The sequence below is a fragment of the Palaemon carinicauda genome, chromosome 5, assembly GCF_036898095.1.
Source record: "Palaemon carinicauda isolate YSFRI2023 chromosome 5, ASM3689809v2, whole genome shotgun sequence".
NCBI classification, from domain to species: domain Eukaryota; kingdom Metazoa; phylum Arthropoda; class Malacostraca; order Decapoda; family Palaemonidae; genus Palaemon; species Palaemon carinicauda.
Genome location: NC_090729.1, coordinates 182,864,095 through 182,972,849, shown reverse-complemented (window position 1 = coordinate 182,972,849; position 108,755 = coordinate 182,864,095). Strand labels below are relative to the sequence as shown.

The following is a 108,755-nucleotide window of genomic DNA, read 5'->3' as shown; positions in this document are numbered from 1 at the left end:
AGATAGATAATGTTTTTGGAAGAGCTGGCGATTTTGAAAAAATATCCTACTTATGTAACCCTTTTCATCGAGGTTTTCCTATATAGCGATCCAAACTGTTAACTCGTAGGGCATATGTGACATATTTATTAGTCTTTGAGATTAAGCGCATCCTTTACGTCCTGAATAAGTCAGCTTTGCTCACCCCTACCATGGGAATAGGGAGAGCTTCCAAGAAAGGCAAAAAAAAAAAAGGACCTTCTATTATGTAATCCTCTCTCTCTCTCTCTCTCTCTCTCTCTCTCTCTCTCTCTCTCTCTCTCTCTCTCTCACATAGGTCTTGGTTATCACTTTTGAGAAGGAAAGTATGATAAATGTATGATGTATATCTTCAATTTTCTCTCTCTCTCTCTCTCTCTCTCTCTCTCTCTCTCTCTCTCTCTCTCTCTCTCTCATAGGTCTTGGTTATCACTTTTGAGAAGGAAAGTATGATAAATGTATGATGTATATCTTCAATTATCTCTCTCTCTCTCTCTCTCTCTCTCTCTCTCTCTCTCTCTCTCTCTCATAGGTCTTGGTTATGTCTTCACTTTTGAGAAGGAAAGTATGATAAATGTATGATGTATATCTTCTCTCTCTCTCTCTCTCTCTCTCTCTCTCTCTCTCTCTCTCTCTCTCTCAATTGGGCGAGGGATATTCCTGCCTTGTCATCAGCCACCTGTTGAATGACCGAATAACGTATTTATTCATTTTCATTACGGTTGGAGAGCTGGTAGTCGGGTGGATTGGTCTAGGCTTGTTAAACGGTTTTCCTTGATTCTGTTGTTTTTGTTTCCTTTGGAAATTTTTATGCTTTTATTTTGTGTCTTTTTCAATTTGTATGTTTTTGTGGAATTTAATTCATTGTGTGTAATCGAAACATTTTAAATTGAGAAGTTGTACTGACATTGTATATATATATATATATATATATATATATATATATATATATATATATATATATATATATATATATATATATATATATATATATATCATCCCCACGACATGAGACCGAAATTAAAAGAATTGAGCATGGGATGTAGACCTTTTAGTAAACAAAGTGATATTATGAAATGTAACATGCCACTTTCTCTAAAACGAAAATATTTAATCAGATGGTCCTGCCAGTATTAACTTATGCAGCTGCGACTCGGAGCTTTACTAAAAGCTTAGAACATAAGCTAATTACAACTTTGAGAACTATGGAAAGAATAATGATGGGAATAACACTAAGAGACAGATAAACTATAACATGGATACCAGAGCAAACTAAAGTATAGGATATTCTAATATGTAAGGAAGGAAATAGACATGGACAGGACATATAATGAGAATGACAGCTAATAAGTGGACATTAAGAATAACAGACTGGTTCCCCAGAGATTGCTAGAAAAACAGGGAAAGAAGGAGAGGACGATGGCTTGACGAACTAAGAAAATTTGCGGGTATAGACTGGCATAGACTCACCATAAACAGACACGAGTGGAAGGACATCATGTCTGAGACCTTTGTCCTGCATTTGACTAGTAATAGCTGATGATGATGATATATATATATATATATATATATATATATATATATATATATATATATATATATATATATATATATATATATATATGTGTGTGTGTGTGTGTGTGTGTGTGTGTATATATATGTATATATATATAAGAGAGAGAGAGAGAGAGAGAGAGAGAGAGAGAGAGAGAGAGGTATGACATGGTATAGGGCAATTATACGATCCTTCGTTTTGGGGATTTGGAAAAGGGGTATGTGTGTGTGGGGCATGTGATGGAAGAACAAGGTTTGAATTTAGCGTCCGAGATGTTTATGGGCGTGTCGACATATACGTGGGAAATAAGGCACAGGAGGAATAGTGGCCCCGGAAAAGTGTGACGAAGGCATTTTTCTAGGGGTCCTCTTCTCTTAGTTTGGGATAATGTGGGAAACCTATTTTCCTACTTTATTTATGGGGCATGGTTTATATGCTCCTCAAATCCTTTTATTTTTACTGCTACGCCGTAAAAAAATGTTTATGGCGCTTACTACATAGTTGATGTAGAAGGTAAATGTGGACTGTTAAAAAATTATCTTTTATTGCGAAAGTTGACAAAATACTGTACATTGTATAGTTTAGTTCTCTTTTTATAGGAATATAGATATGACCTACATGTACTAATTATGTTCTTTGTTGTTACTATATAATTTATGACGGTATACATAGGTTGTATTTCATATTCCTAACAATATCGTATGCCTAAGTTAATACGTGATCACGTGGTATGTATATTTTTATGTAATTAGAAAACCATTTTTATTTGTTTTATATAACTATTGTAGCTTCTCTTTCACTTCGATTAAAATAAGTTTTTCCACCTTGGTAAGAAAATAACATCATCACAGAAACGTAAATTATTGTAAATTTATTACCTAACAGGCTCTTGAGATAGACTCAGTTACATTACACCTGTGTTTATTTTTGTCCAAAAGTAATGTGTAACTACGAAGATGCGGTTCTCATTCCTTTGTCCAATTCTTCATTGAAGTTGTGTTGGCCAACCGGTAAGTGTTTCTGTCTTCGGGTAATGTGTGTACGAAGGTGAAGGTTTGACGTTGAACATTGAAATATTCAAGGTAGCCTCTCACACTTATCGTTACGTGCTCTCTTTCTTTATTTGTCCGTGCCATATTTCATTTGAAATAAAAGTATTACTTTATTTCATTCCCCTGGCGATTTTCAAGGGAGTGTACTTTATTTTAGTGAAGCCGGCTAGCAGCTCATACACAGTTCTGTTTGGCGTAGGTAGCTTTAAAGGGTACGCGCATCATATGCTGCATATTATGAGCTGTTTGCTGTCAGGTACCTATTGCAAATGTGGCTTCTGCGGTGTTGCAAAGGGTCATTCACTCTCTTTGGAATTTTCCCCACTGCTTCTCCCCGTGGATTTAGAAACCATTATCTTTATTTTTATATATGTTGTAGGTGTTTAAGAATAAAGTTATCCTATAAGAGACTGCAATACTTTTTAAATAAGTAAACAAGCCAATGGCTTGAAGAGTGCATTCACGTTGGTTTCCATTGGCAACACTGCTAATGGGTTCGGGAGGTTGCTATTCGCCGGCAGCTGCGGCGTTGCCGCTGTTGACGCTCACGTGTTGTTCTGCACCGGATGGCATTCCGGCGTTGCCAAATCCTCGTCCGCCGCCCCTGGAGCGTTCTCTCTCTCTCTCTCTCTCTCTCTCTCTCTCTCTCTCTCTCTCTCTCTCTCTCTCTCTCTCTCTCTCTCTCTCTCGTTGCCTCCCACCACTACAGGCAGGAGTGCTACCTCCTCCTCCAACCACCTTTGCCACCACTATTGTTTATATTGCTCCACTGCCAAGGCTATTTTAAGAACATATATTCGCCTTAGTGGCAGGGTCTCTTGATATTTCGGGCATATATTTTGTTATTCCATCGTTGGCAAAGGTACTATGTATAATAGGATTATGAAGAGGAAGTATTGGTAATAAAGTTTACTAGTTAAGTCGCACGTATTATGTTAGTTTGTTAATTTTGGGTAGTACAATGTATGTAGGTATTATAAGATGGAAAAATATTAGAATGATGATGAAATGAACAGTACTTTTATTTGATCAAATTGAACTGTGGATTGAGAGTGCTTTTAATAGCGCGTATGTTATTAAGTAATGCCAAGGTATCTTTAAGTTACGTATCTGATAATAACAGACTGAAAGATAAGTGTTATCTACATACACATTGGCAATTTGGTCTTTTATGGCCTATTCAATTTCACGATGGCTTAGTCTTCCATTTGCTTATTTTATAAATAATTGTGTTAATGTTTGGCAAACTTATTACCAATGCTACGAAATGGTAGCATAATAATGAATAAAAAAGTAAAGTATTGTTTGTTTCGTATAAAATGGCTTTAAATTCTTCGTCTAAACTCTAATGGCAACTTCGCCTAGGTCACGCTTACTTCGGTAGGGTAGATGGTATGTGGTTCACAAAAGTACCATACCCTAATGGAGGTTTAACCTAAGTACTCCATGGTTTGCCTGTGAGGTTACTTTACGAGGGACATAGTCCCTTCATATGTCCAACTAACCATGACTAAATAATGGTCACTGGTTTTCTGACATGGTTTTGTCGTAAACTGGAGTTGACACCTGTTTTTTTTTATTTTATTTTATGGGAGTAACACCTGTGTTCGAATAACTGGTATATTGGATGCCAGAAATTAATATTCCCAAGATACACATTGACCTATTTTTATTATTACTAGCCAAGCTACAACCCTTGTAGGATAAGCAAGATGCTACAAGCCCAAGGGCTCCAATAAGGAAAAATAACTCAGTGAGGAAAGGAAATAAATGAATGATGAGAACAAAATAACAACAAATCATTCTACAAACAGCAACAACGTCAAAACAGATATGTCATATATAAACTATAAAAACTTATGTCAGCATGCTCACCATAAAAACATTGCTGCAACTTTGAACTTTTGAAGTACTACTGATTCAACTACCCGATTAGGAAGATCATTCCACAACTTGGTCACAGCTGGAATAAAACTTTTAACTGAAAAAGGGATGAAAATACAGCAATGATGATAATAGCAGATTTTATTTCAAATATCTGGATGGCAATACAATTTGGAATAAGTGATGACCAGCAAATTAATAAGTGTATAAAGAATAAACTTTTCAATACATTTAATGTAAATATGATTGGATATAAGAATCATGTAAAAAATATTTTCACAAATCAGTATGTTTCTAACTTAAAAGCATACTTAGAAAAATAATAAAATTGTATTTTTTTATATTATAATAGATATAATGTATATATACAAAACTTTAAAATATAAATTTGTAAATGAATTTTTCTTGTTAAAAGAAAGAAAAAAAATGTAAGTTAATATAATGTAACTATTTTCATAATAAAAGAAAAAAAGTTCCCAATTAAAATTCGAAAACACACACACACACAAAAAAAGAATAAAACTTCTAGAATACTGTGTAGTATTGAGCCTTATTTTAGGTTTGCGAGCTGGCATAATTAATATAATTAATTACTGTATTTGAATATTTCAAGATAAACGTAATTTACTATATAGTATCTAGGAAAAAAGCCAAGAAGGTTTATGATTTAGCGATTATTATAATCTTGATTATGCATTCAAGTTCAAGAGTAAGTCAGACAGTTGGTAATGTGCCAAAGGCTCCGGAGGTAACAGCAAGTCCGTTAACATTTTACTAACTAATTTTGTGGTTGATCTCCCCTATTATCTCTCTCTCTCTCTCTCTCTCTCTCTCTCTCTCTCTCTTCTCTCTCTCTCTCTCTCTCTCTCTCAACTAATTCTAATCATTGTTTTTTTTGTAATTTAACACCTTGTCAATTATGTGTTCCGCCTTTTCTCTTGTTTCTATGATCTTAATTTTAATTTTTAACTTAGGTCGAGAGAGAGAGAGAGAGAGAGAGAGAGAGAGAGAGAGAGATATTGATTGTGAGTCTTGATATCTTTTGGACATTAGTTGGTTTATTGAAATTTATTACCGAAAAATCATAAAAATGCAGTTTTACGTTTTATAAAAAAGTCAAACTATGTACAGTCAAACATTGCAGTATATATATATATATATATATATATATATATATATCATTGTCAAGATTTTCAATTTAAAATTGAATTCATAATTTATCACATCATCATCTTATTGACTGGAGAAGCAGGATGCTATAAACCCAAGGGCTCCAACAAGGGAAATAGCCCAGTTAAGAAAAGAAATAGAGAAACAGAGTAGTGTGGCTTAGTGTACCCTCAAGCCAGGTAACTTCATTTTCCCAAGAAACGGATCTCGAGTCCCTAAGAGGTAGGGAATTCCTTTGAGAATCCTAAACTCGGGTGGGACGAGATATATATATATATATATATATATAGATATATATATATATATATATACATACATATATATATATATATATATATATATATGTCTATTTTAAACCAACAGGGGTATGTCGAAGGGGTCACAGAAATAAGGGGGGGGGGCCTTATTTCTGTGATCGTACGCAGATAAGCCAGGTTTATTTACACTAGTTTTTTTCTGTTTTGTTTGTACTACTTGTTACAGTCCTTGACTTCTTGACATTTCTTGTACAGTCGGATGTCGAAAAGGATCTTTATATATTTGAATGGAAACCCCAATGAGGTTAGATTCTCGTTGCTGGTAGGTGGAAACAGTCAACAGACCTCTCTCTCTCTCTCTCTCTCTCTCTCTCTCTCTCTCTACACCCACACATACAAACAATGGTTTGGTCTAGTTGAGGTAGTCCCCATTCCTAAAGAATGGAACGAATCTACTGTACTCTCTCTCTCTCTCTCTCTCTCTCTCTCTCTCTCTCTCGGCAAAGGAGTAGTCCTTGTGTCTTGGAAGGGACAGACAGGTAATCCCATAGCGCGAGAGGAGTAGAACGCCAGTTGTTTTGTGTTTAAGGGTTATGAGAAGTTCAAGGTCTGTATTGTTAAGAGTGAAGCTACATATCACCCAAAATGCATCGTCACCCAGTAACCCGTCCCCCCCCCCTCTCTCTTATCCAATCACTACCCCCAGCCTTTTCTCACATTCTTTAGACCCCGATATGTGCATGACTCCGTGGCTTTGCAACGCTCTTTTTATTCTGTGTTCATTAGGGTACGTTTTTGGTTGACTCTCTCTCTCTCTCTCTCTCTCTCTCTCTCTCTCTCTCTCAACGGTGAAGAGATATTCAATCATGTTTTTGTCCAGCTTACAGTCACTGATGTTTCATTTATTCCACTTTCGTGAAACTCCGAAATGTTATATAATATTGCATTTTCACCATTTCGTCGTCTTGGTTTTGTTTTATCTCCTTGTATGAAATGGGCCGAAATGTAACTTCGCAGGATATCAGAAATACTCTTCAAAAGGAATTCATTCAATGGGTGTTGGTAGTAATCGAATATTAATTACCGGAATTATTATGTTATTGTGTCACTCATTGGGACAGTAATGAAATAGATTGATATTTTATTAGAGTTCTCATACTAGAGGGAACATTATTCTATCTTATTTCTCTTCCTCTTGTTTTGTTATTTTTTGTTTATACTTTATATAGGAAATATTTATTTAAATGTTGTTACTGTTCTTAAAATTTATTTTTTCCTTGTTACCTTTCATCACTGGGGTATTTTCCATGTTGGCGCCCCTAGGCTTATAGCATCCTGCTTTTCCAACTAGGGTTGTACCTTGGCAAGTAATGATAATTATAGTAATAAATGGTGACTTTTAAGATCTACGGACCAAGACGTTGTTCTATAAGGAAAGTGATTTTAGATTTGCTTCGTTATTTCATAAAAGCTCCTGAAAAGGTACCATGTACTTGCTCGTCAATGCAAATAAATTGGTTAAATATACCATCTGATTATTATTGCATGTTACTTTAATGAAGGGCTGCTTTTCTGGTCCCATATAGCAGAGGAACCTTGTCTCTCTCTCTCTCTCTCTCTCTCTCTCTCTCTCTCTCTCTCTCTCTCTCTATATATATATATATATATATTATATATATGTATATATATATTATATATATGTATATATATATTATATATATGTATATATATTATATATCTATGTATATATATTATATATCTATGTATATATATATATATATATATATATATATATATATATATATATATATATATATATATATATATATATATACATCAATAATATGCAGTATCTATGTATATGTATGTATGTGTGAATATGTTGCAAAGGCGTTTAATCGTCCATTTAAATGTATGAATGCATTTATAATATGCAGTATCTATGTGTATGTATTTATGTATGAATATGTTGCAAAGGCGTTTAATCGCCCATTTAAATGTATGAATGCATCTATAATACGCAGTATCTATGTGTATGTATTTATGTATGAATATATTGCAAAGCGTATAAACTCCCATTTAAATGTATGAATGCCTCTATAATATGCAGTATCTATGTGTATGTATGAATATGTTGCAAAGCCTATAAACGCCCATTTAAATGTATGAATGCCTCTATAATATGCAGTATCTGTGTATGTATTTATGTATGAATATGTTGCAAAGGCGTATAAACGCCCATTTAAATGTATGAATGCCTCTAATGTGTAGTATCTATGTGTATGTATGTATGTATGTATGAATATGTTGCAAAGCGTATAAGCGCCCATTTAAATGTATGAATACATCTATAATATGCAGTATCTATGTATGTATTTATGTATGAATATGTTGCAAAGGCGTATAAACGCCCATTTAAATGTATGAATGCCTCTAATATGTAGTATCTATGTGTATGTATGTATGTATGTATGAATATGTTGCAGAGGCGTATAAACGCCCATTTAAATGTATGAATGCGTCGTGATTTTATGTGCGTGCTGGGGGCTGCCTGGACAGGTCAGCTTTAAGTTCTTTCCAACGGCGAAGCAGCAGCACCAGCCAGCCAGCATCATCAGCCCTTCCTTGCGTCAACGTGAAACACGAATCCCTCTGACGTACGCTTGCAATACTAAATATATCTTCCCTATGATTATGACGTTATCACGGCGTGCCTGGATTTTTCAAAGGATATCTTTATTCCAATAGCAGCTTTGATTAAATCGTAATAGACTGTAGAGGTGGACAAAGCATTTGAAGGGATTTGATTTTAAAAGAGAATTCGCAATTATTTGCAAAGGGAAATAATATCCCCAATTTTATTTACAACATATTTTTCCATTACACTCTTTCTTTGCTTTTAAGGGGAAACTGAAGACTTTCTTATACGGTGAGTCGTTTGATAGGGACGATTTAACAGTAAATGAGCAATATGCGACATAAAATGTTGAATCCTCTGAACTAACAAGATTTAAGATGACTCGAGGTCCTGTAGAGACTGGGGTTTTCCTGCTGTATGGGACTGGAAAAGCGGTCGTCAAAGTAAAGTAAATGATTTCACTCCCCTAAAAAATATGATTGGTCAGATGAGGTGTGGAAAAGAAGGGGGGGGGGGGTTATCGATCCTGACCAGCTTTTGTGCCCCAGGCAATACTGACGCAGTTGCACTGATGCACCTCTTTCTTTCCTCTTTCCTCTTTCCCACTTTGGAACGGGATTTGTTGATGAGGGCGTAGTAGCAATATGTGCCCCCGCCTACCCACTCCTTACCCCCCCCCCCCCCAAATAACCGTGTAGCGGTCGTGTCATTATTAACAGTTGTATTAAAGTGTAAGTGTCCATGTAGTTCCTGCCACAGGACTAGGCAGGTCTCCGCGCCATTGCGATGTAGAGCAGTGGGGGAACAGCAGGATTGGCTGTAGGTTGCTACAGATTCTGCCTGTATTGTTTTTTTTTCTTTTTTTATATACATACTTATTTCGTTCCATTTTCCGTCTTAGTTAATTTTTAATGTTAGTTATTCATTGACAATATAATTTTTCTGTATTAAACAATGGTTTTGTTTTAATGTTGGACTTTATATGATGAATTAGATGATATTAATTTAATTGTGTACTGCAAAATGATAGAGTAATTGTTGGCTGTGCTTTGGATTTTAAAAGAAAAGTTTCAATTAGTGTAAGCCCCTTGAAATCTATTTCTAGTGCAAATCCTCATAGTTTTAACCAAATGGAAGGGAATAGTAAACAACACTTAAGTAGGTAGCTATCAATGGTAGTAAAGTTTCACACACACACACACACACACACACACACATATATATATATATATATATATATATATATATATATATATATATATATATGTGTGTGTGTGTGTATTTTATCTATAAGATGATTTGGTTTAAATAACAAGGGATTCTGATAATTGGGTCACCCAATGGAATCTCATTAATAATTAATACAAAAATCCTTTTACCGATTTATTTTTATGGTTATTTTCCCGTAGTCTTTGAAAATAATACAATGTGAGATAATTCAATATATGTAACACGTTGACATTTCTTTATTTTTTTTTCTTATTTCTTTTCCTCTGGTTTTTCAAGTTTTTATAGTTTGTATATGAAAGATCAAATTTAATGTTACCGTTCTTAAGATATTTCATTTCGATTTTTTATTACTTCTTGTAGTTATTTATTTCCTTGCTTCCTTTCCGCACTGGGCTATTTTTCCCTGTTGGAGCCCTTGGGGTTATAGCGTCTTGTTTTTCCAACTAGGGTTATAGCTTAGCCTGTAATATGATAATGATAGTATGAGTAGTAATAATAATGATGATAATAATATTATAATAATACAATAACAATGATAATAATATTAATAATAGATGATGATAATAATGATAATTAATATTATCAATAAAAATAAAAATTATTATAAATAATAATAATGGTAATAATGATATAAATAATACAATAGCAATAATAATAATATAAATAATACAATAGCAATAATAATAATAATAATATTAAAAAATAATAAAATGTTTTAAAAAGGATTTTTTTCCACTTATTCCAGGAGAAGGGAACCAGCCTACCTGCCACCCGCCTCAACAAGCGACCATCTCGTGCAATGTTGAAGCATATAGTAACTCAAATCTACAACCATGCTGTCGTCGACCCTGATAAACTCAATCAGTATGAACCTTTCTCACCAGAGGTAAGTGTTATTCTCCTTGTTTATTTGTGTTATTTAATACAGTGACGTAATCCTCTTTTTATATTTTTATATATGGAAGATCTGTATTTTGTTTTAATTGGTCATAGTACTTCTCATATAGTTTATTTAGTTCCCTATTTCCTTGCCTCACTGGACTATTTTTCCCTGACATGGAAGATCTGTTTAAATGTTGTTGCTGTTCTTAGATTATTTTATTTTAATCTGTTCATTACTTCTCATATAGTTTATTTAGTTCCCTATTTCCTTGCCTCACTGGACTATTTTTCCCTGACATAAGTCTCTTTTTTTTATAGTTTTATATATGGAAGATCTGTTTAAATGTTGTTACTGTTCTTAGATTATTCTATTTTGATTGTTCATTGCTTTTATAGTTTATTTAGTTCCCTATTTCCTTTCCTCACTGGGCTACTTTTCCCTGATATAAGTATCTTTATAGTTTTATATTGGAAGTTCTGTTTAAGTGTTGTTACGTTCCTTAGAATATTTTATTTTAACTGTTTATTACTTCTCATATAGTTTATTTAGTTCCTTATTCCCTCTCCTCACTGGGCTATTTTCCCCTGACACAAGTGTCTCTTTATAGTTTTATTTATGGAAGTTCCGTTTAAATGTTATTACTGTTCTTAAAATGTTCTGTTTTGATTCTTCATTACTTTTCATATAGTTTATTTAGTTCCTTATTTCCTTTGCTCACTGGGCTATTTTCCCTGACATGTCTTTTTTATAGTTTTATGTATGGAAGATCTGTTTAAATGTGGTTACTATTCTTAGAATATCATATTTATCTTATTTTAATTGTTCATTAATTCTCATATAGTTTATTTCGTTCCTTATTTCCCTTTCTCACTGGGCTATTTTTCTCTGACATGTCTCTTTTTATAGTGATATATATGGAAGATCTGTTTAAATGATGTTACTGTTCTTAGAATATTTTATTTTAACCTGTCATTACTTCTCGTATTGTTTATTTAGTTCCTTATTTCCTTTGCTCACTGGGCTATTTTCCCCTGTTGGAGCCCTTGGACTTATTATAGCAACCTGCTTTTCTATCTAAGGCTGTAGCTTAGGAAGTAATAATAATAATAATAATAATAATAGTATCCTTTAGACGACTCAAATTTAATAGTGAAGCACTGAATGTCCTTAGTGTTTATGTACACGTAGTACATATAATTGTTTTCATCTGTCACACAGGTCTATGGCGAAACCTCTTTCGAGTTGATTTGCCAAATGATTGACCAGATCCATATCACAGAAGACGACACTTTTGTCGATTTGGGGTCTGGTGTTGGTCAGGTCGTGCTGCAGATGGCAGCTCTAACACCGTGCAAGATCTGCATTGGTATAGAGAAAGCTGACACCCCTTGCAGGTACAGTTGGTATTTAGTTTTTGTAGGCTGTTTTATATCCATTTACTGGCTTAAATTTTTACCCTGTCTAATGTCAAACAAAAAGCTAAAGTTTGCAGATAATGGCTAAATTGTGAATTAGGAATTTACTTGAATATCTGTTTTGAACATGACTTAAATTTTGGGTAATATGCCAAGTTGAAATTTAATTTCCGATAATGTTGTATTTGCATTTATTGAGGGGTTGTGAATAGTTTGTATGTTACTGCAGTTTCTTTCACCATTACATTACTTCAGTATGTACTTTTGAGCACAGTTTTTGGTAGTAGACAGGTGCAGGTAAGATACCTGGTTAAGGGAAGCTGCTCTTTAACAAGCTTTCCTGTGACAGGTATGCCATGGAAATGGACCGTCTTTACAACAAGTGGATGAGATGGTACGGCAAAAAGCACAGTGAATACAAGTTAATGAAAGGCGATTTCCTGAAGAAAGAACATCGTGAAGCCATCACTGGGTCTTCCATAGTTTTTGTTAATAACTTCGCTTTTGGCCCCAACGTCGACCATATGTTGAAGGAAGTCTTTGCAGACCTCAAAGATGGTGCCCGTATCGTCTCTTCAAAATCCTTTTGTCCTCTTAATTTCAGAATAACGGATAGAAATCTAAGCGGTACGTCAGTCCATTTGTTTTTGATACTGTATATAGAAATACATTTGATACCAGATATGCCCTAAATTTTGTAATATTATTATGTGTTTAGATGCAAACTTTACCTCTTTCACAGTTCACTGATGCACAAACTACAGTATTTCCTGTTTGTTTTTTTTGTATGGAACTATAAGTAAGCCAACATTTCATGTCATTTGTGATGAAAATGTGAACACTTGGCAAGATTAGGGATATAAATTGTGTATGAGATTAATTGTATTACACTGGATTTTCTACAGATATTGGAACCATAATGCATGTATCAGAGTTATCTCCACTGAAGGGCTCGGTCTCGTGGACAGGCAAACCTGTCTCCTACTTCCTTCACATAATTGACCGTACAAAGGTAAATGGCCGACTCTAAAAAATTAGAGTGTTTCTTCTGTGCATGTCAAAGTGTATTTTATAGATTTGTAGCATTGAACACTATTGCATATCTAACTGATATATACCTCCTTTCAATATTGCAATAAAAAAAAGTGATTCTTTAACATCTTAAAACTTTCCCTTTCCTCTTGGGTTTATTATTTCTATTTCTTTGCTTATACTGAATGCTTACTAACTTCGATTCCCTGTACAGTAATTGCACAGGTATATAGCTTTTATAGTAGGGTATTGAGTCTGTTATGTCAACATGAGGTCATTATTTTTGTATGCTAAGGTTCTCTCATTCATCCTGGTACTGCATTTAATTCTTATTTCTTTGGTTTTGTTGAAGACTTCGTTTCTGTTTTCTTTTATCCAGAATGGATTTATGTACAGTAGGTAAAGTTTTATTTTGGGACAAGCGAAAGGTTTTGTTGGACTTTATTTTAGTGAAAATATATCCACAATGAACGTGAATGGAGTAATATTTTGTTCAGATTATATTACAGTAGAAGTTTTAAAATTTTGTGAATATCAGCAGTTTAGAACGTAGGTTTTAATTTCTTTATACTGTAGTTTGTTTCTGGGAATTGCAACTTTCGGAGACAGTTAGATTTCTGTTCTAAGTAATGTTTCTTGATGAGGGGAGGTTGCAGCTAATAATGACAACTAATTATGTTTGGAGCCTTTTTGTGTGTGTGTTATGCTTTTCAGATTTACCAAGCTTCTTATGTTTAGAAGGCCTAGTGCAGTATTATTATTTGACAAGATAGTGATAATTGTTTCAATATGATTTTTTATTTTAAAAAGATAAAAGCTTTTCTATTCGGAATTAAAAAAGTTGATACAATTTACCTGTGCTCAAAAACTAGAAATAATTTATAACCTAGCTATGGCCAGGCAGTGGCTGTCAATTATTTAGCCGATAGACTTGAGTGCCCCTTCTCTTATTATAGACAAAACGGGCCAGGAACATACACTTTCACTTTCCCATACAGTTTTCTTACATTTAAACTTTACATGTCATGTCCGTTCAATGTTTTTAATTTGCTGTAGTCACCTGTTGGATATTGATAGAATTTGCTATACTGATTCATGTAGTTGTATTGAGTGTACCATGGCATAAATTTCAACAATACTTGGCATTCCATTTTGCCGTGTTTCCCGTGCTTTTAAGGAATTTTTTTGCAGGGGGTTATATGATGTTACCGAGATGGGCAGGCTTTCAAGAAACTTTCATTTTTATTTTATATTGTCAATCAATGCATAACATATATGGTATTGTTCAGTTGTGATATTTGTTGGTGAAATTGGAACAATTCATGCCAAGCAAGATTTTTACCTTGATATTTTCCAGTCATCCCAAATTTCATTGCCAATTAAAGCTATTAGCACAGTTTTTCAAACAATTAAAGATTAAAATATTATTTTTCTTTTTCTGAGTAATTTATTCATTGAAGTTTAATAGGAATGAAGTTAGTGTAGAAGAATTTGAAATTTGTTTTTCATTACATGTAGGTTGCTGCTTGATGCAAAGTGCCTCAACATTAAAACAGTATTCTTTTCCCTCACTAATAAAATTTGTTGTGTTTTACCGTATATGATTGGTTGGTCTTGGCATCAGCCACCCATTTAAGTACTACCACTTTAGAATTATAGTTAAAGTATGCTATAAAGACTGGCCAAACAGTTTGATGTTAGATCCTTCTCTAGGTAGGGCTCTTTTTTTTTTTTTTTTTCTTTCTTTTTTTACCCCTATAAACACCGGATAGTCTGTCGCATTCCTCTCACGTTCTCCCTCACACAGCTGACGACAATGCACTCTCACTTAGGTGGGTAACTATTGCAACTATTCAGTGGCTATTTGGCTCTGTGATAAGGGTAGAAGAGAAAGTTTAGCCATGGTAAGTTGGCTTTCTGGAATGGCCCTGAAATCTATCCAATGGTCTCTAGTTGTGGATAGTGAATTGATCTCGGTACCATGGCCCTGTACTGTCTTGGTTTAGATTTCTCTCGAATCTGATTGTCCACTCGAGCACACTTTGTCAGTTTGCTCTGTATCTCTTTCTTTTTTCATACAGAGCATTGGGAATACTTGACAAAAGGGCCAATGATGCTTGATGGTTTATCAAGAGGTTACCTTGACCTCATCATCTTTACTTCATCATTGATCTTCATTATCCGTCCATCAGTACTGTTATGCAATAGTTACATAAAGTCATTTACATGTAAATGTTAAATTTTTCTCATTCATAATTTATTCTTTACCTGTTTCCTAATGAGTACTGGTCTGCTCTCCCTGTTTGGTTTGCAAGTCTGGTAGCATTATGCTTGTCCCATTGAAGCCGCAAAGCTTGTAGCATTCTGCTTTTCCAACTCGAGTCATAGCTTGAATCGATGTGATAGCAATAATATTTTGATTGCTGGCCAGGTATCCTGTGTCAAATATTTAGATAAGGTGTATTCTTTTTAGGAGAAACCCAATCATTAGTTTTAATCAGTAAATATCTTATTGCTACTGAAAACTCCTCATAGAACCTATTACTGTAGACTTGTTTTTTATTTGTTCAATTTCTGAGAGTCTATTTCATTGCACTGTCATTGTCAAAATAAACAATGGGGATGTGCCTAACAGTTCTAGTAATTCAAAGTGATCTAGTAAAAATGTTGGCATCGCTATGAAACTAGGGTCTTTTCGATTGAATATCCTGTCAAGAAAGAAGAGTTATCTTGGTGGCCTAGTTTCATTTAATCTTTTGCATACAGTCTCAAATTCCTTATATTCTTGTATCCTTTTTATAGAAATGGTGATTGGTCTTGAATTAAAAGTGATTTCTTTTTTATTAAACTGCTGCATACCTTAAATTGACATTTTCATTTTTGGTTTATTCATTGTTTATTAGGGAATGCACAATTTATCACTTTACATAGAGCAATTGCTAATAGATTTGTAACGAAAGGGGCAGGTGTCACATCAAACTTTTATATTAATTTAACTGTAGTTTGATTTGTTGGAAATTTCTTCAGCTTTCTATCTGGGCATGTTATGCTTACTGCTTTATTTCTCATGGAAATTATATTGTTATCAGTGTCTGTCAGTACGCTGTCATTTTCCAAATAACTCTATTGTTGGTTGGTGGTAAATGCTCTTCAGGTTCATGAATACCTTGTTGTTATATGGAAGCAAATTTTATTAGAATTATAAATTAATGCCAGTGCAAAACAGTTTAACATTTATTCCTTGGCTGTTCAACTTTTGTTGCTCTACTCATGGGGGCTTTGTTTAAACTTCAATTTTCGACACAAATATTTTGTAAAGATTCTTTATTAGAAATTCTATTTACAAGGGGATTTGTGGATCATCTATGAAAATATGCATTACCTGTGAGTGGGCTCTACAGTATATTCTCATTAAGACGTTTATGTTTGCAGTTAAAGAAGTATTTGTGAAAATAGAACCATAACATTCATTATAGCTCATGTGGCAGGGTTGGTACAGTAGGAAACATTTGATTACGAGAAGTTTGAAATCAGTTTTAGTGTAGGCACATATTCATGTAGTAGATATATACTGTGCAATGTTTGCTGCTTTTGGAATGTCTTTATTTTTCCTTGTTCGTAATCGTTATATATTATGCTAGAGCACGACTCTTCTCGGCTTATTCATGTTGTCAATTATTGATGATCTACAAAATTCTGTGAAATTTTGGCTTGTTGGTCTTAATTTTTTTTAGCGCAATCATGATTATGGTGATGTTCTTAAATGGCTTTATATTGGCTAATCACCTTGTATATTTTTATGCCCTTTTGAAAATATTGTCTGATATTTGCAGTATTGTTGCGAGTATTATTTGAAGTACAGTACAGTACTATACTGTAGTTGAACTGAATCAGCTGTGTAGACGTGGGAAAAGTAAGTTATTTACGTAAGGTGATTTATGCGAGATGCTTCCGCATGTTTTCATCTGTAAGTGCAAATCTTAATCCCTAAGATTATATTTTTATTTTACAAAACTTGAAAGAGAAGGCATGAAAATTCTTACAATTTGCATCATATCTTGTAATTTTGTTAAATATATATACAGGTATATATAATTTAACTTGAATTCCTTTCTACTAGGTCCACAAACCTTGATGTCATTTAGAATATTGGGTGATCATCCTCAGATACTCCTCCTTTGCATTATATGAAGGAAAGTGTTGGACAGGCAGTAACACAATTGGAGATAGTTTGTTTCGTGAAATGCTGTTAAAATGATTGTGAGAATTATCATGACAAGACGCAAAACTAAACAAATGCCAAAAACATTGTCTTCAGAGTGAAGGGTTCTTTAAAAATGTTATAGGCTATAAGAAATGTTAGATAACTTTCAATTTAGTGAATCTTTCATCTTAATATTGCCTTTCTGGCAATTACATGTCAGTCAGTATGATTGACCTAGTCTCTGAGAAAGTCAAAAGTTGTCCTTTGAAATTATACTTCTTTTATCTGCTTTGATGATAAGTTTTTGGAAAGCAATTGCCAAAGATACATAGAAAGTAAAAGAAAACTCCAACATAGGCTGTTTCATGGGAAATAAATATCTAAATTTATTTTTTTCTTTGTACTTTTACTGATTTTATTTAAGTACTTCATGGTAATGATATTTTTAAATGCGACTTTGGTCTTAAACACATATCTGTCTGTTACGTCTTCATTGTGGTTAGGACAGTGAGAATTTTTATGAAATTTCTTTCCTCCCAATAAAGTTGTGTGAAATTACTTTGACATGCTCTAAACATAAAAATTAATTTTTTTTTTTTACAAGAAAGACAAAGAAAAGCACTAATGTTAGTGGTAAATCTTTCCTAGTAAAACAAGCAAATATCGTTAGCTCTGTAATACAAGGTTAAACATTTTGTCAGTGGAAAAAATTGTTTTTTAAGCTTTCACATCATGCCTCATGAATTAGCTTGCATTTTGTAAGTACTGTAGGCTTGTTTACCATATTACCAAAGTCATCCTTCATTATCATTAAATTTCTTTAGTATTTTTAAGATTATTTACAAGGTAGGTAGGATGTTTCATGGTATTTTTCCAGTCTTCGCTATTGTGCAACCTTCTGGTCCATGAACTCATCAGTACCCTTTAATCTGGTGTGATTGGGGTTTTCTCTGGCTGATGTTTAGCTACTTCTATATTTTCCATTTCCTAACTGCTAGGTTTTCACCACTTCACACCTTGCACCATTTTGGTCTTGAAATGTCAGTATGATTTACAGGTACTGCTTTTTGAGCATTGTATATCTTATTTACTTCTTTTTGTCATAAAAATCTTATCAACTCTCACAAGTCTTGATTCTTAGCAATTTGTAGATACACACTTTGTCTGGCTCATGTTATTTGAGAGTTCCAACATCATCTTCACAGAGGCATTAGTGTTGTATCTTCATCAGAATAAAAAATTTTATTCACTTATGGGTACCTTTTTTTGTTCATATGCCTTTGAAAATCTTATGTCCTTTATAATAGAGGATGTCTTCAGTGGAGCTGGAATGAATGGGTAACGACAGGTGGCGAGACTTGACTTTTCTCTTTGGCTGCAACCAGTACAGTATTGTCATACTGTTCTGGCCTATACAAGGATGTTCAATCTTATTCCCATATATTTTAGTTTGAAGGTTGAAAGTGGCTTTGTGTTAATAATGAAACGAAGTAGGGATATGAATGTAGCCTGGACACTGACAAAACCGGCAATAGGTCAGCTCACTCTGCTCCTTATATTCATGACTGTTCACAGTTAGTGTATCCATTTACCAAATTTAGATAGTATTCTCCTGTATGGGCGTTCTTATCTTTGAGAAGTGGGAATGCTAAATCAATTCTATCATTATTCTTACCAACACCCATGACTGTGCTGGAGAGACTATTAAGCACTTTTCAGTTCTCATTGAATTGGCCATTTGTCGAAGCTTCTTGGTATATGCTCCTGGCTTAGTACCGGTGATTACTGTTCAGTATAATGCTTCAGGGGCAGGGGTAACCCTGTTGTACGTTGGGGAGTTTTTTTCATGCTTCCCTTGCAGAGGTAATAGGTTTCTTGAATCACCTCTTCCATTCCTGTACTGGATGACTGATCATTTTCCACTGATAAAAAAAACCAAGCAGTTTGGTTTTGGGGTGCTTCCTACCCACCAATAAAGGAGTCTCTCTTTTTTAAAGGACAAAAGGTTTGTGTATGCATAGGAACAAATAAATTTTAACAGTATTTTGAGTCCTTTAAAGTTAAATATCACACCTCAACTACCTCTCAGTCTTGAGTTGAAGATCAAAAGTGAGGAGCCTTTGACGGGAGAGTGGGTAGGCCTACTTGGCCGCACTTACCGCCTGTCATTAACTACCTCTTTAATGGTTTCAATGACCGTTTCAGCTCTACCGAAGACTTTTCCTGTTCTGAAGGACTCATGTTTTTATAGCTAGAAAAAGAAATTACTTTTGAATTGTTATATTTTGCCCTACTACTCTTGCAAGGCCTACAGTACTAAGTATCGTAATTACAGTATTCTATCAATGAAAATATCTGAATATTAGGACTTTTTATTTTAACTTTCTGCAGTTGGCCCTTTGCTTTTGAGTTATTGACCTTGGTGTATTGGTGGAATAGTGTTTTATGATATTCGGATAAAGTGGGAGACATTTACATGCAGTCTGTGTTCCAGTTATGTCAACTATGAAAATTGTAACTGGTATTCTGCTGGAATTATGTTTCATGCTATTCATGATAAATTAAGTGGGCGACATTTACGTGCAGTTTTTGTATTCTAGTAATGTCAGCTATGAAATTTGTAACTGGTGTATATAGCTTTTCCCCCTCACTTTGTCACACAATGCCCATGTAGTATACACATATGTATAGGGGGTTATCCATGGACACTTGTTACAGGCTTACACCCAAAAATGATGCGTATGTTCTATTACAGGGTATTTGTAATATCTTATGTTTTTGAGTGATTGTAAACAAAAGAAAAATCTAAGAAAATGTTAAATTTTGGATCACACAACTTTCAGACTCATATGAACACTATTTATCTTATAGCTTTTTAACTTGAAACAGGAGTAGAATTATTCAAACTAGATGCTCTTTGTTGAACATTTTTTGCCTGTTCGACTGCTGTGGGAATGGATTTCAATAACTGGAACCCTGAACAGAAATTATTAGAGTAATTATTTAGGATTATATGATAGATCACAATCCTTTCTGTTAAGTTTTAGGATATTATTGAAAGAATTTTATCTCCAGCTTTATTTGTGATGCTGTGGGCTGTATTTAATAGTACTGAAAAGGGGAATTTTTTATTGACTTGAGAGATAGATATTTTGAAAGAATTTGATAGCTGTATTAAATATTTCTCCCAGGAAATAAAATTATAAAATTTAGAAGTTTTCAGAAGTGATTTATTCAAGCACCATATTCATATTTAGAATATGCATATGAATTAGTGAGGTTGATTAATAGATAAATGGAGTAATTATATTTCCAAACAATAGAAAGTAGTTCTTTTTCAGTTTTTTTCTCATTTGATTTTTGGTTGTAGCTAGCTAATAGTAGTTTCATTAGTAAGTAGCAACGATGCAAGTTTTCTCGTAGAGTATTTAGAAAAATACAATTTTTACTTCATAACATTCACCTTGTTTTTTCTATAAATGTTTGACACATATTTGCTGTTCTTTTACTTTATGCTGTTTGGTTTTGGTTTGTAACCAAGAGAAATTTCTACATTTCTTATGTTTTGTTTGTTTCCTTATTAATTTGGTCAGCAAAATTTTGAAAACTAATGTTCAAGTGGTAATCTAGAAAATGGTGTGGAAACAATGAAATATTTTAACTATTACTCCTATGACTGCATAACAAATACTGTGATTTAAAATTATTGAAAATGAATCATCTTAATGTAAAAAAAAAATGTGTATGCTAGAAAGAATGAGAGAACGATTTATTCACTGGAAGGAGGGGGAAGTTATTCTTCTGATTTGTGCTTGGGTAGAGTAAAGAGGCTGAATTGGATCATTAATATTCTTACCCAAAGTCTAAGATTGGGTCTGTGAAAAAGTTCTTTTTGTAAAATTGTTATTCCAGTAAAAAGATTATTTTTAAAAGTTTTGATTGGGATTTTGTTTTCTCTTGTTTATGTCATCCTTTTTTTTTTGTGTTGAAATTGTATGATTCAAGTCAATGATCCATTTCGACCCTTTTACTTGAAACTTACTCGTGAAGTTTCTTCTTGTACTCAGCTGTGAGCCCTCACAAAATTCAAAATTTATTTTATTTTTCCTTTTTATATTTTGAATTGGTATATAATGATTGGTCTCCATTCTTTTTCCTTGTTTCAGTTGGAGCGCTATTTCCAAAGACTTAAGAACCCCAAACTGAGGGTAAGTTTGCAAATAAGTTCAAAAGTTACCTTGGCCCTCTTTCTTTGTTGTTCATAACTGCCACCCATCTCATGATGGTTTCCTAGATTGTCAGTATCGAGATTATTTCTTTTGTTACAACAAGATGCTTCTCTTTTTTTTTTCTTTTTTTTTTATTTATTCTGTTAAGGAAATTCCAAGACCGTGACTTGGCTAGCAATTGTATGGGAAGGAAGTCCCGTCTTTTCACCAGGTCGTGCATGTTTTCTTCGTCTGAGGTTTGTTTTGGGTGCAGTTGTGAGCAACATTGCAAGGGAACAAAAGAGGCCACAGCCACCATTCAAAGGGGCAAATTATCACTCTGGTCTCCCTTTTTAGCAATAATCTCCTCCACTATTCATATGTATTCTGGGCTCTTGATGATAAAAATTCCATGTGGACTCTTATTACAGTGAAAAAGATAGGAAGAACTAAATGCAGCCACACTGTAATCTGCAGTTCTTTTCCAGTTTTTGAATCAACAGGTTTTTTGGGGATTTTTCTCTACTTAAGAAAAAGTTATGACTATAGTGAAGGTGCTTCTGCTAATAAGGAATATCAGGGATGTGCGGAATGGGCAAGTGGCTTGGGGATGCGGCCAATGGTAGCTGCTCATCAACCAATTGCAATTTAAAGCACGTCCAACTGAAGGAGGTTGAGGGCTTAGGGTTGACTTGTCCGTCTCAGGTCTAGCCCGTACCCAGACAACCTACACACGACAGAATGACAATAGATGCGGGACATTTGAAAAAGAGTTCACGGAGATTGTGTGCCACTGTTTAGTGTTCACCCAGTTTTCATGGAATCCCTGAAAGGTTCACGTTGTTGTCATATCTGGACAAAAATATTGATTGTTATGCTGTACAGAATGGTTGTTCAATCAATGCGCCTGATATTTTGAGCTAATTTAGATGAACAAGTTGAAAAATGATTTTTTGTATAACTGGTTGAGTAAATTTTGTTGGCTGTGATTTCATTTAGATCGAAGATTTATCGCAGAGTGCAGCATAACTTCATTGTGTTTGAGTTTTTATTACTGTGCATAAAAATTATACTTGTAGTCATTCAATATAAAGTTGACTTTAGCTATTTTATATCATGTAAGCCACGCCATTTATTACTCTTTGTTTATACAGTCTGCAAAAAATGGAGAGGAGAAAATGGTGAGTAGGTATAGGCTTGGAAGCAAAGTCTAGCATGTTGCATGAGTCAACTTTGTTCATGTTAAAGATTAAGGGTTTTAGTTTTTTATGTGGTAAGTCTACCCATCTTGTATACCAAATTTATTTTTTTTTCACAAAAAATTAACATTGAACTTTTTTTTAAATGCCTTTGTGTAGTGTGTACTCTATATTATTCATATTATTATAAAGGTTACAGGACAGTTATTTAACATTAATTGTTTGTTGTTTTTTAACTCCAAAATTGCTTTTTTTTTTCTAAAAATTTCCCATGTTTTGAAAACTACCATCTTTTAGGATAGAAAAGGAGTCTCGAAATGTAGCAACCATTAAGTTACCAGCTGGTGGACAGGTTTATATTTGCAATTGTAATTTCTCTTGACATTTTAGTACCACTTCTCGACCTTGTGAGAAATGATTTACTAATTCTCATTCTTACTTACAAATTACACTATGGGTCAGTGTTAGACTGAATGAAAGTTTTTAGAGTCAGTATTAGACTGAATGAAAGTTTTAGAAAAGGTAATTTAGATGCTTTAGGCTTTTGATAAGATTTTTGTTTCTTTAGATAGGGTAGAATGGGAACACAAATTCTTATTGAAACACATTTTTCCATGAGTGATTATGTCCTATCAATTGAAATTATGATAAGGATCAGAGTAAAAATAAAAAAAAAAAAATACAGGAGCATTCCTCTTACTTTAATTAAAGGAATATAAATTGATGTACAGTACAGGGATATGAATTGGAGGCATATGCTTAGATGTAGGTTGAACAGACATAATTAGATAGATGTTCTTGTGATGTAGCTGTTGTGATTTGAATTCATATCAAAATATGCTATACAGTAGTGCGACCAGATTTTTATATAGTGTAGGTCTTCTATAAAATCTTAGTTAAATCTTGTTACTGTATTTATATGATCATTAACAAGTACCTGAAAGTTGGTCAGACCTCTTAGTCACCTAGTATTGAGCTTCCAAGATTATTAATATAGAGATCAAGACATAAATCACCATAATTTACATCATCCATGTACAGACATATGTTTAGTATATGTGTTTGTGTGTGTTATGTGTTAAAGAAGGTGACAGATCAGATGACTAGGAATTAATGGGCGTACTATTACTGAGCATAAGAATGTGGTTTACTGTATGATTTTTTATTAAGAAAGCTAGGCAGGTTCAAGAATTAACTGAGGATAGTAAACGTTGGGTATCTAGATCAAGAATTTACAGTAACCCTCAACCATGTAGGTGATTTGAGTTATGGGGGATGTTATAGCCATCTGATAAATGACAAAGTCCCTTAACACAACCTACACACTTGAACATGCAATATATTCCACAAATAATATTGATTCTCTAGAATTTTTAAACTAAACTAACCTGTACTCTTTTATCATTGTATTTAAGAGATTTATCCACAGCATACATCTCATCTAAAAGGTAGCCCAGCATAAAGTCCATCATGATATTGTAGCAGTTAAGAAGTCTTGATGGTTAAAGGGGACTACTATTATAAAATAGTTTTTGTGGGAGTTGTGAGTGAAGGGAGGAAACTTATTAGAGCTTTCACGAACCTAGAAAAATGTAGGAGGAAATCTGTTGAGGGTAATTAGAGCTAATGTATGACAAAAGCTATGTTATCATTAAAATATATAAATAGGAGGGCATATTTTTTTTAGATTAGTGAAAAAAGTGGGAAAAGGGTTGAAGAAAACATTGAAAATGAATTAGTGCTTGAGGATAAACGGAAACCAGAAAAAATGGAACTATGAATGCTTTTATGAATGGTGGAAGAATACAAGTAGTTTGATAGTGAGTAATTTAATGAATGGTGTTTTTGGTAATGATGATAATAATAATATTAGGGACAGAATTTGGGATTAAGCGTTGGTCAAAATTTAAAATGTAGAGTGATTAGAATGAAGAAGAGAAAGTAAGAAGGTTATGTCTAGGTAGACCATGAAAATGTATTGGATTTGAAGGACTTCATTATGAGGAAACACAAAGATGAGAATGCTATGGTGTATGTTTGGGTGTCAATGCACTACTAATAAGTTACCTTCGTAGGTGAAATAGGTAATTTTTTAGGAGCTTTCACTACCAGTTAACGGATGATTTTCTCAGTGAATTCTTGTATAAATTCAGGTATATGATCATAGGATAAGAATGGATGTACTGTAAAGGTATGCACCGGTATAAAAGTATAAAAAACACAACACTAAATGAACTGAAAAATCAGTAACACTGGTTTGAATAATAATAATAATAAAAGAAAAAAACATTGGATGAACTGTAAACACAAATATTAGGCATCTAAAGACGCAATACTGTATGAACTGAAAACACAAATCTTAGGCAATTAAAGACGCAATACTGTATGAACTGAAAACACACATCTTAGGCAATTAAAAACGCAATACTGTATGAACTGAAAACACAAATGCTTAGGCAACTAAAGACACAATACTGGATGAACTGAAAACGCAAATCTTAGGCAACTAAAGACGCTGTACTGAATGAACTGAAAACACAACACCGGATGAACTGAAAACACAATAACACTGGATGAACTGTAAACACAACAAGAAGCTACAGAGGCTGATTGTGACTAAGCTTTCAGTTCTGCTTTGATTGACTTGCATGGTAATTGAGATCATCTTTAGTTTGACTAAACTACCTTATCAAGCTATTAGTCAAGTTAATGTTATAGTCAAACCAAACCTTCTTGGTATTCTAATAGTTCCATGAATTACAGATGACATATGAATTAAATGTCTCAAAAATCTAAGGAAAATTTTGTTGTATAGTATTCACCTCCAAAAGTGGCAGAGGGTTTTAGCTCTGCTGCCATATCTATTAAATCCGTTATTAAGGCCAGTAAGTGACCTGGCGGCAAAATATCACTGCTACCATTTTACTATGCTAAATATGTTGAAACTTTGAAGTGCAGTTTATTATCTGCTGTAAATTCTTCATTGCCTAAATGTTATGTTTCAGTTTTTATTACTATAGTCTTGTTATACTTTGATTATTTTATTATCACAAATAAGGGGTATTGAGTGACTCATTTCTCTCTTTTTACATGCATATATATATATATATATTTAGTGACAGAAAATTTCTCTCTCTCATTTATGTCTAATTTTCATATACAGAATAAATAGTGTAAGACATTTTCAAGCCAAATATTTAAAAGAGAACGAGATTATAAATATGCTGTTTTCAAAAAAGCCAACTGATATTAGATAAGATATGTAACCATGTGTATGTATTGTACTATAAAACACATATTGATGCTCATGATATGAATACAATTTCTACAAAAAAAAAAAAGGCAAAAACATGCTACCCTTTTAATATTCTCTCCTGTGTGAGCTGGAGGAAACGAGGATTAGAATGCCTTGAAACATGATTATGGTGATGAACTGTTTTCCAAAGATTTGGCAGCAGTGCCCAGATCCGCTAAAACTCCAAGAAGGGTTGGGTTGACCATAGTGTATGAAGTGTGCAGTACTTGTGTTTTTATACAATTTAGGATAAGAAAGCTTTATAATTTGAGGTTAGTGCTTTAAAATAGGGTAAGGGAGAAAATTTAGATTATGTAATGAGACCATTTTGAGCTTTAGGTTTTCATATGTTATTAGGGGCCTTGAAGTTTCAAGTGAAATTATCTATAAATTACTCAAGAAGCTTTCATAGGAAGGTAGATAATTAAGGTTGAGGATACAGCATTAAGTTCTTAACCCTGGGCTACAGGATGACGAGTCTCCAGGAGTACGCAGAGTGCGAAGGGACCTAACCAAGGCCTCACTAAACTCTGAGACTTCATCTAATAATTCATCAGATCAGAATAAAGATCTCGATGACCCAGTTATTGGTCCAACTACTAGGCGGGCTTGGAATGATTGGTGTTCTAGTTCAACCGTATTAAATTCTTCTTCTTCGGCTAAAACAACTCCAAAGGGCTCGTCATGCAGAAGTTCAGCAGATGAAAATGATGACAGTGTTAGCAATGGTCCCACCAGGCATCCAAGATCTGGAACTAGAAGGAGAAATACTCAGCGAAGAGCAGCCGCTTCCAAACCCTCTATTGTGGATGATCCAGACCCTCCAGTTGTGGTGAGTTCGTTAATATCTCGTGTTCTGTTTTTGAGAACTTGCAATCCCCGATAGGGCGAAAACTCGCCTAGGCATCTTTAAAATGTGGAACGAGTTTTGACTTGCATAGTTTCATATTTTTTGTGTATGAAGCAGAGATAACCAGTATGTATTATGTCAATGGAGTCCTGCAAGTCTCAATTTAGATATAATATATAAAGCTTTATTTTCTGTCCTTCACAGCCACGTGTGGCGAGACGTTCAACGCTAGGTAGTAGTGGCAGACAACGTGGTGGTGGTAAGCGTGGTCAGAGGTCAAAGAAAGTTATCAAGATTAATGGTCTTGATCTCCTCCATACTCAGACTCTTCTTAGTACTAATTCTGATGGTAAGTACAGTACTCTAATGTACTTACATTAAGTACCGAACTCTGTATATTGTACAGTACAATTTTTGTAATGAAATGTTGAAATTTTTTATAGAATCTTCTGGTTACTTTTTGGTAAAATTGAGTTTAGTGATATTGCAGTATGAATAGGGTGGTACAGTACACTGTTGTCTCATCTTACACTCATTTTGATAGTTAATAATCATACAATAGGAATAAAATTGCCTATTGAGTTTACAGTAATTGTTTTGAAGTGAACGGTGCACCTGTAAAAATTGCTATTAGACTTGACAAAGTGAAGTAAATTATAAATTCAAATTTAATGTATGTAATATTTCCAGTTTTGTATCCGAGATTAAATCATGCATGTTAGTAGCAATTGAATTTGGTGTAGTAATTGTTTTATATTTGTAGTACAGTATATAGGAAACTGGATTATTTGCTTAACACAACTGCATCATACTAATACGTTACTCTTCAAAAATTACCCTTAATTGAGTGTGTTTTCTCTCTCCCTTCTAAAAAAAAATTTACCAGATGCCTCAGGGAAATCATCAACCTACAAAGACCCCGCACCAGGGTGCGTTGATCAGAAGTTGTCTATGATTTCTGCATCGACGACAGGAGGTATCCTGCGACATGAAGAGTTGCCCATTCCTCCCAGCTCAAATACACCTTATGCACTTGAAGTCTTATTGGACATCATGCGTCAACAGTACCTGACTCTCATAGATTCCTTCAAGAAACCTGAATATAAAGATTATGTGATGAAACAGATGGAAAATGAAAAGGCAAGTTTAAGTTCTTCTAGTTTTGAAATACTGTACTGTGGAAAACTTGCACAGTATTTAAAAAGAATATTTTTTTTTGTATAAGGTGCTGTATCCTTGGTAGCTTTCCTCTCGGGTTTTTGACCAACCTTGGATCTCTTTGAACATTTAATGAGGATATTTTTGCCTTTGACACCAGCAAGGTATCTAATATAGAAGATACTAGTGTATTTCAAAAAAAGGATTTTTAGAAAGATTATTGGTGAAAACCAAAACGTTTGTCTTGATAGTGATTGATTTTATAAAAAAGGGTTTCTTATTAAAATGACTACTTTCTTTCGAGCATGGCTAGGTTTCAATGTTAGGATCTAGTTGGCACCAAGTTTATTTTCTTACCATTTACACATTGTTGAGCCTGATGAGCTGTATAACAACAAAGTTAAGATGGCTTTTCAAACATGTAGGTGTTTGAGGATTGCTATTGGCTGATTTTTTTTACAAAGGGGGACAGAAGTTTGATGTAATTTTGCAAATATTCTATAATGTGTACTGACCCTTCCTTTTTCCCCTTTGTTATTTTTCATTACATTGCTTGGCATGTCGAGAAAACAAATCAACCGTTTATAATGTAATAAGGGTAATAAAAAAGCATTTGTTTTGGAATTTATCTAATTAAAGTAACCTCGTGATGAGCTAGTGGCTAAGCTTCCAAGTCAACGGAAACGCACGGTCATCTGGAACATGATATGATTGGCCAGCTTTAGCTAATACATCACTAACAACCAAAATATTTAGAAAGATTCAATTAAATGAAAATCTAAGAGCCTCTTCGATCTGAAACTACGTCTCCCAAAATAAAAATTTTTGCTTAAGGGCACTTACTTACGAGAGGAGAGGGATATAAGAATCCAGATTACTTTCTTCTGTCTTGTGATCTAGATGTCTAATAGAGAGACTAGGGTAGCAGAACAGCAAGGGTTTACTTGGAAAAGAATCTAAAGTAATTAAAGAATTTGAGAATCTACTACTGGAGCTCAACTCTGTAAGGCATAGAGAACATTTAGAATCTTTACAGAAGTAACACTATGTAATTATGACCGCTAGACCCAACTATGGAAGTCAGTCTGTTGTAAGTAATTTGGCACACAAGTAGACTTTCCTCCCAAATGCGAAGGCTTTTTCCCTCGTTATGAAAACTTAATGTCAGTTGTTCTGTTTATAACATGTCACTTTTCACAGCAGTATTTAAAATGGAGTGCTTTCCCTGTGAAAAAAAGAAACAAATTTGATAGGGAAGATAACTTATAATGCAATAAAAACTTATCTAAATTTGAAAGGAGGAGGATGTTATTTAGTTTGAACAGTACATTCCCTATGGAAGAACGCTAACAAATCTAGTCGGGAAACCAAATAAAACTCAATAAATACTTATAAAAATTTATTTGTTTGGTGATTCAAGAACACACTCTTGATCACCTAAAAAGATTTTTTTTTTTAATTCAATCAACTTGCAAAACGTGAATTTAAAGATTTTCATTTGTGAGGCTCAGCAAGGGGCCAAGACTGGAAATCAAACTGAACTAAAACAATACTATGCAATAGATGAGTCTTAGGCAAGTCTGAATCAGAGTCAACAATATATTGATTCTGTCCACTTCGAAGTTGATAACTGAGGGCTGTAACCAGTCTTGGAAGAGGCTACTTTTGCAGATTTGAAGGAATAAGAACACAAGATTTTGTCTTATTTGCCATCCTTCAGAGTAATAGAATTATTTCAAAGATAAGAGTTTGTTTCAATTTTTCACATACCTTATCTGAAAAAGGCCTTTTTGCTTTGTTGGATTAAGGTCCCTAACCAACAAATGACCAAAAATGCATTATCATTCAAAATTTTAGCCAGGCTTGAAAGGGAATGTACGTGAATTGAGTAGGTCAACTACCCTTAAATTTTGCAGAAATTTTTCTTTGGAAAGAGTGTTAGCAGTATGTGGGATTTTGTTTTAATAATTGACCTGGTATCAATCAGTGCATCATTTAGATCAAGAAATATTATGTAGACAAAGTACAGTCTAGTATTTTAAAGATCTTTATTAGACAATCTGGAGTCCCATATTTCAAGCTGTATTTTAAGATGATTTGTTAAAAGTAATCTAAACCAGATTAGTATATATTAGCTATGGTATATTGCTTTTGAATAGATTTATCTTCTCTTTCCTTCACTAGCATCTCACCTCCAATACAGGAGTGTGGGAGTCAGCAATGTGAAATCGGTGAATAAACAAAAATTAACAGAATTTTTATAATTTTTTTTTTTTCTAAAATCACCTGATGTTCACATACAAGCCTCCCTCCCCCCTGTCCCATGGTGTCAAGAAGATAGGCATGATTTTGACTTTGAAACTGGAGAAACAAAGAGACTGGTGCGTCAGTTATCGCTTATCGATAGAATGTTTCTTCCTTTACTTAGGGCATGTAGTTTTACTGGTTAAGGTTGATGAAATCTAGCTTTTGGAGGAGTTATATGAACATCAGGTGAGTATAGAAATAATAAATATTAAAATTCTATTTTACCTGCAGTATAAAATTCATTATTCAACATATAATCACTTTAATAAGATATTTACTTCAACAGGAGAAAAACAAGTCCTTAAAGTCCCGAGCAGCCCAACTGGAAAGGCAAATAAAAGTTCTTATAGATGATTCTGTGGCTCTGTTACGCTCTCGCATATCCGAGTTGGGAATGACAGCAGCAAACCCAGAAGATCTTTTGAATAGAGCAAAGGTAAAATTGTTTTACTGGTGTAGGGTCAAAAATTTGTCAAAAATATTTAACAAGTTTGGTACTTATATCTTGATTGCATAATGATTTCTAAGGTGATGTGACAGATTCAGTGCTCCTTTTGTAATTAATATTACTGTAAGTCTTTTTAACCTTCATTTACCCTTGGTATGTTCTAATAAGTTTTTTTTATATAAAGTTGTTATAGTTTATATGTTAAATTGGAAACTAAATAAAATTTTTGTGTAGGAAATCGTTTGGCGGCATAAGGAACTGCAGGCAAATGTTTCATCCCTCCACCAACAAGTCACGTCAGCTGAAGAGGAAAAGGATAGATTGGTTCGGTTGAGACAGCATGAAATTATCAATAAATATAGAAGAAATGGCCATGTCAATGGGGTAAATATTGTACCATCTGGTAATGTTAGTAAAACCTTTTACTTGCTTTTTCATTCATGACAATTAGATGAAATTTATTAAAACAGTTTAGCAGTTAAACCAAGATTATTAGGTAAGATTTTTATGCTTGTTTTATGTTTTACAGAGCATTGATATGTCCAATCTCACTCAAGAGTTTATCCTAAGAGAAATATCTCAAACCTTGTCCCAGAGAAAGAAACTTCATACTCAAGTTTCAAGATTAGAGAGTGAAGTGGATAATTTAGAGAGTACCACTGGTACTGAGGGTAGTAAAAACATCCCTCAGAATTCTCGTTCTGATAAATCTCCGGGAAGGCACAAAACTAGGCATCGCAGTCGTAATCAGGAGTGGCCTAATATTCCAGAAGTAGGTAAAATTGAAGAAAAGAATCCAGAAATACTAGCTCAAAAAATATTAGAAACTGGGAGACAAATTGAAGCTGGTCGAATTCCTGTTCTTCCCCCTGGCACCGAGGTAAAGGTGCATGATGGTCGTCTACCTGTGGAGGGAATGCGTATTCATCCTGCTGAGGCCAGACAATGTGATATAAGGACTCACTCACATCCACTCCAAGAACCAGGCCGAGTTGTGGTATTAGCTCAGAGATACTTACCGGGAAATCAAGTTATTACAAAGACTGAGTTACCTCCTCAGCAAGAGACCAAATATCAACCCCCTACTTCTCGTCCTCCCTCGGATAAAAGCCAAAGATCTTTCTCTATGATAAGGGCACAAGAACCTCCTAGAGTAGCTGATTTTGAAGATCGGTTGAAGTTAATAATAACCAATGTTCTTAATGAAGACAAATCTCCAACTCAAGCGTTACCTCCAAGACCATCTCTAATATCTTCGCAAATAAATGCACCATACCCCTCTCCTGGAGGGACATTGAGAACAGAATTTAAACGGGAAAATAGAGAGAGAAAAGGAGAACTTCGGGAGATACGCGAATTACGCGAGTCAAAAATTGGTCAGCCTGATTACACTCAAGTATCACCTGCTAAATTAGCATTAAGAAGACACCTCTCTCAGGAAAAATTAGCTTTAGAAAATGTTTCACCCAATTCCCTCAGAGGTTCAACCATCACCAGAAATGTAGGTGACCTTATCAGCTCAGAAGTAGAACGTACCTTGGAGATTTCTTCTCAGTCTTTAATAAATGCAGCTGTTGATATGACCATCTCAGGAAAAGCTATTTCTCCCAGACCAAATTCCAGAATAGCCAGAATAGTGGAGGAAAGCTATAGCAAGCCACATACTCCTGACAGTAGTGAGGGTCGTCAGCAGTCTCCAGCTTTAAGAACTGTCTATTCTCCTATTTCAAGGCCAAATAGCACAGAAAGTTTACCTTCCAATCCACATACACCCCAGGTGATGGAGGGTCTAATGTATCCTCGTGTTAAATCACCAAGAGGAGGTCCTCAGTATGAAGAGAAGCCTCATATGCCACCACCTGTTCCTTCGCCAGGTCGAGATGGGTTAGAAGCGCGTTTAGCCTCTATGTATGCAAATAAATGTCCACCCCCTCCCTCAACGCCCCCATTAAATCAAGCAACGCCGCCTCTACCACTCTCTAACAGTGAAAACAGTAAATGTCGTACTGTTCCACTACCGAGAGCAGAAATTTCACCAGCATCTCTTAATATGAACGAAAGTCGAGGATTACCTGGTGATGGCCCGGTTGAAGGGCTAGCTGCAACACTTCATGCTCGATTTCTCAATAGACCACATCTTCCAACTAAGGTAATTTTATACCCTTTTTTTTTTTTTTTTTTTTTTTTTTTTTGCTATCAGAAGCTTTACGTGTGATTAAGATTTAGGATTAGTAAAATGAAATGTCAAGTTATTGGGTTTAAACTCTTTAATAATGTTTATTGTTTGATTTTAACAGATTAAGGAAGAACCTGTTGAAGTACGTCCAGTTGAGGATGAGCGTTTGAAACGTAAGATGCGTTCTCCTCCTCCTGTATCGGTCACCATCCCACCAAAGAAACAACATATAGAAGGTCCCACCTCCAGCCCATCATCTGTTATGACTCCGCCACCCTCCTTAACATCAAATTCAAGTAAACCTTCCATAATTGTCAGTCAGCCTACAACCAGTCAGCTTAAAACTGAACCTCCTGAAAAAAAGTCCGATGGTAAGTGCTATGTTTACAGATAGAAGTATATGGACCTTTCAGTAGTTGATTTTATATTATCGTACCCTATTAGTTCTTTGTAAAAAAAAAAAATTTTTAATAGGCATTCGTTTCACGAGTCATTTTTTCCAGCTTGAATATTTTCATACTGGTGAATTGATGACTTCATTGTGAATGTACTGTTTGTTACAATGAAATATCCTTATTAAATTTTACTGTGATAGTATTCTTTGTTTAACTGTGATAGCATTGTTTATTTAGTTATTCCCTATGTATGATTATCATATTAAATAGTCTATACACTTGATTTTCAAACCAGTGATAAGCTACACCCACTCAGTGCACATAACAAAAAATTCAGTTGACAAAGTATTATCAAGGTTTAATGATAGGCTTAGGAAGGGGGAAGCATTGCATGGGCACTTCTGATTCAAGTTTGTGCTGTGTGAGTGTGTTTGTACGTGTGAGTGTCTGTAGGTAAAGTCTATTGAAACATTAGTATTTTTTAGAACTTCAGACCTTTTTTACCAATGGAATTTAGTTTATGATTATTATTAGACTGAATTACTGTATATATTTTACTATAACCTTTCAATTTCTGTTGGAATTATAATCAATTATCTATGATATTTTCTTATTTTGTTTTAATTATAGGGACTATATGTTTCTAAAAGCAATTTCGATATGAAAATTCAAAGATTATAATTTAGAGATGAGATGAAAGTTTTAAGAATATAGTTTAAAGGAGATATATTTTCAAATAATAGATTGTAAACTATTGAGTTTGGAATTGTATTTTCAGTTCTGTTGTAATGATCTCAAGCTTCTCTTTTGATGTGAAGTAACTTTTCTATAGTAAATATGTAGTTAGTGTGGTATTTTGCCGGCTAAAAATTCTGTATTCATGTTGTGAATGGTAACGCTGAGCTGAAACTAGAATAATCGTTGAGGAATGATTTTTTTTTTATCTATAAAAGTATTTTATTTTGTAGCCTCTTTGAATTACCTTTATATATCTTTTCATCATTTATTCTTGTGGCTGTTCACACTTTTAAGGCCTTAATTTTCACTGCCGTTTGCTTTTGCATTCCGTGTACCTGTGTAGATTATGTAAAAAAAAAAGATGCCTCATCATCAAAACCTGAGTGAAATGTGCCATGGGTATTCCTACACTTTGTTGCTCTGCAATTTTCTTTTGTTTAGCTATAGTAGTAGCTCTGCATTTCCTCTTCAAAAATTTATTATAACTTTTTAAAGATTTTTTAAGTTCAATTGGATCAACAGATTTTTAATAATAAATGTGAATGAAATTTTATTTCACAGCAGGAATTATCCAAAAAGTGTAAAATCCTTATGTGTAATAGAACCTGCAGATTTTTTAAAAAAGCAGAATTTCAGAAAAAAATGGTGCATCACTTTACGAGAGCCATAGAAGGAATTTTATAAATGGTTGAATAGAATTGGATCCAAAAGTCTTTAATGTTTAGTTCGTATTTTTTCAAAATATTTTGATGCCCAAGTTTCATTTTAGTTGTGAGATTTAGAATTACAAGTGACTCCGGAGAGTCATATTTCTTTAGATTTGTTTTTTTGTCAGATATTGCTCAAGTTGCCTATTTCAAAAACATTTTCACAAAGGAGAGTCTATGTACTTTTTCTTTTAAGGTAGTTAGCATTGTGTTATTTGGTTCCTTATTAATTCTGATGTTTTCAATGTTTCATTTTCATCAACCAAAATGTATGTTGTTTTCATTATGATAAAATTCCAGTCCTGTGACTAGTTTTAATTCATAAGTTTTGGGGAACTTGGATAAAAAAATATAATTTCTTTTTTAAATTTTAGTCCTTATTATATTAACTTTTGAGTTTTACTAAAGAATCATGTTAGAGTGTTTTTAATTGATATACTCCACAATGCAATATACTACTTGAAAGAGATAGCTGTCCCGTTTTCTTTTAGCTCAACCAGTTATAAGCAGGGCTTATGTGTTTGATGTCAGCTTTACTCTCCTAATCTTGTTAGGGAGAGTGATGAAAGTTTAAGAACTGAGGAGCATGACCATTTTTTATTGTGAAGTCTGTCAATTGTATTTTTACATTATACATTTGCAGATTATATTGCAGAGAATTTGTTTTGTTGTGTTTAAGTACAGAATCCCCGTGATATATTTACAAAGCAATTTCTTTTGTTACTGCCAGTCAGGGTTTGATCTATACTGTGATAATGTTTATATTGTCAATTTATGTGTTCATTACGTTCGATCATTTTTTTTAACCTTTTAACTATGTTCATTGTCTTCACTGTTTTGAGGTATTGTGCGAGAGTGATTGAAAGGCTGCATAGATGTAATGATGCCAACAGTTTAGACCAAAAAGGCACATTCATGATATCCATTCGAGTTCTAGAAGTCCCATTACATAAGCTTTGAATTTTTAGAGTGTTGAATTCTGGAAAGAATCATTGCAGCCTGATGAATTCTTTCCTGAAGGCAGCTTCTTTGATTGACCTGTTAGGAAGATATAGTAGTGCAGGTCTACTTGTAGACTTTCTCCATTTAATGTCTCTAATTGACTGTTCTATCCACACACAACTAAGACATACATTAATTACATTGTAGTTTTTCAAAATTTAATGTTATTTGTAATTTGGTGTTATTGTAATTTCCCTTTTCCCCAAAAAATTGTACTGAATATTTTTTAAACAATTGTACTGATCATAATGACCTTTTTTAAGTACCTCACTAGTTTAGCAGCATATTTTAGCACTTTTACGAAGCATGCTAAAATAAAATACCATTATTATGATCACATGTTTTCCTCCATATTTTTCACTGCTCTCAAATTAGCATGAGCAATATGTCAGATCTCTTCTATTCCTCATATGCATATTTACTAATGTATTAAGCAAATGTGGTTGCTGAAAATTTGATTTCCAATAAAGTGATGTTACATATGTTAAATTAGTTTGAGTTGCTTTACTCTAGACAAGAAAACCCATCAGTTTTCAACATAGTCATCTTTTCAAGGTGTGCCAATGTTGCCAATTCACCAATATCGATACAATGCTAAAATAACCAAGTCAGGGTGCTTGAAATTGATAGAGTCGAAGGATTACCAATGTGGTTGAAGTAAAAAACTACTTTGTTTATGAACTATGGTATATTTGGGTTATTATTATTATAGTGCTAGGTACTTTTGTTTTTTATTTTGTAGCACACAGTAGTACAGATAATTTTGTTTATACAGAATATATGCCATTTTAAGAATGTTACTCTTAATAATAGATGAGATTGCTCATAGATACTACTTGGTTAGTTAATTTCAAGTTTTATACAGTATAACTTTATTGGGGGCTTATTTGGATGGACTTATTAAGTGGCTTTAATCAAAGAAGGATTGAAGATCACTACACTGGAGTGTTTTTGTAGGACCTGCTAGCAATGGCTGTCTTCATGTCAGGTGGCACAGAATATTTATCACCTATTTAAAGAATGTTGTTATTCAATGTGAGGAACCTTCTAGTTTAGAGCTAAGAAGTACTTTTTAATTGGTATATTTTCCATTATTTGCCCAAGATCGTCAGTACTGTATGATGAACAGATATGAAATCTGCTGACTACTTACATAGAACTAATTTTCAGCTGAAGCATGTAAAAGATGCTAGCTGTAATCTCTCATGTGGGCATAAGGTGAAAAATATCTAGTTTCTTGGATTTTATCAAAGAATGATTGGAATGGCAGACATCAACTGGTTTAGTAGCATGCATAAGAGAATTGAAGTAAATTTATTTATAAGTCTCTTATTTGCAAAATGCCTATTAGAATATTAAGTATGAAAATATCTTGAGGACCTTAAGGAAGAATCCCACTTGTTTATTTGAAGGTGGTAGATTGTGATATTTTTATGAATAAGGTCATATTGCTTATAAGGTAAGCTAATTGATTGTAGTTTAGTAACTTAACTTTACCCCTGAATTCAAATATGTTTCTGACAGGCTTTTTTTCTAATTGATTTGATACTCTTTGTAGTTCATTAAGAAGATATCACATGAATAGGTAGAGGCAGCTTTACCTATATAGAAGACTATCAATAACCTAGGAAAAAGATTGGAGAATTTGACAGGAAGATTGACTTAAGAACTAGCCACTAAATATTTAGGAGCACTATTAGTAATTTGAAAGATTTTTAAGGATTGGATATCTCACAAAAATCTTTAAAAAATCATGAGTCAGAATGAATTGAAAGTGGTTTCTTGTTTTGCTCCCAGTCTTAGTGCTATTGATAGAATACAACTCTCCCTCTTGGACCTTTAGTCTATTTATTTCTTTTAAACTGTTCTTTCTCTTCTTACCAAAAAACATAGCTGTACTCCCTTTTAATCCTATTGGAAGACTCACTCCTTCACTACGTGTTACTCTGCTTATTTGTTTGTTGGAATAACTTGCCTTGCACCTACATACAGTAGGCTTTTGCTCTTTGCAACTTCTTGAATCAGTGTGTTCAGTCACCTGTGTTACCTATGAGATAGCTCTGAAGTTCATCTTCATGTCTGGAATTTGGAAAGTCTTCCTTTACAGTTAGATATAAAACTTCCTAATACTGATTTTATGCCATTGCTGAAATCCATGGGTAGATAGTAGATCTCTTGGAATAATGCAACTAGTAGTTAACTGGCAAATCAGAAATTTACCACTAGATAGAACTTCCTGAATTTACAAAATGTCTAATTGATGTATAATGATTGTATTTGTGAACTGAAAACTCATAGTTGATTTAGTTACTGCCTGGCTGCCCCTTATACAATTAGTGTAGGAAGTTAATTATAATTTCTTATCCATTTTAGTTATTTGTATGTTTTATGAAAATACAGTATAGCTCAGTGACAAAGTTTAGCAAACTTATAAGCTTTCAAATTTATTTTTATTGAATTTTTTTATGTCTTTATTGAAGTTTAGTGCTTGGGGACCTCTAATGTATGCATTTGCATTTGTACGTAAGATTCAATCTTGCAGGTTACAACATTGAATGACAGACAGTTCAAGTAATGAATTGCCTTTTTTTTTATAGATTTTCTTACGGCCAAAAGGCAGCTTAAGTTTTGGCCTTGGCTTCTGTTTCTTTGAGCTGAAAATTTTTTGTCCTTTCTCAGGTATCTTTTGACAATTGCTCTAGCAAGATGCCGTATAATTGTTGTTCAGGAGATAGTGAATTCATACACACTGTTGATAATCATTCTTGTTCCTTACATATACTTGCTTTAACTGATTGTTTGAAATTCCTTTAAATAGGATGTCTGCTGCTTTCTTGGTTAGACTTTCCCATTGGCTTTTTTACAAAAAGAATGTTTTTCAGTATTTTCTGGGTTTTTTAACATTTACTAATTGGATATTAAAATGATTTCTTAAAAATTAACACATAGTTTCAGGGTGCATTCCTTTCTGGAAATTTTGTTTAAATCTTCATTTTCAATTTTTTTCCCCTTTTCCTAATCAAGAAATATTTTGATCAGCTAGAGATTCAAGACAATGTTGGCCTTCGTAGGTGTATAGTGTCTTGTAAGATTGTATTTTAAAAGTTTTGTAGAAACATTCCTTTGCAATATTGAGAAGGTTCTTGGTGTATGTTGTCTAATTGTATACTGCAGAGGTACACCAGTGAGCCCCAAGTTTCAATTTTACATAGCCCCTTTCAGAATATACATTTTAGAGACAGACTATGTTTAGGATGTTATCTTGGCTAAACATCGTCAAATGTGAAGTGTTCAGTGATATAATGGATAACACAAGCCACATATATATCAAAGTATGATAGGCATTTATGAAGACTGGTAATTGAACTTTATATACTACTTATATCTGTAAAGGTGATGGGTTGCTAGTGTTTTTGTTCTGCTCTGTTTCATTAGTAGTGATTTTGCTCTTCTTTGTGGCCTTTAGCTTCATTTTTATCTTGATGTTGCCGGAAAGATGGTGTTGTTACAGTATGTGGTTTTTGGAGAACTTTTCAAGTTGAATCTTACACTGGCAAGTAATTATCACTTATGCTCAATACCTACTAATTTGAAACCTATTTCATAAAATAATGATATGATCCATTAGGTTCTCATGTTAAGCTCACAAAGTGTAGTACATGAAACAAATTAAGAATTTTTCTACTCGGATAAACCCTTCCCATTATCCCTATGTGAGTTAAAAATGTTAACTCGGTGGTTTGAGGCTATTAATAGTAAAAATCTTTTCATGTTCTTACTGTTATCATTAGCGTGATATTCTCATTATAGGTACGTGATTATCTCATTTATGTCATGTTAAGTGCTAGACTTAAATTCTGTAAGAGAACAGCTCCAGTTATGATACAATTATAGAATAATAAGCAACAATTGTCATTAAATTATTAGCAAATGCAAGTTTATGGCTGCAATACCTAATAGAAATAGAAATTAAGAACACTTCATTGAAATACATAATGTACAGTATGGTACTTGGAAAATCTTAAAGTATTCATGTGAAATATCTGAAATGTCTGCCACTCTGATGTATTTGTCTAGAAACAGAAGTAGCATAAAAGGTAAGCCTTACAATCTTTAGATGATGCCTCGTGTCCCTGGATTGGACTACATGCTATTTTGTTCTCATAATTATGATTATGATGGAAGTTTCGTAGAAAAATATTACAAAAAGATATTGAGAAAATCTTAAAGTTAGCTGTCATTCACTTTTGGTCGTGATTATTGGTTTAGGCGTGACAAGTTCTCAGTAATTTAAGTGAATGATTTTCTGTATATGGCGAACTTTTTTTTTTAGCGTCAATGCATTCCAGTAACATCATGGCTTGGTTATTTTTAATTGTTGATTGGTGTTTGTCATACTTGGTACATAAAAGCTTTTTAACATTAATGGTAAGATCTGAGCTTTAAATGGTGTCTAAAGTTATACCTGAATTCATTAGTAAATCTGCCTTTCTAAATATATTGTTTTATCAATTCATTTCACCTTCAGAGTGTATATTTTTCCATAAAGTATAGTTCAACGAGTTTCTTTATATTTGACTGTATTGCATCTGTTCCTTAGTTGTCAGTTGTTGTGCTGAAATCCTGCCTAGTGCACCACTTGCATATGAAGATGGGTAAATGATCTACGTATTTTAATTTGTTCAGTTTTGTTTTTCTGTTTTTATATCATTTGCTTCCGTGCATTGTAATTATTACTACAGCACTGCACCACAGCATTATAATTACAGAGTCCTGCAAAGAGGTTACTTGAGAGACCAAACGGAGCAACACCTCAGATAATATTGTTTCAATTAACTGATGATGTTTTGTTCTTCAGCCTTTTGATGAAGGTTGATTGGAATGACAAGTAATTAGGGGGAGGGAGAAAATAGCCATTGTATGCAAAATTAACCTGGCTTTGAAAATATCCTAATCAAATACCTAAATTGTTTACTTTTTGTTTTTAATTTTTTTGAATCACAAGGGACAAAATTTTTCTTCTATGTATACTCTAAAGCCAGATGTGATCTAAGATATTGTACAGTGGATGAGGAAGGTTCAGGTGATGATGATAAATTTGGCCACAATCCACCCTGGGTGCCACTTTTAGGGGAGTACCCCTCTGCGAAGCTATCACCAAGTGCTCACAACGCATTCCAAGGAAGGTGAGGTAGTCTTGGGATGTTGTAAACTACTAAGTTATTGTTGTCACTTTACATTAGTGGCACCTCCCACAGTCCTCTTGAGAACCACACGCAGGGCTCTGGAATGTGAGATTAAGGAGCTCTTTTGTATATTTATTTACATGATTTTATTGTTGATTATTTTTAGGCTCTAGTCTGTCGCCCCGTTTGTTGCATGATGCTAGTAGAGTATAATGGGAGAACCTATACTAACAGGTAGTTGTGGGTAAGTATTAGAGGCTTTGTGCATGACCAGAGCTTTTAGCACGTCCTAGCCACATGCCGCCATCTGTAGCCCACACTCACCATGGTAGGTTTAGCTGCATTATCTCTGCAGCCCCGCTAGTAGCTCAGAGATCTTGAACTGTAGTAGTATAGTATTTTCAGTAATAGAGGTTTCTTTGCTGCAACTATAATCTTTGCTCCATTTTTTCTCAAATTTATCTGAAGAAGGTATCTAGAATTATATTTTTTCCAAATTTTTACTTAAGAACTCGACTCTAAACTTCATATATTTTGCACTTTAGAAAACAAAGGAAATTTATGAGTAGAGAATGGATGCTTTAGAAGTAAAGAAAAAACAACAACATATTTTTGGGAAGGCAGTAAAAAAGTTTTGTACTGAAATATAAAGAAAAGCTGCATTGTTTAATTTTCTAGGTTGAGGTAATTTTTTAGGTTTTGGAATTTTATTAGCATAAAGGTTTGTCAGGAGAGTTCTGATGCTACAGATGCTTAAGTAATATAGAGAGCACTCAAAGCTTTTCATCTGCTGTGGATTTCTTGTTAAAACTACATTAACTGCCAGAAAGTACTCTTTTAGTCTCTTCTTGATTAATGAAGGATTTAAGGAAAACATGGTGAGTGGAGATTGCTGTAAATGAAATTACTCAGCTCATTGAAGATATTCTTTGGAAGGTACTTGAACTTGAATTTCATCCTTTTCACACAAGTAACTTACAAGCCCATCTGTTTGAAATTTTTCTTTCCTTATGAAATATGTAGAGGCATTTTCCTTACATTGGAAATTACTAATTTTTGCCTCTTGCACTGGTTGTTTGTTTTCTGTTATTCTAGAACTATGCTACGGAAGTTTATACTTGCACTTAATGTAGAAAATTTATCATATAGGGAAAGATGTTATTTTTATATATATATATATATATATATATGTATATATATTTTTTTTTCAATATAGTGAAATTGAAAAAGGACTGCAATGTTTCTACTTGTGGTCGATATATATATACGTTATAGTGAACAGCAAAATCTTAGGTCAATAATTTAATACTTATCTGATATACAACAAAGATTCCATAGATTTTTGGTTAAGTATTTGAACTACTCTGGGTGAGCTATCGTCCATTAATCTGCAGTTTACACTTTATGGATAAAGATCCTTTTCAAGTGTTGTTTTAAATACAGAAGTGATCCTTGTGTCAGAACTGGTACAGTATAGCAGTGCTTTAGTCAACAGTAACTGATTGAAGTCCTGGGATAATTTTTGCTGACAAGGAAAATTAGAATTCAAGGGATAAACTTTTATGGAATATTCATATTACCCTAGCTTCCAAGTTAGATTTTTTCCTTTTCCTATTAAATATAAGCTGACTGATTATGAATTTAATGTTGCTTAAGATGAATCATAAGTGTGGATAATTTTTTTTTTTTTATAGTCGGAAGAAACATAAAGCATAGAGTACAGTATTACAAACAGTAACAAAATATTGAGGTCATTTAATATTTTAGGATAATTGCTCCATAATTAGTGCTCTGGAAACAAAAAGATATACTATACAGTGTTGCAAAAGGGAGTTTTACCCATCCTCTATTAACAATAATGAACTTACATCTCAAAATTTAACATTTTCTTTTGTAAACAAAATATTAAACTATCACAAGCTATTATTTATATTTTTTCATGTAGTTCTATTGTACTATAAAGAGTTTTGCATAAATATATTACAAATATATTGTCACAATATATATTTAGAAAATTATTCTATAATTGCTGTAGTATTATAGTAAAATATTTTACTCTAAAGATATTCCTTTTAGAATATGAAAGCATTACAGTTGATGAAATATATCCTATCCTTAATCATATGCATTAAAGGTATTGATGTTTATAAAGCAGTTGGTCTCATGATAATTTTTTCTTGTGCCTTACTTAGTTTTGTAGTAATATTAAGCTCAGGATTATAGATAAGGAACATATACAATAGTAGCAAAATACTGGATCATATATTTATTAATACACTTTTACCAACATTAAATCTGCTGAGGGATTGTATTTTCTACATAATCTTCAAGATACTTTTTTCCCTGCAAAATGAAGATGCTAAAGTAACCCATTGCTGTTCGGTCGTGTAATATACAGTACACTATAAGATTCCGTCCCTAAATCAAGGGAACATATTGCATTTACCTGAAATAATAATTTCGTTCATCTTTCCTCATTTCAACCATCAGAAAATTCAATTTCTCCAAAATTTGCCAAATAGCATCTTCAGTTAATTTAATGTTAAAAGTTTGATTCCATGGTCTGGCTAAACTACTTACTAATAACAGAAGTACAAAGATGTAGAAAAAGTCCTTTTGTTACAGATCTAGAAACTGCTCATACAAAATATCTCGTAGAATAAGGGTATTAAGATGATGTAAGGGCCTACTGACATTCTTTTGGTGATAGATGTTTCAAGTTTATTTAAGTTTTTATTGAGGAAGGAATAGTATATTTATTCTTTAAAAATTGGTTATAATGTGGAGCTTTCTAGGAAGGAAAATTTTCCCTTACAAGTCTTCAATTTCATGTCAGTTTACAAGACTAATGATTTATTATTCAATTAATATTTAAATTAGGGATGATGTGCTGCCCATTTTAAATGTAAAATTTGATATTTATTAATGAGAGTTGATCCCGGGATAAAAGGTTCAGATCGGAACATTCATAAATGATCAAAATAAAGTATGCAATGTACATTTTTAAATTTTCAAGACAAACCAAGAAATTTCCCATTCAACATGATTTCTGATTGACTCAGAAACTGGAATCAAATATGTACTGTAATTATTTCAAGCTGTTCTCGTGAAAGGGTTTTCATCAGATATTATAGGGAGGATAATTTGTTACATTTCTTAGTATTTCCTTTCGTTGCTACTTGTCAACAGATGGCTTTGGATTTACGTTGATATTCCAGCAAGTTATTCTATAACTTGATGCTTCTGGTAATTATTGTTTTGGTTTGCCTTCAATAATCATAATGTAGAATTGATTTTTATGAATTATATAATTATAAGTATTGCGCTGAATGGCTAGTCTTGTGCCAAAATCGTATTTAAGATACTCACTACAAAGTAATGAAGGTTACTATAGGGGAAAAAATTAGGTTGAAGAAAAATAGAAGATTTATGCTCTAAATTCTTTATGGGAAGTATGATTAGTAATTCAGGTCATGTAGCATCAAGAGCATACATGGCTTACAAGACCAAGTTGAATATTTTATCTAGTACAGAACATCCTAATACAATGTTTTGTCTATCAAGATGAGGATTTCTCATAATATCAGCCCTCGCAAGGTTTTTAATTTTTATATTGCTCTTACAATAGCAAATGTTTTTGCTATGGGAACCTGGTTAATTTTTTATAGTTTTGAATTCCTTTTTTTATGTAGCAAAGTCTTTTCCATGGAAGAGGAGCATAATTTTCCAAATTTTATGTAAATGGTGGGTTTTATTCTTAAGAGCTGTGTTGGTTTTCCATGAATTAAGACCATATTGGGCTAATAGAATAAGATATCTCAAGGTATATAGTTATTTCCTTAAGCAAGTTATATAAAACACATACAGTATTTTTGTGTGGAGATCATGCTGTTATGAAAAGTAATATTTTATTTTTTTTTAATTATTTGAATGTCAGTAGGTCATTACCCATTTTTTTGCTCTCTTGTCTGATATTTTAACCTGTTTTATTCTTTCTGCCCTCCATTATTCAGTTTGTTACAGAAGTTAATTTTGCCTTTTCAGATGTATAGATGGTCATAGATTTGTAATCCGGCACTTCGTGTATTGACACTTGCATGATGGAATTTAACACTGGTTTATGCTGTAACTGGTACAGAGCCATGCATAAAACATTTCCTTTATTAAAGTATTACTCCCTTTATTAATAAAACTTAAACAGTGTATTTGGTATTCTACTTGGTACTAGGATGCAGCCTACATTACTTGCGTAGATAACATATCTTGGACATGTTCTAATCGTTGATTTACGGTAATTAATATTATTCAAATTACCATTTTTCATGAATTTAATACTGAACAACCCCTTTAGTTCTTTTATGTGATGATAATTAATGGCATAATAAGTTATATCACCCATATCATTTCTAGGAAATGATTATATAGTACTAGTCTTTATTTTGGTTATTCCAGAACAAAAAACTTTTGATATCAAAAGTGCAATTTTTTTCTGGGGTATACTGTGCGTCTAAATTACTTTAACACAATACTGTACCGTGCAATAGATATCTATCTTTTATCGACGTTATATTCTCACATAAACAATTTTCCTTCAAGTCTCAAAGCAAGACCTGCACTGACTTAATACTGGCGACAGAATAACACTTTACTCTCACCTTTGAAGTTTATTAAGGAATTTTTTTGTCTATTGCACACTTGTGTTCTGAAGACGTGCATCAAAGCATTGTCTCCACTGGCATTTAAACTTTATGGTACACAAGAATATTTTCAATGCTGGAAATTAGTCATTGTTAGATGCTGTTCAAACATTAGCAGTTTAAATTAGAGCTAGTAATTATGATTGGCTTAATCTGGCTACGTGGAGGCATTTGGCTAGTGACTTCAGTTGACAAAAATACTACTGTTTTGATTTTGTTTGAGTGTGTTGTTGAACATATGAAAAAATTTGAACTATAATCTTGACATGATGGTTACTCTTTAGCTATATTTCTTCTTAGAGTTTTCACTCATGAAAGTTTTTAAAGTGAACAGGCACCTGTAATTGAAGCAGTTCATTATGCTATACTATTACCACATAATGTAGTGCTAGAGGTACTTGAATAACTTTGCTCCTTTCTATATATCCTCAGAATTTGAGAGAAGTGATTCACCTCTACAGAAGTGGCAAGATAAAGTCAATAGTGGATTTGATAAACTAGTCGCATTTGCCTCTGAAATAGAAAAGAGAAGAAAGTCTACTGACGCCACATCTCCTAGGCAGGAAGGATTTGCTTCTCCTAGATGTGGTGAACGTCGTTCTCAACCCTTATCAGAAACACCCATTTCTTTAGAGAGGGAAACAAACTTTCGCTCAGTTCCAGATGAGGAGGGAATGCGAGGAAGTGATCCCACTGCACCCCCTTACTCCCCACATTCTCCGTCACGACTTTCACCTTGCCCCTTGCCACTTGGTCGCCCACCAACACCACAGTCACCTAGGCCTCCTGTACGGACACCACCTATCTCTTCTCCTCCCCCCACTCCATCGCCAGACGGTTGCGACGGAAGTTCACCAGGTTCGTTTCCTCCTCGAGGGGGGGAAACACCACCTTACCTTCCACCCGAGTTGGAAACTACTCGTTTGGTCTCCTCAGTCCCTTCTTCCCAACATGGTATCTATCATCATCACTTCAAGAAGAAATTTTATCATAAAGAGCGAATGAGCCCCATAGATGTAGATCACATGAACAATCATAATCACACTCATCATGGCAAGTTCCGTCCTAAAGGAAAAGACTGGCAGTGGAGGAATCAGTCATCGCATCATCATAGAAAATCCCCTCCATCATCTCATCAGTTGGCACCCTACAACAGCAGTGCACATCATCATCACAATCATCATCGTCATGGTTCTGCTTATCAGTCATCAGTACCAAGACAACATCATAACCAAATGGTATCTACTGTACCACCCCAGCGATCACAGGGCCAGCCGCCACAAGGGTCCTATTACCATCATTAAGAGTAAGTATGTTTCAGTTGTTCTTCCAAAAAGGATTTAGTTGTAAGGATAGTTGAATTTTGTGGATGGTTTTATGGTGTTTTCATATAAAGTAGTTGTTTCTTCTTGATCTTTGACTCTTACGAGTTTAGTTGTATTGGGTTTCCTTTGTTTCCAGGAAGTAAGGCATATGTGATTAATATGATTTGACAAGGTCTTCAGGTATTGTGATGCCCTTCTTACAATTTCAAGTGTACAGAATTTTTTTTTTTCTTTTATGGTCATGAAGTTCATATGATTGTTCTTTACTTTAATACTGTTTTTGACTGTTAATCATGAACCCCTTGTTTTCAAACTTGAACAGATGGGTGTTTCTGGTTCATTACTTAGTATTAGTATTGAATTTTCATGCTATGCATTGCAAAGAGCAGTTATTTATTGCCATCATAGTGATTGCAATAATATAATCTCTGGTGTCTCTTAGGGTATAATTTTTTGCCCTCTACCTTTTACCTTTTAAAATATATATGAATGATATGTGACTTAGCCTTGAAAACAGTTCTGTTGCTACTCTTTCTGCAGCAACCCCATAAAGGTGTAGACCTTTGGTTGCTAAAACTCTTAAATGAGCTGTAGAGGAAATTAGTGTATTGTTCAAATAATGGAGGAGGAAGTTATATCCTAACAAAAAGTATTGTTGTTACAGTAATAGATCTGGGCCAATGGATCTTCCCCACTTTTGAACTGAAAGAAAACAGGAAATTGTATTTTTCGAGTAGCAAATACATACAGTACAGTAATGTATGTGCCAGATGTCAATAGAGAGAAGCAATGTGAACACCAGATTTTATTATTGATATTTCATTTTTCAATGTAGTGTATAAGATAGTTATGTTTAGTAACAGAAGTTAAATTTCTTTTCTTGCAGACCAACTAAGGAGAGCAGTTATGATTAATCAGGTGGGACATATTTAAAAACTGGGGAGGCAATGTCTCGTACAAGCAAAATTCAAGCATCCGCCTGAGGTCACAGGAATTTCAATAATATTACTTTCCACAATCACTGGAAGTGCTCTGTTGTGTCCATATGCAACATGTTATAGTAGGTTTATTTAAGCTTTATTTATTTAAAAACCCTGTAAGGGAGACAAATGGTCATCACCATTAGATCTGTTTGTCTTTCAAAATTTAGCATTAATTTTGAGAGTGAATCTTTGATAATTTCATGGAATTTCTTTGCGTATTTATATTGCCGTAGCTCAGAAATACCTCCTCTTAGAATACACTAATGTTGGAGAATCTTGCATATGATATACTGTATGACTTGTACAGTATTCTGGATGTGTATTCTGAGATATGTGTAACAAGATTTTAGATGCTTCCAGCTTTTTTGATAAGTATGATTTCATTTGTAGAGTGAAATCTCTTTCTTAATCAGCTACGGTAATGGAGACAAGGTATAGCTATAGAAATAAACACTGCCTTAGTTTTAATTATATAGGTGTGATTTTTCTTCTGTGAATATTCAAGTTCTTAATACATTTATTTTTGTTAGTGCAGCCAGCAAGGTTTTATAATGAGCCATGCACAGGATTTTAATTAATTGATGTTTTTTCTATTACCCTTTTCAGGGTAGGTATTCCATCATTTGTTTTTATATTTCATGTCTTAAACTCAAGGTTCTAAAATCTAGAATAATAATAGTCCCAGCTTCACCTTACAATTTATTTATTAGGTTACAATTATAGTTATTGATATGTGGAAATAGTTGCATGATGAATGAGTAGTTGCCATATTCAAAGTATATCATATTGATTACAGTATTATTAATAAAACAAATCTCCTGTGCTTTATCCAGCAAATTTTCCAAGAGTTATTAATAGGGATCCAGCTCATTACCAGTATGAGAGGAAAATATGTTATAATACGCAACAACTGTAATATGGTTATAATTTTAACTTGCCTTTTTACCATCACATGACGTTCATTATATTTTTTTTTTTATGCTGAATTTACATTTTTTCCTTAAATGGGTATATCTAAAGAATTTAGTTGGTGATGAGATATTTAGTTGGTGATGGAGTCTTCTGTGGAAATTAATCTTCAGTTTACTTTTTGATAATCAGATAGTAAAGAATATGGTAATGAGTGTTTCTGTGTTGTGTGCACTATTGGGATATGCGTAAAGTATCAGCATGTGTTAACCATTTTTTTATGTTGTTTTGAATAGGGTAGAAAGATGATTGGAGTTGATAACCTTTTTATTAGAAGTAGGGCTGAATAGTCAATACTGTTAACCCCTAGTATTTGCTGGTTCATTTCTTGGGTATACACATTTGCTGCTAGCAAATATATTTCATCTGATCCCAAATTTTTAGAGGGTTAGGGGAAAAATAAATCATGAAAGGTAGTGCTTAAAATTTATTGGCTCCTTCTCGTGACATGAAATTTTTTTAATAGCATCAGTAAACTAATTGAATTCATGGTTTATACTTTGCTTATGAGGCATTACCAAAGACTTTGCATTGGGTTGACAATTAATGAATTTTAGGTAGCCTTAGTATAACGAGCTTATTTATTTCCAGCCGATGCTAGGGTTTGATTGTAATGCTTTTCATTCATTGTTAAAAACTAGTTCTTGTTGGCTAATCATTTTATTATGAAAATTAAAAAGTACCTGACAGGTTTTGAAACAAGTTGGCATTGGCCTAAAATAGTGTTTTAGAATTTTAACCCATTTGCTGTTTGAGTACAGTAATGTGATCATTATTAACATTGATATAAAAATTTTAAAGCACCATTCAGATATCGGCAGAATAAAAAAAAAATCTTGAAAATTACAGTATTTAATAGGTACTGTATATTATAAGATGATGATAATAGCCTATGTGTACTTGAAGGTCATACATTATGGGAGGTTTAATTTAGGATGGAACTATATGTTAAAAGAATTATCAGATAATGTTTCTTTAGTTGTCCTCTCAGATATATGGAATAAATCAATTTTCTCATGCCTAGATTTTTTTTTTTTTTAATGAAATTTAGGCATTCAAATTGGGTTTAAGATATTATTTTACCTGTTAGAATATGAATACTTGATCAAATGCTAACCTTTTGAGTTAATTATCTTTTTGATTCCCTACCCAAGGATGTCTAAATCAAGGGGTCGTTTCAAGACTTTTGTAAAGAAAAAAAATCATCATTGTTAGAATATCTTTTCACAAGATACTGCACATGCATTATCTTAGTGTTGAAAACATAATTTCATAATTACAGGGCATACCATAGCCACCTCTGAAGTAAGAGTCACCATGTAGTTGGAAAATTGATTTTGTACTTGCTTTCTGAATCTGTTTCTAAGAGTGAGGTTACCAGAAAGCCAATGCAAACAGCAAATGGGTTACTTTGTAGGTTTGGATACAGTTTCACTCAGTTGAAGTAAATTGATAAATATTTTTGAAATGTTATAAAACTGTGTTGAGCTTAAAGAGTGAAGTGTGTGTTGCTAACTTGTAAATTTTGGTATCTATTTAATGAAATGCACTGTAAATATATGTAGTGTGTATATATTACATTCTTAAATTAAAACATTGTATTTTTCAGAATAATGAAAATATGTAATTTTATGTTACTTTCACATCAGCCTTTTTATAGATTTTTTTAAAAGTTTCCAGCTATGTATGAGTGTCAGTAAATTTATAAACTGTATCCAGGTCATCTTTATGAGTTCTATTGTTGTCTTAGGGCTAAATTATACTTTACGTTCATATTGGGAAGGTCGAAGGAAATAATATTTATACAAATAGTCAAAAGTTGGGCCATGTATTGATAGTTGTGTCAGTAGTGCCAAGCGGATACTGGTGGTAAAACTGATATAATAGTTATCTCCAGGCAAGATCACATAGAAGTATGTGTTGAGTTGGTAGACTGTTTTGGTTATTGATGTAAAGGAAAATTCATTCTTACTAATAATAGTTGTGTATGTGTATGTAAGTTGAAGTTTTCATTGCTTCATATCTTTTACCTTTCATTATCATATAGCTACCATTAACTTGAGAGCACATCAGGAAATTTATTCTTTTGAAAGGATAGCACAAAATCTAACAATTTAAAGTGAATTAATTGGGCTATTTGAATTGTTTTGGCTTGGAAGGAGTTCTAAGGCTTTAATATTTATAGTTAAAAAATAATTTTGTGGCATTATTTCAAAGAGATTATTTTTTTTTCAAACTTTGTGACAAAGCTGAAGACAAGTTACCTTGAAAATGTAAATTGCTAAAATTGGGTATCACTTTCTAGTTAGATATTTTTTTAATTTTATTTTGTTTATCCATTTTTTTTTAAATTGCAGAAGTCCAAGTGTATAGAGTGGCAGGATAATACAGTCAGTATAGCTAAAGGGCAAGCTATGTTAAGTTCTTGTTTGTACACCTTCAATATGGTGATTACATCAGACACCAAATTTATATGTAACCTAACTCTGTTGTTTACAATACCAAAATAGAAAGGGCAAAAGGGTATTTGTTTTAAATATATGAAGGTATGCACAAATATAATGCTATTAACTTTGGTAGTTCATAAGAAGTAAACTAAAAATTAATGGCTCCCACATAGATCGATTTAACTTATTTTCAGGTTGGTTTTAATCTCCGCACGGAGTGTAATTCATTAATGCAAGTCATCACATTCCAAGTATATATTTTTATTTTCCCCTTTTGGGCAAAAAAAAAAAATGCTGACTTTTAAGTAGTTTTTAATTTGTGCAATTTATACCAGATCTCAGCATTCTGGAACCCATTTAATATGCTTGCTTGTTTTCTTGGCAATCCATACACATTTCATCCTAAAATTCAAGTACGCTACATGCTTATTACCCTGACCATTTAGTTTTGTTTAAACTTTGAAATAGAATGAAAATTCAGTGTACTGTATTCTAGTTTAGTCATAACTGACTAAAAACAATGTTGTGCATTGGCTCATTAACACAACCTTATCCAGGATATTGGTGTGCTCAAACATATTTATTTTTTCCTAATATCTTAGTTTTGTATGATTATGGTTACTAATGTCTTGAGGGTGATTATTTATCACGAGGCTTATCAAAATGTGAATTGACTAATTCCTGCTATTCAGACTTTTTCTTAATTCATATATAACTTCCTGATACCCATTTACTATAAATGATCAAGAATTGGCTCTAAAAGATATTCTTTAAATAGCTCGTAGTATTTTTTGTTTGTTTGTTATAGAGCCCTTTACTGGTTGGGCAGATAGTAACACTAACTTAGGTTATTGTATACTAATTTTGAAATTTTTGGGTTATTTTGAACAAGGCTGCATTAGTGTGGTGACCATGGCAAGAATTGTGATATCCACGCGCGAGTGTGAAGGGTTTATCTATTGTTTGTTGCTGTAGGTAACTGATGCAATCTTATGCAAATATTGAAAGAACTTTGACATCTTCCTGTGTTTCTAATAGGGATAGGAGTGCGCTTATTGTAGAAAGAAAAGTTCTGTGTAATTACCTTTATTTTTTAGTTACATAAAAAAGAAAATCTTATACAGAGTAACTTTTGAAACGGCTCTTAAACCACTTGTGTGTGCCAAATATTGCTGTACTAGTTTGATAAACTTGTACAATATTCAGTGAGAAACACAGTTCAACAATACTAACCCTTTTAAAAAAACAGCTAAGGTAAGAAATGTTGCCAAGGCTAGATTTTTGGCTTAGTATGATTATCAATATTAGTGACTATCAGTGGATTATTTATAAAACTGCCAGTTTAAATATTTTCTTAGTTACCATTATTACAATACTGCGTACTTTATTTTGTATCGAAGTGACACTGGTATCAGTCATAGGGCATTGATTTGAAGCTGAATTTCATAGTTTTTATGAATGTCTGGTTTGATGCTTTTCATTGCTGTTGTTATTTTTATTGAATGCATAATTGGGAACATAATTTTGTCTGAACTTATGTTTTGGTGAACTATATTGACATCACTGGATAATATTAAGAAACCTTATGGTGAGAATTAATTTGTAAATTTGTACAAACTGAAGATGTACAATTGCTAAAACATTTCAGAATCTAATAGCTCAGTACAAACAAAAACATATTCAGGTTTTTAGTGTAATCCCGGCAACAGTTAAGATGTCTGCATGGAGCACTGAATTGCAGACATTAAAGCTCACCGGGATTGCTGTGTTGTGTGCAGTCGAGTCTATATATAGTTTTGCAATGTTAACTTTTAGGGGTCACTTGCAGCACTGCTATAGAAGTCGCCTAGCTATTTTCATATTACTGAATAATTGATTGCTTTAGCTGTTGTCACATTTTATCCTTGACATTTCAGTTGTAGCTCTCAAAGTTAATAAGGCCATGTTTAAATAGAACAAGTAACTTCATATTGAAACAGTTTTTTATAAAGAACTATTGTGTTTGAACAAACTCAACAGTATCAGATAATTATTTACAAAATTTAATTTTTTTCTAATTTCCACAATTGATGTAAAAATTTACTGTATGTAGAGAAAATTACCTCATGCTAGTAAAAGTACGTTATTTATTTTCTGAACCATTTGCTGCATATTCAATTGAACATTACAAAATTTTAGTTTTTTATAATTATGTTCTAAGTCTTTCCGTTACATAAAACTACATATACAATACTTGCTGAATTGTAAATTATACTTGCTGAATTGTAAATTATTGAATAATAGTTATACTGTACAGGATTTATTTTTATTTAAAAAAACTTTCTTTTGCTCTTAATTTGATTTAGAGAACTATTAGTTGAAATTCAAGTTACTGGCCATTAGCTTTGTCAAACTCTCTTCTGATGTCATTACAAAACTGAAAAAAATGAAGAATTAAAATCCATTGATGATTGTACAAACATTGGGTATCATATGGTTATTCCAGTGGTGTTGCTTTTACTCTTTTTTTACAATCATGATTTTGTTATCTTAAAGAGGAAGATGTTATTTAATATTGCAATTAGGATTGTACAAAAAATATATATATTTCAGTTGGTATTCTTCATAACTTGATCCCATTACAGTTACAGGCTTTATTAAAATGTTACAGTTTACCCAGTTATTTAAGATGTGCTCATCATAGTTCATTCTATAGTTTTGTTTGTGATATACAAGAATTATTTACTTTGTTGAAAATGTTACGTATATGCGCCCTACGTATGATTTGTTAGAAATGTATTGTAGTTTTTAAGTAGTCATGCAGCCAGTGATCCTTAGTGTATATCTTAGATATATATATATAGCAAATATATATAAATATATACTGTATATTTCTGCTTTAAGGCTAATTGCATTTTGATTGTTGGGTTTACATCTACTGTCACCTTTCAAACTGCAGCTCCCTTCAAGCAGAATATTATCATTGAGATGAAGAGTGTAGTGGTGTACATTGTGAAGTAGTAAAGTGCAACTTGCCCTACTGACAAAAAGACAAGGTGGTCATCACTGGATGCAACCATTTTTTGATATACTGTAAAAACATGACTGATTTTTATACCTCTTTTCACTGCCATTCATAAGAGCTCCATGCCTTGAATGCCTTTCTGTCATCTGCAGCAGCGTTTTTAAATTTTTTGAATTTAAGCATCCTTCTTTCTTGGATGGAAAATGTGAATAAACTGCCAAGTGATACCTCTTGCAAAAGAAGGTTGCATGTGTATATTGTCTCAGAGATATTGTAAATATGGCTTATAAGCTGGAAGCAACTGATAGAAAGGCATAAGGGGCAAAATTGTAAATAGTGTAAGATATTAAAAAGCGATTTTTGTTGTGTTGCTGGTCACAATCACTGATCTCAATGTGTGTTCTAATGCCCCTGCTACTGCCAGTTATTCCTCATGGGTTTTATCAAGTCACAGTAAACTATGTGCGTATGTGTACTGTTAAAATAGATGGCCAGTTTGAGTTTGTTAAACACATACTGGCATGGGCTGTGTACATTTGTAATCAGATTGGTAATTTAGGGTTTTGCTATTTTTGTTCAATGGAGAGATTTAGAAATAGTTGAAATTTCCTATTCAGTTAATGTTCATCCCTACTAAATTGATTCATTGGTTATGCAACAAAACAAATTTTAAGTAGCCAAAATTAGTAAAAAAAAAAAAAATTGTCATTTTAAATTTAAAAACTTGATCCAGGTAACTGGTCTTCCTTTAGAAAAAAAACAAAACTTGAAATCTAGATTTTGTGTGAAGCACGTGTGTCGATTATGATGGCATTGTAGGGATGAACAGTGATATATGTTATATCCTAAGAATCAAATATTGTAATTATATGTGATCCATCCATTTTTGTAAGTCACTTCTCTAGTTCCAAAGAAAATTAATTGAAATGAGGACTTGAAAGTTCTATGTGCCCAAAAAAAAGAAAAGCAGGAACTTGTAAATATATAAATACCTTGTATATCGATATACATTCAGGTCATAAATCTGTGAAGGAAAACATTTAATGCATTGAAAACCACACAAAGAAGCTAGTTTTGTTTCTTACCAGCCTGTGGTAGAGTAGGATTTCAAAACATGGATTTTTGAAAGTTTTATGGGAAAATTTATAAATCTCTCTTAATTTTTGGTATTGGATTAACTAAGCACAAGTCCATCTTTTGATCTACTACACTAGTTTGTCCATATGTGGTTTAATCACTTGTGGGATCATGACTGTAAGTACAAAAATTTTGCCCTACCTGTACTTAATGTAAAATTTCATTTTGCAGTGTATTACAGATAGCATTCAAGATATTCTATGAAGAGCTTAATGGGTTTGAAAATTTTATTAGGGGTTAACTGTTGAAAATTAAACAACATTCACTTACCAGATTTGGCAATCAGGGAATGGCTTGTATGCTATCGGGAATATACATTCTTTGGTTCTTATCCATGTCTTGTAAAATTGTATCCATTGTTCAGAATAAAATTCTCAATTGTTTTTATAAAGGCTTTATTTGGGTTTCATACTTGAAAATAAAAAGAGTTACACCACTAGTCTGTAAGAAATATAACGACCTGCTGTTTCTGAAGGACGAATGATCTTGACTACTTGTCCACGTTTCAAACCAAAATATCGCGCTACTGGATCACCTGCTTGAATTCTCATGAGTTGGTTGTCCTTTAACTTATATCTGTGTAAAAGTAAAAATCTTTTTATAAATTCTGTCCCAAAGAGATATTACATATGGCAATTATTTTACTAATAAGGTTACACATGTCTTTTGACAAAGTAGTCTAGAAAGCCATCAAAGCATCTTCGTCATTGGATTTTTTTCTATTCGGGCAAAAGCAAGTTAGATGAGAATCCTTTAAAATGTCAAATATAAAAAAATTGAGATTTGAATTTTTCATAGCAATATAAACCTGAATCCTTAACATGTATTATTTTCAGTCCACTGCATGTCACAGAATAGACAGACTAAACACTTTAGTCCTTTGGAATGAAGGGGGAAATTGAATGCAAAGGACTTGGGTTTGTATGGCTTACAAAAATGCAAATCAACTAATTTTGTTACTTGTTCTTACACGACTAACATTTTATTCTTTCAAATAGGGAGGAGACATGCACATTTAAGGAAGAAGTCCCCCCCACCCTAAAACTGAACTAGAAGGTTCTTTTCTTTCACGGATAATTCAACCGAAGCGCTCTATTGCGTCATCGCCCTCTTTGCCACACAGGAGCACTGACTTCTATGGCAAGGACTGTTTCTGAGGGCTCTGCATACTCCTCTGGAAGTGAAAGTATTAGTTTCTCCCCAGATACATCTCATCCCAACTCCTAGGCAGCAGTTGCTGGGCCTGAAAGTGTGTCTTCCACATAGAAAACAGGAACCTCTGAGAAGCGAGGCTAAGGTCGAGAGCATCAAGCCTACCCGTTCAAACGTTCGACCAGAGCATGAGACTGTGTGAGACAATCAACCACGTAATCACAGCCCTCAACACAAACAGTGAGATGCTCAGGAGAGGGCAGTGCTTAATACTGCCCAGCTCTCGTCACAGGAGCTGTTGCTTGCCTCCCCAATGAAGTGTGAGCACTAAGAGGAGTCTACATTTAGAGGATACCTCTTGAGGTCCTTTTAGAAAGAAGGTAAAAAAGAAAGCAGCTAGGGTTGTGATGGGTAATGGAGAATTGACAACCCAAACTCATCAGGGTTACAGGTCATGCTTATCGAGGTTTATAAGGAAATAGCAACCTCTGGAGTTACGTATTATTCCTCTGTAGGTCAAGAAAGTGTATCCAGAAAGGGAAAAAATTCTCTACTGAAGCTCCCAAGATACAAGAGAGAATACAGACTTTCCAAGATAAAGGTCTTCTATCAAAGAGGGTTGAGTTCGATTAGAGTCTGTTGTGCAGAACCATCACCACAATTACATCAGGATGCAGTCTCTCTAGATGAGTTGACCCTTTTCCAACCACACGTACTGTGACTGCTCATCTCTCTCCCTTTTCCATAGAGAGTGGAGTTAGGGAAAAGAAGGACAATGCCCCGAGAAAGAAAAGCGAAGGTCTATTGCCTTGAGAAAAAAAAAAAAAGAGGGGTAAAAGAAAAAAAGGCCATCCCCACCAAATAGGGTATGACTTGCCTCTCCTAAACCTGCTGAGCCATCCCATCTTGCCCATTCCTCAGGCCCTGCTGATGTGAGGCCCTTAGAATTGACATCCAAAGACCCCAGGAAGAGTCTTCTTTCCCGAGAGGTTTGGAACTTAAGAAGATCAATAACCTGGGTGCAGCTTCGAAAGCTCCATTCTTGGGTAGGAAGACTTAATATAAATTATTTTAGAAGGCTTGCACCTTGAAGCACCACCCTGAGTTGTTATATTAGAGTCAAACGATTCACTGTCAAGATGACAGCACAAGTTTTGGCAACGAAAGATTCTCTGCGAGCGGCTCACTTCTAAACTAATACCCCGAGTCTTTTCTAAGGAGAGGCCGTATTATGTGACAGATGGAGCTCATTTCTCTCTGCTTGCCTTAAGGCTTAGACCCTGAAGTAGCAGGATGCGGACCCCAGGGATGTCAGAGAAAAGGATTGCACAACCCATTGACCTTTTCGGCATCAGAGTCGTGAATATGGAGGCGGCAGCAGCAATGTCGGTTCTACAGGCCTCTTCAAGGTTAGATCACTTGTTTGGTATGCACTCATACTTTGCAGTTCCTCAGAACCTGGCGAATTCTGATACAAAAATGTTAAGAGGTGCTCGTCTTTCAATTGCAACGGCGGTAGAGCAACTGGGACACCACTTTTCTAAGGAATAACTGCATTCTAAGGCACAGAGATGCAGTGGTGAACAAGTTTGTTAGAGAGAGCCTCAAAATCTTAAATGTAGTTAAGGACTACCACCTCAACATAAAGTTGGTAGCAGAGATCAGACTCCCTAGCTATTCTAGTCAAGGTGACACAGGAAGTCCGAAATATGTGTCCTAGTGGCTGCAGAAGAGAAACCTGATGGAGGGAGCCCCATTGTAAGTTTCCCTTCCAGACCTCATCTTTTCCTCAGACTAGTCCAAGGAGGGGTGGGAAGCCCACATACTCACTCCATGTCAGGTCTATGGAAGGAAGACAAATAAGAAGTCTGGCATCAACATCTTAGTTGAAAGTGGTGTATTTGGCACTGATCCCTTTTCGAAAACTAGTGAAGTCACTTAGTAGTGTTGATGAGTGACAACACTACAGTAGTGGCTATGTTAACAAGCGAGGTGGGTCAGTTTCTAGCCTCTTTCCCAATTGGGGGCAAGAATGCAGTCGTGTTTAAAGGACAACGGAGTAACCTTGCCAGCACGGTTTACATCCGGGGAAAAAAATGTTTGAGCAGACAATATGAGTGATCGCAATTAAGTTCCAGGCTCAGAATGGTCTTTGAATCCTCTTGTGGCAAGAGAACTTTTGACTCTGTGAAGTTTCCCGATAAGATGCTCTGTGAAGTTTCCCGATAAGATGTTTGCCACTCGCCTCAACAACAAACGTGCAGTTTATAGCTCACCAGTGCGTGACCATACGGTAGCCCTAGAAGTCACATTCCAAAACCAGTGAGATGGCCTCGACATTTATGTCTGCCCACCGTTTTGTCTCCTAAGCAAAGTGACCAGTAAAGCCCTCAACATGCCCAATCTTCAGATCTCTCTGACAGCACCAAATTGGTGCAGTAGTCTGGGTGTCTCTTCTGGAGGCTATCCAGCATCTCTGAGAGATGGGCTTTTTGCGAACTCGCTGGATGCCTCATAAAGTCTTTGTCAGAAGTCTACCAAGCAAAGTGGGCAGTCTTCACGAATTGGTGTTGTAGGTCAAACACTTCTCTACTCAAAGCCCCTGCTTTGAGCCAGGTCTACAGACTGAGTGGAATAAATCTCTTTCCCTTGAGGGAATTATTGGCTTTGACTTTTGACTTTGTGTCATTCTTGACCCCCTTGGCAAATCAAACCCCTAGCTTGGAATGTGACCAGTTTCCTTCGATCAATAAAAAAGGCCCCTTACTCTTACGACAGCATTTCTGTTAGCCTTAGCCTTGTCCAAAGGAGTGTGAGAACTGAATGGCCTAGAATTTTCCTTGACCTTTACCCACTGTCACCTGAATCTACCCCTATTACAGTACTGTATAGGATTTGGGTTTGTACTGCTAGAAATAATACAAATTACTTTAAATATGTGATTTTCTCTCTGGGATATTCCTACCTTCCAGATCCCATACAGGAGCAAGGAAGCTAATTATAGGGACATAAAAGCTGTTACGGCCTCAGCCAATACTTGAAAGTAGTACCAGATCCGGGAAACCTATCTCCCCAGCAGGGAAATAACGTTGGAAATGTCCAACCGGGCACATCACAAGAAATCTTTGGCAAGACAACAATCCATCCTTCTGCCTGTAGGGGTTGCTTCTTGGTTGATATCGCTTATAAAAACTCTGCTCCATTGTGTAATTTGCCAACATCAGGCATCTGCCCAGCATGTTGGCAGTAGCAGCATAAACTGTATACCCTTGAGAGGGGGGAAAAACAAAATTTAGAGCCAAGTCATTCTGCATCTTGGAACTTTAACAAACGTGTTACCTTAAAAGGGGTGAATAATAGTCGTGGGGAAGCTGGAAATATCATTCAAATATAGATGCATTACGGTAGTCCAAAATCTTTTAACTCATAGTCACTATGCCGATAGGTGAACTGGAAGGCTACAGACGACTAGGCTAGTGAGTTCTTCCTTGAGATTGTACAGTAGATACGAACTGACCAAAGTTGCATCCTCACCAAGCAAGAAGGAACAGAGTTTGGTCATTTCCTTCTTACACTTGTTGGGCTAATAAGAAGGCTGTGACTCTCATACACATGGTGCAGTATCCTCCTCAAGTAACATTACTAGGCCTTCTCGTAGCACCAGACATTCTTATATAAACTCAAATTGAGGAATAGGATCGATAAGGTCCCAAACTGGTGTTCAAGATCAGTAGTGGGTCTTTATCACACAGAATGTGAGATGACAGAACCCGCCTAAATGAAGATCCTGACACTTTCCTCTCAAAGATGGAGAGAAGGCACTAGCTTATGGAAAGGATTCCCATGATACTCTTGGGAAGAAAAACAAGTCTCATGGGAAAGATTTCCATGATGAACTATGGTTATAGGAGACGCTTATGCCCGTCCCATGCAGTGAGAGGAGGACCAACCCACCTCAGGATCTTAACCTCTGTATAGACAAAAGTATTTACATCCCTTTTGAGCATAAACCAATCCTCTGAGAAGGGGAAATCAAAACTAACAAGATATTCTTTGACAGAATCAGACCAATACTGTGATCTGTAAAATGCTCCGTGCGGGTATACTAGTTCTGTACAAACCCCTCCGTTAAGTCCTCTCTCAAAGCCTACCAGAGAAGGGCGCGACACCACTCGACTTCCGGCCACCCGTAAATGTCCAAGGGAAGTGGACAGATACGCTTCACCCACCGTGGTTACTATCCTAGGATGGACCATACCTACTGCTGGTGTGTCATAAGTCACTGGTTGACCCGCATCATTCCCTTCCAAAGGAGGGTGGTGGTTTCAAGGGCAGCACAAGGCCTGCTTATACCTGGTCTACTGTGCTGGCGAGTAGCGTGTACGAGACTGCTTACCTGCATTCAGTGCCACAGCAATAGTTTCAAACGGGGGTCACACACAGTTTGACTGGACACGTAGGAATCGCCCAGTGACCGAGCTCCATTACAGCCTCTTGATAGGGGAAAGCAGCTCTCTAAGGTAAAGGACATTCCTCCTATTATTGTTATTACTAGCCAAGCTACAACCATACTTGTAAAAGCATGATACTAAAAATAGCCAAGTGAGGAACGGAAGCAAGAGAAGTACTGTAATGAGCAATTAATATAAAGTATAAAGTGGGAGTATAATCTCACTTTACAGAGTATACTTTAACCTTGATCGCCCAAGAGTTGGTGTCATTGTCATAGCAGTCTCACCTTGCTGACCTACTGTGAATGTATTGGTCAGTGAAAAAGCTCCTTAGCAGCTCTCAGTGAACACTGATAGTAGTTACACCAAACTCCCGATCGCTACTCAACCCTGAAAGAACAGGTATGATCTCAAACTGGGCTGAGGAGGCTGGCATAGTTTATAGTCTTTCTAATCAAAATATACTGTAGTCACCCTCTCACCAAGGGACAAAACACAAGGTTTGTATGCTCACAGGAACAAAATCCACTTCACTTAACTAAATATGAAAAACCAACTTTCATCAAAATCAAAAGTAAGAATAAGATCAAACACTCGATAAAGATCAGAGCACCGGTATGTACTAGTAGACAAAAGTGACTTCTATGACATGCATTTGGGCGGTACATTCTTCTCACACCACCTGTCTTTTATTAACTAATGATTCGATGGATTGCCGTTCCAGTGTTGCTAAAGACATACCCGTATTTTAAAGGACGAAAGGTTTGTACAAGAGTAGGAACATACCAACTTTTGGATATATAAGAATTTAGGTCATGTTACAATAATGTAGCCCGAGAGGATTTTCAGCACATGTAACTAGGGAAAACCCCACAACTGCAGTATAAAGTAAAATTTTAGTTTGGAGAGCAAGACGGAAGTTGAAGGCTAAAATGGGAATACAGCTCGGACCCAAACCATTCTACAAAGACCTTCAAGTAATGTCCATAGTTCATTTATTGAGTTGCATTGATGAAATTAACATCCTAAATGGAATATAATATTGGATAAACTCACCTTTGAAGCAATTCTGTTTTTTCTTCAGCTGTCATCACCACATGTTCAGGGACAAGTTCATGCTCTGTGATATTGATCAGTAACTCGGATTCTAAAAACTGTTCGAGGATATATTTTGGAGCCATGTCTACTAAAGCCTGCAATATAATAAAAAAAAAAAATGAACATGGGAACAAAATACTCCCTGCTTAAAAGAACACTAATGTTACAGCATAGGAAAAAAAATTTAGTTTTCAACAAAAGCCTTATTAATATAAACGAAAAATTATAATTGAGTAGAAATGGCCATTTTCAGCATACATAATAAACATTGAGAAAAGTTTAGAAAATCCACTAAAATGGTACAAGGTTTTTGGAATTCACCATATTGTTTTCTTGAACCTCCAGTTGAAACTTCGTAAGACATACTGGCACAAATAAATGTTAAAAAAAAAACTATATACAGTATGTGATGTAGACTAGGTAGTGTGTTTAAATATTTAAATGGATCATTACCTTCCATGAAATATGCACTCTTCAAATCTTACCACAAGAAAAGTTTATCATTTGCCATTTTGCCCTGGAAGGGCTTAGCACAGGGATATATGTGGCAATCTAAAAGTTTCTCTCTATATATATACATACTGTATATCCCTGGGGCATGTGAGAATTAATAAACTCTGGATGGCAGTGTAACTAAATTAGATACCCATCTCAAAATGGTTCAGTGACTGCTCTTTGTTTCTGAGTGGCATCTAGACCTGCCGGCCCTCCTGTTAGGAGCTTCTTTCAGTTTGATATGTTAGTTGTTGATTTGGATATCAGCGGTAAGCTCAGGGCAACAACAAACTTAGGTAATCAATTACAGACCATGTTAAATTACTTGGTACTGTTCCTCCTCTGACTATCTCATTGTTTTTATTAGACTAAAATACCATCATACCACAAATGGTAGGCATTATGGAATAATCGATCTCATGATAATGGATTAAAACAGATTAACCCAATAGTTTGTAGGTGTTGTTCATCACTTCAATCAACACCACATTGGAATATCCTGTCTTCAAATCTGTAGCACTCATTTTACCCATAAGTATTCAATGAATAATCTACATGAAATAACAATGTAGACAATGGTTACAATCAAACCTTTTTCATCTTACCCCTTTTAGCGCCTACACCAAAAGATTGTACCTCTTTGGGTGAAGTTTTCCACTACTACTTTGCACAAAAACTATTAGATACAAATTTACAACTTTCTTTATAACATAAACATTGCTTAATAAATTCTCATTATTAATAAATAATGTTACATAATTTGTAAATTTTCATATGCAAATAAAAAAACTAGACATTACTAATGTTGAAATGAAATTTTGATATTTAAATTTACTTCTATACTCTATTGATGTTCATATTGCTTGTCTTGGAATCTTGATATGTAGACATTACCGCTTAGAAATTAAAAATTTTCAATTTTCTTTCCTTTCAATACACTAATATCTGTAATAAAGTAACGACAATAACATACTGCACATGTCCTGTTGCCTTTTTCGGTCTTGATCGAAACAATTCTTGACACCACTAATCAATGGGGAGGAGGGTGGGTATGTATATAAACATCAGGTGAGTATGGAAGTAAAATAGTTTAATTTTAAAATTCAGTTTATTTCTGTTGAGAGAACTTCGGTGTAACATGAGGCTTGGGATGGGAATATGGGTCTGGCCTCATTGATGGTTGCTTTCAAAACTGTTGCTGGTTCTTATAGGCTTTAGCCTAGTGAAATGAGGACTCCTTCCTTTACAGGAAGGGTCAAAACCTTTCTTACATTTTTCTAGGACTGAAGTGATCACTGCTTCTGTAATGGCTTCGTCCATTAGTGCTTGGGTAAAAAGGCATTACTGTACATAGAGGATTTCTATACAGTATATAAATTCCTCTACCTTCTCCAAATCACAGGCAGCCAGCATGTGGTGCCACGCCTAATATTGAACTTGGCTTTGAGAAAGTTCTGTGAAGCTTTATTAGTATGTTTACCAAGTAACTGCTACTGTATTGCCAAGGTGGCTGACTGGGATCCCCCTACAGTTGCCACTTCAAAAGAGGACATGACAAACACTAGCTTAAATAAGTCTGTCGGGCACTAAATTCTGCTATCCTAAGATGGTCTGGAACCAAAGGAGAACAGTCATCCAACTGATTGGTGTCTACTTGAGCATACCATTTTTTAGGGAGGAAGACTTCAGGAAAACTTTTAAGCTCTGTGAATCCTTTAAACAAAAGGGACCTAATTTTCTGGCAAGGGTGAAGTCTCCATTAGCAACATCTCCCTCATTGCTTAAGCCATCTTCACCATTTTGGTAAAAAAGGGAGTTTTTTTGCTAAGCACAGACATTCCAACCAACGAAGCATCAAGCAATTTTCACGAGTTTGTTGATGCAATAGTCCAACAAAAAGACTTACTGCTGTCGTATCTATCAGCATCCCCAGGTACTCGACCCTCAGGACTTCTCACAGTTTACTACAATCCCCATATGGTGGTAAAAGGAGAAAAGGTATCTTTCCAAGTACTGTATGACAGTATCAGCCAGCCATTTATATACTATCTCAAGAGACTTATGCCTTTGACTTGAGCCCAAGCAGAGACTAGTATGAACCTGCGGGTGAACACTTGGGTAGCGGTACATGGTTTGAAACGCAGATGCTTTCAACAACTCTGGAGCGATCACTGGTGTAGGAGCCTGAGTAGCAAGAGTTCTTCAAAAGATGAGAGAAGATTTGGAAGGCATTGCCATCGAGCCACAATTTCCTGGTAGTGTTAGAGCAGCTGCGTTACCACCCTACATACGCTGATACGATCATTCCCTGTGTTACCAGTGTACTCTGGTCCTCTAGCTTCAACTTTGTCATGAGTCTGTGCTTAGACATTGAACACTATTCTCATATTGTGGTCAAAGTAAAGCCAATTTCCTTGTACCAAGAACATTGTTTCCTGGAATGAGACAAGCAATTCTAACATTTAAGAGACCCAAGGAGCAAATCTCAAATGAGTAGGCACCATAATAGATGGGCACAAATGCTAAACAGCAGTAGAGTTTAAAGTTCGTGGTTTGAACAGGTAACTAAAGCCTTAAGATGAAAAGTAGGTAGTTCCTGCTAGATGCAAATATCATTCAAGGTTAATGCACAGTCTTCTTCCTGATGGCACACTGTATAGTACAGTAATAGAGCACCATCCTGGAACAAGGTGGCACACGGCTAGCAGTAGCAGAGTGCTGATACTATTTTACAATAAATGAAGGTTTTCGGCATGCACCGCTTCTCGCTTTCCTGATGAGAGAGAGGAGAACAACTTCCAGGAAAGGGAACGGATGGCAGAGCCCTTTATTCCTACTGGTAGCACGTATGCTCGTTCTCGTAAAAACCTACTCGTGGATGAACAAGGCGAGAAAGTCTTAGGATCCCTTCCCTAAGTTAAAATGCTCTTGGTACCACAGTCACTCCAAAAATCAGAGACAGGAAGAGTATAGTATGACTGTACTGATTGCAGTAAAAATCACAAGCGAAAGCAGAGCTGACTGTTAGGTGGGTCAGACTTACCCTCTACCCACCAGCAAGTACTACTACGTTGTTAAAACTTTAACAGCTGTTTCCAGCAAAGCAGAAATCATACACCTATCAAAGAACTATAATTTTTTTTCGTATATGAACATATCACTCGCACCAAACATTCTCACTAAATACATGCGATAAAAAACTGTTGGCAACGTAGTGGTAGTGACCAATTAAATATGAAGCATAGCTTCCATTTCTTTCAGAGTTAACCAACCCGACACTTTCCAGCAGTATAATAACTTGTTATAGCCAGAGGCAAGATTCATGGAAATAATAATGCAATAATTAAAGTGAAATAAAAGTAAAGATATAATTAACAGTGAAATTAAACCCATTTTTCAAGAGGAAATTGTAGAAAGATAAACACAGAGGCAAAGTCTATCCATAAAAGGTACTGAATGTCTGAGGACACGCACATGTACTCCTGCTAACCCGCCAACAGCCAATCTTCGGGAATAAATTTTCTATTATTTGTAAACTCATATACACTATAGGAAAATATAAATATATCCCATTCAACATCCAGAATATCGTACCTATTCAAGGCCACAAATCAAAATACATATATGATGGGTTAAAACAAGAAAAAAAAATTTGCTATATTCCATTCAGCCTCCAGAATATCATACCTATTCAAAGCCACAAATCAAAATACTTCAATATCTAATAAACCTAAAAACATTTTTCCATAAACTATAAAAGTTTATGTTGCGTTTATGGATCTGGAGAAAGCGTATGATAGAGTTGATAGGGAAGCAATGTGGAATGTGATGAGGTTCTATGGAGTTAGTGGAAGGTTGTTGCAAGCAGTGAAAAGTTTCTACAAAGGTAGTAAAGCATGTGTTAGGATAGGAAATGAAGTGAGCGATTGGTTTCCGGTGAGAGTTGGCCTGAGACAGGGTTGTGTGATGTCGCCGTGGTTGTTTAACTTGTATGTTGATGGAGTGGTGAGAGAGGTGAATGCTCGAGTGCTTGGACGAGGATTGAAACTGGTAGACGAGAATGACCATGAATGGGAGGTAAATCAGTTGTTTGCGGATGATACTATACTGGTTGCAGACGCAGAAGAGAAGCTTGGCCGATTAGTGACAGAATTTGGAAGGGTGTGAGAGAGAAGGAAGTTGAGAGTTAATGGGGGTAAGATAAGGTTATGAGATGTATGAGAAGGGAGGGTGGTGCGAGGTTGAATGTCATGTTGAATGGAGAGTTACTTGAGGAGGTGGATCAAATTAAGTACTTGGGGTCTATTGTTGCAGCAAATGGTGTAGTGGAAGCAGATGTACGTCAGAGAGTGAATGAAGGATGCAAAGTGTTGGGGGCAGTTAAGGGAGTAGTAAAAAATAGAGGGTTGGGCATGAATGTAAAGAGAGTTCTGTATGAGAAAGTGATTGTACCAACTGTGATGTATGGGTCGGAGTTGTGAGGAATGAAAGTGACGGAGAGACAGAAATTGAATGTGTTTGAGATGAAATGTCTAAGGAGTATGACTGGTGTATCTCGAGTAGATAGGGTTAGGAACGAAGTAGTGAGGGTGAGAACGGGTGTAAGAAATGAGTCAGCAGCTAGAGTGGATATGAATGTGTTGAGGTGGTTTGGCCATGTTGAGAGAATGGAAAATGGCTGTCTGCTAAAGAAGGTGATAAATGCAAGAGTTGACGGGAGAAGTACAAGAGGAAGGCCAAGGTTTGGATGGATGGATGGAGTGAAGGAAGCTCTGGGTGATAGGAGGATAGATGTGAGTGAGGCAAGAGAGCGTGCTAGAAATAAGAATGAATGGCGAGCAATTGTGACGCAGCTCTGGTAGGCTCTACTGCTTCCTCCGGTGCCTTGGAAGACTACGGAGGTAGCAGCAGTAGGGGATTCAGTATTATGAAGCTTCATCTGTGGTGGATAACGCGGGAGGGTGGGCTGTGGCACCCCTAGCAGTACCAGCCGAACTCGGTTGAGTCCCTTGTCAGGCTAGGAGGAATGTAGAGACGAGAGGTCCCCTTTTCTGTTTCATTTGTTTGATGTCGGCTACCCCCCAAAATTGGGGGAAGTGCCTTGGTATATGTATGTATAAAAGAAAAACAAATATATATCTTACTGACCTGCTTTGCTGATGGAGACATTCCTGCTTGTACAACTATAATGGCTCTTTGAATATTTTCTTCCTGCATACGAGTGCAATATGTTTTAATAGTTCTTACTCCAACCTGAAAAGATATTAGGTAGTTTTTACTTAATTAAAAAAAAAATAAGAATATGTTTTATTAGTTATTAATCTAACCTGTAAAGATACTAGGTAATGTACTGTACTTTAAATTCAAAACATACTAAGCACTGTACTGTACTCTAAATTCAAAAGATTAATGCTACTATTATTCGTAATTATTGTAAAACAAACTTTCAGTCTGAACCATGAGCTACAGAATAATATAGCAGGTAAACCTTTTCACAATTGTTACAATGAAAATTTCTATAACACTGCAAAATTATTAGATTGAGAGCCATTTCAATCAATCCACAATTCAGTATACATAAGTGAAGAATAAAAAAATTAAAAAATCTTGCAGGACTTGTTGGACTTTGAGATGGGAATAATAGGTCTATCAAACGGATAAAAAAATCTTTCTTATTACCCTTACTTTACCCTTCATTAGTCAATTACTCTTTTAAGTACTGCACTAGTTTTAGGAGAAATTATCAAGATCTAAGCTACCTATCGAATATCATCAATATCTAAAAAGCTAACATATGAAACTTGAAAGGACTTTAATATTCACTTGATACACCCAAATGCATATTAATTGCGGTGAAACGAATAATCCTTATGGTAGTTTAGAAATACGTAAGGGCCCCATATTTTAATGGCATGGGGGTAACATACTACCCACTACATCATTATATGACATTTAATCTTTGATGCTTCAGACAACTCTCTCAATCCCCACAAGACTAGTGATATGTAGTAATTCGTATTCTATAGATCACTTTCCAGTCACTCTGATATCATCAACATGTCAAATTTAAAGTAATTAGTACTTTTCCTAATACAAACCTTGAGCTCTTTATTAGGGAATATACTTTCAGTGAAGTTGGAAGACTAGTCATCAGACTTTTAGCGAGGTGTAAATACCCCACCACTTTTGATTGCAGGGAGATAGGTGATGGCCGGCCAAATTTCTATAAAGAGCTCAAGGATTGTATTGTTAGGAGAAATAAAAATTACTTTAAATTTGTCATTTGTTACGATACTAATACAAACTCTTTCGCTCTTTATTAGGGAAGACTCACCCTAAGGTGGGTGGAAGTCCTAACCAACTCAGTGGTTTTTGACTAGGGGTTTTCCTATGTGCTACGCAGGCATAAAGAGGAAACCCTGACACCTCGCTAAAGATTTGTGCAATATCACGCTTTAGCGGCCTGAGCAATCCATGTGATTGTGTGATACTAGCAAATTGACTTGTCTAGGTGAATATTCCCAAAATCGTAGGATTCTTGGAACCAACCGTAGACGTTACTCAATTCCCACCTCGCAAAGGGGATATGCGAACGTAACAAGTATATTTCTGTACCAGGTTACACAAGGGAAATGGTTATTACATGCAGAGACCCGAGGCCAGCTTGCAGTGCCATAGGTGCTGTTCCCCAAGGGAGGAGAAAATGAAAGAAAGAAAGAGCCAGTCATTCTTATCATACATCCCAGACTTGATCCCGGGTAACCTCTACCCTACACCATCTGCTACTTGTCCATCAAGGAGCTTAAGGTGCAGCCACCACAGGGCCAATAGAGAAGGTCTCCATGTTCCAGAGGGTCACGTTTTGCAGGTAGTGGGCAGTGGAGGTCTTTTGATGCTTTCACAGACCTGCCAGAAGGTAGTGAAGGTTGTCTGTAGTTTCCAGACTCCTGCCTTCAAGACCTGTGCCACTTACAGGATCTTCCTGAAAGCTAAAGTAGATAGATACCTCTGGCTTTCAGTACTCAAGCCTGTGGTAGTCCTTGTCCCCTTACTTGCTACAGGATAAACATATCCAGAAGGTCGCTTGGAGGATAGCCATAGAAGCGGTTTGGCTGGCACCAGACTCGAGTGCTCTTATGCTTTTGCCTCTCCACCGGGGTCCCTGATGTCAGCATGGTTACAGTTGGATTGATAGGTAGAGGAGACAGGTCTGCCATCTCTGTCATGTAAAATGACAAATTCGTAGATAATTTGTATTTTTCCTAACTATACAAACCTTAGCTATTTAATAGGGGTATTACTTTCGGCGTAGCTGAAATGACGAGCCATTAATTTTTAACGAGAGTTTACTACCCACACCGCTAGTTAGCAGGGGTAGGGGAGGGTAGCTTGCTACACACCCCCTCTCACACACCTGTGCTTGAGCTCACTTTGCTTGGAGGTAGGAATTCAAGGAGGATAGGGCTGGCGGGCAAGTTTGGTTAAATAGCTAAGGTTGGTTTAGTTAGGAAAAATACAAATTATCTACGAATTTGTCATTTGTTCCGTAACTGGAATACAAACCACGCTATTTAATAGGGGTGACTCACCCATTAGGAAGGGTGGACGTCCCAGGCAGTCTGGCTTTTGGCTTTGCCGGGGGCTCCTTATTTGAGTGTGTAAGCACTCAAGAAACAAGTAGTCCCTGCACCTCGCTAAAACCTTGCTACGCAAGGTCTGTGGCCTAGGCAAGCTGTGTGTGAAGGTATGAAGAAGTGTGACTCGTCCTAGAAAGTTGTTCTGAAGTTCTTTAGATGTTAACTTGTAGACTAGGACTTTCCCAATACCACCTTGTCAGGGTATGGGAACGTAACAGTATTAATATTAATACTGTACTAGGATCACAAGGGAGCATGGTTTACCTGCAGTGGTTTGAGGTCAGCTATGCAGAGAACCCAGGATGCTGCTTTCCCCAAGAGAGGGGATGATGAAGAAAAGAATAAGGGTCAGTCAAACCTTTTCATTCATGCAGACTAAAACCGGGTAACAATGCCCTCAACGTTGACATCTGCTACTTGTCCAATAAGGAGCCACCACAGGACCGATAGAGAAAGAATTGAGTCTCCTGTGGGTCATGTCTTGCAGGTAATGGGATGTGAATGTGGTTTGCCGTTTCCACACCCCAGCTTGAAGAACCTGCGTCACTGAAAAAATTTCTTTTGAAGGCCAGGGACGTAGCTATGCCCCTGACATCATGTGCTCTGGGGTGACGTGACTGAGGAGGGTCTGGATTCAGTGCCAGGTCAATGACCCTGCGAATCCATGCTGAGATGGTGTTCTTGGTGACCCTCCTCTTAGTCCTTCCTGTGCTGACGAATAGAAATGGCACACGAGGACGGGCTGCGGCTGTTCTTTTGAGGTACAACCTCAAGCTCCTTACTGGGCATAGTAAGAGATGATCTGGGTTATCTGTTACAGTACGGAGACTAGAAATCCGGAAGGAGTTGAATCGAGGATCCACTACTCCCAGATTCTGAGTCTTGGCAATAAACTCAGGGACGAAGCTGAACGTTATCTTCCCCCATCCCCTTGAATGGGCGATGTCATACGAGAGACCATGAAGTTCGCTGACTCGCTTGGCCGAGACCAAAGCTAGCAGGAACACTGTCTTCCAGGTTAGGTGGCGATCTGATGCCTGGCGTAATGGTTCATAGGGAGGTCTCTAAAAGACCTGAGAACTCGAACCACGTTCCATGGGGGAGGTCTCACTTCCGACTGAGGGCAGGTAATTTCATAACTTCGTATGAGTAGAGAAAGTTCTAGCGATAAAGAAATGTCCATTCCTTTCAGCCTGAAGGCGAGGCTTAAGGCTGAGTGATAGCCTTTCACTGCCGAGACTGATAGGCACATTTCATCACGCAAATATACGTGGTACTCCGCCATTGCTGGAATAGTGGCATCGAGTGGAGAGATACCCCTTCCATGACACCAACCACAGAAGACTTTCCACTTTGCCTGGTAGACTGCTGCTGATGACTTTCGCAGGTGTCCTGACATCCTGATTGCATCTTGTTGTGAAAATCCTCTCTCAGAGAGTAGATGCTAGATAGTCTCCAGGTGTGAAGTCGTAGTGAACCTACGGCTTTGTGGAAGATGTTGGCGTGTGGTTGTTTGAGTAGATTGTGTCGAGGAGGGAGTTCTTTTGGCGGCTCCGTTAGGAGTTGCAGAAGTTCCGGGAACCACTCTGCGTGATGCCATAGCAGAGCTATGAGGGTCATTGAAAGATTGACCGATGTTCTGGTCTTGTCGAGTACCCTCCTCATCAGACAGAACGGGGGAAAGGTGTAAACATCGATGTTGTCCCACCGTTGTTGAAAAGCATCTTGCCATAGAACCTTGGGGTCTGGAACTGGGGAACAGTACAGCGGGAGCCTGAAGTTCAGGGTCGTAGCGAAAAGGTCCACAGTCGGAGAACCCCACAAAGTCAGGACTTTGTTGGCTACTAGATGATCCAAAGACCACTTGGTACTCAATATCTGAGATGCTCTGCTCAGGTATCGAGTGGATTTCGGCCCCTCTCAGTATCTCTACTGCTAGATGGGATAGTTGCTGCGAAAAAGTACCTCCTTGTTTGTTGATGTAGATCACTACATTGGTGTTGTCGCTCATCACCACCACAGAGTGACTTGCCAGGTACTGTTGGAACTGCTGAAGGGCTAGAAAGACGGCCTTCATCTCTAGGAGATTTATGTGGAGGTACTTTTCCGACTCTGACCAGAGGCCTGAGGTCGTGTGGTGCAGCACATGAGCCCCCCCTTTTTTTTTGAAGCGTCCGAAAACAGCATCAAATCAGGGGGGAGGACGAGAAGATCCACTCCTTTTCGTAGGTTCTCGTTTGCCACCCACCACTGGAGATCCGTCAGTTCCGCAGGTCCCATGGGGATCTGGATGTCCAGGGAGTCGTACGCTTGATTCCACCAGGACTTGAGTCGCCACTGGAGGGATCTCATCCTGAGGCAACCATTGGGAACTAGACGGGCCAGCGATGAAAGGTGACCGAAGAGACGTAACCACAATTGGGCTAGAAGTTCTTCTCGTCTGAGAAAAGGTCTTGCAACCTTCCTCAGCCTTGCTATCCTGTCGTCTGATGGGAAGGCTTTGTGAAGAGTGGTGTCTATAATCATGCCTAAGTATACCAGTCTTTGAGTGGGAAGCAGGGAAGACTTCTCGAGATTTACCATGATCCCCAGATCTTGGCAAAGTCTCAGAAGTTTGTCTTGGTGTTGAAGAAGGGTTGACACCGAGTCTGCTAGGATAAAACAGTCGTCCAGATAACGGAAGAGATGGATGCCAATCCTGTGTGCCCAAGATGATACACTCTGGTGAAGACTTGTGGTGCTGTGGAAAGACCGAAGCACAGCACCTTGAACTGGTACATTCTGTTGTCTAGGCTGAATCTTAAGTACTTCCTTGAAGACGGATGTACTGGGATCTGGAAGTAATCGTCCTTTAGGTCCAGTGTGAACATGAAGTCTTGCAGTCTTACTGCTAGTCTGACCATGTCTGCCGTCTCCATGCTGAACGGAGTTTGTTTGACAAACTTGTTAAGAGCTGAGAGGTTGATGACTGATATCCAGCCTCCAGACGCCTTCTTCACAAGAAAGAGTCGACTGAAGAAGCCTGGGGATCCGTCGAGGACCTCTTGGAGAGCGCCGTTCTTCAACAGGGTCTGGACTTCTGCCCGAAGGGCTTGCCCCCTTGCCGATCCCATGGCAAGGGAGCTCAACGACACTGGATTCGTCGTCAGGGGAGGTAGAGATGTTATGAATGGCCCTGAGTTGCTTCCACCTGTTTGAGCAACTTTGTAGGCATCCCCCCACTGGTGGAAATGCAGGGGGACTGCCTATCCTAGCGTTTGCAGCCTCGGCTGCTCCCTCTAGAATTTTTGCCTCCCCTGGAGGACTTTTTGCCTTTCCTTTCTTTGACAGGAAAGGGCTTAGACACCATAGTCTTCGCTGCTGTTGTCGTCATAGTGGTCTTGACTGGACGGGACTGCTGTGGTGCTGGAGGCTTATAGGGCTTGGATGTTAAAGCCCTATGAAGGAGGGAGTCTTGATGAGACTTCCTCCACCTCTCAGCGGCATGTTCCAAATCAGGCTCAAAAAGAACAGACCCCTCTATGGAGGAATGTCTGAGCCTATTGATCTCGGCGCTAGGGACCTTCTGATGGAATCTCTCAGCTACTGCATCCCGACGTTTCAGGATGGTATTTGCCCACAATTTCGAGACTTGGTAGGCCAGAAACTCGATCGTGCGAGTACTTGAGAGAAGGAAGGTTTCCATAGCTTTCCTGGTACATTCCTTGGAGAAATCCGCAGAACGTATTAAGATACCTAAGGTCCCCAACCAGATATCGAGCCCCGAAGTGGCTTGCGTAGCCCACTTCGCGACTTTCTCCTAATTGAGGATCTCGGCTGCCGAGAATGAGACCTGCCGGTTGGAGAGTCTCTCAAGAGGGATTCCCCTGGTTAGCTCTTCCAGCAAGTGGTGAAGTGGGAGAGCTAGACAAGGCTCCTCTAGGATCTCGAAGTACCTCCTCTTCTGTACGCGAGGAGGTGGGAGGAGCTTGTTGGTGGTACCGGAACGGTTGGAGGAGGACATCTCGGAGAGCTGTTGTGAGATCTTGTCCCTGGTACTCTTTACTCCTTCAGACCAGGGTAGAGCTGCACTGGTCTTAAAGGGCTTTTTGAGTACCAAAGACGCGGTCTAAGACTGGCATTTCCCACTCGAGGAGGGATTTCTGGGTCGGAAAACACGTTGAGAGCTCTTATTAGAGTCAGAACTATCTAAAACGCATGTTCTGACTCTTGCTGGTCTCCTTCTGCTGTAGGACTTGCAGCGAAGTCTCCTTCTATCCCCGAAGGCTCTTCTTGGGGAGAGTCGTGGACATTCCCTGAGTGGGTTGTTGGCTCCATCCTAGTCCTAGTGGAGGACTTAGGCAATGTTTGGGAGTCTTTAGATTCCTTCCTGGGAAGGATATGAGACTCCAACATTGACGAGGGTCGCCTGTTCCTTCCAATCCCTGACTGAGTGGGCCTCTCGGCGCAAAGAGAAGTTTCCTCCATTGGTGTGATGGGGAAAAGTCTCTCCTCGTGTGATTCCCTTGGAGACGGAAAATCTTCGTCTGAAAGGGAAGTAGAGGCAGTCTGAGGAATAGAAGGAACCTGCCTCGAAGGTCTGCGTGGAGTCAGAGTCAGGTAGAAGCAGCCATGGTTCTGAGTCCCAATTCAGAGAGGACAGGCTAGAAAGCCTGAGCTACAGCTCTGATCAGGGTACCGAACCAGGGATGTTGGCTGACAGACGCGCTGTCAGACATACCCCTTGAAGGGAAAGGGATTGAAGGATCCCTGGGAGGAGTCGCTATAATTGTTGGGTTCGCCTGTGGTAGCTTTGGGATCATGGACCCCTCTAGAAGTTTCGCTTCTCCCACAATGAGGCGATAGGGACCTTGTCGTATGTTGTTCTTTGGGATGTGTAGTCTCGCGCGAGGGAGCGTGCCGGGGCTCGGGCGAGGGAGCGTGCCGGGGCTCGGGCGAGGGAGCGTGCCGGGGCTCGGGCGAGGGAGCGTGCCGGGGCTCGGGCGAGGGAGCGTGCCGGGGCTCGGGCGAGGGAGCGTGCCGGGGCTCGGGCGAGGGAGCGTGCCGGGGCTCGGGCGAGGGAGCGTGCCGGGGCTCAGACGAGGGAGCGTGCCGGGGCGAGGGCGAGGGAGACTGGTGGATTCATGCGGGGCACGCGGGAGAATGTTGGCGAGCATCCCTAGGAGAGGATTGACGAGCGTGCGCATATCCTTGTGGATGCGTGTGGGAGAAGGCTGGCGCATTGGTAAGGGTTGGTGTGCAGGAGAAGGCAGCATGGCTGACTTCCCAGAAGTCCTGCTATCATTGGAAAGTTGGCGCGCAGGTTTTACCTGGCGTGTAGGATGGTACACAGCATGGCGCGCAGAAGAGTGAGATATTGGGCGTGTAAGTTGTTGGCGCGCAATAGCATGTTTGGATGGAGCCTTGTTAGGCCCATGCAGGAAAGGCGACGGCAGCTCGGCAGGTCTGTCGGGTGGAAGGTCGACGTGTCCTTTAAAAGGACGACCTTCCACCGAAGGAGATCGCGAACTATCTGCAGAGAGGTCCAGGACCAATGCAGGTGTAGTGACGGATGATTGGTCTAGAGGCTCCTCTGCAGGGGAATGCATCAAAGATGTTGTACCAAAGAGGCGCCTCCTCACCGCAGGGGAAGGAAGGCCTCTATGGCAAAGAGAAAGGCGAGCCTTCCGACGAATGCGCCCTCTAGGGGCCGTTGGATCAGCAAGCTGACCTTTTGCAGTCCTCAGAAGTGGAGTCTCTGTAAGTGAACTCCCCAAAGGGGGAGAAACACTAGCAGGAGAGACTGACGATGGACTTAGATTCCCCCTCGTAGGTTGATCAGGAACGGGAGAAACTAAGTCGTCAGCTACCGTAGAGTCTGGAGTGGAAGAGGAGATGGGTGAGACCGCATTGGATACCTCTGACACCACAACGTTGACAAGAGACTGAGGATCAACCTCTGACGGTGACGACGATTACTTGACAGCAGCACCCAATCAGATGTAGTTAAGCAAAACCTCCTTGGAGGGCAAACCCGTAAGCCCCAAGGAGGACCAAAGCTGAAATAAGGAAGTTAGTGACGTATCCTCCCCCGGGGGGGAGGTGGAGCTGCTTCGCTAGAGGAAGCAATGTCATCTCTCGAGACCCGAGGTTGGTTAACAATAAATCGCTCTACGCTACCACTCGACAGTCTCTCGAAAGAGACCGACCGAGTGGGTGCTTCGGAGTTCGGAGGAGGTTTGGGCAACGGAAGAAGAGGCCTTGGGTTTTTTTCCTTTCGAAGCAACCTTCGAAGGAGATATATCCCGTTTGGACTTCTTCCGTCGTCGTGAAAACCTCTCCCACTTAAGAGGCAGACCACTCCTTACACTCACTACACTTGTTGGTACTATCACACCGTTGGCCCCGACAAGAAAGACAAAGCGTGTGAGGATCAGTCTCGACCGCTGACATGAATGTTCCACAGGGGCGGTCGGGAAACCCAGGGCAGGTGCGCATGATCGCAGAGGCCAACTTCACATACAGTATACAGAAACTAGAAATAGAAAAGAACAAAAGCAATTAAATGGCTGCCAATCTAACGGCGAGGATGAGAGCGGACACGTCCGACCACCATCCGAGCCGCGAGAAAAGTGCGCTCAAGCACAGGTGTGTGAGAGGGGAGGTGTAGCAAGCTACTCTCCCCTACCCCCGCTAACTAGCGGTGTGGGTAGTAAACCCTCGTTAAAAATTAATGGCTCGTCATTTCAGCTTCGCCGAAAGTAATACCCCTATTAAATAGCGTGGTTTGTATTCCAGTTACGGAACAAACCTTCATTGTAGAGAGAGCACAGGAGGCAGTATCTTGGTCGATTGGTGGAGCATATGGAATTGGTAGGATCGGAGAACTGGAAATTAACTGTGAAGTCCACTGAGCAAGCTCCAACCATGGCAACAATCGTTAGCGTGGACTCTTGAGGAGTCACTTTGTATTCCCTAAGGTTATTACATTCATTAAAGTGGAAGAACTCATTAACCGTGGACTTTGTCTCGAGATTCTCCCCTTCCACTGGCCCTGAACCAGAATAGGGTGCTGTTGAATTGATGATGTTCCAGGATTCCTCCATCCACAATAGGAAGGGCTTCGATATTAACCTAAAAAGGAAGAGGGGATGACACATTGATGGTTGGACTCCTCTTCGGAGACCTAGCTTTCATGCCCTCACAGACTGATGAAGCACTATATAATTTAGCCTTTGAAGAGGCAGAAGAAAAATGTGGTACAGAGCTGCGGAGTGCCTGTTACTGGGTGGAGAGGAGCCTTGCTGACAATTGCGCAAAAGCATCTTGTGTGCTCGCAAGAGCCCTGAGAGAGGTCCTACGAAGTCACGTGTACCAAATCTCTATCACATGGACCCATTGGATGGTCTCTGTAATTGGGAAGATCTTGGTGCATGGAAGGATCTTAGGTCATATACCGGTCTTGGAAGGTGTGAAGTTCTAGTGTCGTGGAATGGTCTCAGCACATGGAATGATCTGAAAGTCACGATCACGAGAAGAATAAGCACGAGCTGTCCGATCGTAATGAGACTGGTCAAGAGGGGACAGATCAAGCAATGACATAGCTTGTGGATACCGGGCGACAAAGTGGTCGATGACGAGGAGACCTTGGATAATCTTCACGGTCACAAGGAAAGATCTTGTCGCTTGTATAGGCGAGGAGACCTATCGTAGACTCCTTTTCCACAATCAGTTAACTTCTTTCAGGCTGAAATCTTCTTATACAGGAGAAGGAAGGGAAAAAGGGTGGCGACTTTAATGACGAAAGATGGTGCATGTGCTCTATCCCGAGCAACAGTAGCAGGCACTTCAGCACCTGTACCAAGTACCGATACACCTTCACGAGCTGGGAAGTTTCTTACAAGTACAAGAGGAGATATAGTGTATTGGTTAAAGTCTCAAGAAAACCCGGTCAAACAGTCTTGAACTTGGGCAACTTCTTTGGTGCAGAAGACGTCATATCAGAGGCCAAGGTCTAAGATACAGGTATGCTGGGGGAAAGAAGAGCTCGTACTTTTCTTCTTCCTCTCACCAGAATTTAGAGTTGAGGATTTGGGGACCAGCAACAACAATACTGTGGAGGGAGAGGTCACATGTTCCTTCGCAACAGTAGGCAAGGACACATTGATGGTCGCCACGCCTTCCAACGCCTCCTCAGGTGGATGAGCAGACAGGGAGGGAGCAGCAAGGGAAGGTTTCAAGAGCTTGGCATCAGCCAATAGTTTCAGATGCTTCTCAGCAGACTGAACACCAGCAATGCCAAAGGAGGGCCACAACTCTTTTTCTCGAGTGCTGCTCACTCGGATTCTGAGTCCCCGGGTAAAGCCAAAGCCAGTAAGGCTGGGGACTTTCCACCCTTCCTAAGGGGTAAGTCACCCTATGTAAATAGCGTCCAGGTCATTGCACACTTTGTCATTGGTCGGCCCAACTGAAACAGCCCCGCAGTGTAACCCAGTGTCTCGTCCCTCCTTCCGAATTTCTCCAGAGGACCTGGCCCTAAAGAAATCTGAAGAGGGCACTATAGGTCAAGACGTAGAAGAGAAAAAAAAGGAGCTAAAGAAATTCTATGGCAACAGCTTGGGCATTCCCACGTAAAATTCCACCTACTGCACAGGCGACGATGAATTACACTCGTTACAAGGGGATGACTGCAAACAGTCAAGCACCCACAAAACACACAATGCAAGCTTGCTCACATACCTGCAACATTTTCCGACAGGATTACTGGGGCATACCTGCAATTGGAGTCTCCATATGCTAATAGATGCCATGCTGAAATAAAAATCAAAAGTTTAAACAGCCAGACAAGGCAGTAGGAAGTATGTCTGTATAACTTACGGCAGAAATCAAAAGTGGGAACCTCACTGAAAGTCATGTTGGCAGGACGTACCATCCACCCGCCAACAACTAAAAACACCCTGTTTAAGGTTTAACAGCCATTCCAGCTACAGTATAGTACACTGAAATCATACTCTTATTAAGGGATGATGGTTTGTATTCGTGTAGGAACCAATGGTTTTACCACAGAGACATACACACCTTTGGCTCATCTGGGAAAAAGACAAACATCTGATCTGTGGGATCATCATTGTGAGCTACTAAAACGATGAGATCAGAGCGAGCTGGGTGCCTTTCTGACGGTTTTGCTCCAAATTGTTCTTTGAATTGGTCCAAAGTTTGATCCAACTCATCCTGTGTCACTAAATAACCACGATCGTGACATAACTGCATAATAGTTTTGCGAATTCTCCATAACTTGTAGGTTTCGGCTTCGTCATCCATGGCAAGGTAAAATCACTTCTGAGGAAAGAAAATAATCACATGAAAATTTATTCACTTCATACCGTACGAAGAACAAATAAAAATTTCTTGCCATTCCCAAATACTATACAAAATCTCATGAAAATATTCTGTAAACAGACTACCATACAGCATAGCTAAAAACTATTACAGGTAACTGTATAAGTAAGCAATACACCAAACACTAAACATAATAGAAAAAGTTCTATCCTGCTAAAAAATTAAAAAATAAAACCTGCTGCTTCAAAATAAGCTTTACACATAAATATTAAAATTTTTTTAATTTTTAAAAAAAGCCCAATAAACGCATTTCTTAAATGCAATATATGATGAAGATAGTATGCGAAGCTGTGCAATGAAGGTCACTTCTTCATCCAATCCACTGTAAATTTAAGTAAATGCAAGAAAATTCACAACCTCCATAAAAAATTTTACATCAGCATTTTCCTTTATAGAATTAAGAGGTGAAATGAGTCTTTTCTTATCCTTTGTTTTCCTAAATATCTGGTTTAGATCTAGCCATATAAACACAAGCAAGGGGAACTACCCTACCGCAAGTTAGCTGGGGGGGTAGCCAGCTACCCCACTCACACACACCTGTGTTGTTTCATCACTTTTCATTGCACACGGGACCTCGTGGGGGCCAAGTGATGGCGAGCCAATTTGTATAAATAGTTACAGGTTTGGATCGTTTGGAAAAATACAAATTACTTCCAAAATGTTATTTTTATTAGTAAAATAAATTTTTGAATATACTTACCCGATAATCATGTAGCTGTCAACTCCGTTGCCCGACAGAATTCTATGGAGGGATACGCCAGCTATCACAATACTAGAAGGGGGTGTACTTACCAGCGCCACCTGTGGCCAGGTACTCAAGTACTTCTTGTTGACACCTCCTCAATTATTCCTCGGTCCACTGGTTCTCCTGGGGAGGAAGGGAGGGTCGATTAAATCATGATTATCGGGTAAGTATATTCAAAAATTTATTTTACTAATAAAAATAACATTTTTCAATATTAAACTTACCCGATAATCATGTAGCTGATTCACACCCAGGGAGGTGGGTGAAAACCAGTGTACAAGATTAAAGGATAGCTAAGTATCCCATATTTCATATAACAGTTATCTCAAATAACAATGAAATAATAAGTACCTGGTAAGGAAGTCGAATAGAACCGTTACTCTGCCTCTTTTTTAAAGTTCGTCTTCCTTACTGAGCGCAGCGTTCCTCTTGGAGGCTGAATCAACCCAAAGGTGCCAAAGTACACGGGGTTGCAACCCCTACTAAAGGACCTCTACCAAACCTTTAACCCAGGCGCTTCTCAAGAATGAATAGACCACCCGCCAAATCAAAAGGATGCGGAAGGCTTCTTAGCCTACCGTAACAACCATAAAAACAACAATAAAAGCATTCAAGAGAAAGGTTAAAAAAGGTTATGGGATTAAGGGAATGTAGTGGCTGAGCCCTCACCTACTACTGCACTCGCTGCTACGAATGGTCCCAGGGTGTAGCAGTTCTCGTACAGAGACTGGACATCTTTCAGATAAAATGATGCAAACACTGACTTGCTCCTCCAATAGGTTGCATCCATTATGCTCTGCAGAGAACGGTTTTTATTAAAGGCCATCGAAGTAGCTACGGCTCTTACTTCGTGGGTCCTTACCTTCAGCAATGCAAGGTCTTCCTCCTTTAAGTGAGAATGTGCTTCTCTGATCAGAAGCCTTATATAATACGAAAGCCCATTCTTGGACATGGGCCTCGAAGGTTTCTTGATGGCACACCATAAAGCTTCTGACTGTCCTCGAATAGGGTTAGACCTCTTAAGATAATATTTGAGAGCTCTGACAGGGCAAAGAACTCTCTCTAGTTCGTTACCTACCATGTTGGAGAGGCTAGGTATTTCAAACGATCTAGGCCAAGGACGTGAAGGAAGCTCGTTCTTTGCTAGGAATCCAAGCTGAAAAGAACATGTTGCAGATTCGGTTGTGAAACCAATGTTCTTGCTGAAGGCATGAACCTCACTGACTCTCTTAGCTGTTGCAAGGCAGACGAGAAAAAGTCTTGAGGGTAAGGTCCTTGAAGGAAGCTGACTGGAGAGGTTCGAACCTAGATGACATAAGGAACCTTAAGACTACGTCTAGATTCCAGCCTGGAGTGGAAAGACGACGTTCTTTAGACGTCTCAAAAGACTTAAGAATGTCTTGAAGGTCCTTGTTGGAAGACAGGTCCAAACCTCTGTGGCGGAGAACTGAAGCCAACATACTCCTATATCCTTTAATCGTAGGTGCTGAAAGGGATCTCTCATTCCTAAGATGTAGAAGGAAGTCAGCTATTTGTGTCACAGAGGTATTGGTAGAGGATATTGAATTGGCTCTACACCAACTGCGGAAGACCTCCCACTTAGACTGGTAGACTCTACGAGTGGAAACCCTTCTTGCTCTGGCAATCGCACTGGCTGCCTCCTTCGAAAAGCCTCTAGCTCTAGCGAATCTTTCGACAGTCTGAAGGCAGTCAGCCGAAGAGCGTGGAGGTTTGGGTGCAACCTGTCTACGTGAGGTTGACGTAGAAGGTCCACTCTTAGAGGTAGAGTCCTGGGGAAGTCGACTAGCCATTGAAGTACCTCTGTGAACCATTCTCTTGCAGGCCAAAGGGGAGCAACCAGCGTCAGCCGTGTCCCTTCGTGCGAGACGAATTTCTGCAGAACTTTGTTTATTATCTTGAACGGTGGGAATGCGTACAGGTCGAGATGGGACCAGTTCAGTAGAAAAGCATCCACATGAACTGCTGCAGGGTCTGGAACAGGGGAACAGTACAGCGGAAGTCTCTTGGTTATGGAGGTGGCAAACAGATCTATGGTAGGTTGACCCCACAAGGTCCAAAGTCTGTTGCACACACTCTTGTGGAGGGTCCATTCCGTGGGAATGACCTGATTCCTTCTGCTTAGGCGATCTGCTGAGACGTTCATATCGCCCTGAATGAACCTCGTGACCAGAGTGAGGTTTAGACCTCTTGACCAAATGAGGAGGTCCCTTGCGATCTCGTAAAGGCTCCTCGAATGGGTCCCTCCTTGCTTGGAGATGTAAGCCAAGGCTGTGGTATTGTCTGAGTTCACCTCCACCACTTTGCCTAGCAGGAGGGACTTGAAGTTCAACAGGGCTAGATGAACTGCTAGCAGCTCCTTGCAGTTGATGTGGAGTAATCCTTGTTCCTCGTTCCACGTTCCCGAGCATTCCCGTTTGTCCAAGGTTGCACCCCAGCCCGAGTCCGATGCATCTGAGAAGAGATGAAGATTGGGGGTCTGAATGGCCAACGATAGACCCTTCCTGAGAAGGAGGTTGTGCTTCCACCACAGGAGAGTGGTCTTCATCTCTTGGTTGATAGGGATAGAGACTGCTTCGAGAGTCGAACCCTTGTCCCAATGAGCTGCAAGATGGAATTGAAGAGGGCGGAGGTGGAGTCTCCCTAGCTCGACAAACAGGGCCAGTGATGAGAGGGTCCCTGTGAGACTCATCCACTGTCTCACTGAGCAACTGCTCCTCTTCAGCATGCTCATGATGCACTCTAGGGCCTGGCTTATCCTGGGGGCCGATGGAAAAGCCCGAAAATCCTGACTCCGAATCTCCATTCCCAGGTACACAATGGATTGGGAGGGAATGAGTTGAGACTTCTCTATGTTGACTAATAGACCTAGGTCTCTGATTAAGTCTAAAGTCCAATTGAGATTCTCCAGACAACGACGACTCGTGGAGGCTCTCAACAGCCAGTCGTCTAAGTAGAGGGAGGCTCTGATGTTCGACAAGTGTAGGAATTTTGCTATATTCCTCATCAGATGAGTAAAGACCATAGGAGCTGTGCTTAGGCCAAAACACAGGGCTTGGAATTGGTAGACAACCTTTCCAAAAACGAATCTCAGGAAAGGTTGGGAGTCTGGATGAATAGGAACGTGAAAGTATGCATCTTTCAAGTCCAACGAGACCATCCAGTCCTCCTGTCTGACCGCTGCTAAGACCGACTTCGTCGTCTCCATCGTGAACGTCTGCTTGGTGACATACTCGTTGAGAGCGCTGACGTCCAGCACCGGTCTCCAACCTCCTGTCTTCTTGGCCACAAGAAAGAGACGGTTGTAGAAGCCCGGGGATTGATGGTCCCGGACTATAACCACTGCCTTCTTCTGCACAAGAAGCGACACCTCCTGGTGCAATGCTAGCCTCTTGTCCTCTTCTTTGTAGTTGGGAGAGAGGTTGATGGGCGATGTGGTCAGAGGTGGTTTGAGGCAGAATGGAATCCTGTAACCGTTCCTCAGCCAACTGACAGACTGGGCGTCTGCACCTCTCTTCTCCCAGGCTCGCCAGAAGATCTTGAGTCTGGCTCCTACTGCTGTCTGGAGATGCGGAGAGTCAGTTTTTTCCTTTAGATGTCCTGGATCCTTTCCTAGACTTGCTCCTGTGAGAGTCTGGACGGGAGCTTCCTCGGCTGGGGGCTCTACCACGAAAGGGCGGTATGAACCTCGTAGCAGGGGTATCAGCCACTGGGGAGCGATAAGTCTTGGGGACTGAGGTAGCAACCTTAGACTTACGAGCCGATGAGGCTACAAGATCGTGTGTATCCTTTTGTATCAGGGCAGCAGACAAGTCCTTAACCAGCTCTTCGGGGAAGAGGAACTTCGAGAGCGGAGCAAAAAGGAGTTGTGACCGTTGGCAAGGTGTAATGCTGGCGGAAAGGAAGGTACACAGTTGTTCCCTTTTCTTCAAAACCCCTGATACAAACATCGACGCAAGCTCACCCGATCCATCCCTAATGGCCTTATCCATGCAGGACATTAATAGCATGGCAGAATCTTTGTCCGCAGGAGAGGTCTTCTTGCTGAGGGCCCCCAGGCACCAGTCTAGAAAGTTGAACATTTCAAATGCTCTAAACATTCCTTTCAGCAAGTGATCCAGGTCTGAGAAGGTCCAACAAACTTTAGAGCGCCTCATTGCAGTTCTCCGAGGCGAGTCTACCAGACTTGAGAAGTCAGCCTGGGCAGAGGCAGGTACTCCCAAGCCTGGTGCTTCTCCTGTGGCATACCAAACGCTCGCTTTCGAAGTGAGCTTCGTTGGAGGGAACATGAAAGAAGTCTTGCCAAGGTGTTGCTTAGACTGCAGCCACTCCCCTAAGATCCTTAAAGCCCTCTTAGAGGACCTAGCTAGGACTAGCTTAGTATAGGTGGACTTAGCTTGTTGTACGCCCAGCGAAAACTCAGATGGCGGAGAGCGGGGAATAGCAGAGACAAAGTGGTCTGGGTAAACCTCCCTAAGTAGAGCCAAGACCTTACGAAAATCAATAGACTGTGGAGAAAGCTTGGATTCATCCACGTCTGATGAGGGATCCAGGTGTGCCTCCTCATCATCAGACGCCTCATCACCAGAGTGAAGCGAAGGTATCGGACAAGAATGCTGAACAGCAGAGTCAGAACGAGTAGGAACAATAGTAGTGGTTTCCTCTACAAGTAACTGTTGAGGGAGAACCTGAGGCTCAGACTGCAAAGGCTGAATAGCAGACGAAGCAGAAGGAAGGCGCATGGGTGGAGGAGGCTGACTCCTAGCATGAGCGGTTGAACCCAAGGATTGCGCTTGCTGAGCGGTTGGTGGAAGCGGAGTAGCAAGTTCCTGTTCCTGTGGTGAGAGCGGAGCGTGATGAGGTTGAGGCTGCGCAGAACAAGGTAAATGTCTCGCAAGCTGAGGCTCCTGAGGCGCAAGGCCAAGGTGTAGTGGAGCTAGCCTTGTGGATGGTTGAGCTCGCTGCAGCGAGAGCTGAGGAAACTGACTCATGGACGGGAGAGGTTGTTGTACCTCAGCCAAGAGTTGCACCACTGGTGGAGCAGCAAAGGGAGGCGGAGGAAGAGAGGTATAATCCTCCTGATCCCATAGCAAAGGTTGCCTTAAAGAAGGCGGAGGCTGAACACCAGTGGGAACAGCAAACTCAGACCGTGGCTCAACATCGTACGCCTGGCAGGTGGTACTGCGATCAGGCGGAGCAAGCGCAGGCGGAGCGAGCGCAGGCGGAGCGAGCACAGGCGGAGGGAGTGTAGGCGGAGGCGGAGGAGCAACACTCTCAGCCCGACACTCACGCATCAAGTCCGAAAGCTGTGCTTGCATGGACTGTAGTAGAGTCCACTTAGGGTCGACAGTCGAGCTCTGTTGTGGCAGAACCTTACTCCTCTTGGGCGGAGTGCAGTCGACAGATGACTGCGGCGAGTCAGAGCTGAGCCAATGACTGCAACCTGGCTGAGCACTCGCGGACTGGACTCTGCGTTTAAGCGGTCTCGAGACCTGAGACCAACGTTTCTTCCCTGACAGATGATCAGCGGACGAGAAAAAGACGGGCTCAATCGTCTGCGGGTGGGAGTGACGGTCTTTGGAAGACACGCCCGCAACCACCGAGGAAACTTCTGTGCGCCTAACAAGGCCTGCCGAACCCTTAAGCCCTTCGACATTGCTTCTCCCCTGGGCATGGGAGCTTGCAAGAGGTCCCGGACTGGGAGGACGACTGGCTCGCACAGAAGAATCCTCACGCACCACACTGGCACTGACACTAGCACTTGGCACTGCACTGACACTAGCACTCGTCACAGCACTGGCACTAACTCCACCCACTGCACTCTTGACCTTAAGTTCCTTAACTTCGGCCATCAGAGACTATGGTCACTTACCACTGACTCTACTTTATCGCCTAAGGCCTGAATAGCACGCAAAACAACAGACATATCAGGCGGAGGGCAAACAGTAGGTTCGGGGGTAGCCACTACAGGGGTAGGAAAAGGTAGGGGATCATGAGGTGAGGAAAACATTGAAGAGTGAGAAGAACTCCTCCTAACTCTACCTCTCTCTAACTTAGATGAATATTTTAAAAGACGGACAAATTCCAATTCCGAAAGTCCGGCGCATTCCTCACATCGATTTTCTAACTGACAGGGCCTGTCCCTACAGTCAGAACAAGCGGTGTGAGGATCTACCGAGGCCTTCGGAATACGCCTATTGCAAGACCTACATCGTCTATGGGAGGGGGCTTGCGAAATGTCAGACATCTTGAATCCAAAGAGTTAGCCAAAGGGGTTTCCAAAATCAAGCAAAAGATCGTTAACTGTTAATCAGGACTATATAAAAGCTATCTAGCTAATATAAGAAGGTTTCCAGTAATGCGACAGCCGAAATCTGAGAGAATACTTCACCAATTAGCCGTGAACAAACTCGAAGATCATAAGCGTATCCCAGAACGTCTTGCCGGAAGCACGACAGAGGAATAATTGAGGAGGTGTCAACAAGAAGTACTTGAGTACCTGGCCACAGGTGGCGCTGGTAAGTACACCCCCTTCTAGTATTGTGATAGCTGGCGTATCCCTCCATAGAATTCTGTCGGGCAACGGAGTTGACAGCTACATGATTTAATATTGAAAATTTGTCATTTTTTCTGACACTAAATACAAACCTTCACTATTTACAGGGATTGACTCACTCCTTATGGTGGTACAAGTCTGAACCAACTGGCTGGTCTTTAACATAGGGTTTTCTCGTACATGTTCCGCACCTAACAGGGTTATTTCCTTCAGTCTGAAGGCGAGGCTGAAGGACGAACGGTGGCCTTTCATCGCTGAGAACGAGAGCAGCTTTCCTCTCGAAGGTAACCAAAGAACTCCGCTATTACTGGAAAAATGGGCTTGAATTGAGAGATAATCCTTCCACGACCCTAACCACAAAAAAACAGTCCACTTGGCCTGGAAGACCAAAGCCGAAAACTTTTGCGGATATTCTGGTATCCTCTTCGCAACTGTTGCGGAAAAGAGAACTCTCTGAGAGGAGGAGATGGATAGTCTCCAAGCATGAAGTTGCAGCGGAGATAATTTGTATTTTTCCTAACCATACAAACCTTAGCTAGTTACATAGGGTATTACTTTTGGCGTAGCTGAAAATGACGAGCCATTAGATTTTTAACAAGGGTTAACTACCCCCGCGCTAGTTAGCAAGGGGGTAGGGGAAGGGGTAGCTTGCTACCCCTCCCCCCCTCACACCGGTGAATTGTCTCACTTCACTTAGAGGTAGGACTTGTCGTGGGGGACAGGGCTGGTGGGCAAATATGTGTAAATAGCTAAGGTTTGTATGGTTAGGAAAAATACAAATTATCTCCGAATTTGTCATTTGTTCCGTAACCGAAATACAAACCACGCTATTTACATAGGGTGACTTACCCCTTAGGAAGGGTGGAAAGTCCCCAGCCTTACTGGCTTTGGCTTTACCCGGGGACTCAGAATCCGAGTGAGCAGCACTCGAGAAAAAGAGTCCCTGCACCTCACAAGTTCCTTGCTCTGCAAGGAACGTGCGGCCTACATAAGCTTGTGTGTGGAGGAATAGAGTGTGACTCGTCCTAGGAAGTTGACCTGGAGTCCTTTAGATGGAATTCTAGGCTAGGACGTTCCCAATACCACCCCGTCAGGGTATGGGGGACGCGACAGTATTAACTTAATACTAGGAACACAAGGGAGCATGGTTTACCTGCAGAGGTTGAGGTCAGCTATGCAGAGACCAGGATGCTGCTTTCCCCAAGAGAGGGGAGGATGAAGAAAGAAGTAAGGGCCAGACATACTCTTTCATTCACGCAGACTGAGACCGGGTAACAATGCCCTCAACCTTCTGCTACCTGTCCAATAAGGAGCCTGAGGTTAGACCAGCTGTTATGCAGCCACCACGGGGCCGATAGAAAAAGTATCGAGGCTCCTGTGGGTCACGTCCTGCAGGTAGTGGGCTGTGAAGGTCGTTTGATGCTTCCAGACCCCAGCTTGTAGCACCTGCATCACAGAGAAGTTTCTCTTAAAGGCCAGGGACGTAGCGATGCCCCTGACGTCGTGTGCTCTAGGGCGACGTGACGGAGGAGGGTCAGGATTCAAGGCGTGGAGGATAACCCTTGGAATCCAGGCCGAGATGGTGTTCTTGGAGACCCTCCTCTTAGTCCTTCCCGTGCTTACGAACAACGCCTGCACGCGGGGACGAACTGCAGCTGTTCTCTTCAAGTAACGCCTCAGGCTCTTCACTAGGCATAATAGCAGATGGTCTGGATCACTTGTTACAGAACAGAGACTCGTGACCCTTAAGGAGCCGAACCGTGGGTCCGGCACTCCAGGGTTCTGAGTCTTGGCAACAAACTCAGGGACGAACCTGAACGTTACCTCCCCCCATCCCCTTGAATGGGCGATGTCGTATGAGAGACCATGAAGTTCACTAACTCGTTTGGCCGAGGCCAACGCGAGTAGGAAAGCCGTCTTCCAAGTCAGGTGGCGATCAGAGGCCTGGCGCAATGGTTCGAAGGGGGGTCTCTTCAGAGCCCTGAGGACCCGAACCACGTTCCATGGAGGAGGTCTCACTTCCGACTGAGGGCAGGTAAGCTCATGAGTAAAGAGAGTTCTAGCGAGGAAGAAATGTCCACTCCTTTCAGCCTAAAGGCCAGGCTTAAGGCTGAGATAGCCTTTCACCGACGAGACCGAAAGGCGCATTTCCTCCCGCAAATACACGAGGAACTCCGCTATTGCTGGAATAGAGGCATCGAGTGGAGATATACCCCTCCCACGACACCAACCACAAAAGACTCTCCACTTCGCCTGGTAGACTCCCGCGGATGACTTTCGCAGGTGTCGAGACATTCTTTACGCAACCTGCTGCGAAAAGCCTCTCTCCGTGAGAAGACGCTGGATAGTCTCCAGCCGTGAAGCCGAAGCGAGGCTACGGCTTTGTGGTAGATGTTGCAATGTGGTTGCTTGAGTAGCTCGTGTCGTGGGGGAAGTTGTCTTGGAGGTTCCATTAGGAGTTGCAGAAGGTTGGGGAACCATTCCGCGTGATGCCATAGCAGAGCTATTAAGGTCATTGACAGGTTGACCGATACAGTAGTCTGGTCTTGTTGAGCACCCTTCTCATCAGACAAAACGGTGGGAAGGCGTATACGTCGATGTTGTCCCACCGTTGTTGGAAGGCATCTTGCCAGAGTGCCTTGGGGTCCGGGACTGGGGAGCAGTACAAAGGCAGCTTGAAATTCAAGGCTGTCGCAAACAGGTCCACTGTCGGGGAACCCAACAAAGTCAGGACTTTGTTGGCTATCTGAGGATCCATAGACCACTCGGTACTCACCCTCTGCGAAGCTCTGCTCAGACTGTCGGCGAGCACATTCCTCTTGCCAGGAATGAAGCGAGCTGATAGTGTTATCGAGTGGACTTCGGACCACCTCAGAATCTCTACTGCAAGATGGGACAGCTGTTGTGAAAAGGTACCTCCCTGCTTGTTGATATAAGCTACTACCGCGGTGTTGTCGCTCATCACCACCACGGAGTGGCCCGCCAGGGTCCGTTGGAACTGTTGAAGGGCCAGATACATGGCCTTCATCTCTAGCAGGCTGATGTGTAGGTACTTTTCTGATTCTGACCAAAGGCCTGAGACCCTCTGGTTCAGAATGTGGGGCCCCCACCCTTCTTTTGATGCGTCCGAGAACAGTGTCAAATCCGGGGGAAGGACGAGAAGATCCACTCCCTTTCGTAGGTTTTCGTCGATCAGCCACCATAGGGACCAGAGAGTCCGGGGAATCGGTGCCCTGATTCCACCAGGACTTGAGCCGCCATTTCAGGGATCTCATCCTGAGACGGCCGTTCGGGACCAGACGGGCCAGGGAGGCTAGGTGACCTAAAAGACGTAACCATGATTGGGTTGGAAGCTCTTCCCGCCCGAGGAAGGGCTCTGCAACCCTCCTCAGCCTTGCTATCCTGTCGTCTGATGGAAAGGCTTTGTGGAGATTGGTGTCTAATAACATGCCTAGATATACCAGTCGTTAGGTCGGCTGCAGAGAGGACTTCTCGAGATTTACCATGATCCCCAGATCTTGGCAAAGTCCCAGAAGCCTGTCTCGGTGTCGAAGAAGGGTCGACTTCGAGTCTGCCAGGATCAGCCAGTCGTCTAGATATCGGAGGAGATGGATGCCGTTCCTGTGCGCCCACGACGAAATCAGGGTGAACACTCTGGTTAACACCTGAGGTGCTGTGGAGAGACCGAAGCACAGTACCTTGAACTGGTAGGTCTTGCTGTCTAGGCTGAATCTCAAGTACTTCCTGGAAGACGGATGGATTGGGATCTGGAAGTACGCGTCCTTCAGATCCAGTGTGCACATGAAGTCTTGTGGTCTCACTGCAAGTCTGCCCGTGTCCGCTGTCTCCATGCTGAACAAAGTTTGTTTGACAAACTTGTTCAGAGCTGAGAGATCGATGACGGGTCTCCAGCCTCCAGACGCCTTCTTTACAAGAAAGAGTCGACTGAAGAAGCCTGGGAGCCGTCGACGACCTCTTGGAGAGCATCATTCTTGAGCATGGTCTCGACTTCTGCCCGAAGGGCTAGCCCCTTTGACGATCCCATGGCATAGGAGCTCAACGGCACTGGATTCCCTGTCAGGGGAGGTTGAGATGTTGTGAATGGGACGCGTTATCCTTGGCCGATCACAGAGACCGTCCAGGAATCGGCCCCATGTTGCTGCCACCTGTGCACGCAACTTTGTAGGCATCCCCCCACAGGTGGACACGCAGGGGGACTGCCAATCCTAGCGTTTACAGCCACGGCCGCTCCCTCTAGGATTTCTGCCTCCCCTGGAGGACTTTCCACCCCTCTTGTCCTTGACAGGAAAGGGCTGTGGCTTAGACACCTTCGTCTTAGCTGCCGGAGCCTGCTTCGGTGTCCTGCGAGGCTGCTGTTGATACTGTTGAGGAGCTGGAGGCTTGTAGGGCCGAGATGTGAGGGCCCTTTGGAGGAGCGAATCATGATTCGACTTCCTCCACCTCTCAGCTGTGCGTTCTATATCCTTGGGCTCAAACAAGCTTCCTCCGAGGATGGAGGAGTGTCTGAGTCTGCAGACATCCACAGCGGGGACCTTCGGATGGAACTTCTCGGTCACCGCATCACGTCGCTTTAAGATCGAGTTGGCCCACAGGTTGGTAACCTGGTGAGCCAGGAACTCGATGGAGCGAGTGCCCGAGAAGAGGAAGGTCTCCAGGGCCTTCCTATTGCTCTCCTTAGACAAGTCCTCGGAGTGCAATAGGATGCCCAGAGAACCCAGCCAGACGTCCAGCCACGAAGTGGCCTGCATGGCACACTTCGCGACCTTCTCCTGGCTAAGGATCTCCGATGCCGAGAATGTCACCTGCCGGGAGGAGAGCTTCTCAAGAGGAGTTCCCCTGGTGAGCTCTTCCACCCAGTGGTGGAGGGGAAGAGCTATACTGGACTCCCCCATGATCTCAAAATACCTCCTCTGCTGTAAACGAGGAGGTGGGAGGAGTTTGTTCCCGGCAGAAGAACGGCTGGAGGAGGCGAGTTCAAAGAGCTGGGCTTCGACCTTATCTCTGGCACTCTTCACCCCCTGGGACCAAGGCAATGCTGCACTGACCCTTGGGGGTTTCTGGGTACCATAGACTTGGTCTAGGACCGTATCCTTGCCTTCGCGAAGGGCGATCTCCGGGTCCTTGACCCTGTTGAGTTGCCTCATCAGATTCAAGACCTGCCAGAAGGCATGCTCCGACTCGTGCTGCTCTCCTCCCTGTGGACTGGCAGCTAAGTCTCCTGTCCCCAAAAGCCTCTTCTTGGGGAAACACGTGGACGTTCTCCCGGGGTCTGGTTGGCTCTGGTCGGATCCGTGAAGAAGACTCAGGAATCATCTTTGAGTCCTTGGGTTCCCTCCTGGGCAGGATACAGGACTCCAGCAAAGAGGTCTGGAAGGTACCTTCCACGCAAGACGTTTCTCTTCTTCGAGGTGGGGTCCCTCCCATTGGTGCCGTGGGAGAGGCCCTCACCTCGCTGGACTCTCCTGAGGACGGAAAAGCTTCGTCCACAGGAGAAGGAGAAAACGACTGCGAAGGGGATGGAGCCTTCCTGCCGGACCTCTTAGGAGCCAACTTCTCCCTGGGAGAAGTCACCACGAAGTCCACTCCTCTCCTTCTCTTCAGCTGGGGCGAGTCTGTCTTTGGTTTGAGTCCCAGATCAGCGAGGGCCGGCTTCACAGCCTGCACCACCGCTTTCATCAGGTGACCAAACCAAGACTGACGGGTGACCGACGCAGTGTCAGTAATCCCCGCTGGAGGGAAGGGGATCTCCTGATCCTTCGGAGTGGACGCAACGGGGCCTGCCTGAAATGAAGAAAGGGAAGAATGTTGCCTGGACCTCTCCGGTGACTCTCCCTGGTCCTGGATGAGACCCCTGCGCTTGCGCAGTGGCGATCCTGACGGCGATCTGGAAGTACGTGTCCCTGTCGGAAGCACGCGCTGCGGATCCCGTCGAGAATGGGGGTCGCGCGTGGGCGACTGCTGGAGCGCGGAGATATACGAGCGCAGGTGCGTTCGCGGGCAGGCGAGTGGGCGCGCGAGGGTAGAGGAGATCGCTGTCCGTCAGGAGAACGATGGTGCGCAGGAGATCGATGGCGCGTGGGCGAGCGATGGCGAGTTGGCGAACGCTGGTGCGTTGGAGAGCGATGCCGCATTGGCGCGTGGGCGAACGATGGCGCGCAGTGCGCGCAGGTGACTGACCGAGCGCAGGTGATTTAGCGTGTGTGCGCGTCGGAGACCTGTGACGATCCGAGGCATGGGCGCACTGGCGAGCACTTGCGCTCAGGCGAAGGATCGCGCGGGCGCGCAGGAGATCTTTGGCGTGCAGGAGGGTGTCGATGCGCAGTCAGCTGGGGCGCAGGATCAGATGGCGAGGAAGTGCGCAAGGGCGAACGCTCGCGGTCGGGCTCAGAAGACGACTCGTGGGCGCGCGAGCGCACAGGAACACTTGAAGTGCGCGCGCACTGTTGCGCAGGCGAAGATGGGCGCACAGGTGCGCGTGGGCGAGGCGAAGGAGTAAGGTCCTTGCCTGTGTCCAGATCCGAAGATCTAGGGCGCGTGGGAGTGCGTTGGCGCGCAGGGAGCGCATCAGGAACAAACTGCGCAGGTGCACGCTGACGAGCAGGAGATCATGGGTGCTCGGGAGACTGATGGCGCGCATGGCGCACAGCAGGAACAGAAGGGCACTGACGGCTAGCAGGAGAGCGCTGACGAGCAGGAGAGCGCTGGCGAGGCGAGTCTGAAGGCTGCAGCTCTGGAGAGCGCATGTGCGCTACTGCGCGAACGCGCAGTTGAGCACGCAGGGGAACCCTGACGCGCAAGGGATTTACCGACACCGTGGGATACGTCCCTTTGCCCTGAAGGGACCGGTGCCCGATCAGCGGAGAGGTCCAAGGACGTGGCTGCGACGGTCTGCTCCCGACGAAAAGAATCCTCTGCAGGGGAAGGCGGTGATGAAGAAGACCCGAAGAGGCGCCTCCTAACTCCCTTGTAGGGAGAAGGAAGGCCCCTACGGCGAAGAGGACGAGCCTTACGGCGAAGGTGACCTCGAGGCAGGGCATCCACATCGTTGGTCCTCCGAAGAGGAGTCTGTCAGTGCGCTCCCCCGAGGAGGAGACGCACCCGCAGGAGAGACAATGGGACTCAACTTTCCCCTCGAAGGATGTTCGGAGGGGGAGGCTGAGCCTTCAGCAACGTCCGCAATAGCATCAGCAGCAGAGGTTTGACCAGACCCGTCAGAAGCCTCTGCCACAACAACGTCGACAATAGACAGAGGGTCTACCTCTGCTATTACCGGCGATTGCTTGACAGCTGCCCCCAACTGGATCAGGTCAAACAGGGCTTCCTTGGAGGGCAAGCCCTTAAGCCCCAAGGAAGCCCAAAGCTGAAAGAGATCATCATTAGACACAGCATGGTCATCATCGTAATGAGAATCAATATCCTCCCCCGGAGGAGGAGGGGGATCTGCCTTGCTATGGGAGGCAACGCCCTCTCCCGCACCCAGAGGTCGGGAAACAGAACAATGGCCTACGCTACCACTCGATGGCCTCTCACGAGAGACCGACCGAGTGGGAGCTTCGGAGGAGGTTCGGGCGGCGGAAGAAGAGTCCTTGGAGCCTTCCTTCTTCAAAGAAGCCCTTGAAGGAGAAAGGTCTCTCTTGGACTTCTTCTTACGCCGCCGGGGATACCTCTCCCACTGGGAGGTAGACCACTCCCTGCACTCACTACAAGTTAAGTCTCTATCACAGCTTTGACCTCGACACTGCGGGCAAAGGGTGTGAGGATCCGTCTCGACCGCCGACATGAATGTTCCACAGGGGCGGCCGGGGAGTCCAGGGGACTTGCGCAAAATTGCGATGAAGATAGAGGCCAACTTCCAAACACACAGAGCTGAAGAAAAAGAAAAAACAGATTAAGGCTGTCAAAAGCGAGGATGAAAGACAGACACGTCTGCTCATCATCCGAACCAAAAGTGAAGTGAGACAATTCACCGGTGTGTGTGGGGGGGGGGGGGTAGCAAGATACCCTTTCCCCTACCCCCTTGCTAACTAGCGCGGGGGTAGTTAACCCTCGTTAAAAATCTAATGGCTCGTCATTTTCAGCTACACCGAAAGTAATACCCTATGTAAATAGCAGGGTTTGTATTTCGGTTACGGATCAACTACAGCTTTGTTTAACAGTAGATCATGTCGTGGAGGGAGTTCTCTTAGTATCTCTGTCAGGAGTTGCAGACGCGTCAGCTGGGCAAAATGAGTCTTGCTGGAGCTACGAGACTGCTGACGACGCGCCCTGTTCCGAAGAGTGAGGGCATGGAATGGATGAGTCCAATTCCCCCTGGAGGAATCTCCCGACAAGGGGAACCCACTGGTGAAGGAAATCTTTCCCAAGGTCGTAAAAGAAAGAAAAGACTAGAAAAAAAAAGAGACCAACGTCTTTTGCCCCTGTAGGCGATTCTTCCCGCAAGCAAGAAGATTGCTGAACAGAGGCTGGAGGAGGGAGCCTCCCTCAGAAAGGAAGCGGACGAATTGAATTTCCCCAGAAGAAATCCCCCAAAAGGGAGACCAAACAGGTGAAGGAAGTCTTTCTCGGTGGGAAAAACAACCAATTACCTGCTTCCGCTGTAGGCGATTCTTCCCGAAAGCAGGAAGATTGTATCTGAAGGAGATTCAATGACTGGTCCATTTGGGCTCTGACTAGAGTCCTGAGGACGAGTGGTACAAAATGCCCCCCCTCCGGATGAGACCGTCGTCTGTCAACCCTCCTTCCAGGCCTGTCTTCTGCCCGGGTCTCATAGAAAACCAGAGAAAAGGAAGGTCCCTCGTGTTGAAACACTTTGGATCTGGCTGCCCCTGAAGAGGTTGGATTCGACAAAGAACGATACGGGCTAGACGAACCAGAGTGAAAACGATGACATATGAAACATAACCACTGCTGGTAAAATGAGCGTCTTGAAGGAGGGAAATACTATCGCCATCTTCTGCCTTGGCACTGTCGTTCTGCGGAAAACTGCAGGCTGGAGCTGTCTCAGTGAGCTACCGAGGCTGTTAGGATCAAACAGTCGTCCCAAAATCTTCGGAGAACGAGACAGATCCTAGGGGACCAGGTTAACACTAGGGTAAAACCCTCGTTAAAATCAGAGATGCTATCGAAACCGAAGCACCAAATCTTGACATGGCGTGCCAGTATCAACAAAGAAAGCTTCCTTGACGATGAATATCCAGGAATACTAGGAGTATAAATTCTAATCGTCAAACGTCCACAGGAAGTCCTGAACTAACTGCTTGTTTAACTGTAAGTCCTCTCCTTGCTGGATAGTTTGATGAAGAAATTTGTTCCCAAAGGAGAGGACAAAACTGGAGACTTCCATATGGGAAAAACTGATGGAAGAAGCTCGGGCATATCTTGATGAACAACATCGTCCTGTCTAACCGGATGTTCGGATCGTGAGGATTAAAGAGAGAACTGCACTCACACCTCAAAAGATGGGTGGAAGAGACAGAAGTGTAGGCTCTTGTAGGTGGGCTGAGGATTCTCTGTTCTTCCCGGAAAGATGTGCGTACTCCGTGCTGGTATGAGGAGATTATCCACTAATGTCCTGGAAAATCCTCACCCGAGGATGAGTTACTCTTAGAAAAGAACATAAGCTGACAGGAGAACTCAGGCTGAGGAAGAGCATCATCGTACGATAGTTGACGAACAACCTCGAGTTCAAGCTATGGGTTGGTCATAGACAGAGACAGAGAGTAAGAAGAGATGTCAACGATCTCTGAGGCTTTCAGGGGGTCACCCATCCAAGGGCTGACCTGAACCCCCGTTACATAACTTCGCTGGCCGGAAGAATCCTTGGAACTAAGTTGCAATAGCCGTAGCGTAAGCCAGCGCTGAATTAAATCCTGTAGAACAGAGGGAATAAGAAAGGGGGAATAACCACACGGGGTTATGTCTCCCAGAGCAGGTATGAAGCCGAGAAGCAGATCCAAGGGATCGGCCCTAAGAACTGTGTTAAAGATCCGGCAAACTCTCAACCTGTGGTGCTAAACTCCTTCCACTGCATGTGGGAAGAGGTACTGAAGTAGCACAACCCTAAAATACTGGGGGAAGACTATCTATGTCATCTAGATGAGGATATTCTCCAATGACTAGAAAAGCAGGAAAGTCACATAGATAAAAACAGTATGCTGGATTAAAGTGAGGGTCTCAGCCAGAACAGTTCATCACAGAGAGCAACTTTACCTCAGAAGGAAAACAGGCTAGAGGAAAACCGTTAGGTGTTGGAGGTGGTTGACAGCAACCTCGAAGAGAGTTAACTAGTGACGATCCTGATCAGGCAAGTGACAATCTCGAGCTGGCGATCGGCGAGGTGACGAACGAAGCGTCGACGAACAGTGCGTTGGCACACGTCGAGCTGGGGAATGTCTAGTAGGCGAAGGGTGAGCTGGCAAACAGCGAGCGACAATCAGGAACTGCTGAACAGTGTGGAGAGTGATGATCACAAGTTGGCTAACGGTGAGCTGGAGAGTGATGATCACAAACTGGCGAACAGTGAGTGACGAACACGAGCTGGCAAACGTTGATGGTCACGAGTTGAAGGATGATCGTAAGTGATAGTGAGCTGCAGCAAGGCTGGGCGAAGCATGTTGCCAAAGGTGATATGATTCTGTTGGCGAGACGAGTGCTGAGTGATGAGGTCCGCTCCCGAAGATGAAGTGCAGGGAGTAGATGAATAGAATTCCCGCTGGAGAATCCCCCGAAGGGGAGACCAAATAAGTGAAGGAAGACTCTTCCCCGGAGGGGAAAGGTGACCAACATCTGCTGACCCTGTCAGCAATTCCAGCGCAAGGAGGAAGGTTGCCGAATAGAAGTTGGTGGAGGGACTTTCCCTTGGAAAGGAAAGTTCCAAAACCTGGAAGCGCACCTCAGGGCAGCTTGTTTCTGGGTTCCCCCTTACGGGGTTACCCAAAGAACTCAAAGGAGTTCATAACAGACACTGCTCCAGTAGTCCAGTACTGTTGAAGGCAAAGAAGGTGGAGACTGGCAGGATCATCTGACTTCACACTCCTTATGTCGGCTGCTAACGCTGAGGAAAAACTCCTTCGGAAGGACAACCTGACCTGCGGATGGGAAAGGTGTCCCCCGAGAGATATCGTAACAAGCTAAAGACTAAGAACTCCCTTCGCCAGCTGTCATCGCCAAACAAAGGAGAGCGGCGTTAAAAGAGTCGAAGAAAAGTTAGATTAATTTTTATTCAAATTTAAATTTAATTAGCTAAAAACTACTCAGGAGAACAGCCTAACCCGCGGGCTGAAAAGATGTTCCCAGAGAGCCACAGCACCTGCCGCTGCCCACGTAACAAGGGAGAGTGGCATAATGAGCAAAGAGGAGCATAACCGAAGTCCAGCTACGGATAGGCTACAAGCGGTTTTCCCTCCGTTGAGTTTGCAAGAGACGTCAAAATCCGAATGGAGGGAGTATTCACACAAGACAACTCCCAAAATAAGGAGGCCGGGTGGCTGCACTAGAAGTAGGGAAGGCCACCAGCCTACGGGTTTCCCAGCGTCAAAGGGGAAGAGACCCTAAGAGAAGGTTCTACGCCCTCGAGAATACCGACACGAAAAGCAGCAAAAGTTGGGAGGAGAGAGTCTAATGTCCACCCTCTACGAGCAAAATGAAAAAAAAAAGTGATGAAACAACACAGGTGTGTGTGTCAGCGGGGTGGACGGCTACCCCGCCTAACCCCACACTAACTAATGGTAGGGTAGTACCACTTTGCTGTAAAGGTCTTTATGGCTAGTCTTCCAGCTTTCCAAAAGATAATCCCTGTAAATAACGAGGGATTGTATTTAGTGTCGGAACGAAGTAGATTTTGAACTTCCAGATAAGAAAAAGGAGTTACAGGATATAGTTTTGTTGGCATCAGCTTAAGCGTTGCCTAGTCCAAAACTAATGAATCCCTCTCGGCATTCTTTTTCATCTTTCCAACCCCCCTCAAACAGAGACTAAGACAGAGACCAAGACCTACACTCATGACGAGGAGATGACCGCAATTAATCATGCCCCCTGCAAAACGTTCAAAGCTGATGGGGTTCCAAAATGGTTTCTCAAGACACACTTGATTGTCTGTTCGTGGATTTTCCATTACCCAAAGTACAGTCTCTAGTCAAATAAAAAGATCAAAACAACCCGTTAAGAGGCAGCAGACAAGCAAGAGTGTATTGCGATGAATACAATATCAAAGAGCAGGTTATTCTACCTGATGGGTGGGCAGGGCCTACCCTCCAACCCCCCCCCCCCCCCCCCCCCACACACACACACTACAATCCCATCGGAGTTTAAATTTCCATTTCCAGCTTCACCAAATTCACACACCTATCAAAGGACAAGAGGTTATATTTGTGTAGGTACGCTCTAACCACAATTCAAAACGGGAACAAACACCAGATACAACCTAACCTAACACAACTGTCCTTACCCACAAGCCCCCTGAAACCAAGCCTCTAAGCCTCCGAGTCTTAACTTTACCTCAAGGTAGGCTGTATCTATGTACAGTATACATTTCTCTTTTGAAATATGGTGTTTCAGTTGCATTCCCTCATGCTTCACTCATCCTGATAACTTTAAAAGTATGAATTTCCATTGTCTATAGTCATCAAAGTTGTTGAAAACATACGTAAACACACCAGTAACAGTTTTCTCCAAAATGGAAATTCCAGTATAATCGGCATGATCATAACGAGCTTATGCCAAACAAAGCAAAACCTTTTAATATTATCCTGACACAACCCATCGGCCTTTGTTCCTGCACCCAAAGGTTTTGGGGAAGGCATAAGGTATTATCATATGTTTGCATGACATTCATTGCTTTAATGTTATTTCACATTCTCATTATTTCAGATGTGATGATCATTTTCTGGAGGGAATGAATTTGTTCAGAAGAAAAGTAGTTTAATTCTTATTATAAAAACAGTTTAAATATAACAGAGCTAACATCTTTTACATTAGTTATGGTAGGCGCCTGGCTTAAAAAGTCATGTGACAATGAAATCTAATCAGATTGGCCACTTGGTAGGTGGTATAGAAAATGAGAAATTTGGAGTTTTCATAATGGATTAATATCTAGGTCAATAGTTTCCGAGTATAGATTAATTTACCTTGGTTTCTAAACAATGTTATACTGTACAACTATACAGTAAAACCCGATTCATTTAAAACAAAAACCTAAAAATACACAAGGGAGCCTTTGAAGTGGTTAGGTTGCAGTTCAAAAATAAAGTTAACAAGTCCTAACTTAACTTAATTCTAACTTGACCTAACGTACCTTAACTAACAGAACAGTGCAATAAACGGTTTGTAAACAAACTTGGTGTTTTGAACATTTTTAGAAATGATTTCTAGCAGAAATGCATAGCTTTTAAACACCTTAAATTATACTGTGTACCAGTCTAATTGTATAATATCTAAATTAACTTATCAAAATGTTGTTTCTGTTTGTCATCACAAAACCAGTCATCATAATTAGAAAATAGTTACTGTAATCAAAACCCAGTAATAGCATTGAAACATAATCAAAACACTGGAGATTCTGCTTGCAAAGACTTAAAGTCACATGGAAAACATGATTTTGCAATACCATTTTCTATGGAGTCATTCATAGCTGGGCTCATCATACTACAAATACCTCCTTACTTAATTGAGCGTATTCACTAGTATTTATTAGTTTTTGTTCTGACATAGCTCACTTTGCTCGTAGATAAACATTATCGTATTGTTCCTACAGTATGTCCTGGCAATAGGGACATGTTTCGTTATGTGCGTTGGCCCCTGGAACAGTAGTTTGGCGTTACTTTACTTAACTCATTCATCACTTGATTCAATTGGTTTTTGCTCTGCCATAGCTCGTTTTGCTCATGATTCAACATTATCTTGTTATTCCTATGTTTGAGAAAACATAACATGTTTCAATATGTGCGCCAGCCCCATGGGCAAGTATTTTGGTGTTATATTTATTTAATACATTTTTTAGTTCTAATATACAAATTTAACAAAGAGGTGAGTTGTAGCCTTGCACTTCAGCCTGTGAATATGGACTTTACTTCCATTTCCCATTATCATACTAAATATATCAAAACACACATTTCTACCCTAACCTTACATTATTGACATAAATAAGAGCTGTAATTACAATGTATATTCTGATATTGAAAATACTTATGACAGAAGCACCACCAACCAGTTATTTATTTTTATTTTTAACTACAAGGTGGGAGGAGGCTCCTGTGACTTCTGCTAAGGTAACAAAACTTTTTTTTTTCATTAAAACGTGTACCTTCGTTAGTAATATTTCAATAGAGTCAAACTCATCCATTACTGCTTGCCAGTAGGCTACATAGGAGCTTGATACTTTTCTTTATTCCCAAGCGTGCGGCGGAGCTCATACCATTAGATTATGGTAATATTTCAATAGAGTCCTTAATGGTTTTTGCTCCACCATACACTCGCTTCATTAATAGAGGTTTTCGCCAGTAGCATACAGGATTCAAATTATGAGAGTTCCATGTCCTGAATAATTTTGCTCTGTTCTATAATGAAACCGATAGGACTTCCATGGGGGTGGAGAGTAGAACGCATATATATAGCTGTGTTGGTACAGCTAATGGGTTTCCTAAAAAGAGGCATCCCATAGTGAATGAAAAATTTGAAAAAAATAGGAGCCTTTGTATATCAGTGGCCAGCCATGTCCTTACCTAACTGGGGGGCTAATGCCCCCCTGCGACCCCCTTACATTGCCGTATCCTAAGTTAGACTTAATAATACATACAGGTGGCCGCTATTATACATACACCCAAAAAATAAAAACCATTTGTTTTTCACCAATTACAATACACAAAATAGGCTACTATTTTATAGGAAAGTTACAAAACCTATACATTCTGGTACATTATTCGAAAGATGCTTGTAACACACACTGAACATGTCAATGACGTCCCTATATCATAGGCTACTGCTATAGCCTACCGTATCATTTCTCGATAGAAAGAAACTATTCCTTTCTCTCTCCTGTTACCTACAGGACTTGATATGCAATGCCTTGAAAATGGTGAATAAGCTACAACAATGAAGACAAGAATAGGCTAGACTTATGGTTCTATAAAACAAATCAACCTGTGGGTACCCGTATTCTACAAATAAACCATTTTAGGGTATAGCCAACTGCTTTTTCATACTTACACAAAACGGGTTGCACAAGTAACTTAAAGATCTAATACTAAAACAATAAATGGAAGTTCAAGGGTCGGCAAATCCAAAAATTTCGTAACACTAAGAGGACGAAGACCTATCTTCGTCTTCTGGGTCTCTCTGGAACACAACGTAAACAGACCACATTGAATCTTCCTCTTCTTCTTCTTGCTCTTATAATAAAGATCAATAGTCAGTGTCCGCAATACGTCTTAACTTCTGAAAAAAAGTATTCTAAAAAATAATAACTAAAAATATTTAGTAAATAGAAAAACCTTAGTCAATTCTTTTTCAATTAAGTACACAGTAGTTTGAATGGAACGAAAATTGGGGTAATTACATACAATGCTTTCATTGGCTACATCATTCTGTGCTGTGGTTGTGAACAATGTGAAAAAAGGATAAATAAGAATATTTAGTAAATAAATAAAAAAATAGTAAATTCTTGTTCAATTGGGTGCATAATAGTTTGAATAGAACGAGGAAAATTGAGATCCTTTCATACATTGGCTACATAATTATGTGATGTGGTTGTTAATGCTTGACACATCTGATGAGTTTTTTATACCAATCTTATGGCATTTAAAAAAATGAGGTGACGTAATTAATTATGTGAGGATTTAAAGGCAAATTTTGATGGTTTTAAATTTTCTAACAAACCTTTATCTATCCCAGTACAACGAGACATACCACGAATTAAAACTAAATGTTACCATTTAGGAAGTTTTTCCATTAATGAATAAAAGTTATATTTTGTCTATAGAAGATATGATTATTGAAGGAAAATTCACAATCGTACGAAAATAATTAATGATGTTGATTAATGCAAGCCAGATAGATCTAGGCAATAGTTTTCGTTCTGCAGTGCAAGAAGTTAGAAATGACACCTGAAAAATGCCAGTTAAAAACATAAAATACTAATGTTAATAAAGTATTTAACACATTATTTCTATCATGGAGTTTCAAAAATATCCAATGAGAGTCTTTTAATGACAAAAAAAAATGTTAAAAGCTAAATATTAAATGAAAATAGGATTGAAGGTTATTAAATATGGCTGCTTGGAAACCAAATAACCAATTATTTTCATCGGAATTCAACAACAAACTATCAATTCTACTCATTTCGACAGGAAAATTCTTTCATTAGATAAGATTCTACTCCTACTCCTCAAGAAAAAAACTGAAGACTTATCATTTTAGAAAGTGTTATAATAGTGACCTGAAAACTATTAAGCCTGAATACAAATGCTAGCGAAAAAACTGAAATTTCAGGGGAAAATATGATGACAATTTGTGTGATTTATGCAAAGAGGAAGAAGACACCACCGAACATTTATTTTTATGCCCAAAGTTAGAACAGCAAAAGAATGTAGAAATAAGTTTAGGTATGCTGAAAAATCCTAGCAGGGATCTGGCTGCATTTATAGATAGGGCAATGAATATAAAAGAAGAGTTTAAGAAGCCCAAACTGATTACCACAACAGGTTGCCAAAACTGATGATAGCAAGGTGTTATCCTATCCAATTTCAAAGTAGAAGGGAATAAAAGTAAAGATTGAGAACCTCATTATGATATTAATTTATTTAAGGGACAGATGATATAAACTTAATAACAATAATAAGAATAAGCTTAGAAGCTTTGCACCTATCTATAAAGAGATAGAGTGCCCGCAAACTTACTTTGCGGAGTGAGCAATAAGGAACCAGGAACCAGGATAAGATACAGAGCAAAATATTAACTGGAAAGAAATTATTTTTTCACACACCAAGGCCCGCCTGAACAGACTTTGTGTCTGACGGAGGGCGAGAAATAAACCCGTAAAAGTAAAAGTAAAGTAAGTATTTTATAACTTGGGAGGAAAATAAATGTGAAATATTTGTGATGTCATCATTAAGAGTTGACATTTACCAATTTTATGCTCCAGTTTGTTGCTGCAGTCAAATTCAACCAATAATTCTTAGATTTCATGAATTTGCGTTTTGGTGATTTTGTTACTATCTGTAGTTGTTTGATGAACTGATAATTTAAAAGTTGAAATATAGATAAGGTTCTAAATCTGCCCAGTTGCATTATTCGTTCATAAGAATGACTCCAAGGACAGATGCCACCTAGCTTTATATTATTATTATTATTATCACTAGCCAAGCTACAACCCTAATTGGAAAAGCAAGATGCTATAAGCCCAACGGCTCCAACGGGGAAAAATATCCCAGCGAGGAAAAGAAATAAGGAAATAATTAATGATGAGAATAAATTAACAATATATCATTCTAAAAACAGGAACAGCGTCAAAACAAATATGTCCTATATAAACTATTAACAACGTCAAAAACAGATGTCATATATAAACATATGAAATGTTTAAACCCTGCCATATCTCTGTGCTGGGTTAAACATTATTTTCATGATCAGACAATTTTTAAAAAGTTATAAAATCATAATCCCTGGATATCTAAAAGAAAAACTTCGTCATAAATGTTTTGGATTAGCAGCCTAAAATTACGTTTTTATGACGTACAAAGTGACGTAAACCAACATAACCATCAATCACAGCTGTGCAAGTCAATGAGACAGAAATTTCGCTATGAGAGAGGCCATCACGTTATGGAATTTTGTTTGAGAGCTCTGCCCAAATTTCTTTAAAAATACATTTAAGAGTCTTACTTAGTTTTCTTCATTTAATTAAACAGTTTGATCAATTGAATTCAGATAAACTGGTCTAGTATTTTCCTACTATAAAAATCTGAAAATATATATTTAACTTTAGAACAAATGCGACGACTTAATAATATACAAAATTAACCAAAACTTACTTAATATTGAATAAAAGTGGGACTTGATATTCTTATTTGCTGGTTAATAGTAATGAGATAAAGTTATGCAGGAAATATATGATTTAAATATATTATGATTCTTAAAAAACAAAGAACCAACTACCTTAATGCAATTTAACAACCGTTTCAATTCTAATAATTTCAAATGCAAAATCCCTATTTTAATGTTTTAATTCTTTTTAAAGCCAATTATATAATACAGTAGTTTATTTTCTTTTCTATTAATAGAATATTACAGAACAATAAACTTAAACTCACCTTAACCATAAACGTACACATTCGTCTTCTGTACAAAATATGAGCATGTTCACTGCCTGAGACTTGAAACTACTAAACCATGGAAATTTGACATATTATATTATGACTCCTTCAAACTTGTTTAGGAATTGATCTACTGTCTACAGTTAGTAAAATTCCAACAAAAACTCTCATACAAGGAATAGCGTGTGATGACTGAACAGCTGCAGTGCTTGTTAGAAAATTTCCCTCTCCCTTTAAAGTTAGACAACCAAACCGTGTATCAACAGGAAGCACCGGTAAAAAAAAAAAAAAAAAAAAAAAAAAAAAAAAAAAAAAAAAAAAAAAAAAAAAAAAAAAAAAAAAAAGTCCGTTTTTAATGATCAGTTCATAGAATAGAAACTGTTGATGGTTATAAAATCCTCAGAAAATTGATAATGGGTCCGGTTAACGTAGTTTAAATCTAGGACAAAAGTCTGCAGGGAAATCTTGATCGAGTCCTGGCTAAACAGTGCAAGATTTACATGCTAACAAGAGCTTAAAATAATAAACAGTAGCCTAACTCTTCAGTGTTTAACGTTCTGTTTTTCGTCATTAGATTGTTTCATAAAGAATTTCACTAACAGACAGAAACGAGCTAAAACAGGATTGAAGCTTTCCGATGGTTGGTTATAGCAGAGATCATGACGTGATGAGCAGAGCTTACAAGGGGCTACAAAAAACCAATGAGTTGAATACATCGGTCTGCATGTAAAAGAGCATCTGCTACTTCAATTAAATCTAAACACATTAATTTAACTTTACCGTCAGAAATGACCTCTAATTTTGGATAAGATTTATCCATTGTAAAACATTAATAGCATTATTTACATGTGAATCTTATCTTTCTGAAAGTAAAAGAAAAAAAATACTATTTCTATGATAAAACATGGAATAAAAAACGTGTTATAGTTTAAAGTCCAGATTAAGTTGTTTCTTTACTACTCTAGTTGCGTCATGAAATCATCGCCTCGTTTTGCAATCCAATCAATTAGCGTCTTTAAAAAAAAAATAATGGTATTGTCTTGGGATAAAATTATATGATCTAGTTTCAAATCCTGAACAGTAACAAATATATTAAATTCCACCAATCATCGTTGACATGAACAGGCGACGTTATACACCATAGCCATACCATATTTAACCACTTTTTCATATCTATTCGAGTTATTTTATCTAATCAGATCTAGTACATACTGCTTAAAATAGCTAATTACAATTGCATCTTACTCTGTAGATATAAAAATCTAATTGTGATTTACTTAAAATATATAAATCTTTTAACTTCTAGCGACTGTATTCATTCATGAAAATCTATTTCAACACATAAGCAATGAATAAACAATGGACTAATTACTGCTGTGGATGATATAGCCAATAAGACAACATTGGATTGGATAATACAATCTAGGACTCAAGCCTACCACTGGGGCATTAAAGGCCATTCAGTGCTATTATTATTATTACTATTACTTGCTAAGCTACAACCCTAGTTGGAAAAGCAGGATGTTATAACAAGGGCTCCAACAGGGAAAATAGCTCAGCTGAAAGGAAATACGGAAATAAATAAACTATAAGAGAAGTAATGAATATAGAATATTCTAAAAACAGCAACCATACCTGTACACTAGCCCTATTAGGTATCATTTCAACCTATTAAACCAATCACACACTTTCAAACAATAACATCTCAATGTAAAATAAGGGTTTAAAAAGATTAAATATAAATTAAGAAATGACTGTATTCTCTGTTAAATTTCTTCTACATATAGGCTACTATTGACAAATATTTCATAATATTATTATTACTCGCTAAACTACAGCATCTAGTTAGAAAACCGGGATGCTATAAAACCAAGGGATCTAACAGAAAAATAGCCTAATGAGGAAAGAAAATAGGAAACATTAAATAATGCTAGAACTTTAACCGAAGACAGTGGAAGACCATGACATCCAGGTTATGGCACTACTCAAGATTAGAGAACAAGACGAGAAAAGCTACTTACCATAGCTGAAGAGTCTTCTATCCTTAATGAGTGGAGAGTAGCCACTAAACGGTTACAGTGCAGTATATTTTATAAGCTTCATCACAGATAGGTACTATAATAAAGAATCATCGATACCTATAGAAATATATAAGAACAAATGCTCAATAAGAAGAGTTGAATACATGCAGGTAATATATATATATATATATATATATATATATGTATATATATATATATATATATATATATATATATATATATATACATATATATATATATATATATATATAGAGAGAGAGAGAGAGAGAGAGAGAGAGAGAGAGAGAGAGAGAGAGAGAGAGAGAGAGAGAGAGAGAGAGAGAGAGAGAGAGAAAAAAAATATTTTCGGTTATCTTATGTTGCCAGGTGTGATAGAATGTGAAAAGAATAGGCCAGACTATTCAGTGTATGTGTAGGCAAAGGGAAAGTGAACCGTAACCAGATAGAAGGATCCAATGTAGTACTGTCTGGCCAGTCAAAGGACCCCATAACTCTCTAGCGGTAGTATCTCAACGGGTGGATGGTGCCTTGGCCAACCTACTACCTATATCAGACAGGATAAATTGAACAAGGTGTATCAATCTTTTTATTTCTATTTTTTCAAGTATGTTTTATTTAACATCAATACACTTTTACTGGCAATATATTGCATAACATAAACATCATTCAAGGAAAATAATCGTTGAAAATAAAAAGAAAATGAAAAAATATAACATTCCTACACAATCTTGGATTTTGCTTTATCCTTTGTTGTGCTTAAAACTGTCAAATTATATTCAATATACATGATGAAGAAGATTAACTAATTTTCGTGCGTTATTTAACATTATGCCCAAACAACATATTATAAAACGGACTTTGTTTAAGAAAACTTACGCAGAAAATAATGCTCAGTTGAATTTATACGTCATTAAAATATCTTATCCAAAACAAAGAATTAGATACATAGAAAGTTTTCAAATAGTTAGATGGATAGATTAAATATACAGACTCCACTTACGTAAATAAAAAAAACAAATATGAAAGTCTCTCAAAAATATCTTTGACTATTCTGTAAATCAAACTTGAGCCACGACAGAAAATCGATGATAAAAGATGATGTCATGATTACCACAACTATTTGATTAATTCTGTATCCTTGAAACACCTTATCTGTAAAACAACAGTAATAAATGAAGCCTAAAGTTGATTCAGCTTGATACAAAAAAAAAAAAAAAAAAAAAAAAAAAAAAAAAAAAAAAAAAAAAAACTTTTTCATGACGTTTTATTCTTGGGTCAGAGTCAATCT

General features: G+C 38.8%; 3 protein-coding genes across 12 annotated transcripts in view; 1 reads left to right on the top strand and 2 right to left on the bottom strand.

Annotated features, from left to right (window-relative positions):
- The first annotated feature begins 10,554 nt into the window (after nt 1–10,554).
- On the top strand, nt 10,555–47,983 carry gpp (grappa). Of its 8 annotated transcripts, none has more exons than XM_068374430.1 (15): nt 10,555–10,690; nt 11,906–12,081; nt 12,452–12,729; nt 13,008–13,114; nt 21,505–21,546; nt 22,701–22,727; nt 26,510–26,872; nt 27,095–27,239; nt 27,777–28,030; nt 30,642–30,791; nt 31,038–31,187; nt 31,333–32,952; nt 33,101–33,350; nt 46,137–47,010; nt 47,916–47,983. In XM_068374430.1, exons 1-14 carry the CDS (start codon nt 10,604–10,606, stop codon nt 47,006–47,008), a joined length of 4,521 nt encoding a protein of 1,506 aa, XP_068230531.1. In that variant the 5' UTR covers nt 10,555–10,603; the 3' UTR covers nt 47,009–47,010; nt 47,916–47,983. The 8 variants fall into 8 exon arrangements, with proteins under 8 accessions (XP_068230531.1, XP_068230539.1, XP_068230538.1 ...); XM_068374438.1 differs by lacking the exon at nt 47,916–47,983 and adding an exon at nt 41,174–41,251 and having other exon boundaries at nt 46,137–46,273; XM_068374437.1 differs by lacking the exon at nt 47,916–47,983 and adding an exon at nt 40,860–41,007 and having other exon boundaries at nt 46,137–46,270.
- A 7,964-nt stretch (nt 47,984–55,947) lies between these two features.
- On the bottom strand, nt 55,948–105,441 carry Polr2E (DNA-directed RNA polymerases I, II, and III subunit Rpb5). 3 transcript variants are annotated; one of them, XM_068374441.1, is made up of 5 exons: nt 105,423–105,441; nt 79,460–79,720; nt 67,914–68,018; nt 62,229–62,365; nt 55,948–56,145 (listed from the first exon to the last, which is right to left on the bottom strand). In XM_068374441.1, the coding sequence occupies exons 2-5, from the start codon at nt 79,700–79,702 to the stop codon at nt 55,998–56,000; spliced, it is 633 nt and encodes a 210-aa protein (XP_068230542.1). In that variant the 5' UTR covers nt 79,703–79,720; nt 105,423–105,441; the 3' UTR covers nt 55,948–55,997. The 3 variants fall into 3 exon arrangements, with proteins under 3 accessions (XP_068230542.1, XP_068230540.1, XP_068230541.1); XM_068374439.1 differs by lacking the exon at nt 105,423–105,441 and adding an exon at nt 102,322–102,478; XM_068374440.1 differs by lacking the exon at nt 105,423–105,441 and adding an exon at nt 102,411–102,429.
- A 2,409-nt stretch (nt 105,442–107,850) lies between these two features.
- The window catches only part of LOC137640704 (motor neuron and pancreas homeobox protein 1-like), a 20,460-nt gene continuing 19,555 nt past the window's right edge, over nt 107,851–108,755 (bottom strand). Inside the window, exon 4 of the mRNA XM_068373198.1 lies at nt 107,851–108,755. This exon is cut by the window's right edge and continues 344 nt beyond it. Within this exon, the coding sequence (XP_068229299.1) occupies nt 108,749–108,755 (7 nt within the window). The 3' untranslated portion in view covers nt 107,851–108,748.

Coding starts and splice junctions, on each gene's coding strand:
- gpp (XM_068374430.1), top strand. CDS start 10,604: ATGTTGAAGCATATAGTAACTCAAATCTACAACCATGCTGTCGTCGAC. Junction 12,730..13,007: donor AACGGATAGAAATCTAAGCG/GTACGTCAGTCC, acceptor GATTTTCTACAG/ATATTGGAACCATAATGCAT. Junction 28,031..30,641: donor AACAGATGGAAAATGAAAAG/GCAAGTTTAAGT, acceptor TTACTTCAACAG/GAGAAAAACAAGTCCTTAAA.
- Polr2E (XM_068374441.1), bottom strand. CDS start 79,702: ATGGATGACGAAGCCGAAACCTACAAGTTATGGAGAATTCGCAAAACT. Junction 68,019..79,459: donor TTTTCCCAGATGAGCCAAAG/GTGTGTATGTCT, acceptor ATATCTTTTCAG/GTTGGAGTAAGAACTATTAA. Junction 62,366..67,913: donor TGTCTCCATCAGCAAAGCAG/GTCAGTAAGATA, acceptor ATTATATTGCAG/GCTTTAGTAGACATGGCTCC.